We start from the raw sequence: 144179 nt of genomic DNA on the forward strand, positions 1-144179 counted from the left end.
ATTGCAAAGTAAAAAAGTTTAGATCCACTTTCCCTGTGCAGTTAATGAAGAGAGAGAGGCTACAAAAGGAACACTGCAAGGCAGAACACCTAAGATTTGCTAATGTGGATGAGTAGAGTGACCAAGATTCAAAAAACTGCCTTGGAAAGAGGAATCTGCTCTCACACAGGCAAAAAAAAAAAAAAAAAAGATACAACACTAAGGGAAAATGGTTGGTAAATGAACACATGCTACAGCGACTGTATCTTTCAAATTTTGAACAGGAACCAGAAATAAAAAGATAAAATGGCATCCCTCTACACTAAGAGAAGGAGAATTGGCAAAACACCAAGACAGTATGAGGGTGCCAGAATCCTCATAGTTGTATGGATTGTATGTTCTTTCTGCAGTAACTCTCAAGAAAAGAATTTATCTTTTAATGTTTTGCTCCTCAGGAGGAAATGAGGCAAAGAGAGGCATTTCATGGAGATGGACTGCTAAAGTGGATGCTCCTGGACTGTGAAGGAAAGGAAAGTACTTGAGAATAAATTACATTGCTTTTGTTGGACTTTTTTTTTTTTGGTTTAAATTCTCAGATAGTTCCCCTTTTTATTCCAGATCACCAAGAAATATGGAACTATATGGTTGGAAGGGCTAAAAAAAATTCAGTTTTCTATCTTCTTTAACGTAGGTTCAGTCATTCCCATCATCCCTAAGAGACGTTTTTGTAGCCTGTTCCTGACAATCTCCCATGTTAGCAACTCCAAGGTTTGCCTAGTCAATATATCCCGGGGTATCACAGCCCTGACAGTCTTTTTGTTCCTAATATTTAGCCTGAATTTTCCTTGTTATAAATTGACTGTTCCTTTCCTACCTTTCAAGGAGACAGAGAAGAGATAATTTTTTTTCTCTTTGCTGAATTGTCCTTGCAATGGGTCCTGTGATGGCCGTGGTCTGTAAGCAACACTGGACTATAAATTAGTCCTGTAAATATCTAAAAGGTAATATCAGACTAGAAACCAGGGCAATTATCTCCCTTCTTTTTTTTCTTTTTCCCTCTGCATATTTGAGTAATATTTTTATTGACATCTTTCCATCCAGATGTTAAAACTGACATCATGAGATGTGCCTCTTAGTCAACATGGCAAAACACTGTATGTGATTCTCTTTGTCTGCTCTCTTGATTTTTATCGTGTTATGACAACCTTTAATTTAGTTCTCACTCTCAGTTTAATATTTTCCCTCTCATCATATGCCAATCTCTTCATCCCTGCTGCTGCTAGTTCCCAAAGTGCTGTGAGATCTCAGAGGGTCTACAACACTTTTGAGGTGAATACAGATTAAAACGCCAATTTTTTTGTTCATTCATCCCTAGTGCTTGGATTTTTTCTTTTTTTTTTTTTTTTTCAAATTAAGATTTTCTGTAAAATTTTAAAAACACGTAGAGTTGAAAATGCTGACAGAATTACTTTTGCAGTTTTGTTCCAGTTCTCCTCTTTAGTTTGTTTTTGGTTTGGTTTGGTTTGCTTTTGTTTTTGCTCTATTTACCTTTCTAACTCCTCCTCTACAGCACTGCACAAGAATTCCTCCATGTAACTCAAATCACATGAGCTCTGTAATGCAAGATGTTACACACAGGGTTGAGTTAGAAATAGAATTGTCTGCCTTAACCAGACACTTGCTGGTGTAGACTAAAACCTGTCTTACTTCTTCCCCTCGTTACCAGGTTAATGAGAAAACATAAAGAAATAGGCCAGAGAGAAAAAACTGTTATTGAGGCTGATGGTCACGACCCCACAAAAACATGATGTGACTCATCGCTGGGAAAAATGAAGCAGGAGGAAATTGTCACAAATGCAGGGTCATGGTGGAGAAGCAGCTTTTATCACTTGATTTGCAGGGTTTAGGGCGACATGGTCATGACACCTCACGCTGTACATACATCAATCATCCCTCCACTGCACAGAAGCAGCTGCAGGTTCCCCAGGGCCAGGGACGCAAAGTTGGGTATCACAGGAGAGAAATGACATTTCACCTCATCCTCAGGAATGATTTCACCAAGAAGCTTCTCTAAACAACGCAAGACCAATTTGGTGGCAAACCATAATGAAATTGCCCTTCCAGATTTTGCAAAGACTGCTGGATTTTCCCCTCTTTCCTTCTCCAAGAGGAAAAACCTATACAAGTTTTTGTACAAGACAGCAAGCAGTTCCAGTGCAGCTGGACCTACTTCCCTATACCACAGTACATGATATACTGCCAACAAATCTCTGTGACTCTGTTATAAACTATTTTTTCTCTTGTGAGCAGGATGAGAAGACTATACTTTAGATGCAAATACTTTTAGTAATATTGATATTTCTTTCTCCTTTACCTGTAGTCGCAGTGAATCAGTCATATCTTTTTAAACTGCATCAGACAGCAAGATTGTGTTCACTACATCCCTGCTTAAACAAGTACTCCTTTTCCAGGGGAGGTGTTACAATACTTGTCACAAAGAAGACAGCACTTGTCAACAAGGATTGCACAGCTGAATCAGAAATATTAATTTATACATGCTTAGTTAAAAAGGGTAGTACTGCAGTAAATCTTCTGTGCTGACAGGTGTCTCCTGCTCTCTGTAGCAACTGAATTAACAGCTTCACTCATACTGTAACAGCTCTACCTAAAGGCAGAGCTAGAATTAGGGTTAAAAGAGAGTACAAGCTTCTGGTTTCAGTCCCAGTCATATTATTAACTGCAAAATCAAGCTGTGTTCTCATCTAGGTATGGGTCTGATCTCCTCTCTGCTTACATCGCCAGGAACATATGAAACACAGCAGTTTCTTGATGAGAAGATCACAGAAAAGAGTAATGACAATTCCAGGAAAGCAGTGCCCCTCCTGTGCCAGAAGCTGCATAAGGCAAGGATCACATTAGTGACCCCTGACTCCAACAGTACCAGGAATATCAACTGTGCAAATGAATATTGACCGTACAAACAGCAGATTCTGTCACGATTCAGCCGCCACACAGCAAGGAAACAGGACTATCAGAGAAGAGAGAGCTTTGCTAAACAGACACTGTTACTGCTGGATAAAACACTTGTGATGATGTGGAGATCAATGCATGTCTCCAAGAGTTTAATACACAGCTGAGTATTTATGCAGAACACTAAAGGACAACGTTTAGTGCGGTGTCAGGCACAGGTTGTGTAAACAGCCAGACAGAAAAAATCTGGGAGCAGGAAAACAGGGTAACTATGGGTCAGTCCTGCCCAATGCTCACCACACATCAATCACTCAATCTCCCGGGGCAGGAGGATGTATTGCAGCAAAGACAGCAGTGACTCAGTGCAACACTGAGCAGCCCAACACTGCTTAGTCCCTCTTCCTGCTTCCCTGGCATCTAGAGATGGACCAAAGGACTAAAAGACAACACTTCTCCTTTTCACAGCTCTGCCAACCACCACAATTTGTAAGATATTTGTGAGCCTGTTAGCTGTAGATACAAGATATCTTATACTCTTAGGAGGAAAGAGAGCTTTGCTTTGTCCCAGCAGGGAAATATGTACAGACTTGGGTAGAGAGAAGTGGAGCACTAAATGGACAGCCTTTCCCAGAAGTCATTTTTGTTCCTTCAACCAAGAGAAGTATCCGGTTTTTTCTCCTCTTGCATTTCTGTGAAGTACTGAATAAATTCCAGTTAGTTTGGTTCATTTGTTAGTCGTAAGACTTCTGTCAAGTGAGGGGAGTGGAGTGAGAATTTCGCTGGGGGACATTTAGCACGTTGTATGGTTCATGGAAGGAAAGGTAAATTATTAAATATGAAAGCTTGGATAAGTTGGAGTAGCCTAAATTGCAGAGCTGTATTTCTTCACATGTAATTCAACTGTTGTGAAGAAGACAAAAATACAAAATGCTTCACTCTTACTTTAATAGAACTGCTAATGCACAAAAAAAATAAGAAAATTATGAAAATAAGTAGAACTAAAGAAAATATGTAAAATAATGCTTAATACATGACTGTAGAATACATTCTGCTTGTTCTTGCAGCTCTTTTAAGAGATGTGGATCCAAAGAGTCTCCCTAAATGCCCTGGATTGTATAGGTAAGTGATCTAATTTTTAAACTATCAAGAACAGGTATTCCTGACAGTTTTTTAAGCTCTCTTAGTCACTCTAGCTGGAACTGTAGTTCAAAACTAGATTTTGTTGTTTTGTTCAGCCATGTCCTCTTTTGACTTTGAATGGTGCCAAGAAACCATAGGAAAGACAAAAGCAAGAGAATTAACCAGACTGTCTGAAATCTAAGACTAAAAAAAAAGACAGAAATAAAGACTGTAAAGTGAATAAAGAATCTTATCTACCTCATTAGTGCTGTATTTCAGTAGAAATAATCAAGAATTATTTAAGTAGATTTGCTCTAAACCGAAACATGGAGTCAAAATTTCTAAAAAACCCCAAACTCAAGGCAAAAAACCCCTAAAATTTCTTTAGAAAAGTAAAATCAAGTCAGAGGTTTGTTATGTTCAGGAAAAGAAGTAAGCACATCCTACCAGGTGTACAATGGCTCTCTAACTAGCTTAAATAGAGTCCTCTGGAGTTAAAGACTTCCCTGCATCATGGGAATAACCTAGAAATCACACAGCCCTACTTTGGAATCATTTCCCTGCCTTACACTTCGGAAACCGACAACAACTTGGAATCCTAGGATACCTGGAATGACCTTTGAAAATCCACTCCTTACAAGTTAAACAGATGGGCATAGAACTCTTTGCTATTCTGGAAAACATTAGTTTAAATCATTACTTCAATAAAACACTGCCTTTATCATGAATCCTCATTTCCCTATGAATGTACAGCAAAACGTTCCAGATAAGCTCTGGCTGCAACAGGAACTGTTCTGTTTTCTCCCACGTTTTCCAATTCCAAAATAAGTCGAAGAAAGGAGAAAAATTACCTAAAGTATGATGAAAGCTATTTCATGGTTTGCTAGGAGAACAGACATCTGTAGTTAGGAGAGAAAATACCAGCTGAGCTGGTTTAAAAGTGAGGCTGATGTGCTGCTTGGCACGAGTCTCACACCGTCGCGTACAAAAAGCCTGCCATGAAGTTGGCACTTCTGGAGTATTTCTTTAGCACCTGCAGCCATATTCATGCATGACACTTTCTTAAGGTGAAGCCTTAGCAAAAATACCATTTTCCCAGTTTAGAACTAAAGATCTGCAGAAAAGCTCTGCAAGTAACCACAATTTCCAGTGCATTGCTCCACCCCCAAGACTGTCCTTTGCTTCTCTCCCTTCTCAAACACTCTCTAACATCTGACGTGCGAGAGGTGAAGGGAAGCCTTATTAATCAACCACAAAGTACATTAAAGCACCTAAATAACTTGTTTATACAAATGATCTGCTCCAGTGTAAGTGATGGGGTCAGGAGTCCCGTTTGTTGTGCTTGTGCCATTCTGTGGATGCAGCAGGAGGCATCAGCAGCTGTAATTTCGTCACGCTCTGCTCTCCATCCCTCCGAAGGATCATCACTCTTGGGCTGTCAGATGCATCCAATATCCCAGTGCGTGTTGCATGTTTGATAGAGCGCTACCTCGGCCATTAATCATGCGGGGAGCTAAATTTCCTTTTTCAATATGGTAATTCTGCAAGGGCGAGGATGTGTTATCAATTCTTATTGAGGAAATGACAACGAAAAAAGTGGGTCAGCGTGAGGTTGCCTTAAAGCAGTTTCTTAAAATTATCTGACCAGCTAAATTTCATAATATGATTTAATTCTAAACTGTTTTCCATATCCTGTTACATACCAAGTCTTAAGGATTGACTTTTTTCTTTTCCTGAAGCGCATCCCTTTCCCAGAGTATAATATCACTTCAGGCAGAAAAAGGGGGATTTTAAACATTATCCTATGACAAGATAATTGGCTATGGCAATAAAAAGAAAGTTTCCAGGGTCTTGCAGGTTTTGGAAAAACATTTTAGACAGACAACTATGCTGACAAGGACACTTAGAAATCCTCCAAACTATCAATAGTCATTTAGGTTGTCAAAGAGGTGCAGAGACTAAAATAAAGCAATATGAGATATGCCAGGCATTTCAATTTAACATTCCTGCACTCATTAAGTGTAAGAACAAAAAAAATTACGAAAACTGAAATCAGCTTCAATAACATCAAAATTCAACTTAAAGAATTATGGATGATCAGTATTAACACAAAAAGATTTCTGAGGGAAGAGACCTCTTTGATCCAGCAGAGAAAGGTATAATGAGACACTAGGGCTGTAAGCTGAAGGTAGACATATTCAGAATAGAAAGATGAATGTAATTAACTGTTGGAACATTATACTTAGAAGGACAGTGGGTATTTCATCCCTTGACGTTTTGGAATCAGTCGTTTTCCAAAAGAAGCACATTTGTACACTTACAAGTGGCTATAAGCTTGGTACAAGGATCATTCTGATGAGGAAAGAAAAAAATAGATGGGGAGTAACTCTTAGAGGTCTGTTCATAAAAACAGTGTCCTGTTACTAATCCAATGTTTTCTTGTATATTACTAATCCAATTTTTTTTCTTGTATATTCTGGTTATGAGGTTGTTTAGCCTGGTGAAGAGAAGGCTCAGGGGGGACCTTATTGCTCTCTACAACTCCCTGAAAGGAGTTTGTAGCCAGGTGTAGTCAGACACTTCTCCCAGGTATCCAGCAACAGGACAAGGGGACATAGCCTTAAGCTGTGCCAGGGGACATTTTAGTTGAACATTAGAAAGAATTTCTCTCTTCACAGAAAGGCTGATTAGACATTGGAATGGACTGCCCAGGGAGATGGTGGAGGCACCATACCCAGAGGTGTTTAAGGAAAGACTGAATGTGGCACTTGGTCATGTCACATCCAGGGGTGGTGTTCAGTCATAGGGTGGACTCGATGATCTCAGAGGTATTTTCCAACCTAATTGATTCTGTGATTCTGTGATTTTAGTAATGACAACAACTACCCATATTTTTTCCAACTAACTCCCTATAATTAATACAGCAACAGCAGAAGGGTTAATTCTATTGAAGACATTTCAATCATCGCTAGTTAAATTAAGGACCTGTTGTAAGGGATGCAGCTTTCTGTGGGGTTACTGTACCATGACACCAAAAGTAGCAACTGACATTTAGTGATGGGGGTGCTGATATACAAACCTTAGAAAATGTAAGTTTTGATTCCAAGAGAGAGTAACTACCTTGTAGGCTAGGTTTGGGAGGCAGAGACATTCATAAAGATGGTGAACATAATGTGTAGTAATTAAAATCAAGAAATGTGGATATCATCCTAGCAGAATCACTTTTAAAAAATTGGATTTTTTTTTTCTCAAAGAATAGTTAGCTGGTGAAATTCTTTTCCTCTGAAGACCCTCTGCTCCTCTTCCATTTGAAGGTTGGAATAATCTCAGCATGCAACATTTCCATGTGCAGTCTGCGAAGTTATACATGGAAGAAAATTCACATGAAACAAATAAAATATTTATTTTAATGTTTATTCTTTCTTACATTTTCTCTACTTTTGCACTGAGATACTAGTCAATAATAAAGAAATCCCACACTTTCAATCAAAAATTGGACAATGTAACCCCACCAGTAGCAGATTTCCCGAAGTACATGGCTGTATACATATACATCAGGGTAGAAACACTTTTAAAGTTGCTGCATTCAGCTTGAGTGCCACAAAAGACAAACAACACATTATGCTTAATTTACTTATATATCTGATAAAAAATGTGTGTGTCACTGAGAAAAAGAAGTTTTTAATATTCCCCATACATGACAAGAAGCAGATGAGAACCAAACGTGGAACTGCTCCTTTTGGGGAGGATTTTTTGGTTTATTTTGTTTCTTCGTTGTCCTTGTAAACTGTTCTTGAACCAGAAGCAGCACATGAGAGGGTCACAGGCTTGAACTGTTTTCTCTTTGCATATTTCAGTTAATCTTTCTTTGAGTGGTAAAAAACCAGAATCTGCTGATCTCAGGGTTGAGCAGGCTTAGATTGATGCCTCTATTCTTTGCTTTAGCAAGTGACCTTAATTCACATATTCCATCTATTTTAATAAATGGTATTATTTACTGCACTGACACAGTATAGTATTTTTAAAGTATTTATGAAAGCAGACTTTACATACACACCACTGATGTTTATCCTTGGGCTGCTGCCAGGGAATGAGCAATGTATGGGTTGAACAATGAGTTTGGATTATACACTATTTATTGCTTTTCTTTTTTATCTTTTTCATAGGATAGACAGAAGCTTTCATCTGTTATAAAGCACAATACTGCTTTCTCCACATCATAGTATTACGACCTTACTAGATCTTTTCTCCTAACCCACCCTGTCATTTCTGAGTTTGAATCTTCCTTTATGCATCTACATATCTCTTTTTTTTTTTTTGTTAATAGAACACAAATATTTTACTATTTCCTTGATGTCCAATGTTCTAATAATATTTTAAGAATGTCATGTTCCATTTAAGTGTCAGGATGAAGACATCCAGTGTAATCTCTTTTCCCTGTAAGCGCTTCTGACTTCTTTTTGTCTGTATAATTCTGTCTTGCAAGGAGCCTTTTGCAAACTAATATTCTTAAGGACCCTGTAGATGAAAACAGCTCACCTATGGCATTATGGAGAAACGAAACTGGCAGTGGGTGAATAGCTGGGGAAGGGAGATACTAGAATGAAAGAAGAACTAATCTAACTAGAGTGTGGCAGTGTAAAAGCTCATTGCTGAAGTGAAGGATAAGGAATTAAAAATGAGTATTATGTATTTCTTCTAAGTGAGCTAAATTCTAGTTGGAGCTTCCAGACTGGCGGTTCTCAAGAAGTTGACTGTGAAAAGGATGCTGAGACCAGAAAAGTGCAAGTTTCTCTCCATCACTGGGCATTCAATCTGCTCAAGGGAGGATGAGTTTTCTACCTGCATTAGGTCTGTTTCTTGATGATTTGGATCTATAAGACATTGATCAGAAATGATCAATTAATTTCATATAAAATGACCTTCGAGTTGTAATTGGTGTTGGTTATTACATCCTACTTCACAGGTTGGTGTCTCCTGGGTAATGCTAAACCTTTGTCAAGGTACAAAGAAGAAGGAACAAAGTGAATAAAAACAACAACAATAATAATAATAATATATGATTTTATTTAGGATGAACTTTGGGAAACAGCTTCTCAGCACGATAAAAATAAATGTGGATTATATCAGAAAACTACAATTTTAACTTCACCTATTAATTTTATTTACCAGAGTGGACTGCTTTTAGACATTTTAGCAGAATCTATTGATGATAATACCTCAAGTTTCAACATTTTACTATAAAAATATAAAAATTATATATATGATACACTAAAGTAACTTTCTATGTATGAAAATCAGGAGCATAGTGAAGTAGTGGTAATAATCACATGAGGGTGCCCATATTTTTACAGTCTGTAAATGTGGATAATTATTTCACAACATTTGCAAAACTGTGAGTGTTGCTATCAAAGCTGACTTACTGGCTGGAGGGGCTGCAATTCCATTGCCAAAAGCATAAAAGAGACAAGCTGAAGAAATGTGTACAAAAGCTAAAATCTTGCCCCTTCCTCCAGGGAATGAGATTGTCCCCAACAATATATTTGCTATTGCTTTTCTAGAACACTGACCCTGACTGACACTGATATTCAACCCATAGAGTAGGTGTTTTCCTACTCCTATCCACAGTTTTCTGACTCTGGGAGCAAGTGAACAGACATCCAGTATGAACTGAGATCAAATTATTTTTTTCTTTAAATTTTTCCTATCTCTTCCCTCAGAAAACATAAATGATTCCTCAGATATTCTCTAATTTTTGCAAGTATATAAATAACAAAGTCAAAGTAGTTAGCAAAGTCTTTGCTACATGAAAGGAAAGGGACGTAATAAAGATGCAATAAACATATGTAATAAATTGTGTAGCAAAAAAACAGAACCAAAATTCATTGCTTAGGCATTAGTAAGACACTTCTTTTACACAACTTAAAGCAAGTGGCTTCTTCCCTTTTATTTTAATTAGAAAAAGAACAATAATCTTTCTGTGAGAAATCGCATAATCCTGCAGTTTGTAAATATCCATTAACAGAATTATAAGCTATTAATTTTTATTCGTTCTGGTTTACTCTTTCCTTCTATTTTGGTAGGAAAGGAATAAATTTAACGATGCAAATTTATTCTACATTTGCACAAAATAATTCACGATTTGTAATCCTAGATTTAAATATATCTTGCAGTTAGGAATTACAGGAATAATATTTCTGTGTGTAAATAGGTACTGGATAAATGATTAACTACTTTGGTACATGGCAAGGTGGGATCTGACCAGACAACTGGGAGCTGAGAAACTGTTCTTGGCCTCCATTGTCCAATAAGAGGAGCAACTGGGAATCAAGGCATACATTTTAAGGTTATGGGCAATAAAGGAAAACAAGAATCTGAACACAATATGTCTTCTCAGTGATATTTCTAAAGTAAAAAAAAAATGTAGTCCACTCTATAGGGTTAGGTTAGTTCAGTGTGGAAACAAGGAGAAAGTACTTTAGAAATGTTTATAATTAATTACTTTGTGTTTATTCTGTTGGCAGCTAAATTGAGATTAGTTTTAGAGTTTGTTGAATTCATAGGGAGAAACTTTTCTATTTAGAAATAATTCATGTTTTTGATGATCTAAAAGCAATATAAGGGTTACAGGAAAGGGCTGTGCTGACTTACACATGCTTTAGCCTGGGGCATCCACAAACTTAATTATAAAGCTTTCTTCTGATCTGAAATCTTTGCTTCTTTGATTATTTTGTTTGTTTGTTTATTTGTTTTTCTGTTTGTTGAATTCCTCTAATTGAAGCAATGCAGTGAAACCATAAGCAAAAATCCTTATTATTTCACTTCGTATACTCCAGTTGTACTTCTTTACTAACAGAAACACGTGCAACATAAACAAGTTCAAAATTATATTTATGCATACTCCTGTGAATGTCTAAAGTATATAAAAAATAGGGTTCCACTAATTTTGAGCATTTTACCTAAGAGTTAGGAATGGGTTTGCCAAAAAAAACCTAGGAAAGTTAAGAAACTAAGGCCTCAACTTCTCGTAGCCAAAGCCTATTCCATGCATTGCTAAGGTTTATTGACTGAAGGCACAACCCTCATAGATTTTGAACTCTCTGGTGGTAATGTGGGATGAATCTGCAAAAGAAGAATGTAGGCAGGGTTAATTAGAAATGTAGGTGGCATTGGAATATAGTACCATACTTAGAGCAATGTCTGCTTCAGACTACTTTACTCTCAGATAGACTGACAAGAGAAAAGAATGTCTAAAGCCTGAGAGTTGAGCTCTTCTCTCTTTTTCTCTTTATAGTTGATAAGAAATGCCATCAACTGTATGGGAAAGCTTACAAAGCAAGGAATTTTTTAAGTAAAATTTAGACATTATCAGAAATCATCATCACCTTGGGTACCAGAGCGAACAGTATTACTACAGAAGCAACTATGTAGAAAACCAAAGAAGTTTCCCTGAAGACAAGACCCAAGCCTTACAATTTCCCTGTCATATGCAAGATTATCATCTACTCATAAATATCCTGCAGGGAAGCCAAGTGATGTCAGTCTGATCACGTTTTATGTACATGCACCATATGGGTGAAGGAGAAATGTCTATATTGACAGTAGAAATCACTGAACAAACAAAATCTTATCTCTGGGGTCCAAAGGCAGGCAAATTTACATAAGGAATGAGTTGTGCATTTTAAGAAGAAGGTTAATTAACCGTTTCATACATTTATCCAAAACCATGATCAGTTCCATGAGCTAAAGTCTCCAGGATTAGAAGGGTTTTTAAGTGATATTACAAGTTTAACCAGAAGATTTTAGGGTATTAATATAGGCATCACTGAATAAAATGTTATTCTGGTTTTAGATTCTGTAAATGTAACAGAAAAGGCTTAATGATAGAGGAAGCTTTGACAAATGAGAGTCCCACTGTTATGGAAAATGACCCCAAAGCTAATTGCAAGCATAAAATATTATGAAGCTCTAGCTAAATATTTGCCTAAGTGGTGTGTTTGCTTTGGAAAGACTTGGAAAGACTGCATTAACATCTCCTCACTGTGCTGTCTTTTACAAATCATAAATAAGTGCTCATAAACTATAAAAACATGGGTAAATTAACCAAAATTTAATCTGAATGCATATCTGAGTATACTCAGACAGAATGAGTGGGCTGTAGCTTTTCATGTCTGCTTATCACTAACTGTGATTAATGATATCAGTGAATCTGAGAAGGTTTGAAGGTCTAGTGATGAAAGCATGCAAAAATATTTGAGTCTAGTTGAACCTGCCCATAACTATCTGATACATAAACTGGGCTGGAGACATGGTAAACAAGCTATCTCATGAGAGCTTCAGCTTTCAGTTTCCTAATGTATTTTGCAATGCCCTATTTAATATAATTTTCATGCTTAATATTCAAAATATTTTCCATTCATTTTCTTTTTGAACTCAGTCCTTCAAGAGAGTATTTTTTCCTGATATGCACTAACAGATTAGTGTATTTGGACACACAAGGTCTATTCTTCCCCCTGATGTTATTATAGATGCATGACATAAAGCTAAATAAATGTTATCTAGGTCTCAAAGGACCATCTCCTCTGGATTCTTGAGCCTGCCTTTGCTCCTGTAAGAAAGTCAAATTAAGATTGATAGAAGTGGTATGTACAAAGAAAGTAGAGAAAGTGGCAGGGTCATAACATGTGTATGAAGATTCACCAACGTTTTCTAATACTCATAGAGCAGCACTTTGGCTTCAGGATCAAGTTCAAAGCTGCTTTTGCATTCTTTGGAATCTGAATGCTTTTTTCAGCTGGCCTCAAACTTTGATTATCATACCAATTTTCTCTGAGGTTCATCCCGACATCATCCACATTTTTCAGCAAAAGACACTTCCTTATTCAAAATTCCCGATTCCTCTACTTTGTAGTATCTTCAAAGAGCCTACACAAATTCTTTTCATAGGTCTAAAAGTTTCAAGTTATTAGATGACCCAGTCAGATTCCAATATGACACAGACCACTTAATGTCATCAAATTATCTCCTGACTGACAGCAGTCACTTTTTATTTCATGCACTTGAATGATTTTGAGGATTTCAGGAGACTGAGAAGTTGTCACAATTTTTGTAGTTTGCTGCAATTATTCTCCATGTCAAGGATTTGTGCTTTGTTTTGAATTTTGATTAATCTATTTCTAAATTTCAACAATTATACATGATTAAAGGTCCTTTAGCACTTGGCATTTTCTTCAGTGAGAGTATTTATGTGCTCTAATGAAGTCACCTCTCAATCTCCTTGTGAAAAACCAAATATTTATCACTCTATGACATTTCTCATGTCTTCAAAACCCTTTATTTTTGTCTCCTGTCTGCTCGTTTTTCTTCTTTTTAATATCCTACTAAAATCACTGGGCACTCACTGAGTACACAGTATTCCAATACTGTGCTCACAGATGCCACAGGAAACCTACTGTTAACCTTCATTTTTAAAGAATTAATTCCTGCTTTGTACATCAGGAGTCACAGTCACACTGTTGCACTAAAAGCTTGATTTTCTTGACTATTATAACACTTAAATTTTTGTACCTCCTTATAAGTTTCGAGCACATATTCTGCATGACTGGCATTCATTCCTACACAATCTCTAATGCTTTATTTAACTGTGCTGATACACGCTTTGTCTGAGAGATTCAAAATTATCAAGTAAAAAAAAGTTCTTCGTGTGATTAGTGCACCCCTTTTTTATTTAATAGAGCACAAATTCTTGGGTCATCTCCAAATTCCACCAGGAGTAAATTCAGCTCTGTCTCCAGATGACTGATCAACATATTCCATACACTTGAATTATTACACTTAAAATATTCCTTGACTAGGAATATTTGCTCTGAACATCTCCACCTCAGTGTTTTGTTTCACCTCAATCATCTTGACTGTGAATTTAACCCAGAAGACCTTCCTCTGCAGTCTGAGAGGAGAACAGCAGGAGGGATGAAACATCTGTAGAGGTCTTTAGATAACACCACAATGATGGATAACTTCACATTTGCATTTTTACAAAGACCAAGAAGAATCTGGTCCTTTCCTCATGGCACTCCTCTGACAAACCAAACCCATCAAGAACTCTACTGGAAGAAGTTACACAAGAGATCAACAAATACACATAAGTACATTTGCTTCACCATTGCAACTCTTAAAAGTATGAGAGAGGAAACTGCATCAGCAGCAGCTGACAACAGGTGGAATCACGGTCCAGTTATGTTTCTTCTGAATTAAATTTAGTCATACTAAAAGTTGATCAAATGCTATATTGTTGCAGTCACGAGGCAAGACCTGGGCCTGACAAAGATTTTTTTTTTTGTTTTTTTCCATAATTTTATCATTTACACCTCAGCCATCAGGATGTGCAAATGACCTCCCAAATATGCAAGTCACAGAGAGCATCTGGCAGCTTCGTGCTCAACCACCCTTCACAGAACGCATCATTCGCAAAATAACATAAGCACACCTTGGGGCACTGCTGTTTGCACCAGCAGCTGCATAAATGTCTCTATAAGGAATAAAGATTTTAATGGATTTTAGCTGGCTATAAAACTCACTTTCATACTGGTGCTGGCTGACTGTCATGAAGTTTTTTAATTTTTTTTGAAAAGAAAATAAAATTGACATATTCCGAACCACAAGAGCACCAGCTGTACATGGAAGTACTGAAATCAGACAAGTTCTTGAATTCAGTACAGAGTACAAAACCTGAGTTACAGGATATTTTATTATTTTTTACTGGGCTCAACAATAGAATCATAGAATCATAGTATGGTTTGGACTGGAAGAGACCTGAAAGACCATCTGAAGATCATAATAAAGTTCCAATAATAAGTTTATCATAAAGTTCCAATCCACTGCCACGGGCAGGGACACCTTCCACTAGACTAAGTTGCTCCAAGTCTTGTCCAGCCTGGCCTTGAACACCTTCAAAGATGAGGTGTCCACAGCTTCTCTGGGTCACTTCATGTTTTATTATCAGCTGGTTTACAGTCACAGAGCAATTCTACATTTGCTACAGCAGGGTGGCTCTCTTGACTGCCATGATGCTGATTTGTCAGGTAAAAGTAGGATCCAGGACTCAACTGAACCTGAACAAAGCCTTAGGAGCTATTTGGTGGAGGTGTCTACTCACCAGTTCTTTATCATGTTACTTTTTTCACTTCTTTATGTCCACCATGGAGTTTGTGAATTCAGTTCATTTACCAAAACCATTTGGTGTTTTTTGGGACAATCTAGGACACCCAAAATGACCTGCAAGCACAAGTCCCGAGGATGGGTGTTTTTCACTGGTCATGTGTCAAACCCTCCAAACTTGAGGAGATGCCACAGATCTCCTGCTCTGTTTGACACAGCTCCATCTGACTGGTTTGCAGCAACCGGCTCCAGACTCTCACATAGAGATATCTACATTTAGATGTATCAGAATCTGCAAGCTGAGCCCCACCCCAAAATTTGCAAGTTTTTCCTAATTCAGAGGTACTAATATCATGAAATGAGTGTTTAAGGTCACTCAAAAATCACCAGCAAAGTTATCAGTGAAAGCAGGTTTAATATAAAGGCAGTGGCACGACAGAGTTCGTGGCAGGGTTCACTCTACTACTTGCTAGACAGCTAAAATATACAGAGAAAAAGCACACAAAAATCTAAAATCCGTATCAATCTGAACCAAAATAAAAGTAATACCATCTAGGTTGTTGCTGGGGGGGAGAGGGATAGGTAAGACTAAAGGAAAGAAGGATAAGGACTTATGACCTAACAGCATTTAACTTGCAACTTAACAATTTAACACAACTTATTAACTTAGAAATTTGACTTGGATCCATATATGATTTACTATACTATAACAGTACCTTAGCTATAAATCTAAACTACTTAAGAACTTAAGGAAGCAGTATCCCATCACATTTGATACAGCATATTCACACAGACAGAAAGAGTCTGTACAAGGTACCTGTGAAAAGTTTCCCTCGACTTCTGTGAAATACTCAGGCCAAGGCCCAGTGAGCATTTCTCAGATCATAGTGTGGCCTGTGGTGTGTGTGGGGAGGGTGCACCACCACAGCTGAACAGTACGATGATATAAATAACAGGAACTTTTGACCTAATTCTGGTCACAGTCTGATTTTTAAGTCAGAAAGTGTTTTAATGTTTTTTTCTGGGCTGCTGCATGGCTGAGATCTTCCCCAGAAAGTCTTGATACGATGAACCTGCAAAGTCACATGTGAATAAAGAGATAAGAGGCAGTTACTCTGGAGAGCTGAAAGCAGTGTATTGCTCTTCCCAATATAAAGTCACAGTTGAGCAACAAGGCTATTGGGGTCTGCAAGAAAAGTCTTTTTTTCCTTTCTCCCTATTCTCTTCTCACTTGCCTCTCTATAAAAATCCTCCAAAACTTCCCTGAAGTTAATGAAATGTCACCAAAGTAAAAGGAATCAATTTCAGGCCATTTATGTTGTCTCACATTTGATCTTCTTCTTGATGTTTTACTTGTCTTTGTCTTCCTTTCTTATTTCCCAAGAGAACAAAATAAGCAGGACCAGAGGCCAGTTCATCACTGGATTTGTGTGCCAGCATAAAGCCATTTATTTCAGGGTTTTCTGCAGGTATGAAATTTGATTTATGATATTTGGATGTGCACATCCACAAAGTTTTCAGTTACAAATGAAGCATGTTAAAGAAACGTTAATGAGATGAGATTCATGACGTTATTTCTCAACCTAAAGTCTGTTGAGGATTTCTGTTTTATTAAACGTCTGAGAGGCAATGTATCAAATTTAAGATTTCAGATTTGAAATATGGAAAGATCTTTAACTGTCATAACAATGGCAGATAAAGTATCAATAATTTCTGTTTTGGGTACAATCTGAAATTGAATTTCTTTCATTCTATGACAAAGTTGATAACAAAGCAAAATGAAACATTCCAATAATGTACCTTCCATACTTCTGAGAATAAATATGATTTCTTTGTTGAACATCCTGGAAATTGGCATATTTCATGTACAGAGACATTAAAGCACTAAAGTGAGCAATGATTTGCAATTAGACTAGAACTTCAAATTAAAATTACAATATAAATACGGTCCATTGCCTCTACCCATTCTTTTTGTTATTATCTACATAGATCCATTTTCCTTTGGTTTTGTTTGCGCAGGTTTTGTTCATGTTTAGGTAATTTAAAATATAAATTCAGCAATATATGCCAGACACAACCTAGCCCTGATATTCTTCAGATGCAGAACTCCTCTGAAATGGTTTTGAATAATCTGTCTTTCTACAGTATGTACAAACAACATCATTTCTCCTGATGTTGGCCGTGCCACTCAGTACACTCAGCAGTATCAGAATTGTATTCAGAGGAAAGCTATATTTAACTTAAGAAAGACAGAAAAAACTGTCTGCAGCTATAACACGTAGCTCTGATTAACTTCTGGAGACCAGACTTGGCTAATATTTTAATAAAAATGTTTCAAAGAAAAACACAGGAGGGGGGAAAACTTCGGAGGATGTATTCTGAATAATTTTTACCTTTGTAATCCATCATGGAGTGTAGAGTTTATGAAATATTAAGTTTTAAGTAATTTGATTTGGATAGACTTCTGTTGAAGTGCTTTATTCTTTATTTCTAACGGAAAATACGAAAAACAAGGCTTGACATTTTCATCACAAAAGCATCCTTAAGGAATACACAACAATCATCTGCAAAAAAAAAAAAAGAAAAAAACACAAACAAAAAATCTCAAAGGATTTGGAGAAATTATCTGATGGCATCTAATATACTTCCACCTCCAAAAGGGGAACCATTTAGCATTTTGCCAATGCAAACTCTGTAGAAAACTTTATTTGAATATCTCTACTAAACTGGTAGATATATTTCGTTAAACGTTTTAAATGCATCAAGCAAATTTATCTTTTTTTTTTTTTTCCCTACAGGACAAGTTACTGTTTCCTTGATTTAATGTATTCTGGCCCCAAAGGAACTTGGCATTTAAACATGTGCATAACTTTAAATTGAAACTTAGTCTCCTTAAAGACAATAAGACTTCTCACATGCTTGAGTACCTCACTAGACTGAGATCTATAGGCCTAGTCCAAATTCAAATTGTCTTTTCATTTATTTTAATGAGCATTACACTGGATGCTGTATGAATTTATTTCACCATTGTCATCTTCCAGTATTTCTCCCTGGGGACTGAGTGCAAATACTTGAGATTCAACATGTGTTGCTTATCACTTTCAATAAGAAAATATGCCATGTTTCCTATCTTCCTGCTCTTTGAATGGATGAGCACAGAAGGACTTCCCACAGGATGCCTTTCAGATTTAAATCTCACCTTCTGGAGACGCTCATATGAGGATTTGATTTTCATTTGCTGTGAACGTTTGTGCCAGTAAAACTTTATTGTCTGGATGTGTGCAGAGAGTGAGCAGAAAAGACTTGTGAGCACATGAAATCCTTTGCTGCTCAATGTTTTTTATACCTTTAACTGTGGCTGATGAGCAGATGAGAGCTGGCTAAAGAAACCAGGTAGAGAATTTAATTTTGTCAGTCACATTTTTCAGTGGATTAGCTGAAATTTCCCTAAATCCTAGAGTGCTGAGAATTGTATGAAGGCCAACACTGAAGATGTTAGGAGTCAGTTCAGAGCAACAACAGAAATGGCAGCCAGGACCGCACACAAAGGAATGCAGGGAAGCAAATGACAGCTGACAGAAGATGTTTGAGTATGCATTAAATCTGGAAAGTAGTACTCTCTTATACGGATCTGAATCATGGGTCATCTACCGCCACCACCTGCGTCTCCTGGAACGCTTCCATCAACGCTGCCTCTGAACAATCCTAAACATCCACTGGTCAGATTATTTGACCAATACATCTGTTCTTGAACAAGCAGCAGTCACAAGCATTGAGGCCATGTTGCTGAGAACACAGCTGCATTGGGCAGGGCACGTCTCCAGGATGAAGGACCACTGCCTCCCTAAGATCCCGCTCTATGGTGAACTTGCCACCGGCTGCCACATGAGAGGAGCCCCGAAGAAAAGATACAAAGACTCTCTAAAACAACATCTCAGCCTTGGTCATATTGATCACCCTAACTGGTCTACTCTGGCCTCCAATCGGGAGGCCTGGAGACACACCATCTATAACGCTGCTGATGCTTTTGAGAACGCACGCGGGATCACTCTTGAGGAGAAAAGACCACGCAGAAAGAATCGTGCCTTGCAGAATGTACCATCTAAGGAGTCTTTCTGCTGTGCCTTTTGCAACCGGACATACCTATCTCATATTGACCTTTTTAGCCACCAACGCGCCTGCAACAAACGTGGGTAGAGCCCTTCCCAAATCTTCTTTCACGAAGCCCAGCCATGATGATGAAATCTAGAAAGTAGTAAGGCCATTTTCTGTTTAAACTATCACATACCACAGACAGCAATTGTTAAATAGCTGCCACATTCAACATCAGTGGACCGATTTCAGTGGTGAGAAAAGTGTTTGTGAAGTGTTATAAGCATGCAGGAGTTGTGTGCTGAATGATTATGTTTGATGATAAAACTTGTGAGTAAATACATAAAAATATTTCCAGAGGAAAAATCTCTTTCCAAGCCAGGATTAAATGATATAGACTTCATATTTATCCCTATGTATGAACTTAATATACTACAAAATTCTATAGAAATATTTACAAGCCTAAATAATATGTTCACTTTACAGACAACCTCATAAATCATGTGGTGAGAATTTTGGGTCTATAAATGAAGGAAATTCCCTTCACACTTGAATAATTAGAAGCTGGAGTACAAGGGCATAGATGATGAGAAAAGATGATGATCTTCTTCCCGTGGAAAAAGTTGGGTTATCAACCAACAGGACAGATTCCCTAACACAATCGCTACCTTTTAAATTAGCTCCTGTAAATTAACCAGCTCAACTAAACATTGGCAGGATCTTATCACTCTAATGCACAATAAAGTCTGCACTATTAAAATTCTACTGAAGAAAACTTAGTGTGAGATAAGGCAGACATGAATGATCATTTAACATTAATCGTGATGGCAACCATTTCCACTTTGCTATTGAAATTCCCTCCTTCCTACGTTTTCATTTCCAAATACAATGCAAACAACACGCTCTAATCAATCACTTATACATCCACCATAATTTTTATACAAGGCCCTCTATCTTAGATATATAAGCCAATGAAGATAATTTATCTTCTCTCTTGCTCTGCAGTCTCGCTAAATGAAAAGAAAGGGAGGGAAAAGCAAGGTGGTACAGAGAAGTTGCAGGCAGGATATAGAGTTTTAAAGTGTAGGTATTTTCAACACTGGCATTTGCATTCAGAATTTGTTCAGTGACGGATCACAAATGTTGACAACAAAGACTGTCCCATCCAAAAGAGAGATGTTTGTCTGGCCCAGCGTCACCTAAATGTGATTATATTGTTACAGACTACCTGTAAGTCAGAACGAGCCACTCTGATCATCTCTGTAAAGTGATGCCAAGTCCAGGCTTGATTCATATCATGTCAGCTCATCACAGAATCTTGGAGCAGTTTGAGTTGGAAGGGACCCTAAAGACCCTTTAGTTCCAACCCTCCTGCCATGGGCAGGGACACCTTCCACTAGACCATGAACCTGATGCTCATGGTCCTGAATTCTCTCTACCACTAAGTGTAAGGAATTAGGTAAGAATTAGTTTAGGTGTTCTGTAGGTGGTGGATGTTGGAGAAGTGGTACCTGCAAGGCACAGTTCAGATCACTTATGATGTGACTGGTCTGCTGACTGTGTTTGGGTTTGGTGTCTGTAGAGACAGACTTGGACAGAGCCATTTCTGGTTTATAGCATATTCAGGTGGGGTAGAAGGTATAAAGAGTTGTTCATAAATCCCCAGCATTTGCCCTGAATACCCATCAAAATCTGCAATTATATTTGCATTAAGCACTTGCACACCTGGCCCACTTTCTGAGGCGAATTAACAGTAAGAGCAGTCAGCTCTTAACATCTCCAAGAGTAAAAATACATCAGGTCACAATGGACAGATGCCAAGAGATGTTTTAGTTTAGTTATCTGAGCTTGGAATGGTGAATTTGCTGCCCATCAAAACAAAATAAACATCAACAACAAAAAAAAAAAAAAAAAACAAAAAAAAAAAAAAAAAAAAAAAAAAAAAAAAAAAACAAAAAAAACACAAACAAGCTTCATTCTTCTACCATTAGTACGGGGGTAAAAGGACTAAAGTGTCTTCTCCCACATCATCCTTAAACCTTCTAGTCACTCTTATTTCAACAAGTCAGCACAGTAAATTCTCCAATTTATACAGAAAAAATAAAGATAGGAAATACTTCATTAAAATATAAATTATTCCTAAGATGTATCTATTTTAAGAATTTCATTGACCTCTGTGGGTTGGCATAATGGAGACCAGAAAATAGATCTTTTGCTAATAATGAGGATCTTTTATTCTGAACCCTCTCACACAGATCAGTATAATGGAACCAGTGAAAATTTTGGTTAAAACATGATTTGATCAAAATGTGAGTTTCTTTAATTTTTTTGCTTTTTTTTTTTTCCTGGAAAAAACAATTTGACATAGCTACTGCATGGAATAATTTTCTAAAGGAAGACAGCATTTCATTCAGTCTCCATCAGAAGATGCAACTGGAGATTTCAGAATGTGAGCAAAGTGTTAAAGGAGAAGGAAAGAGAATAAAGCAGACATTTTTGTCACAATTCACAGTGACAATGGAAAAAGATGTTATGGAATATATATGTAAAATTATTTGAAAATTAAACCCATATAACAATGGCTCTGAAAGAAACATGAACTGAAAATTACAATGAAAAAAAAAGGGAGGATAAAATGCAACCCTTATGCATGGAAACAAGAACAAGGGTTCAATCAGCTCATGCAAATGCAAATCAAGACATTTAACATTTTGAAGAAGAGCAATATAATGCAGCAGGAAGAATCTGTAGACAAGAACATGTTCCGGGGACCTGATGGATTCCACCTGAAAAGCAATTCACTTATGCTAACCTCAAAAGAAATATTTAGAATGAGTCATGGCTCCATCTGGCTTCTCTGCATACAGAGCAGGTATTGGTAACCATGAACTTTTAATCTCAAAATATCAAGAGAACAAACCCCTGTCAGAGTTATTCGGGGTATGCCTACAAGAAGAAACCCATGTTGCTAACAGAGCAAGTACTTTTACTGGTTGCAATCATGTCCCAGGAATTTAGATCCCAGGAATTTAAGCCTTACACTATAAGTTCTGTGCTGCCAGAATAAAACACTTCTTATGGCTAAGAAGAAGAAATTGGATAGGACTGTCATATTGTATTGTAGCCAAACATGAGAACAAGACTAGGGGACAAAGAGGCTGATTAAAGCAAATTGCCAGGATCTTCCAAATATTTACCTTATTAGTTATTGATAAACCAACACACAGCTAAGAAAGTTTCACATGTCAGAGTCCACACTGAGTTGCCTTGTGAAAAAAGATGGGATGATCACGTCTCACTAGATAAATTGCCATTAATACCCAAACAGGATGTGATGCATTTTATATGTTTGAATAAACAACTGTTAACTTCTCCCCATGCCTTCCAAAATGAACAGTGCTGTAAATCTTGTCTGCTTCTGGGCTGACTCATGCACAGGGCAGACTCAGGGGCAAGAAAATGGGACAAAGAAGAGATAAAATAAGAAAGATAGTTTTCAACAGCACATGGGATGGCAAAACAAAAACCCAACAACAACCTACCTGCCCAGACCAGAAATGTCCAAATCTTCAGTGGACAGTTGAGATCTATGTTCACCTTGGCTGTCTTTGAGGTATTCAAACTTTGATCAGTACATTATCATTACAGACTGTATATATGCCCTAAATGACAAAAATATGAGTGGGACACTTGAATATCTTCCTGTCTGCCAGCTGTCTCTGTCATGTGTGTTTTCAGTGGCAGGTGTGTCACACCCCTGGCATTTTGGTCCTGATTAGCCTCACACTAAGCTGTCATCTTAAGGCACCCCATCAGGCAGCTATAAATATTATAAGGCTTTTAACATAAATATTATGAAGTTTTTCTTCCAGGAAAGGCATGTGCTTTTCAGTTCCATGTCATCAGATCACTGTGAATGCAAGATATCTGGTTTCCAACTAGATTTTTTTTTTCCTTATTGCTCATTAATAGGTCTGTGGAGACAAGGCAAATTTCTACCTTATTTCTCATGTACTTATGCTTCCTGCTTATATATTCTTATGCATTCTTTTCATTTTTATGAAGTCAGGTCATGTTTTTCAGATAGGTTTGGTAAAAAAGTTCATTTACAAGTCTTTCCGATTCCTTTAAGAAGAGAATGTTCCACAAGAAAATGGCAGTTTCCATGGAACTTTATTTAAGAAAAGTTTTTCAGGCTGAGATTTTTTCATTGCTGTTGTGAAAATGTTAATTGCTTAAATAAATATTTTCATGCATAAAAACATATATTATATACATGCTAGTACATCTATTTCTTATCTATATGCATAGATATAAATATGTCAACACATATTCACTCGAATATATAGAGGGAAAAACAGAAAAAGAAACCCAGCTAATCATTAATTTGGTATTTTGCATATTGACATTGTGGGCTATGAAAATGTTATTTCAAAACTTGTTTTACATCAGACCTATCTATTCCAGGACAAATATCCATGATAGAGATAAGTTCATCTCAGCTGGTACAAGTTTGTTTTTTTAATTTTTTCTTCATGTTAAGCTATTAAAACTCTTGTTTTTATCTCAATGCAGAAATTATTTTTTTTTAATCACCAATTTTCATGAAAAAGAAAAATAATTTTCCTTTGTCTACTATTGAGTGATGTTAGTGGACAGCATGGCAAACTTAGACCCCTTCCTTTTACATTCATATCCTTTATCCTCTTCTTGCTCTTTTGCATTATTAATTTCCATTTTCAGTAAACAGTGAGGAGTGTTACTTAAGGTACATGTAATTTTGACAGTAAATTTACTTCAGTGTCTGACTGTATGAAATAAAATGGAAATATGTCATGAAAAACAAACTCAGGATAATGAGGATCATTTAAATGGAAATAAACCAAATAACTTTTTTAATAAAATAAAAAAAAAAAAAAAAGGTAACCTAATTTCTGGGTAAGCTAAAATTTGGCAAAACATGTTTGCAGAAACCATGCAAAAGTAGCATGGGATTTTTTTTCTGTGTGAGAAATTCCTGCACAGTGAGGGAATGAATCCATCTTGTTGCTGCTTATGAGGATGTTCAGTCTTACAGGATGCATAGCAGCATGCAAAGATGTCAAGGTACTTGATGTCAGTGGGACTAAACTAAACTAATTATTGCAAGCTTCATATTCCCATGCTTTGCTTTTTTCTTAGGATGCATTAAATACCAGTTCAGCCACACACTCAGAGAGGTCTCTAAGTGAGTGAACCAAGCACCTGGTCAGAAACACTTGGAACATGGCAGGCAAACCCAGCCTGGGGAGACCTTACCCCAGCCAGGCTTCTCAGCAGCATCATAATATAACATCATAATACATATAATATTTAAAACTAATCCATCAGCCTGGACAATGCAAATTGAACAGGGAGAAGACATGAAGAAAGTAAAAACTCCGTGCACACTACAGAATTATTCTATCAGTTTACAAATTCATGCACATGATTTGAGGAAGGTTTAGAAGTCCAAAGGTATTTGATTTAATGGCCCCTTTATACTGGAGAATAGTGAGGTTTAAAGCACAGACAGTCTGAAATCTTCATTTAGACAGCACTAAATACATGCAACTAAGTGCTATATTTAAGTATTATAGAAATATTTTAGCTCCTAGGGCCTCTTGGGGCTAGTAAAATTCCTATCTTTGAAATCACTGAGAACATTCAGTCAATTAAAGACAGATATGTGATCTCCAGCAATAACAGCTCCCTCTACTTATTTTCCAGTTTTAGAGATTAAAGTTTCCCCTATGGAAAAAAAAATTTCTCCTCATCAACCTCTTGATGAATTGGCACCTTCTCTATCCATTTTATGCTATTCATTTCTCCCATCAAGCAGAATCTGTTGAAACATGTTTTCATGTTGTTTTGAAATCAGCATGCAGACGTGGAATTGAAAAACCCCACATGCTGTTATTTTCACTGCTCTTTGATCACCTCTTCATGGGCATTTTTCTAGGGTCACACAAAAGGTCTGCCTTGGTGAGGATAAAAAAGAAACCATAAAAAGGATGCTATTGTGGCAGAGAGCACAGGAGGCACCTGAGAGAACCAGCTTCAGTTCCCCCTTTATTACAAACTGGCCACGTTCCTGTAGGCAAATCCTTTAAATGAGACATTCTAAAAGTGTTTTATTACCAACAACTGGGGACAGACACTCAAAAGTGTTTCATAAATGGGAGGCTATAAACACACACACACAAAAATCCAGCCTAGAGGTCTTTTGTAACTTTGACTCTTCAAGCTCAATTTTGCAGTCTTCCCTCCTGAAATCAGTTGAGGATAACTGGGCTTAGTGGAAAATCACAGCCTGTCCCTTTGTTTTCAATATTTGTAAAATAAAGATAAGAAAATATATCCCCTTCAGCTCTATGCAAGGATGATATCATTAATGTTAGGAAAGCTGTTTAAGATTTGTGGAACAGAAGCACCTACAGCTACTCTCAATTCAGGTACATATCCAAAACCTGCTGACTCCCTAAGCCTCCCAGCTCTCTAAATGTCTCAGGCTGCCTATTTGAAATTTGAGTGTTTTTCAAGGCCTTTGACATGGTTCCACAAAACATCCTCGTAGCTAAATTGGAAAGATATGGGTTTGATTGATGGACTATTTGATGGATAAGAGATTGACTGCAAACAGAGCAGTGGCAAATGATGTCCCTCAGAGGTGAGGGACTGACACCAGCACTGTTCAATATCCTTATTAATGCCATGGGCAGAGGGACTGAGTGAATCCTCAGCCAGTTTGTGGGTGACACCAAGCTGAGCAGTGCAGCTGATTCCTGAGAGGGAGCTGGTGCCATCCAGAGGGATCCTGACAGGCTGGAGAAGCAGAGAAGTGTGAACGTTGTGAAACTCAGCAAGACCAAGTGCAAGGTCCTGCACCTGGGCTGAGACAATTACAAGTATTGATATGGGGTGGGTGATGAATGGACTGAGGACAGCCCCGTGGAGAAGGAATTGGGGATATTGGAAGATGAAAACTGGACATGAGTTGGCACCATGCACTTGCAGCCCAGAAATCCAGTTGTGCCATGAGCTGTATAAAAGAGAAGCATGGCCAGCAGGTCAACGGAGGTATTTCCTTGAAGAAAATCTGGCTTCCTTTTCTAGAAAAATAATTCCAGATGGTTTGGGTTTGAAGATTAATTTTTATTAAATTCTTAGAGGAAGGAGGGATTTTCTAGATGAAGGAGGTACTTCTTGTTTCAAATGCCCAGGGAAGTGGTGGATCCTCCGTCTCTGGAGGTTTTTAAGATGAGACTGGATGTGGTACTTAGTGCCATGGTCTAGAAACCACAGTGGTAGTGGATCAAGAGTTGGACTTGATGATCTCAGAGGTCCCTTCCAACCCAGCTGATTCTATGATTCTATGATTCAACTATCTCATATGTTGGGAATTTGAACAGTGCCAGGAAAAATAATATTATGACTCTGTTCTCTAGTCATATAATTTCCCTTATTTTTTACATACCATACTCATAAAGAAAAGAAAAATCTATCCTATAAAAATGAATCCCTGTATTTCAGTGTTTGGACCTGCTGATTTTTGTGGTAAGTTTCTCTAAAAGAGGAAATCCATAACTTATTTTTTACTCTTCTCTCCACCTTTATGCCATCGTTTCTTGCACTATGACTGAAGCATAAACAAAACCACAGCAAATTCATGACTGTGAATATAGATCTTAAAGCCCAGTTGATATCTGAGGTGATTCACTAGGCCTTTTCTAACTGCTGAGTAATCCTTTGGTTAAAGAGATCAGTAAATTCCAGTGTTACATCCACACTGTACAACCAGGTGCTTCCGATGGTCTCTATTACAACAACCAAAACATTTCCAAAGTGAATCACTTTGCATTTTGCAATACATTTCTGCAAATCCTACAAGTCATTTTAGGTCATTCAACACACATAATGGGTTTCTTATGAGAAAACTCTGAATTTACACATCCAACAGACAGCTGGGCAAAGTTTAGAAGTTTTAATGTCTTTCCAACTATGTTAAACCAGTCAGGTTTAAAAAAAAAAATTAGTTAGTTGTGGAACAGTTGATTCCTTGATGTGAAAAATACTCTTAAAGTAGTTGTTTGTTGCAGAACTGAATTCCTGCAAATCAGCAGTGCAAATCAAAATATTCTGTTATTCACTGAACCCAAACATAAAGCATGGCAAGAAAACCACTCTGTGAAGCAAACTTTTTGATGCATATTCAAATGGGAAATTTCTCCTTCGTGCTTGCTGATCTTTAAACACAAGGAATTAGGACTTCTGTGTTGTCTGCTGCTGTGTCTGACACTCAGAAAAGGTGGATTTTTTTTGTTCCCAGATCTGCAGTTAAATCATTAAGAAAACCCATTATATTGTCCAAACCAGTACAGCACACTAATACTAGGCTTCATTTTTTGAAAATTAATAAAGGAATATTAAATATAGTTTGGTAATTAAATAGAGTTTGATTGAGGGCCAGGAGGAGGCATTTATTTTACCTGTGATAATTTAAAGACAACCAGATGAATAAAAAGAACAAACAAGACATCCCAGCTTTAGTGATCTGAACAGGTTTATATTAAGAAAGATCAAAATTAATAAGCAATATATACTATTAATATAATGATAATAATGATAATGACAATGATGGTGATGATAATAACAAAACCAAATAAAAATATTATATACAATTATATAACATATAATGATATCTATTATATTATATAATTAAATATTATTATTTGATAATATTATATAGTTATTATTATTATTATTATTTCCATTCATTAATCCATCCAACCAGTGCCAACAAATATTACAAGTTTTTTCACCGCCTGCAAACCCTAAAGGTTGGTTTGTTAATTAAAAGTACCAAAGGGCTTTTTATAGCTTTTTAATTTTACTTTCATTTCACTTTTTACTTTAATGGAGACAGTGCAGCTCTGCCCTGATCACAAAGCATTTTGTGTAGCAGTATGTCTCAATATTTCTATTTCTTCAGAGAGAATTCATTAAGATGCAGTGAATTTTTGTTGCTGGACCTTGTTTCACAGAAACACAGCAAATAGCAATAAACTGCATACTGGAAACCCAAGAGCAATGCACCCAACTATGGCCATTCAATCAAATCCTAACAAGATTTGTATGGTCCTTCAGAGAGTTTTAGAAAGAGCAATTCCAATATGAAAAGACTTTCATTTATTTGTTTGTTTCTCTGATTTAAAAAAAAATGGTGAAAGCCTTAGATGTGTGGCAGTGATAAAAATATCAGCCTTGTTGTGGGTGCTTTCTGATATTCCCTCTCCGTTTTCCTATTCTGCACCAATTTTGTTGATAAAAATGGATGTTATTGTTTTTCAACAATTGTATCTAGTTCAACATATTTTCCCCTGCCCTAGGGAAGACACATCTCAATATACCACTCATCTAGAAACAACACTGATTGGTCTTATACAGCACTGTACACGAAATTTTCAGTTCCTTTCATCCAGTTGCAAAGAATATTCCATTAAGACCCATGAAACTAAAGGGAAATGCACTTGGAAAAAAAATAATGGTGGAGCAAGGCCCCAAAAATATACTTGGGAAATGATTTATGCAACTAGTTTTAAAGTAAGTGTCCTTCATTTAGAACTAGACACTAATCTGGCTGTCACGGTGGGATGCAGCCTTCTCTGTGCTACCACACTTTAGTAACCACTATGATGATAATTAAAACAGACTGAAGCAGTAAACTGTATAAATAAAAAGAAAACAACATCTAAGTTCATAATATTTCCTTATTTTATTGTGATTTTGACACAAATGAAGACAAGATATATTTTATTCATTTTCTATTTTCACTTCAGGCTTTGCTTTATGGCCCTTAGGGACACAGGAGTGTGCATGTAAAGAAGTCTATAAATTAAAACAAACTGTGTTTATGGTAATACTACCACATCTTTACAATGTGTTAACTTAATGTGAACAAACTACAGTTTTCATGGCAGTTCATTTGCATTTCCTTCCCTGCAGTTTCCCAGGTATCTTGAGATATCAGTACTTTGCTTCCCAAAACTGCTCTAGTGAAGGAATAATTAAAAAAAGGGAACAACAACACACTCTGTGTTCTTATCTCAACCATTTCCCTCGAGTAATTTTCATAGAATCATGAAATCATTGAGGGGGTTGGGTTGAAAGGGACCTTAAAGATCACCTTGTTCCAACTCCCCTGTCACTGGCAGGGACACCTTCCACTGTTTTGTACCGTTCTGACACAGTTCTTCCCTACCAATGGGTGGAGATGGAGAGTCTGAATCTATCTGAAACCTGCTGCTCATTGATTATCAAGACAGTTGGACTATGAGGCAAAGCCCTGGGTTTGGGTGTTCATTCATAAAATTATAATATTTTGAACTTCCATTCTTAAAAGTTGTAATTTTGCATCCTTAACGACCGTGTAGTGCTCAATCTTCAAAGAGTAAAACCATCTGGTAAGAAAAATTGGAAAAAATATACTTTTCCCTTTCTCTAGAACTATTCTTAGACTCTGTATCAAGGATGAGGACAGAAATATTTTCTTTTGGGGTTTTGATTTGTTTGTTTTAATGAGTGACTGGGACTAGCATTTCACACTTCAATATGTACCAACCTATCAGTCCAGGTCTTTGTTCTTTTGCTTCATTCCTTTGCTCTCCTTGGTACCTGAGTAATTCTTTCCCAAAACAGGTAACTGCAGGGGACAAAAGTGTCACCAGAAGTTGTTCAATGAAAGATGCTAGAGATAGTTCTTCACCCCTGAAAAAGTATAGTTTCATCCAAATGTCTTGGATGAAAAAAATGTTCTGAACATCATGAAATTAGTGTTTAAGTTATCACTGATGGTAAAGGGAGAAGGGTATCATCCTGTACCTGCTGCTGCTGCAAGTCATGTTCACTTAGTGGAGTATCCAAAAACATAATATATGGAATCATAAAATACCCTGACTTGGAAGGGACCCACAAAGATCATCCAGTCCAATTCCTGACCCTGCACAGGACTGTCCCCAAGAATCCCATCCTGTGCCTGAGAGCATTGTCCAAATGCTCCTTGCCCTCTGTAAGGTTTGGGACCATGATCACTGCCCTGGGGAGCCTGTTCCAGCACCCAGACACCCTCTGGGTGAACAATCTTTCCCTAACATCCATCCTAAACCTCCTCTGACACAACTTCAGGTCGTTCCCTTGGGTACCATCACTGGTCACAACAAAGAGATCAGTGCCTGCCCCTCATGAGAAACCTGCAGACCACAATAAGGTTTCCTTTCTCCTTTTCCTGAAAAAGACTAAAAGTGTGCCTGTCTGTACATGCACATGTACACTGTTCACACACACACACACACGTACATATGTGCATATGTGGTATGTCCTACACAAGAAAAACTGGAAAGAAAATGAACAAAGACACTAACACTCTACTATTTCTTTATTAGGTGCATTTCTCTTTCCTGAAATACTCTCAAATTTTCATAGACATATTTCCATGTCAGAAATATTGTTATTATGTCTCATTCCTACCATAGAGATGACAGGAAGAAAAGTAAATGTTTCATCTCCATATTATGCACAAATTAATTGAGTGTAAGAAAGTTCTATTGAATCTAGCTAAAAATATCCTGCTTTCAGTTGTCATCCTCAAGTCATATGCTTTTTAGGTTCTCATGCAAGTGCATGAGATTAGTATACACCCCATTTAATCTGATCATGATTGCCTGCTATTTTAATTAACCTTTATTGGCATATCTATATTGCCAAGAAAATATACTTTGAGAAGCCCCATTAATAACACTATTATTTGTTCAGGATTTTTTTTCAGCTTCACCCATCAAATTCTTTAGACAGATAATAAATCTGTGCAGCCTAGGGTTATTGGTAGGCTGTTTGTTTTGTTATGTTTTTTTTTAACAACACATTTAAAATTTAATATTCTGAGAGAAGGATACTTAAGAAAATAATTCCTTCCCTACCTTACAGAGAGGAAAAACGAGGTAGAGGCTGTATGGCTTGTCCTCTGTACAGCAGGTCTAGTCAATGCTGGGCTCAGTCTGGGTGATATGACAGATAACCCAGATAATTCAAATGTTTAATACCAATAAACAACGATCATACCCTCCCTACTTTACATCCTTCCATGATAATGGGTCATACAGGCTGGGGGCAAGGAGATGGTTCAAATCTCTTTTGTGTTCGCCCAGGAGCATGACACAGTCTGGGGCAGTCATTGAAGCACCATTTGGCAATGGAGAATTTATTTTCTAGATTGACACTTCTACAACTAATCACCAGTGACCTGAAGACTTGTCACCAGGAAAGAGATAAGAACTGAACCTTGGCTGATCAGTCAGTCCTTCCATCTATCCGAAAGCAGGCTTCCACCCTGAGCCTGCCCGCATTTTCTAACCCACCAAATGAGTTCCTGGAGGCTGTGTTTCGGTATATTTTCCAAGATCTTCCAGAAATCAGATGTTTTCTTTTTTTCTGCTATTTTTGTTCCGTGGCATTAGACTCTAACTCCATATGTTGCCTCCTTCTACTATAACGTTATTAAAAAAATCTCAGCAGAACATCCCCCACTCTTAACTGGATCTCTTCCACTTTGGTTGGAAAGACAGAGCCCTTTAGATGATATGTGGTTGATTAGTTGTTCTCAAAGGAGAGAATGAGCCATCTTTACTATCACCTTGTTCTACATAACCACAGACATCTCAGCAAGAGCAACATTTGCTGCTCTGCATCCACCACAGATTGCACACTTTAAAGGATTACCCTGATTTCACTTCTTTATTTATTTATTTTTTTTTAATTGTTGATAGACTTAGCAAAATGCACGTGTTGAATTAAGATTTTCCATTTGCTGCCATTTGAATCACAAACACAACCCTCTGTGCAAGTGAAAATCACAACTCTGGCCTTATGGGCTACTCCTGAAACAGCCTTGTGAATGAGAAATCACAGCACATCATAAATCCTCTCCAGTATTGGAACTCATGCAGAGATAACAAGGCGAGAATGAGTCCTGTTTGTTCTCAGTTATGCTATCACATTTATGGCTGTTTAACCCCTGAAAACAGGCAAAAATATTTTGTATTTCAACCATGATCTGCAAGCAGAAAAAGAAGGCATAACTTAAAAGACAGAACTACCACAGTTACCCCCTTAGTATTTCATGGGGGTTTGGGTAATGTTACTTTTGAACCCTTGTAATTTTATTTAGCATGAGAAAGACATGAGATGAAGCTGTTGATAGTAATATTTCAAATGGGAGTCAGAGCAAAGTTTTCCCTAGCTGGAAGTGTAGGGGGAATTGGAGATGATGTGGTGGGAACTGAAGAGGAAAAGGAAGAAGTGAAAGTTAACTTTGGACATTTAGTGCTCTAAATTTGGACATTTAGAACCCTTTGGACACTTAGTGTTCTAAATTTGGACATTTAGAGTCCTTTGGACATTTAGTGTTCTAAATGTCTTTTGTCACAGTTATTTCTGTTTCATTGCTGGTGCTATGAGACAAATCCAATAAATAGTAATGGGAAGGTATCACTTGGCTCAAAAGAAATTGGGATACCAAATCAGAACAAGTCCACTGACAAAGCATGGAATAACCCTAATTTTTTTTCCCTGTATAAATTAGGTGTTGTGTGTCATATGATAAGAGGAAAGGCAATGCTATCTTAATGATAAACAGTAAGTTTAAATGAAGTTTAAGAATAAATGAAACAATAGCTTTCCTTTCCCCCACTCACTGTCATGCTTGTGGCTAAAACCATCCTCAGTTATCATCTGGACACCACCTACAGCTTTGAAGAAGCTGTGTATGTTTTACTTCACATGCTTCTCTTTTCTACAGCTAAATATGCAAAAAAAAAAAAAAAAAGAAACTACCCACGTTAACTCATTATCCTTCAGAGGGAATTAATTCAGAGGAGTATTGTTATGGATCTTCTGTTCCTTAACTTAAGTTTCCCAAGTACAGCCCACCCCTACAAAAGAGGGATGTCAGGAAAATGCAATGGGACCTATGTGGTACACTCAATGTGCTATGATAAGCAAGTAGCCATCTGATATGAAAGACTCCTGTCTTCTCCCTAGAAACTGTGCCTTTATGGTCATAAATTACTACTAGAAAGGATGCTAGGAGATAACTCAAGTGTATGTGTGTATTTCATGAATTCTGTAGCACCAAATAAAAGTAATTTGTGTTCTTTCAGAGCAGCTTTTGTGGAGCTTGTAGCATCATATTTCCCATTTTGCAGACAGAGAAAATGGTTTACAGGCAGTGAATGATTCATGAAAGATAAAACAATGTACCAAAAGTTAAACCAGGAACAGAATCCAGGATGTTTCATAGTCATATCTGGGCAATACAGAATATGTATTTGGTATGTGTATATTTGAGTGGGAAGATTGTCAAGACCACGGAAGAAGTCAAAAGCTCACAAATTGGGTCAGACATCTAATTCTCTTCTTTGAAAGTGTGGCTCTGCAGTCTTCCAGTGTTAGAAGAGCCCCAGACTGTGTGTGACACTGGATCTAGAGCTCTTTAGCAGGGCACTGCATGAAATTCAGATAATTACCCACACTGCAGTGCTGAGTAAATAGCTTGTTGTTGAACTTCTCTCTACATCCTTAATTCCAGCAGAGAAAACATTTTTCATTAGACAAGGCCAGAAGGACCATTTTTTAACAGCAAGGACAGTTGAAGATTTTCCTGGATGGACCATTACTCAATTAAAGGATAGATATTCACTTGCTCCATTCTCTTGACTTTCTCCTGCCAGTTATTTTTTAATTTTTTGCCAAAGACTGATTAACTTTTATGTGTCTGAGGAGTGATAGATGGTGATGTCAAGATAAAAACAGTTTCAGAAAAGCTTACTCACAATGCACAGTGTCCTACTTCATGGATAATTATTGGCTCCATACCAGTAGGTTCACGTATAGCAGCCTGAATTTCCCTTTTGTCTATTCTAGACACCTTAACAAAGATTTGCGGAAGGATTGTTTTATTTCTCTGCATGCATATCTCTAATTTATTGTTTAAGTAGACAAATAGAGAATAGGGCTGAACAACACATTTTTTTTAGCAATTATAAGTGGAAGAAAAGGGTATCAGTCTACAGGGAATCATTTCCCTTGTACTAAACAAACATACAAAATACTCATATCTAATAAACATTCAGTAATGTTCTACAAACTAGAAATCAGAATAATCAGAAATTCAGGTTGATTTTCTGCAATATTATATATATATATTATTCCATATTCTATATTATATATTTTTATTAGACAAAATAGCATAGCAACTGTTACAAAAAAATCCCTAACAAAGGTCTTTTCTCAGAGAAAAAAAAAAGTCTCTATATATACGTACATATTTAAACACAGACATATATATATATGTATGTATAAAACACAATACAAAGTATCCAGGAGTAATACAAGCAGAGTTTAGCTGAGATCTCAGCAGCTAAGCAGGACCAGCTCCCACAAAGAATTGGACTGGGCACAAAAGTAAAACTCTGTAGCCTTGAGCAAGGCATGATTGAAGCTTTCATTGAACTGACCACTGGAAACCTGTTGTTATGTTGATTTTCACAGCAGATGCTTGGCAGGAGCATTAAGATGGGATAAAACCATTCCATAGTTCTGTTACTGTGTGTTACAGGAAAGAAGACACTGACACACTGAAACTGCAATTTCATTCCCATCAGTTGTCCTCTGTGGTTGAGGGATGGGGTTTTTGCCTGGCTGCAGGAGCCAAGCAGGTCTCCTTCCTTTCTGAGAACCCCCACAGGGGTGGTGCTGAGAAGAAACTTGCCCACTGCCGTGTTCTGAGTCACTGCCCAGGCTGGGTTGGGAGCCTGGGGCTGATTTCACTCTAAAAGTCTGCATGAGACCTTTTGCTAATTCCATAGTGCAGCACTCAGTTCAGTTTAGGATTATTCAAAGAACTGATTTTAGTTCAAATGCCACCGAGACAGGCAGGAGTGGGACAGAAAGAAATTACTGTTTTTCATATTTTCCATGCATGCTCATAAATTATTTTAATTAAATACAGATAAACTCCCAAACACAAGTGTTGTGCTTCAAAACCTTTTATTTCAGAAGTGGTGACATGAATCCCTTTGATTTCCTCGTCTCCTCCCCTTCCTCTGCTACCAAGCTGAAACAATTAGATTAATTCACCATGGATTTGTGATTAGTTTTGCTAATTCTGAAACTACATTACTTTTTTTTTTCTTTTTTGGCAAAAAAGCTTTTCAGCTCTTTACCACATTCTACTGTGGGATGGCAAACCACACCACATAGGTGCACAATTTATTACAAAATGTTGGATCAACAAGACAAGAAAAAACATAATGGACTAGAATATTGGCCTGGGTATGTGTGAAGTGTCAAAGCAGTACCTGCTCATTGAAACACTGCAAATATTTAAATATTCAGCTTGGCCATGGCTGATCTGGAAGTCTTGGGGCATCATGTTAAACTTGTCACAAGTACCTTCAAGGTAACAAGTTCCCATGGGTATCATATTGTCTACACGTCATAACAACGTGAAATGTTTCTTTGTGAGGAACTTATTGATCTTCTTGACACAACATAGAATATTGTATCTTTTAATTTGGCCTCAAGCTGATGCCAAACTCTAAACAAATCTTCAGTTGTACCAAAGTTATCATGGTTATCACATCAGGACATAAGGCCCACAGAAAAATCATCCCTTCCTTAGACCACCACAGCCAGTGGCCTAATAAAATGCTTTCTGCGGTCTCCATTTTTCCAACCTCAAAAAAAAAAAAGTGAGAAAAAAATCATGAGCTTTTCATGAAAAGCTCCCTTTAATCTAGGTTCCACCATTATTTTATATGTGGAAGAAACCTCTGGAACTTCTGTATCCTGCAGCACCCATGGAGCTGCTGTGGACACGTGCAAGAGCAAGTTGGACTAGATGACCTTTAAAGGTCCCTTCCAACCCAAAATATTCTGGGATTCTATGGTGAGTCATCCTTGTGCCGGGGAGGAGCAGGGCAAGATGACAAACGGTGTTGTGGGATCACACAGGCATAGTTTATAATGAGAAAGAAGGAAAGAAGGAAAATCCACACCTTGGGGTCCACTGGTACAGATTTCTTTTTGCTTCTTAGTTGTCCTGATCTATGGCAGATTGGGGAGCAGCTGGGAAAATGGAGAGCTGGGCAGTGAGTGTTAATACTTCAGTGTGGGCAATCACAGCCTGAGTGTTCAAATTCCCCTTTTAATTAGCAATACTGAACAACCTTCAGCGGCTGAGAGTTAAGAGTAATGGCCAAAAAACTCCTCCTGATCATGGCAAGCAGGTCAAGTCAGTGAGTTTGGATAAGAGTATGGAATTCTGGATTAATATTGCACAAACAAAGACTGCTGTTACTGGAAAGTAAACCAAAATCATGTATTCTTTTATGGTTATCTCTTTCCCAGCAGGAAATTATTTCCCACCCAGTCCTAGGAAGAGATTTGTTTCCCATGTGTAAACTGGACCCTCTTGGACCCTGGAGCTCAGACAGCAAGGGGTCCTTGCCCTCTGCCTGCAGAAGTGAATGTAAAGTGGTAAAAACAACAGTAAGTTAATATGGAATCAGGTTTTTTCAAGTGCCAGGCACTTCTCTCAACTCCCAAAAAGGATGCAAGTTCAGAAAAGATTGTAGGAATGCAAAAATTTCCAATTACTTTTTCCCCCAAATATCCTAGAGGATTTATCTGGGGCCACAAAGAATTGCACAAGTGGAGCTTTTCAGCCCTGCTAATATTGATCCTTTATTGTGTTTGAAGCTGAAGAGGTTGGCTCCATTTCATCTGGCTATGAAACAACTTAGCACTCAATCCTAGTTGCTTTCTAGTAGTGCTGATTCTGAATCTGGCAGAGCACCAAGGTTTAAGGAAAGAATAAGGAAGCAAATGGTAACATGAAGGGACTTTAGATATAAAAAGCTATTTTCTGTACAGTATGATATTGTTATTACTGTTAATATTTGTGGCCATCACAGTGCCTGGAAATCCTAGTCCTGGACTATGATCACAGCAAACTAAATAGCAGTTTCTACAATAAAAAAGGTAAAAGATGACTAACTTCTCTATTTTATTCCATAGGGAGCATTTTCTTTCTGTCCATAAAGTCAACTAATAATGACAAACCACCAGCACTTTTATTTGAGATGGATGGACTACTGAATCTAGTTACTATTGTCAGGAACTATGGGATATCCATTTTCATGTCAATGCAATGACACCCCGAGTCATAGGTGGTTTCTCTGTGCTCCTGCTGCATTGGAGATTTCAGCTTTACAGATCAGGAAACTGAAATATAGAAAGGAATAACTTGTCCAAGGTTAGAGGGCAGGTTGTGGAAGAAACAGGAATAGAAACTGTGGCTGGCAAGGCACACCACCTTTTCTAATTAACAGACCAAAGTATCTTTTAATTCTCCAGCTTCCTCTAATGTGTCTAGCCAATTACAGGGCAAATTCAAGGTTCTTTGTTTTCTTTTTCTGAATTTAAAAGAAAAGAAAACTTTACCTAGATGTCATTATTAGTTAAAGAAAATACTTTGAATTTAAGGAGGAATCAAAACAGTTCCATTTAATTACTGCTGTGATTTTGCTTGCTTAGTGAAGAAAAGCAGTTTATTAAGTTGACATGGAAGAGCTTTAGACACTTAATTGTTGTCCCTGGAATAAAAAAATATATCACTTAAAAATTAAACAGAAAGAAATGTTCTGAATTCTTAAAATTGTGCAGAAGCTTGATATATAATGGAAAATAATGAATTGTTTCTAGATCACAATAATGATGTTTCTGCTTTTCCATGCTAATGAATACTGAAAGAAGAGTATGTCATCAAAGTGTAATCAAATCCAGCTTGTTTTGTAAATGATTAACAAGGACAGAAGCAGAAGTTGGGTTTTTTCAATCTCACACTAATACTTCAATGAGACACTGAAGTGCTCTGCATTAACAAAGCTCAGAAATTATATAAATGCAAATGTAAAATACATCTCTCATTTCATTACACTAACAGAAGAAGCAATACGTGGGCACAAAAGTAAAAGAGCGTGTCATCCGAAGTGGACTGTCGCAAATTAACACAGCAGGGCAGGAAACACAAATTGCACGATGTATTTATGCCACCTGAACAGTGTTTAACACGCCGTGGGCAGGGGATGATCGACTGAGCGGCGGCGCAGGGAGCGCACCGGCTGATCGGAACCCTCATCAGCTGCCAACTGAAGAGCACTGGTGGTGGAAATCAATACCAGCTCAGCATCAGGACAAAGGCAGAGAACCTTCATCTGCAAAGCCTCATTGGTGGCAATTGAGGTCTCTCGTGCAGTTTGTCCCTGTTCAAGTAAAAGGGACTGACATCACGGGAAAGATTTACGGGGTGAGATCCACAGTGAAGTTTTCACTCTGGTTTTACCCCAAAATGAAGAGTGTTGAGTCTCGAGTCATGATTAAAGCAAACTGAGGAGGTTGTATCACGAGGACAGTTCATTTTCCCTTATTAGATGGAAAGAATGAAATGTAAAAAGGACCATGAGATTTAAAGAAAAAACTTGGTCAATCAGTTGATGCAGTTTTGCCTGGGCAGGTCTAAATGAGAAGCATCAACAGGAAAAAATGAGCACATCTGCATGGAGGCATCTTGTTCTACTAATACATACAAATGGGATTTCTAAAGACTGACAACTGTAAAATTGTCAAGAACAAAACCACCCAAGTATTTCACAAAAGTGCTTCACACTGCTGACAGGGGACTCCAATATAAAACTGATCTTTAAGAGCTTGAACTGTTATCTTTATGAGCTTGAACAGTGAATATCTGTAATGAAATAAATTATTTGCTCTAGATCTTGGGGTAGGTGGAAGGGGAACTGTAGTCCTCCTGCTTCACTTTAAGGACTATACCTGTTGGAGTGTTATTTATCAAGATTTTATCACAATATTTTGGAATGTGATAATTCTAAAATAAAAGCAAGGCCCTTTTGAGAATGAGAGTAATTTTTTTTTTTTTTTTTTTTTGGTTAAAGCCTATCCAAAAAAAAGGAATTTCCCTCCTGTCTACTTCTCAAAGCTAGTATTTTATACAGGACTTTGCCTCTGTTTTTCCATTTAGGAGCAAGGCAAATCTAGCATCTTTATGTTTTCTACAAGTTGAAAATCCTTTATTAGTTAACTCAGAAACACATACCTGGAAAACAAACTGATCTGGGCTTATAGGATGATTTTAATTTTGATCCTTCAGAATAATAAAATATTCCAAAAAAGGACAACCTTATGTCACTTTCTTTTTTTTCTTCATCTGCTGCAGACATTTAGAATGAATGGGAGGGAATACTGCAAAGCAATATAGTGAATTTTGTGCTACCACCTCCTTCACTTTCCATCTTCAAGAATCTGCTATAGACTAGAAAAGAAGACTCATGATAGAAATTAATTCCATCCCTCACACCCTGATGGCACTGCTTTGAAACAGAGAGTTTATCACTATATTTTATATTAAATTCTGAACCTCTGTATGGAAAGATACAGAACGGCCACAATTTATTTTGGTTTATCACTGACCCATGGTGAATAAGAATTAGAATTACAGAATTAGAGGTAAAATGACTTACCATCTGTTTGAAATGCCTTATACTTCAGAGACCAATGCTTGCCCTGTATCATATTTTTACTCTGGATTAGAAGATTTGTTGGTTGTATTAGTCACTATTTCTTCTTGGTCACACTGTGTTTTTTAAATAGCAGACCACTGAGCAGCCAGTCCTCACAAGAAAACTAGACCATGGTATTAAAAAGCTTAATTCTTCCCTCATGATGCATAATTAAAAGATGACCCATAGATAGTAACCTCCATTTTATTTTAAATATTTTTTTTTGTTAACTACCTTTGATTTCGAAGTTGGCTTGATTATAATCATTATGATGGTTTAATATTAATGAAGCTATTTCTCCTAGTTTATTTTATTTCTCACAGGCCATTTCTAAAGGAAAAGGCAGATATGTCCTTAGAAGTTCTAATATACCTGACACCTCAGTTCAAAATCAATCACTTTTCACTTCTGTATTTTTTATTTCACTTAGAATATTCACAAGGTCATATTTCCAATATTTAGGGTAGATGCTATCTTTCTCCTACCTTACACTAAAAAGTCCTCATTTGGGAGGCATCCTAAATTTAAGTGTACCAAAAGACACGAGGTATTACAAGGTGTGAGAAATCAAGAGAGTCCATGACATATCAGACCAAAGGCACAAATCTATTGTTATGCTGTTTGCAAATGGAGTGCAACAGTGGGCGTTTAGGGAGTGAGAATAAGAAATTGGGCACCCATAGTATGAATATTCAGTATTATAATACCTAAATTTTACTCCATGTAGAGGAATCAATGACAGACATCTCTCTTTTACAAGGAAAGGAAATGAAGAGACACCAGAAAACCTTTCTAAGGTAGCAAACAGGCAAGAAAAGGTGATGACCTGGCACAAAGCAATATTTCATAGAATTATAGAATCATAGAATGGCCTGGGTTGGAAGGGACCTCATTCCAACTCCCCTGCCATGGGCAGGGACATCTTTCACTAGACCAGGTTGTTCAGGGCTCCATCCAATCTGGCCTTGAACACTTCCAGGGGTGGGGCAGCCACAGTTTCCCTGGGAAACCTTTGTCGGGGCCTCACCACCCTCACAGCAATAACTTTTTCCCTAATATCAAATCTAAATTTACTCTCTGCCAGTGTGAAGCTGCTCCCCATTGTTCTGTCACTACATGTTTCATTTGAGGCAGAACCTGATCTGCCATTTCCATTCACTGAGGATTCAAAACCCTGTCAGCTTTTCTGAGTGATGCCTGTCAAAATCCAAGCAGAGACATGGAAGTCTCTTTCATTTCCAAGGAATGGATGAGGTTGGAAGAGACATCTGGAAGTCATCTTGTCTCAGTGCCAGAGAACATCTCCAATGTCCAGAGGTGGCTCTGGGGTCATGAAGACAACATGAGAGAGCAGCATCCCATTTTTTTTCACTGCATATTGGAGACTCAGAACTGCAGTTCCCACCTGTGGGAGAGAATTTCAGTCACCAGCTCAGAGGTGATTGGCACTGGAGGTGGAATAATCTTGTTTTAATAGCAAAGGTACAATCCCTAGGCCAAAAAGGAGAAAAGAAAGAAGGATGAAGGAGAGAATCTAACTGTATGCAAATGTGATCCAGATTCTCAAACTCTGCAATTGTAAAACTGCCTTTGGACAGGGGATTTCCATGTTGCAGTTCACAGTCCATTTAGTCCATAAGCTGTCTGTGCATTTAAGACATCCATTACCCACTCTAACTAAGTACAAATCCTTATAAATTCCTGTATCCTCATCCTACATTAACCACTGAGCTGTGGAGACACATTACAGAGTGCCCTTTTTTCTCCTCTCCTTGTCAAGGATATACAAAGCCTACAGAAAAGAGGAAATACTCAACAGATTGAAAGTGTTTAAGCTATTCCTCCTTTTACTTTGAATGGGAATAAAGCACTTAACTTGTGATATCTGAAGACACAGTGAAGTTCCTATTTATATATTGCTTAAATATATATATTTATGCCTTAAGATACCTGACTTCCTTTGAGGATACAAATTTCTTGCTTTTTGCAAGATAGTGGCCTGTAGGAATGTCAAAAGATCAGGTGAAAAATCACATGCCTTGCTAAAATAAGTATTGTACTACATTATATTGCACTATTCTAGTTCATCACGAACTGCCAAAAAAGTGACAGTTTCAGACTGCAGAAACAATATCTTTGTTCTCTAATTTTTAAAACTGCAGAACAGCTTGATATGTATCTGGAAGCTGGAAGAAAAAGTTTTAATGCAAATTCTGTGTTAGTTTTGCACGAGCTGGAAATGTTCTGACCAAAAAAAATAAAATGTTTGATATTGTAACACGATAAGAAGTTTCTCATTTTCAATACTTTTGGCAACACTTCTAATCTCTGATAAGAAAATATTTGTTAGAAATCCTAGCATCCCATCAGAATATTTGTCAGTTGAAGTTAAGAGTGTGAGTATTTTTAACTGGATGATTTTTGTGTTATACAGAACTGTGAAAATGAAAAGATACACTCATGTTCCTTAGACATAAATAATTCGGGGGTTCCTCCTTTCACAGATGCTTTGCTAGAGGGGCAATAGAATTTTTACTTGTATGCTGAGGGGAATCACTCAAGAAAATTTACTTAAGAGCCTCATGAAATCTACAATTTAGTGTTCATTTTCTTGATGGGAGGGGATGGATTCTTGTCCAAATAACACTGTTGCATTTTCAAAAAGTGATTGTTTTCCTTCAACTACCAAGATGCTTTTATTGTAACATATCTGTTTGGCTTTGGACGCTTATATCCTCTCAAGATCAATAAAAGCATAAAATAAAAAAATTAAGAGAAATGTCTGATAAAGTTGGATGTAATTTTCTGGTCCAGGTTATAATGAGAATATTGGAGTTTTGATTAATTTAAACCTTATGAATTACTGATGAACTGCTTAATTAAAATCATCTTTTCATTTTCTTTGAAAAGTTGAATTCTGAGTTTTTAACCCAAGAGTGCCATTTCTCTGTGTTCACATATTTTTGTCTCAGTTTTTATTTGAACAAAAAATATTAGACTTCTGTTAAAATTAATTCTTTCAAATAAGAAAATGTTTATTTAAAACTTTATACTCTACTTAAATAGCTTAATCTAAAATTAAAAAACTCATAAACTTTATCAGTCAGTTAAATTAGCATTATAAAAATCTGTTACCAACACAGTTCCAACAGCTATTCAGTATAAAGTGGATTTTTAACTATCAGATTCTGAAAGATCAAGATTTTAGTTGCTTAATTTAGACATGTCACAATATGTAAAGATTAAATGATTTGACAGAAACTGTGCAAGGAAAGTGATTGTGACTTTAAGTAAAAAAAAAAAAAAGTCTTAGATTTTCCTTTAATAGATATAATTTAAAGTGTCAAATTCAAAGGAGTATGTATGCATAATGCAAGTTCATTAAAACATGAACATGCTCAAGTTTGGTCCAAATGTTGGTAAAATTTATTCTCAAATTTTAGATTAGATTATATTTAGTCAAAGATTTCTGTAAATCTCTCTATTAATGTCATGGTTCCTTGGAATGGGTCGATTTCACAATTCAGTGTATGGGCACAAAATGCAGGGAAGGTCATTTTTTCTCTAGTGACTTGTTTGTCACTAGAAAACTTGGTGTTTTCATCTATTTCTGCACTATACCTACTGATCCTGACCACTTTATCTGTGAGGAAGATCTATACAAAGGTCTGTAATTTCAAGACCATTCACTGTGAAGAGATTTCCCAGGAGATTTTACAGACTCAGCTGAGATCTGTAGGTCACAACCACACTCTCCAGTGTGTTCTCCAACCCAGAAAGCTTTTTTGGTGCAATGCTGACTACGGGAAGACTTATCCATCTTCAGCTCCTGTGCTAGGCCTCCTTCCATCCAGCATGGATTAGGTGAAAGTACACTGGGTAGAGTCTAGGAGGGGGTCAGGGTGCTGGGCTTTGTGTGAGAGAGGAGATCCATCCTGTTCCTGACCATAGAAATCTCTGTTTATGACCCACCTGGAGCCATTTTTTTATGAAAACAATTCAAATTTACCTCCAGCATCAAACCAATAACACGGCAACAAAGACTTATGAAGACAAAGGTAAAAGAGATATGTGGGGAGGCGGCAGAAGAAAAGTAAAAGAACTAAGGATGCTTAATCTAATTATCCTCAGATCAAACCCAAAAGATCTCTCTTTCCTTCTTTGAGGTACTGTTGACATTTGCTTTACTTCCCTGGCCAGTGACATGTTCCCTTGCCCATTCCCTGCTCTCAGGTTGCTATATCAGGAAGCAGGCTTTTCTTGGCAAAGCATTCTGGTTTTTATGTTCAATCCTTTTCTTAAATCTCTCCGGGGTTCCATTTAGATTAAAATCCTCCTTTCTCCCACCAAACACTATTGATCCTTAATTTATTTAGGAGGCACTTTCAGCACTCCTTCTTCCAGATATTGACTGCCCTCACTGCCTTGGAAATGATAATGGCCCTTCAGAAAAATAGGTGCTATCTCTTGCACTTGAGTAGGTATTAGAAAAATACTAACAGCTCTCCCCCACTTGGGCAGACAATGAGTAAACCTCTTTGGGAAGTTTTTTCTACACACTGAACCTTGTATTTCACATTAATGTGCAAAGTCCTAAAGATACATCAGCAGAATTGATGCTTGTAGCTCATTAGTGGGTGTTGGTTGAGACAGAAGTGAAAGCAAAATGATAAAAGAAGGTCTTAATAAAGTTGACTAAACAGTTTTCTTAAGGAAAATAAAACAAGACGGGTCTCTCAGCTCTTTACATCAGGATCTGTACAAAATCTGTTACAATTACAATGTCAGCATTAGCTGTCTGAGGTATCTTAGTCTCTACTTCACAATGCATGTCTATTACCCTAAAAAAAGAGTTCATAAGAGAACTGTAACACCCGCAGGTTTGCATGTTCTGTCAGAGATCTTAATTACATCCTTCCACGGTTACGAAAGGCTGTCTCTCATGTATCATCTGGTAGAACACTATTCACCCATTTAACAGCACTTCTAAACCCACAAATACTCCTTAAAACAACCTCAAAGAACAATCAGAAAACTTAAGTTGCATCACTAAGCAAGTGACTGTCCAGCTGCATTAGCATAGGAACATCTAAAGGAGAGGAACTGTTTGTTCTTTAACTGCTGGATAGAGGAAAAATGGCACTGGAAAAATAACAGCTCTGCACAATGGTCTCTCCACATTATTATGTTCTTGTCTGTGATCTCATTAATGAGTGTTAATGAACTAAATCTCACACAACCTCGGTGATACAGGAAAGTGTCTACTTTCCCTGGCTTTATGGATGAAGAAATGATGGAGACAAAGAGAAGCCAGAAACATCCCTACCCCATGGCACAGGGCAAGGATTTGGGTGTCTGAGCAATAACACAATGTACTGGCCACCTTTCCTGACCTCTCTGTATTTATTCACATGACTGGGAGAACAGGCACCCTGACCTTTAAAAAATCCATCATGAAAACTTCCTTCATGTTTTCACTTTGCCTTAAATGAGGGGCAACTACTCTCTGTGAAAAACTCTGCTAGATAATTACATTTGCTACAAAAAATGTTTGTTCTCGGCTATTGTTCTATGTGTTTATTAAAATAAATCAGGGCTAATGCAGTCACCTCTCACAGTGAATTCACCTCCTGGCAAAATATTTAGTTTCCAGTTTAGATTATAACTAAACAAAGATGTGGACTTCAATGCATAAAAGCAATATGGATAGAGTCTCTGACACGAAAAATCATTATCAAGGTAATAGGTATCATGTCCCATTACTTTTAATGTATTTATTAGTTGCAATTATTGCAGCCTTTGCATAATAATTTTGGAAAGTAATAAATGTGCTTATATTTGGTTTACAAAAGTGAAGTGTTCATTTCTAATTTTTACTGTTTCCTGACCAAGTACTTGATGGAAACTGTCTTCCTTTAACCCACACAGCCTCTGACTGCCCCAGACTGCTCTCCAGAAAGAAGAAGATAAATTATTTGTTATATGTATAGTGCCTCCTTCTCTACAAACATCTGAAAAAATATTTTATCCTCCAGCAGAAAGAAAACTAGACCTAAACAAGAAAGCTTGGTCCTTTTTTTCCCTCCATGTCTTTATGAGTATTCACTACAGATACAGGTCAGAAGATCTCTTGCTGCTCATTTCAGACCACCCATGTTTGATTCAGTTGTCCCATTAAAATGGTTATGAGTGCTGACTCACCCATCTCAGTGACTGAGAAACTGAGGGCCTACAGTTACATTCCAAATTTGCTAAGCCAAATATGAAAGCAGGAGACAGAAATTCCACACATCTGTACAAGAAGAAAAAAACCTGCCTGCCCTGCAGCTTCTAGAGAAAAACAACAACAAAGAAACCAAATTCCAATAGTCTGGTATTTTGGCAGCATGTAATAAAAGGTACCTGACCCAAGGAGCTTTTGGTCTTGTTCAGCACCATTTTGAGGTAAAGCAGGAAAAGGATCCAAACCTATGCAAAATAGTTGAGAAAGGCTATTGACAGGGGAGGTTTAGCCCTGGCAATAGAGCTTTTCAAATGAGATTGAGGTTTTCACCACTGGGATTTAACAGCTGTTGGTTGTACCTCATATGAGGGAATAAAGGTGCTGAGCTCATGCTCAGGCTGGAGAAGTGGCACAGTGTTCCCCACTCCAAACCCCAGCACTCAAACTGTCTGAGCTGGGAGATGTGCTGCCAACAGATGTGACTCACCTGCCTCCCTGGATCACAAAATATCCTTGGACTTCCACTAAATCAAAGATGCTCTGGGAGGCAAGAGGATAGAGAAATAGCACTCCGTGAAACCCAAATGTGCTTTATTAGTTTAGACAGGAAAGATTCATCATCTTGAAAGAAAGGAGTGAGTGCAAGTAGAAAGAGCAACCTACGAGCTTCTGCCATGCTCAGACAGGAGCAGTCACCTGTGAATGTCCCAGCCATGGCATCAGAAATATGATAGACCAGCACCCAGGGCCTGCAGAATAACACAGATATCTCACTATGAAATGATTAGTCACAGGTTGAACCTCAGGACACATAAGTTTAAGATACAATGAGCTACAAGAGAGGGAAGTATCAAGCTGCTCAAGCTCCAGAGGTGATTGCACATGGGAGGAGAATGAGAGAGGGAGATGCTGCAGGGGCCTGGGCGAAATGATAGTACTGCAAAACAGCCTGTCCATGCCCTCTGTTCCCAGTTTCCTCACTCCTAACATGCAAAAGTATTTTAACAATAACAGAGTGAGGACCCAAAAAATGTGGAAAAATTTAGAAGTTTAATGATATAAATGATTTTAAGGTAAATTATATAAAAATTATTTGTTCTGCAGATGCGCAGCTTTAGGACACTGACAAGGCAGAAAACTCAAAATAGGACTTGTTAGCTGTAGCCTTGACTATGGCTACAGGCTACTGTTTTGACCCTGAACATATAATTTAATCCCAGATATTAAAACTTAAACTGCAATGGGCTCTCCCACTGGAATCGGGTGCTTGTGTAACTTTGAAGGCCTTTTTTTTTTAACCATAAATTGGAGGATAAAGGTGATGTCCTATTTCACATGAATTCTGAGGATAAAGATTACAAATAAAATCATGTAGTACAACCATGGATTCCAATCGAGAATTCTGAAAAAAAATGTCTTTTTCAAACTCTACATTGCATTTCCAGCAGAAGCAGACATTATTCTTCAGACTCCAGCTAAGATACTGAATTCCAAAAATGAAGAGACAATCTGCAGTCCCACACTGAGAAAAGACCCTGGACTGCAGCGTGCAGGAGGGACTTAAGAACATACAGTACAGTCGATGATAAAATGTTTGTTGTTACCTCCCTGGAAGTTGTAGAAAATCAATATACCCATCAGTGCCAGGTCCACTGGCTCTAACAGGCTCAGGATTCCTTATGTTCAGTCTGTAGCCTGAGCAGGGAGGGAAGTGTTTTGTGTGTGTGTGTGTGCATGTGAGTGACAGGGATGTGCAGTGAGCTGGAAACCAATTAAACTGTGGTGTTAGATAGGTGAGGAAAAGGGCTTTGTAAAAGCAGGATAGTGCCAGAAGCTGGAATTTATAAAGCACCTGGTATCCAGTGAATAATAATAACATTAAACGTGTTCTGAACTAATTTATTTGTAGAGAGAACTGGAGTAAGAAAAGAAAAGCTTAAACAAAATGTCAAGTTCAAGCAACGAATGTGGAGAAAAAGATGAAAGAATGTCAGGTCTGATGCTTAAAAATAGGCCCAATAGTACAAAAGAGCAGCTAATAATTAAAGGCTTGAGGACTACCAATACTGACAGCCAGACCTCATCTCAAGTAACCCTAAAATGTTAAGTGATTGTGATAAGGACTCTCATTGAGGGAAAGGGAAGGAGGTAGGAGGAAAGTATGAGTCACTACAACCAATTTGCCAAATCTCTTGCATTTATCATCTGTATATCCTCAAAGGACACTGATCCTCAAAAGATACTGATCCTCTGAGATACTGATTCTCAAAAGCCAGTGTGGCCTCTGGGCAGCTGCAGATGGAAATGTGGTACAGTTGGCACAGATATCCAGCTGACCCCACTATGCTCTTTGGGCTCTTGCATCTTTGTTTCACGCCTCCTTATTCAGGCAGAGAACTGCAATTCCTGCTGCCTCCTAGCTGGTGATGTGGAAGGCAATAGAGACATGAGGAAAGAGTTCAGATGGAAATGGTCGTGGTCCACCTGCCTGAGGCAACAACTTAAACTGTCCAACCTGGGAGCCCAACCACCAACCTAGATGTCAATGGAGACACCAGTGAAGAGTCACCTCCAGAGGTCAAATGAGGCCATAGGAAAACAAATTCATCTTGCTTTTTGTATTCTTTCTCTCTCCCTCCTTCATGCAGCTTCTGCTCTCTTAGTCTGCTCTAATCTTCATGTCCCCTTCCCCAGTTGCAGCCCAGCCCAACTTTGACACCAGGAGAGCTGCAGTGCCTCTCCCACAGAGCAACTTACTCAACCCATCAGCTGTGTAGCTGGGTCAGGCATGTCCACCACTTAATTTTCTAAGGAATAAATAAAACAAGACCCCTGATATTGCCTTACAGGATGAGGAGAAAGGAGGAAGAAAGTTTTCCTCAGCATGCTCAATCCTCACCCACCGCTGTTGAAAACTCTCAGGATGTCCAAGGAAAATATTTAAAAGCAGTTTCCAGCCCTGACCTGCCTCTGACAAGAACCTGAATAAACTGAACATGCACAGTCTCCCTAAACATGTTTCAGGTCTTAAAAAAAAAAAAAAAAAAAACAAAAAAAAAGAGGCAAAAAGCTAAACATCCCCTAAAACACATGTACAGCCACATTTCCATGTGTGGGCAGAACATAGAGAGTTGTGTACACAAGGGAGTCTCTGGGAATTACTAGAGTGAAGATTTTTGCCATTAGAACAATCATTTGGAAGCAAAGCCACATTTGTGCACATGCACTCACTAAAATCGAGGCAAGGAAGGGTTCTTTGTATAGGAAGTAAATGGAGCTGTAAACAAACCAGTTGGAGACTGTTGTTTTTATATAGCCAGACTAATTAGCACTGGTTTCAATGTTTGAATAAAGAAATAGTTAGGAAGAGATAAGTCAACATCCTTGATTAGCATTCTGCATGGAGTAGCAAAGACAACTGCAGTAGGTTGACACTTTGTTGGTCATTTTGAAACACAGGGAGAGAATAAAAACTACTTGCTCTGAACATCCAATTTTACCTGCTGCAATCTCATTATTTTCTACAGGATTGTACTGTCAAAAAAATAGAGTTAAACACTGAAAGAAGCTCAAAGATATTGACAAAATCAGGTGAAATTGTACACAGTATTGAAGCATTACCCTCTCCAGTTTCTTTAATAAATACCAACAAATTTTTGAGGCTTTTTAGCAGCTTTCTTTCTTTTTTGATTTCTTTCTTTCTTTTCCATTTTTTTCTTTTTTTCTTTCTCTCTCTCTCCCTCTCTCTTTCTTTCTTTTGAGTGTGTTACAGCTTCTGTGTTCACAGACCTGACAGTATCAGTTCCTGATGCTGGTTTGAAATCAAAGCTCCGCTGATTTTTATTGGTATCTGTTTATTGATATCTGTTACCTGCTCCACGAGGTAAATCACTGCCACTGAAACCAACCAGACAAAAACCTAAATCCCTCAAACACAAAGAAATTAAAGAGAGAAATGGCCTGTGCTGTTCTGGTATTAGTGAAATGAGAATCAGGTGTCCAAGTTTAAATTTGGAGCACTTGCAATCAATAAAGTAGCTTCAGATTTGTGCCCGCATGAGAGCAGCATTGCTTTATTGGATGCTCTGAGCACAGACTTAAAGAATTGCCATATTCATAGGTCCTGATGTAGTTTCACTGGATGAGCTTCCACATAATACTGAGCAGGAGCAATTAAAAGTGGCAATGGCAGTTTATAACTGCAAAACACCTTTGGAAGTTCTTGTCTTTTCAGGATGTCTCAGTAATAATGCTCCCATTGGGGTATCCATTTAGATATCCTTTATGGATTAGGGGCATAAACGATCCCATTTCGCTCCCACAGGTTTGCAAGCTGAATAGCTGACTCTCATATTCCTTTGAAAGTCTCAGCCTTAATGTGCAAATATAGGAAGAGAGAGAAAAATATTTCTTTCCAGCTGTAACAGAGATCCAGTTGGTAGCTCACCATTCAGCAATAACTACCCCATTCTGCATCTCTCAGCAAGAAAGATGGGACACAATAGGATTTCACCAAATTTATTATAATGGTAGAATTATCGGAATAAGTCTACTAGAACACCTGAAGGGACTGATGGAGTATAAATACCATTTCCATTAAGAAGCAGGGATGAGTCAAGCTCACCTGCCAGCCAAAAGGCTCCCACACCTGCCTAGTATTTAACTATGCTGGGAACCTCCTATTTAATTTTTCTTACAGTCAGTATCATTTCTCCTTGCATGACATACAGGCTTTCTTTTTCTTTTATTTTCTTTTCTTTTTCTTTTCATAGTATGTAGCTTATTTTTTTTATGGTTGGTAAGGAATAATGCAGTCACCTCTCTGGAAAGAAAAGCATAATTCATGCAATTTTACTGATCATTACTTCAATATGGTTCCTATAGATTGCTGTAAGATGCTGCCAAATTGCTGCTCCTTCATCAGCCCTATTTTGCATAAAGAGTAGCACAGGAAAATAATTCAGTGGGGCTTCTATTGAAAACTGTTCTCAAGCCAGTCTTCCTTTCCTCTCTCAGACACACAGAAATAATGAATTTAATAAAATACCACAAAGCACAACGGAGTAGAATGGGGGAGAACTAATTTTGAAAAGTTCCTTTTGAGAATTTATCAATGCTAAAACAATCTAAAGATCCAATGCACAAAAGCTGTTTAAAATGCTGCCTGGATAGTCAACCCCAAGGTCTCAAGAACTCATGGATGACTAAAATTTCTCCTAAGTACCAAAACAAAATCAAAACCAAAACAGAAAAGGAGCTCTGTTGTAGTCTGTTGTCAAAAAATCATTGAATGAAAATTGAGAAGACTGCTTGAGACAACTCTTAAATCTTCTCTGCTTTCCTGCATTACAGGAGACTCTCCAGTCCTGCAGGAAAAACTGAGTTCTCTATTACCAAATATATCACTGCATCCAAAATATATCTGAATATATTCTTCTGAACTGTGGCCATTTTCCAAGGCATCTCAGATCATGTCAACATTGTTTATATCCCAGCAATCTGTCTGTACTCATGGTTTGACAAGACCTAGGTCGTTGGATATAGATCTGGAATCCATGAGAAACAATTCTTTAAATTATATCTCCCAATTAAGGACTTAATTTGAGATCTGTCTGTTATAAAGTTATTAATCCACCTAATGTTCTTTGTTCATTCTATGTATAGAAAGTTTCTTTTGTTCAAATGTCAGATAGTTATATGTCAAAAGTTTTGAGAAAACCAAAGTTTTCTTCTTTTTGGCTAGACCTGAAATTCTGTCAAATCAAATATGTTCTTGTTTTACATAAGCTTCTTTGAAGCTATGCTCACACTAATCTCATGGTGTTTTGTTTTTTTTCTTCTAGTCCTTTGCTGTTGGTGTCTGCTTCCATATTTTAATAGTTATGTTACTTTTTCTAGAATAAGTCAACAGATTGATGTAATATATTTCCCTATTTAATTCATTTTAACTCTTTTTAATATTGAAATTCCAAACTCTGGAATCCAGACCTGGTTACTAACAAACATTCATGATTCAGAAGGTGCCTTCAATGCTTATAAGTTAGCTTAGTTTGTTAATTTATTAGAATTTGCAAGTTTTGTTTCCATCTTCAAGACAAGGAAAGCTCCATCATCTTCTACATCACCAGTTGTCTCCTCTTTTATTTCTTCACAAGTAGTTCTCCCCTTTCTATGATCCCCAGACTTGGGGAAGGCAAATCTGACTTTAAGTTGTCCTGTATCATAGTTTCTAATGCCTGTTGTGTCTCCCCACTTCCTTTGGTTTCATCTCAAGCATTCCCACATTTTATTGTTGGCCACAAATTCTTTGCAGAAAACAAACCTGACAAGGCAAGAAGCATGGGTTAGCTGCAGGGTTGTTGTATTTTAAATTGGTGATTAAATTTTTACTGAGAATATAAAACTTCCCCTTGCTGCAGACTTCACTGTATTTCTGATGTTTTGAGAACTAAGTGGGTTTTGTTACTCTGTCAAATTAATATTCCTCAGCTAAAATTGCTCAGTGTAACAGTTTTTGTAGTAGTTTAGGTCATTCTTTACAGAGATTAAGTGGTCTATAATAAATTCCTGCCTAGCAATTTCATTACATTTAATGTTAATGAATTATTATTTAGAATCCTGTAACTCTCAGTGATCTCCAGTTATGAGCATCTAATATTGAACCTAGCAATTCTCCTGGCATTCTGATCTTTGAGAATCACCAGGTCCCTCAGATTTTCTTTCTGAGTATGGTGTTGGCAGCAATGCATATAGGCTTGTTCTTAACAGGTAGTTTGGGGGTTGACTTTTTCACACATAAAGGATTTCCAGCTTAGATTTCCTGCCTGAGTATTCAGACATGACTGGTGTATTTTAGCCTTCTCTGTCTTGTTTGTTTAAATGTCTCTTGACTGTGACAAGATCTAAATGAAGGCCACCTCATTCATACAACCTACTCTCCCTGTACTTGACCTAATATTCCTTGGCCAAAATTATCAGTCTGGTGTCATTTTAACACTCCGTTTTTGGTATCTCCTGGCTCCTTTCCTCCCTGTACTGCAGGAGAGTGGGTTTTCTGGGAAATTCATGGATAGCCTGGATATTTTTAACTTTCATCTTTCCACCCAGAGCAGTCAAGCTTTCCAGACTGTGAGGAACAGTGCCAGATGCTGTGTCACTGAGTCCAATACAGATGGAGCCAAAGGTAGCCTCAGTTTTCAGTCCTACAATCCTGCCAATCCCTTCACTCCCAAAAGGGAAATTGGCTTGTTATCCTCCAAACTTTACATCAAATCCTGTCCACTTCTCCAAGCATTGTCTCCTTTGTGGCCAGTTTTGGATGCTCTGTTAGTCATATCCTCACTTTATTCTGTGTTGAGTTGGGCTGTCTTGCCCTTGTCAACCATTAAAGGCCTCTGTGCCAAGAGTGCTCCCTGCATTCCTTCAGCAACACAACTGTGCCTTCATAGGGGGAAACAGGCTGTGACTCACTTCAGCATCTGCTGACACCATAAGGAGACGGGAATGGATGGGTGGGTGGATGGATGGATGGACAGAGCCAAACAGACAGTAGTCTTTCAGCTGCAGTGACAATTTCTGAATATACCACCTCCCAGCTGAGCTGAGGACCTGACCCATCAACATGTTACATTCACACTGAAGTTTCAGAACAGAAGAAGAAGACTCTGATGTTTCTGGCAGTCATGGTTCTTTTGCTTCTGACATCTTCCTGGAGCTGCTCAGTGGGAAGTTACATGAAATTACATTCCTTGTTCTCAGACTTCCCCTTCCCTACCTCTCACGTTAGTGTGAACCAGGGTGCAGGACACAAGGATAGTGGAACCTGGTGCAAAGAGAATAAATTTTTCCTAATATTAAAAGTCACTATTATATAATTATTAAAAGGGTTTATGAAGAAGGTGGTGGATGATGGTCACTTGAAAGATAATGTATGGAATTCCTACAAGCACGAGAGGAGCCCAACTGAGCTCTAATCAACACAGAGCATTTCTCAGTTTCAAAGCATTACTGAAAGCCAAACAAAGTCACTTCCAGTTTAAGAGACTGAAATAAAGACTGGACATTGGTAAGACTGGACATCCATAAGCCTACAAAATTGTGTAGAGCTGTAGCAGTTAATCTTGGTATGTTCTGAGAGGTCATTAAGCACTATACTTTAGTTTTAATGTAAGTTGGAACATTAGAGATTGGCAGAAGACATAATGTAAAGGACAGATTATTACACTTTTATCTAATGTGAAATTCTTGTACCTTTTTCTGGGATATCCAGTGCCATGTTCTGTAGGACACTGGGTTCTGTGTTGGACACCTCAGGTTTGAACATATATTTCCTTACTAACTTCACAGCAAATCTTCCTAGCTGTGTAAGAAACAGCACTGACAGGCTTTAAAAGGGAATTTCTCTATAGCAGAAAAGGGAATTCCTTTAAAAGGCAGTTTCCCTGTAGTCTCCTCCTAGAAGATGCTGCGTTTAGGTAGGGGTTGAATCTTTTTTTTCTTTTTCTTTTTTTTTTTTCCCAGAAAACCACAAGATAACTGAAAAAGCTGACAGATGTAGAAATGGGAGGCAATAGAAAAGGATACGTGATGGGAAAATTTCTCTAAGATTAATAAATTTAACTTGTATAGACACCCTTCTCGAAACCATTTACAAATATTGTTTAGGCAACTGAGATGGTTGTATGACACTTATCCCTGGGACTTTACCAGAAAGGGTTGTACAGGGTTCAGCCAAGAACCTTTGCACTGAAAACTTCAGTTCACCTGAGCCAGTCATCCCTGCAAGTGGAATAATTACTAATTCACTAATAATCAGAGAGAGAAGTTAGAAGAGTTATTTTACCCAAAATTGCATATGAAATTTATTCCACCCTGCTTCTTGTAGGCCTTTATGCAGCCATGCCAGCATTTTTCTTGCTTCTTCACCCGAATCCTATGAGCATGGAAGAGTCACTCATATTCATGGAATCATAGAATCACAGCATGGTTTGGGTTGGAAAAGAACCACCCAGTTCCACCCCTGCCATGGGCCTTGAATGCCTTGAACAACTCCAGTTCCACCTCCATTTCAAACAGTACAATCTGATAAGACATTCTCTAATAAAAACCAGTAGCCTAAATTACAAGCAATGATCAAATTTTCCACACCCTAAATCTTTGTACTGTCTTGGGCTTTGTTCTTTCCTCCAAACATTTGGAGGGTAATTGGGTGATTGGCATAACCATTTGCAGCATGAAAGCCTTACATCTGTGTTGAAAGATCCAGTTTCTAGCTTGGCTAAACTGTACAGATAGGAAGGTGAAAACCATGGATAAACAAGCTCCACATCTTCCAACTGGATTTTTAATTATTTAGCAAGTTGCCTCTTTCATTAGTAAGTTTGGACAAGCTTGTTAAAATGAATAAAATTGGATATTAACTTTAGCACAAAGAAGACAAACTGTTTTCAATTATGTACAAATTTGTCTTGTACATTCTTTGCATCTGCTGAAGTGTTGTATTTTTAATATAAAATAACTGCTTGGTCAGAGCTGGATTTCATTTCCCTTGAGTATTGGCTGTAGGAAACCAGTCATGTGCTCTGTTTAAAGTATTTTACATTTCTTGCAGATTTTTTCCTTTTAAGGGACCCATAACATCCACAGAAAGGGAAAGAAATAGTGCTGGGCAAAAAGCATTTTGAAACTTCTGCATTTTGAGCAGCAAAGAAAAATGTCTGTAACAGCTGATACAGTGGCTCATAATTCAAACTGTCCCTCATTACAGACCTAAATTTATCTTCCATCCCACACAGATTTCTACTCTATCACTTTTTTCCACTCAAAATTATTCATATCAGAAATGTAGGCTCATGAAATGCAGGGGAGCAAAAGTGTTATTTATGCTAAAGAAACCAATCCCACTTCTTATTTCAGCTTTCTGACTGTGGGTTTATTGTGTCCTCCCTCTCGGGGCTGAGTCCCATATGGTATCTCACATTTGCACCCAAGCACATTGAGAATATGGTGTCGTTGCCTCTGAGAGCTTGAATTAATCTACTAGGACTCAGTCAGAAAGTACTATAAAGAGCTGGAGGCTTTATTGACTTCAAGCTCTCTGGATGCATTTTTGTCATGTGAATTATTTAAAGTCCTTCACGAGCTTCCCTGGGGCCTTTTGAAAAGAAACTCACAATCACCTTCAAATGTGCTGTGGCCAGCCCTCTCCTAAAAAACCTGCTTTCTCTAAACACTACAAATTCTGGCAGCATCTTCCCACCTCTATGAGGGAAGTGGAGTCCAATAGTCAAAATTTTCAGACCACTGTACATTTAGAAGTAATTCTAAGTGATTGGTAATTTTTTTTCTAGGACAATAGATTAAAAAAAAATCTAATAATTATAATTGTTCTGGTGTCCTGTTTTATTTCCATACACAAGATTTATCTTCATAGGGAATATGACAAGCAATGTTATTTCAGAGTTGCACATACGTGACTTTATGGAGTCATAAAAGTTCAGGAATATTTGGTTTTAGTTAATTTTAGTTAAATCTAATGAAATCACCATTGTTCGAAAAATTATTTCTTAATAATAATAAAATTTTAATTTCACAGTCTTTTTCAAGAACAGTTTCTCCATGAAAATCAACTCAAAATTATATGGGGCACAGGAATTCATTAAGAAAGAGTTCTGTTAATAGAGTCTGATGATTACTCCAAACAATGCTTCTGGGAAGCTCAGTTCCCAAAAGCTTTCAGCTGATGAATCCAAGAGTTCAGTCTGAATATTATCTGTAGGAAACACAGCAATAAAAAAGCTAAATCACCAGCAGCATGAAGATGAATTATGGCTCTAATTCTTTTCTCCATCAGACACCAGATGAAATATTTTTGGTTTTTTTTCTGTTCCTGCAAACCTGAGCAACCCTTTTTTTGTTGCTGTTTATGACTGCAGCCACTTCAGGATACAGTGAAGAAGCATCACTACCCTGGTTTAGCATATTTGTTCCTTCTTTCCTCCTCCTCATCCCCTGTGATGTTCCCAGCCCCCATTCAGGCCCAGGTAGAGCTTCTTCACCTGTCCATATATGTTACCTAGACTCAGTTTTATCAACTGTGCCTCTCCTCTCTTTCTCTATTTCCCTTTCTTATTTTCAATTTTTGGCTCAGGCAGGGTTTGTTTAATGAGTTCATCCAAGTCTTACCAGGGAAAACCTGTCTTGACTTATGTTTGTCATGCACCACTTGCAATGACAGTCTTAATAAATAATAAGTATTGATAATGGGAACACCATCATTACCTCAGCACTTTTCTTGAGCTGACAACTGTGACACAAGCCTGTTAACAACACAAGAAACCACTTCATTCACAAACAATCTTGACATTAAACTTCCCCAGCAGTAAATAATTACCTAAAATATTTCTAAAATTGTCAAGTAGCAACCTGCACTTTCTTTTGCAGTTTCCACTTACATGAGGAAATTTCCATTTGCATCCCAATATAATATTTAAATTGAAGTGTCTTGGATGCTTGTAAGATACTACTCTTACACTGAAGAAAGATCCTTACCTGATGCAACTTAAGATTTCTTTCTCTTTTGAAGTTAATGCCAGATAACACTAGATGAGAATCCTGCCTACATTTTTTGTAGGGTTTAAACCCAACAAAATCAGAAACCTACCTATTGTGTCAGAATCAACAGATGTCTTTCTTCCCTTCCAAGAACTCTCGGTACAGAATAGTACACTATGTCTAGTAACTGTAGATTAGGGAAATTTAGGCTCATAAAGAAGGTGGATTTTTGAGATTCCAAAATTTCACCCAATTCTATTCTAGGGCTAAAGTTAAATTACAAAGGTAGAATTAGAAATTCCAAAAGGAAGATCTCATTTCTTCTCAAATTGAGACAATCTGGTGCTGCTGTATTCAGAGAATGAATTAAATTAAATCTATCATGGGGAATATATTTTCTACTACATGTTTATAGTAATTTACCCACTCCTCTCTTTAATTCAGGGTCTGACTCAGGAAGATAGATAAGCTTGATTCTTAGTTCAATGCTGGAATTTTTGTCACAATTGAAGACAAAGAATCCCTTTTATTTGGCAGGTCTATATTTACTCCAAACAAATAACTTACAGATTTTCAGAATATTTCTAATAATATACTGATTCTCAAAACAGCCTTTTCAGGCTTCTGAAACCCTTTATAACTGTGAAGAAAAATCAATTTCTGCTTTATAAATTGCAATCAATCAATAGGCAGAAGATTTTTAAATCTTCCAATATTATAGTTTCTTGGACCACTAAGATTGTCAGACACCGACCAAACAGGTATTAGTACCAAAAAGAACAGTGTAAAGATATTTCCAGTTCTAATATTTTTCTGGCTATTGAACTCTACACATGTCTGTAGGAATATGTGGATTATTCTTCCAGTAATATATATGTATCTGGGAAAACTCTCAGGGAAAATCTCTGTTTGAAAGTAAAAAAAAAATATTTTTTTTAATTAAAAAAAAAGTGCACTGGGAGGAGTGGTTCAAAGATCATAAAAATCACAACACCAAAGCTTTCACGAGGATTCAGCCAAAGGAAAAAAAAAAATTACCATGTCCTCAATATTTGCTTCTTTTCCTGAAAAAATCCATCCTCAGATGAACACAAATAAACACATCATCATTTCCACTGGGAGAACAGGCCTTGTTATCAGATGTTTTCTACTTTTCTCTGTATCTCCTACTCCAAGGACCTGCCTAAGTAGGAAACCAGAAATCTCTTACAACCTTTTGTTTCCCAAAAATAACCAGAATAAGGTTTATCACTTATGCACAGAGGGGTATTACCTATCAAAAAATTATTTGGACTTAAGTTAGAAGGCAACTTTGGTACTCAGTGGCAGTAAGGACATTATGTGTTTCAGAATTATAGGAAAGGAAAAGCAACATTGCTTTTTGAGTTACATATGGAAAAACTCTAAACAGAATTTTGCTTTGCTGCTGCATTCTCACCATTTCTTGCCTAAACAAGACACAGGAATAATCTGACCCCTTCTTCTGCCTGAACAGTCATATCATGTTCTGATAGAAGATACAGCAAATTCTGCAACTGCTTTGGTTTGTGTTTGTTTGAATTAAGGAAGAACAAATCCTGATATTTTGATAAATAAGCATATAAGTTCAGTTGCTAAGTAAATAGTAAATCAGTTAATAAATTAAATTGCTTCAAACTTTCTTCATCATTGCACCTTATTGAAATAAAGAGAATAAAAATCCTTTAAAATTACAAAATTTTAATTTAATAAACAATACATTCTGTAATAACATGTTCTAGATTCTATTGGGATCTTTTACACATTGAGGTTTTGTCCCAGAACTGCCAGTGGTGGTGCCTCATTCCACTCCCTTTTGTGGCATATAGAATCATAGTATTATAGAATCCCAGAATTATTTGGGTTGGAAAAGGTCTCTAAGAGCATTGAGTCCAACCATCAATCCAGCATTGCCAAGTTCACCGCTAATTCATGGCTCTAATCACCACATCTACATGTTTTTTGAACATTTCCAGGGACAATGTGTAATTTACCTGTTTAACTCTCAAATTAAACTTATACTTTGCAAACTGTCTTCATTCAGCTGTTCAATGAGCTTTTACTGGACCTACACAGCTTAATATTCTTATGAGTGATGCAGTAAGACTGAATCTGATGATAAATTCTCATATCAAACAGGGAATGGCACTTTTAGTTGGAAAGGACACAGAAAGAAGTGACAAGAAATTAAAAAAACCCATACTGAAAAAGCTAAGGCCTGGATCTCTCAGCAAGGATTCACTATCAAATCACACTGAAAATATGTATTGAACAGCATATAATCTCATTAACTAAAAGAAAAAATTACACCTAATTCTTATTCTCTGAAGGTATGAGTTACAATAAATCCTACTGACATACTAGTGCATGGGCCCAGGATCTGGGATCTATTATAATCTACTTACCCTCTGAGAACCTAGTTTCCACTTGAAATAATAATTAAAACAACCCAACCTTAAATACATTGACCTCTAATACATCCAAAATGTTGGAATAAATCAAGTAGCAGAGTTAATAATTGACTCTTTACTAATGTGCTTCTGTGAAAGAAAAAAATTCAATAAGCTTAGTGCTACCCCTAATTTGAAGCTCTGTCTAATAGTCCATTCTTCATAATATTCTTCCTGCCAAGGTAAACCTTTTTAAGCATTTGCAAGAGCAACCAAAGGTGGAGTAAGAGTAGAGTTGTAGTTACAGAACAGTGGTCTCAAGTGCACATAAGTCATCACTTTATGCCATATTTCCCACAGCAGACAAACAATATTTGTCATTTACCTTGCAATAGAAACTAACACCGGAACTTCGCTGCAGCAAGTGTCACAACAAGGCATCACATTTTAAACAGGCAAGACACAAGAATGAAACCAAGCCACACCCTGCCTATTTTAGAGGATGAAGCATGGCATGCACAGATAAAAAAGCAGTACAAAAGTCACACTAAAAACTTGAGACAAAGTAGAAAATGGAGGCAATGTGTTCCAGTTGTTAATCAAGTGGTCGAACTAAAGCATCCTCCTTCCCTGATCAGTTTGGTGGCTGATTTTCTGCACACCAAATGTAAAATGTGCATACACACCACCCTTCCATTCCAGGGTTCCAAGAGGCTTTGACAAAAGATAATTAAGCTTATCTGTGAAGGAGGGAATTTTCAGCAGAAATAGTAAACAGTCAGAAATGCAATAGTCTGCCATATTTATTATTTGTAGCAAGGTGAATGGGACAGAATATTTTTTGGGGGAAACTCCCCTTTTATTAGACACAGCATCAGGATTTTTCCCAAGATATTTAAGAAGATATTTAAGAACTGATCAACATCAGTTCTTCGAGTTAAATGTCGAAGTGTGTTGAGGTGCAGTCCCTACAATACCCTTGTGAATGTAGCCCTGCAACAAGGCATTTGGGCTGCTAACTTTGACACGAGAAACATTTTTAACATGTAAATGTCAATAAAGGTTCCCATTGCTATATTTTTCAGCTGAATAGGAACACAGCATATGTAAAAATCAATATAGATACATTACGACATATCTATTTTTATATTCCAAGAAATGCAAAGTGAGGAAGCGTGAGATACTCAGAGATTCATAGAATTCTTTAGGTCAGAAAGGCCTTCTAAGATCACTGAGTCTAACCATTAATGCAGCATTGCCAAGGCTACCACTAACCCACGTCCCCAAGCACCACATCTACACGGCTCTTAAATCCCTCCAGGGATGGTGACTCCACCACTGCTGTGGGTAGCCTGTGCCAGAGCCCAACCTTCCTTTCAGTGAAGAAATTTTTTTCTAATATCCAACCTAAGCCTCCCCTGGCACAATTTGAGTCCATTTCCCCTTTCAAGAGCATTGACAGGCATCGGCACTCAAGCTCAGGTGCCAAACATGCAGATGTCAGATAAAATGATTAATCATGAAACAGAGACATACCCAGTCAGGACCTGACCTGGTGATACCACAGAGTTATAACCTTCAGGATGGACAAGACAATCAGGTCTGTGAGTTTATGGGCTTCAAATTCATGGCTATTATGTCCTTCAATAGGTTAATGTGAAGGGTCAAAAGAGAGTGGGGAGTAAGGTGACAGTGTTTTCCTGTAAATGTTATGTGATCTTGAAGGCACTTCTGCAATGCATGGCAACCCTGTATGTGTAACAGCAGGAAATGGGAAGGGAGAAGGTCTCTGCCCACACTTTGCTGCTCTGTTAAAGTGGACTCCCAGAAATACAACATGAAGGAGTAGGTAAATGACTTCATGTTTTCAAAGCCTTTGGATTCCTGGAGCTTCTCTAAAATAAAGGTTTCCCAAAACTCCTTTTTTTCAGAAATGCACAGCCAGGGCATAACCTTCAGTTACTCATTCGTGGTTCATTGCTCCCAGACATTAATTTTCATTCCCTAACTGAGAAGGTCTATTCCTTATTAAATTAAATCTATCACCATATCTATGAGATAGATATGTTTTTTTTTGCCTCTCTGCTGTCTTCAAGGACTGATAGATAAATGATTTTTGTTTCATACATATCACAACTTCCTAGAAGTTTAATTAAAATTCTTTTCTTTATTTTCTTTTTGTTTTAATATTATATAGGATTCCACTTCCATTGCTAAAGCCTGTGAGCGCCAAAATAACTGGGGTGAAAAGGGACATTCAAAAAGGCATTCATTTCAGGTGATTTCACATTCATTTGCCTATTTCAACTTAAAAGACAGAGAAAATGAATGTAGATTCAAGTTTGTTAGAACATTTAACACATTGCACATAGAACTTTGTATGACACCTGCCTCTAGAAACATTGCTCATGTCTTAAATCTCTGTTGTGATTAAACAACAGCCAGCAACTAAGCACCACAGATGGACTCACTCACTCCTTGTCAGTGATGGGGGAGACAAGTGGAAGGGCAAAGGGTCAGATACCACGGTTAGAGTCAGTCAAAACGGTTACAACACACCGGCATCTTTCAAGGAAAAAATGATGTTTGGAAATATAAACTCTCTGAAGTATAAATCCAGTAATCTAGAAACAGATTGCTAATTACTTGTACAGAGGAAACCAAGTCAGTCTTCAAAAATCAGCAGCAACTGTGGCTGTGTAGGGAATCGAAATATCAGTTATATGCTCTATTTAGAAGGACAACACAGAACTCTCTGTATGAAATGCTACCACAGGCCTACTGGTAAATATTTGCAAGTTATTTCACCTTGTACTTAGAGCCATAGCCACATTCATGTACTATTAGTGTGTGCATGAGATGCTACAGCTACTGTTTCACAGTTATCCTTGTGGTACCACAGTAAACTTTTATCACTAGGCACGTCATTGTTTTGTAAATCACATGCAGACTTGTATCCTGTTACTTTTTAGGACTTTGTATAATGAAATCCATTTACTCTACTTAGGTTGATATATATTTCAGCAGTCATATGTGCCATGAATTTTCTACCAGTCATGCAGAAGGTCCCTACCAAAGTCAGACGAATCTAAGCACGCTGAGCAAACTGAGCAGGCTGGAGCCAATTTTTTTCTCCCTTTTGAACTGTTTATTACTCTGATGAAATTCTTTCAAGTCAACAGGACTGGTCATGAAAGCAAAGCTGGACTGATCAAGGTTTAGGGGACAGTACTTCTTCCTTCCTTCTTGAAAAGGCCTCTACAGTCATCTCCATAACTGCTGGATAATCTGAATCCCTGTAAAGAGTAGATAAGTACTATGATAAGGTTCTAATGTAAGGTACATTCAGGGCCTTACAGAAAACAGAGTAGAATCTCTGCACTATGAGAGCTCTCCTAACAAAACTGCAGTAGATTTTCAAGATTTGGAAGCTGAAGCTGGAAGTTCATAGAACAGACAGGCAATGGAAGACAGAAGGTGCAAATGCGTGCCTTCTACACCTTGTATTTGTAAAAATTATCATAGATGACATTCCTCAAAAGCATTGCAGGCACTCTATATAATCAGCAGGAGGAGTCCAGTGAGCTGCCAAGCAAGGACACAAGGAGAAGATTAATTTATAATAAACAATTAAGTATAACCTAAGCTGTATTGAAAGCTGTAGCAAGTGGACAAAACATAAAATGAGCTAATGCTCTGCAGAGGAGGTGATGAAACCTCCAGGTGAAATTAGCTCTGCTTGTTATTAATATAGCTATTAAAAATGGCTGATGAGGTGATGAAAACTGATAGTTGCACAACAAGGGACAGCACTACAATGCAAGAACATGAGAACTAAGACTCCCTTACAAAAAAACAGGACTCTTAAGACTCAACATGGCACTAGGGCACCACTGGGGATCATCAAAGTCCAAAATCCCAGAAAGCCTTCCTTAGGTGAGAACCACAATGATCAGCTCAAGAATTAAGTGAATCTTGTTTGCCTTTGTTCCCTGGTATTCGGCATAATTTATAAAGGAGCAAAACTTGAGACTTTTGTGGTGGACAACACGGAACAAGGAGCCATGCACTCTTTGAGTGGACAAAAACTGTAAAGGAGTACTCTTTCTTCTGCTTGAGATGCTTTGTCTCAGTCAAACAATGCAAATCAGCCATAAGATTGATTTAACTGTTATTGCTGCTTCTTACCATCAGGGTAAAACAGCTGGAGTATATTGATGAATCAAGATTTCTGCACATATTTTACGACCATCATCTACTCCATCTGCTTTCATGGACAGAGTTTTTGTTGGTTTTTTATACTGGATACTTTCTAGGCCTTTATTTGATTTTTAGACTCTTCACAGTCCAATAAATACCCAGGAGATGCATTTTTTTCCTTCTCTGCATATATATTTCAATGTGTTTGCATTTGTCATTTGCTAAATGCATAACGACACACCATGGCTTTGGTTCCCTAAAGAATTCCTCACATGATACAGCGATTTGGAAAGCAGCTGATGAAGGCACTGGGCTTATTAAGTTCCTAGTAATAGCTAAATCCTTACGCTTCAGGAGGGTAACAGCAGATGTTAAAATGTGTTATTGCCACCAGATAAGTGGAGTTTGCAAAAATAATTTCCAGTGACAGGCTTCCAGTTTCCATTTGCCAGCACATTTATTCTGGTTCTAAAATATATACATAGTGCTTTGTAGAAATACATTTGGTAAGTATGCAGCCATTCCAGAGTGCTTTGATCACTGTGCTACCATCAGGATGAATTTCTGCTTAGTCCAGCTGCCAGACCCTCTGGAGACTATCTGAGGAACAATGAGGCAAAGCTTCACCTTAAATGAATCTCGTTTAAAATGACGAGAGACCAGAGGGAACAATTCTTCTCCATGACCCAATTGCACTTCCCCATTCATAACTCCTACAATTAAGCCTTTGCTACTGGCAATCAAATTCTGCTCTCGTGTGACCCCAGGGTGTACCCAAAGCAACTCCAAAATTAGTGCACAACTACTGCAAAACCATTCTGGTCATGGACAGTGAAATCTGAAAGGCAGACGAGGATTTATGTCCCAACATGCTCAATATGAGAGCACCTAATTTTAGGGGACTTCACCTTCATTACCCACATGAGGATACTGCCTGGGCTGCCAACTGAGAGAACTCCTTTGATGTGTTCACAAAGGAGAGCTTAAACAAAAACAAACAGGGCATCTTCAACCATGTGGGCAAATGCCAGCTCTGGCTCACTGTGAGACTCTGAAGCACAAATAAAGCCTCATGCCAGTATTCACCAGTATTTCATTATCAAAGACTACAGGATACAGTAACTTTATTTAGCAACTACTACAAATTAGCGGAGCTATAATTAAGTGAGATACTTCAAACCTTAGGCATCACCACAGGGGACTGTAGGTCCTTGTGTTCTTTCTTGATGTTATTAGGTCAGAACCTGCTTCCTTCTGTTTCCTTCTTAATTTTCTTTTCTAATTACTAATTTGTTATAGACTCCTAGTTGTAACTGAGAAAGAAAATTCTCTGCTGGAATAGAAACACTTCCATTCACCTTTGCCAACCTTTAGTTCTCACTTCTTGTGGTTTGGACTGTCATATCACCTGCTCTTTTTTCTTGGATTGTTTTTAGTTTGTTTTGTTGTTTAGTTTTTTTCCCCCTCAGGTTCCAAAGAGCCTGGCTACATAAAATCAGTCAGACAATACAAGTTACACTTTATCAGAGTGCAAGTAAAAACTTACAAAATTTTTTCTGTGTAGTTCTTTTCTTGCCAAATCTATGATTGGGTTACTTTAGGTCCTGCTCTTGAAATTGGTTACCTTTTATATCTAACTACTCTCCAGGACTTTAATATTCAAATGGAAGAATTTTATTTTTTTTTTTAATCACTAGGTACCAACAACATAAACCATTTACTAAATGTAGGTCTTTGTGATCTTCCTTTCAATATCACAGCCCTTCCTTTAAAGAAAAAAATAGAGGGAAATGGTGAGAAAAATCTCATTTTAAAGAAAAGCTTAATGAGTGGCTTGCAACTGTTGTATAGGAAAGGGGGAGACTTCTCACCCCTCTTATTGAAGCTATTCTGCCCCTCATGGAATAAGCGAGGTCTGAGTGAACAGCAGCTTCCCTCTTCAATCTACTGAGATATTCACCTGTGGGGTTGAGATATCCACCCACTCTGCTCCAGAGAAACAAGACCTCTCACCCTTGGGTGATGAATGTGTAATTTTTCCTGTTGGACATTGACTCAGCCAACACCTGTGGAGACAGGAATGAACATCTAATTTATGGTTCTTGATAAGGCTAAAATACTTCCTATAGAGTGAGATGCTCAACAAAAGCAAAGGGTGAGAAGGAAGATATTTTCAAGAAAAGAGAGTCCATGTCCTCTGCAGCCAGTATTGAAACTCTCATTAATGACCATTAACCCAATGTTTCTCTTTAAACCACAATCAAGCACAAAAGGGAAAATTATGCCAGCAGTCATATTTTCTGCAGGAGGACAGTATCCCAGAAATGGAATGTTCATAATTATATTGTTGGTGACATAAGAGTTTTTAGAGTATGGTCATGCCAAAAAGCAGAACTTCAGAGGCTGGGGAAAATAACATTGAAAACTAGAATTTCAGAGCATCTGGGGTAAAGTGGCAGCTGTGCTTCAGGATTGCAGTTTTGGTTTCAGATAGTCAAAACTGGAGGTGGGCTAGAGCTTATGAATGAGGGAAAGATAGCAGGAGGGAAAATAAATACATACTATTTATATATGCCTGTGACATTTAATAATGGCAAGAAATATAGTAAGTGAATTCCATCCATCTGTCCCACAAACCACCACTAGTCAGGAGATTTTTTATAAGTCTCATATCAGAAGAGGGTGTTGAGACTTTTTTTCCCCCTCTTTTCCCACTTTCCCTTATGCACCAGAGTAATGAATTGTTATTTTTCCAACTATTCTCAATTCTTCTCTGCAGTGGCACTTCATACTTCTTTATTCCAATTTTAATTATCTCTTAAGTAAGACACTTCTCTGTGTGTGATTTATTGTACACAGGAATTAAAAAATAGGCAAAGTCCCATTACTTAATTCTTTTCTTCTTACAGTTTTCCTGAATTACAAAATAGAAGGTGAAAACTGATAATAGTCTTCAAGTGCACAGAAATTTGGTGCCAGTCTCACAATTTCTTCATGTACAAATTGACTGTAGTTTTATGAAAAAATACTTTAAAATCATAAATTGTTGTAAATGCCAATAACTAAAGTAATAAATTATTAGTAATCAATGTGCATGTACATATGCAAATAACAAAAATTCTAAATTGTAGTAATATCTGCTATATATTACTATATTCTCACCTACTTTCAATCCAAAACTATTTCAAAGCCAGAAATATGTATAACTGACTATACATGCAATTCCAGGTCTGATAAGTGGGTAAGTCACTGCTTATCTTTTATTCTCAATTGGTTTTAAACTGAAATACTAAATGGCTGTTCTACTGTTTAGATTTTTCCAAGCTAATACAAATTCTATGTAGAAGATGGAGCTTTTGATTAAAAAATAACTCAAAAAAACGTACTCAAGAAAACAAGGAAAGGATAACTGCTGGAAATAAGTAAAATCTTACCTAGTTCTTAAAAATCTAGTAAATGCATACTTCTACCATGTGTTGATCCTGGCAAAGGAGAACAACTATTTGACAATAAAATTATCTTTTCTCACCCTTTTATCTGTAAATGATCACAGTTTAGTCACTTCATTAACTCCATGTTTTGAATATTTTACTAGAAAATTTCTCCGAGCTATTACTACTTCAAAATTAAAAACTTGTACTTGACCTAGAATGTCTTTTAGGAAGTCATTAATTTTCAGTCCAAAAAAGATAAATGATAGAGTTGTTGTAACGACTAATGATGCTAATTGTTAAACTTGTGCATTTTACATTTTCTTATATTTTTTTTTTCTTCTGATGGACTAAAATGCCCTTTACTTTCAGAAGTTGGCTCTCAATGAGGATAAATTTACATTGAATATCAGTAAGTCCCCTCTTAACCTTCATTTGCTAAGTTAAATGCTTGAATGTTTTATGTATTTATTCATCTATTACTGATTAAGCTGCTTTTCCAGAATAGCTAAAGCCTTTTCTTTTTCTGGACCTTTTTAATTCAGGAATGTTCATACTTTAATACTTTATCCATAAGTAATAATACATTTCTATTTCTAATCAGTGTTACCTTGATTTTGCACATAGCATTGTATTTGTTATTTTAATGATAACCTTATCCTCTAAACTTACTGCTTATCTCATACAAAGACAAGAAATATTTTGTAAGATTATACATCTTTCCTTTATCCCACTTTTACCTGTGTCATATCCCAATTTGAAATATGTTTTCTGAAGTTTCAAGGTTCCCTGATGCAGAGCAACGAAAAGATACACCTCAACACTGAACTAAGGAAATGAAGGGTGAGATTTAGCTCACAGACCAACCTGCTCAAAACTCAGCTTTGCAGTGGGGTTGATGCAGGATCTGGAAAAGACTCACATCCCTTTGGAACAACAATTGGTTATCAGCCTGGACGTTTTAGAGTTTTTCTTAGGGAATGCATGTGTGGGCAACTGAATTATATTCACAGAATCACACAGAATATGCTGGGTTTGAAGGGACCCATCAGGATCATCGAGTCCAAGCCTTGGACCTGCACAGGACCATCCCCAAGAGTCACATCATGTGCCTGAGAGCATTTTCCAAACATTTCTTGAACTCCTCCAGGCTCAGTGCTGTGACCACTGCCCTGGGGAGCCTCTTCCAGTGCCCCACCATCCTCTGGGAGAAGACAATTTTCCTACTATCCCACCTAAATCTCTGCTGACGCAGTTTCATGCCATTCCCTCTGGTCCTGTCGTGGGTCATCAGAGATCAGTCAATGGAACATAAAAAGCTAAAAAGCTCGCCAAATCTCTTGTGAGAAACCTGAATACCTGCACTGACTCTGTTGATTAGATCTCCTGCTACTATAATACAAGTTTAGACAGCCTGAACTGGAAGAGCTGCCCACACTGGCAACTAGTTTAGGTGTCTAATCTTGAAGCTGGACTCTGTCTAAAAAGGCTAAATTACAAGCAATGAGGTAGAAGAGAGAGCCATTTCCCTGCTGCTTTGCAATGGAAAATAACTAAGGAAAACAGTATTTGAAGAACTGGACAATAATGCAGCAATTTTTTCCTGGTTTTTAGTGTATTCCATATTGTGTCTTAAGGACCATGTTGTTCTCATTTTCCCTTGGAAGCTACACAAAATTTCTTAGGTAGCACTGCCTTCTGCCTGTTACAACCTCATGCCTGTTACAAGGAACTGCTGTTTCAGATTTGTATGTAATCTACCAAGTACTTATTGTCCAAGCCAAAACTTGCAGGTGAAATTTCCTTTTTAACTTTACTTTCTACATTTGGTGCACACAACTAGAATGGAGTTCCATGTGAAGTGACACTGTTCTTTTTTAAACACTACAGCTATTCTTATCAGAGTGAACTGAGAAAGGTTGAAACCATTTTTTATTTTTAAATTATGCTTTATTGAAGAAAATGTTAAAATTATGGAAACCTGGAGGGGAAAAGAAAAAGATTGAATTTTACAATAGTTAAGCAACTAAGTTCAGATTGAAAACTGTTCTCTGTGTTATTTTTGTACCTGTTTGTCTATCTAGCAATAAGAAAATAACCTTCAAATGTTTTTTGTACATTATCACAAAATCCACGAGTCCAGGATCTAATAGACATTTTTTTCATTCAAACTCTGAGCATTAAGTGACCAGAAATGTGTAACCAGACATTCTGTGAGGTCCTTAATAGCTCATAGCAGGGCTACACCTGATGTTCAAACTTTCATGGAATAGCATAAGCCTCAGTGAGCAAAACATTGATTTGGTGATAATCAGAGTAGGAATGGTAAAATGTGTCAGGGCACAGAGATCCTGACAGTTCATTTTTGAACCTAATGGTTTCAACAAGGTGTGTAATTACTCATAGACCACAAAACCAGTTTAAGACATCAGTATTAGCCACACTGTTCACCTCAATTTACTATCCCCACAGTTTGAAGTGCTGGAATCCTGAATGACATTTAGCACCAGGACAAAAGGAAAGTAGTGTTTTAAAAAAATTGTGAAAAAGTAAAACTGTATAGGAAACATATGCAAGAGGTTTGTTCTGCAGAAACAGTGGAGTGTGATTCTGTGTGAAGGAGGGATGGTTTTGGCATTTTTCTCAGTCCTCCCACAAATCCAGAGGAAAAGGAGGATCGTAAAATATGCCTGAGGTTCTGCAAATCTGTGTCTTTGAAAACAATACCGACATCCAAGCTCTGCTGTGCTCCAGGCACTTGGTAGGGTTCCATAAAAGAGTGAAATGTTGTGCAGATGAAAGATGATAAGACTCCCAGTGCTCACAAACCATCCAGAAGGAGTCCATATGCAAAAGGCTTACACTTCATACCTGAAGATGGTTCATCAATGGAATATGTAAAAACTAAGATACATTATATGTTGTAAAATCTTTAGTGAAGAATAAAAGTACTCTTTGCATCCTGGGTTACATTGCATTGATGGTACAACTGTTACTTTGAAGTTTGGTACTGGGTTCAATAAAAAAAATTATATAATATGGAAGCTTCTGTCATGGATTGAAAAACTTTCCAATAGACAAAATTTCTTATTGAAATTGGTTAAAATTATAAAAGTAGCAATTTAAGTCTTGAAGTGGTTCAAATCTGAGTGAAAACTTTGAAGAAGGTATGTTGATATGAACCTATTAAAATAGGATTGGCTTGGTTTATGAACACATTACATAATCTATTTGGTCTTCTTTTTATGCAGGAGTTCCAAGTAGACAGTCAATAATTAATAACTGACTAGTATAGGCTTAGGAGTATATCTAATTTTAACACCAACCTCAACAAGTTATAGCTGAATGATGGAATTTCTTTTAAGAAAATTTACTTGATCTTGATTCACAATGAACTGAGAGCATATGAATTGTTTCCTGGACTGTTCAAAAGTTGTGTTCTATCCCCTCTATGGCTTGTCCAGCTCCTGTCTTTGAGCTTCTGGGTATTGAGATGCTTCTACTGGTTCAAAGACCCCTCCAGTATGAGATACTTTCTCGCTTGATCCATGTCTTACACAGCTAATTACACTGATATAAAACTCTCCAAGCTTTTGAGCAATTTCTGTATCTTCATGAAATCTTCAAACCTGTACTTATGTTTGTATATTACAAAATTTACAATTTCAGGTTATATTATCTTAAAATATATGGGTAGAACAGGATTTATGACTAGTCACTGGAGGACTGCAATGAACAGACCATCACTAAGGTGTGGTAATACATCAATTTCTTTAAAGTTACTTTTGAGGCCCTAACTTTTAACATGCCCTATGCCATGTGAAACTTAATTGTTCAAACTATGTTATCAACTTAAAAAGAAAAAAACCCAAACAAAACGAGTATGTTATTCTCTGAAAAAGAACTAAACAGCTCTGTAAAATGAGACAGCAATTGCAGAGTATTTTGTAGGCATGGAATCCCAGTAAGACTGGTACCCTCCAAAAAATATCTCATGTAACACGGCTCATAACTCTTAAAATTTTAAGCCCTTGGAAAGAGAATATCAGGTTACAAATGTGAAGCACCTCCTTTGAGAGGAGACCAGCATTCTAATTATCAGTTCACAGTAGCACTTCAAACACAAATATCACTGGACATGAGTCTTATTTTAAGTGCCAAGGGCAACCTATTATTTGCAATTTCACTTTTAGTGACAGAACCATTCTAACTGCATTTCTCAGGTCTGTTATTCACAGTGTTTAAAGATCACACTCTGAGCACCCAAGAATAAATTTATTTGGAGCTAAAGATAAATTATATTACAAAGATGGCATCAAGTTAAACTGTTCAGGCAGGGAAAAGAGGTTAAAAAAAAAATGTTTGAAGCAGAATACCCACAAATCTGCAGGTACAAGATACAAATGTTGGCATTACCTTCTCAGGTAGGTTCCTTATGCTCACAGGACTGTGAATACCGAGACAGAAAAATTGAGACAGTGTAACCATTAAAAATTAAACTGATGTGAGCATTAATATAAATACCTGTATATATATAAAATTTGGATCTTGACTCAGGAAAAAAGGAAATATTTCAGATTAGCAGACAGTTTTTTCCTACTGCCCAGGTTGATTAATTAACACTTTCCTTCTATTGTTATGATGGAACCTGGAAAAACAAGATGTATTTTTCCATCTCAAAGCAGCATCCTAATGTACTCTGGAAGACCACTACTTCATCAGGGAAAACACCATTTAGGAAGAATATAAAGCTTGGACATCTAAATATAGAAACACTACAAAGCAACCCACACAAACCAAGCAAAAACACCCAAAAAAGCTCATGTCCATTTAATGCAAGAGGAATTGAAAGGCAAAATCAGGAAGAATATTCCCAAGGGTACACAGGTGAGACACTAGTAGATGTAGTAGAGTTACTCCAGGAAATGAGTCTTTTCATCTTTACTCAACACCAGCATTCAGTTCCCAACTGTTGTGATTGTTCCCCTTTTTCCTTAGTCATACAAGGGTTCTGCTCATAAACAAGGAAACATTATTTCTGTACACAAAGGAAAAGGGAAGCACAGAGACACTTGACACTCAACTAAAGTGAGCATTTTGGTTGTGGATTCCAGTAAACAAACCAGGCAGAATACTGGGTAACCCAAGCTAAACAGAGCAGTCAAAAAACCAAACATCACCAATGAAACACACTTGAACTCTGCACTTTTTTTTTTTTTGCATTTTCACTTTATCTTACACTTCAGCCAAGGATCAGAAAACTCTTAAAAATATTTATGAAATCTTACAGAATTCCTGAGAAGTAAATTATCATGAGTTGCAACTTTAAAGACTGATACACTGAAATTAAAAGCCAACTCAGCACTAGAGCTAGGAAAAGAATTTCACACATCTAACATCTTCCCTTCAGTTCTGAATAAAAATGTCCTAGGCTGTGTATAACAAGTACTCAGAGACACTCTGGCAGCTCTGAGAAGACACATTTCTATTGAATTCTATTAAATTACGGAAATAGGTGTTTTGCATTAATTGATTTTCTTTCTTGCTATCCCTTCTCTATTCTTAACAGTGAAGTGTTGCAGTTCTCAGAACTGAGTAGGTTCCCCATCTCATCAAATGTCTCATCTTAAGCAGGACTTTTCAGTGCAGATTCACAGAAATAACGAGAGACCTTGTTGTGAAGTTAAATTCAGATAATCCTGAGAATCATTCTGAAGAGTAAGTATGCAGAACCACTTATGTCCCAATACATACTAATCTGAACTTGCAAATCCAATTGATTTCAACTCTTGTTTTGGTGCAGAGCTTACCATCAATGCATCATAGAATTGTTAATTTTGGAAAAGACCTTTAAGGTCACAAAGTCCAACCTTCATCTCATCACCACCACCATATTCCCCACTAAACCATGTCCTCAAGTGCCATATGCACGTGTTTTTTGAACACTTCCAGGGATGGTCTCTCCACCACTGCCCTGGCCAGTCTGTACCAAAGCTTTACAACCTTTCCTGTGAAAACAAATTTTCCTAATATCCCATCTAAACCTCCCCTGGTGCAACGTGAGGCCACTTCCTCAGGTTTGCCGGGTGTTCGGTATTACAGGATGATATTTTATCAAAGATGTTCACTGACAGAATGTGTAAATGAAATTATGGCATTCACTGAAATGTAATGAAGCTGGAATAACCTTCCACTATTTCCACTGATTTAGTTGAAGTCCCTTTGCATTGTCTCAGTGCAATGAAACAGCATTTGGCCAACGACCTTGCACTGACTTAGAGGTGCTGAGAAGTGCAACCCAAGAAGGAAGAATTCCACTGGGAGAGACAGAACACGCTGCACTGCAGACAACAGAAAGTTAAACATGGCTTTGTGGATGCTGACTGCAAATATGGTGGAAACATAAGCAAATATTAGAGCTAATTTGTCCATCAGCTTCACCCTGTTTTATTTAATGGACAGTAGGAAAGGGACAGCCAACTCATGCAATTTGCAGACACATATCCCTGGTGCCCATGTCTACAACCAAAACTAGCATTAGCAACAAGACACCCTCAATCATGGTTAAAATAGTGAAAATATTTTCAAGCATGAGCTGTACATAGTCCCCAAGAGAGTTTTTCACTTGTTGGCGGTGGTGGGGTTTTTGGGGGGGTTTGGTGGTTTTCTTTTCCCTAAGCTGTTTTTTGGACAGATAAATTATTTCAACAGAGAGTAGATATTCATGAATTGAACCAAGGTGAAGAAAAATGGGGATGTTTTGATCTAGAGCTTCTTGCTTCCTTGTGCTTATTACAGCCAGGGCTCACTGTAAGTTATAGAGTTGTCCTTTAATCAATTCCTCAGTTTCAAAAAGTAGAGAGTGAAAATGAGGGATGGCTTTCTTGAGAAGCAAATACTTTTGGGAGGTTATTTGTTTTGTCTTTTTTGTTTGTTTGCTTTCTTTTCTATATAAAATTCATAGGTTTTTACTGGTCACCAGAAATGCACACACTTTGTCATGCTTTAGCATGGATTGGAAACCAATGGCATGTAAAATGGGTGGACACAGATAATCCATTATGCAGCTTTCTGATTTAAGTTATAGAGAGATCTAAAGGTTAGGAAAGGTAGAATGTACTTTAATTTTTTTTTCCAGGATTTCTTTCCCTATATCTCACATTTAATACTTACAAGGGAATTCCTTTCCTATTGTGATAGATTTATCTCATGAACACAATTATGTATTCTGTCCTTGAGGCTTGAAGTGTTCTCAAAGAGTTCTTCCTATTACTAAAAGAGAAAAAATCTGTAGAGAGTGCAACACTTCTTACAGTTTATCAATCCCAATCAGCAGGTCTAACTGTCCATTGATTTACTGACAAGTCTTAATAAATTTTTAAGAAATTACTGCATGTCCTGGAAAAAAAAATTACTGTTCAGAATTTTTCAGTCCTGAAGGGCATAATTTTTAATACTTTAGACTCTGATGTACTTCTCACAGCAGTAAGGCTCAGTTTTAAATCAGAACTGCAAGCCTACAGATATTTTTCTCTTGTGTCAGTAAATGTGATTGTGAGGTAGCCATTTATTTTGCAGCTGTGCTACTAACCTGATTTTACTGAATTCATAAGCTAAACAATGTCAGTACCTATTAATATTTAGACAGAAGCTTATTAACACACACAGCTACACAAGTTTCATACAATGTCGATGTTTAAATAACTATTTTTGTTCTGAGGAAAGGGATTCCTCTGTTAAAAGTTGTATATCCTCTTCTTAATTGTTCCTTAGCATCCATTCTTCTCCTGCTCTCTCTCAGTCTGTGATAACAAGATCTGCATATCACATAGTCACTGCCAGTGGAACCTCACACCCTTCGAGAAGGGAACTCTTCTCTTTTAGCAAAGAGATGAGGTGACCTGTCCTCCATTGCTTAGACAAATTGTAGACTGTACAAGTGACTTGAGAGCTCCTTAATCTGTCACAAAGCCAAAATCATCCACAGCTAAACCTCCTTCCACACACCTGCCAAATGCTTCTCCTCACATGTTGACCCATCCTGTTATGGATCTTTTCATTTCCCCTCTTCCAGTCTTTTCTTTTTCTGTCTCTAAATTCTTTCTCTGTGCCTACTTACCATATGTTGTATTCTTCCTGATCTTCCTATCAAACAGAAATCCAAACTCCCATGATCAGAACATATTCCTTGCTGTGTCAGCACAGACCACGGAATCACAGGATGGTTTGAGTTGGGAGGGACCTTTAGTCCAACACTGCCATGAGAAGGGACATCCTGGGAATTGCTTCAAACTGAAAGAGAGCAAGTTTAGATTGGATTTTAGGAAAAAATTCTTTATTGTGAGGGTGGTGAGGCCCTGGCACAGGTTGCCCAGAGAAGCTGTGGATGCCCTATCCCTGGAAGTGTTCAAGGCCAGGTTGGATGGAGCTCTGAGCAACCTGGAAGGTGTCACTACCCATGGCAGAGGATTGGAACTGGATAATCTTTAAGTTCCCTTCCCACCCAGGCGATTTTATGATTCTATGATTCTGCAATTCCCAAATAGATCAGGTTGCTCTGAGCCCCATCCAACATAAGCTTGAATGTTTCCAGGGACAGGGCATCTACCACCTCTCTGGGCAGCTTGTGACAGTGTTTTACCATCCTCACTGTGGACAAGTTCTCTCTTATATCTAATCATTGGTGGCCTACAAGATGTCAAAGAATAGTTGGACCATCAGTACACTGCCCAAATAAATGCCTATCTAATGAACCTGCCGAGCAAAGGTGAGGTAGCTTTCTCAGTTGTGGACTCCTCTTGTTGAAATGGAAGAATCTGACACCATGATCAGACCTTCTTTGGCTTTCTCTGTTCTGCAGGATTATTGTCATTCCTATTATGGAGCACTGGCACTTCATATAGCATGGTTTCCATCAAAAAGTGGTACAGAGACTGCTTCAGCCCTCTGAAATATGTGCCAGACCACCCCCAGTGATCCATGGTACAGAACTCATGACCATCTGTTGCATAGATCCAGATACTTGTTACTTAAATTACGGAGACATTTGTTAGCTGGAGCAATATTGAGCTGCAACACTCAGGGATGACATGACTAATGGACTATTTATAAGTGCAGCCATGCATCAGCCAGGCATAAATGGCAATCATGAAACATTCTGATAAACCCCAAAAAGTGGTGGAGGAATCCATGTCATCACCAAATTGGAAGGAAATAAGAGAAAATTAGTATCTGGCACACTTTTTCTTTGCCCCTGTGAACCTTTACAAAGATGATGTCATATCAATGAGAGGGAATTGTTTAATTTATTGATTCATATTTAAAAATGATGGGTGATGTTGTGTACCTTGTCATGACATCTATTCTTAATTTGATGCATTAAGGAATGTTATACTGAGTGTCATTAAATGATCTCCCTTAATTTTGACAATGAGTAGCGATGGTCATTAAAGTAATGACATTTGTCACCATCAGCAGTGGCAAGGATAATGAATAATTAACAAGGCAAAATTTCCACAGGCTTTATAGTCTTATATTCCACTTAGAAGCAGGTTAGAAAAACACAGAAAAAAATTAGTCCCCTGAGGACAAAAAAGTTTGAGGAAGACAAGAGAGAAGCTTGTTCTTTAAAATTCTAAAGCACACTAACCAAGAAAGATATGGGTTAATGATGTTGCAAATAAAAAAATAATTAAAAAAACCCCAAAACTTAAAAAATTTGTAAGAAAATCCATCTTATTAGGTTTGCAATAATATCACCCTATATATTCTTTTTACAGAGAAGTATAAACCAGTTTTAATGAGACTGGTCACACCTGGAATGCTGTGTCCAGTTCTGGTCCCAACAACTCAAGAAAGATGTGGGCAGATTGCAGACAGTCTGAAGAAAGGCCACAGAGATGACCCAAGTGGTGGACCACTATGAGGAAAGACTGAAGAAGCTGGGGCTTTTGTCCCTGGAGAAAAGAAGCCTCCAGGAAAATCTCACCACAGTATTCCAGTACTTATAGAATGGCTACAAAGAGCGTGGAGGCTCTGTCTTCACAAGGAGCCACATGAAGGAGACAAGGGGCAACAGGCAGGAGTTGTGCAAGAAGAGGATCCATCCTGATATAAGAAAAAAAATTTTACACTGAGAACAACCAACCACTGAAAAAACCTCCCCAGAAATGTTGAGGAGTCCCCATCACTGGTGGTTCTCAGTACATGACTTGGCAGAGTGTTAGACAATCTTATCTAGGCTCAAGAGTAGGACCAGGTGACCTTTCAAGCTCCTTTCTGGTCTGTCCTGTGGATTTTCCTGTGATTTCATGGTTTTACACTGAGTCCCAGAGGTTGTTTATATCCTGATCTTGAACAACAACAACAACTGCAACAAAAACTGATTTAAGACTGCAGGCATGTATATTGAGACTTAGAAGAATAATCCTTTCACTCACTTGCAAAAGTAACTGACTCAATCCTAGAGTCAACCTCTCTCTGTGATACTCCCTATTTTTGCTCCTGTATATAAGTACAATGCCTTCTAAATATAATATTTTATTTCTAACATGAACATCCTGTGGTTATGCAGAAAGGTACTGCACATGTGTCTAGCAGTTACTCATTAAATTCCATGAAAATGTGTGATAATGTGTATTTCTGCCAGAGGCACGAGGAAATGCCTGGGGCAAAAAGCAGCTCAGGTAGTCTTACAGTTCATACCATAAATACCACCAAACCTGGTGTTATGTTTGGCTTTTTTTCAGAAAGAAAAGGAGAAAAAGCACTTTATTATTACTCATTCTCTTTGCACAGATTGTCTGTCCAGCTACGGGACCAAGCAGGGAGGATACTTAAACTGAAGTAAAAAAGTGATTCCATCTGAACTATCATTTTGCACAACCTCTTCTATTACCTGCAGGAGCTATTGCCCACTTAAAAATTGGCAAGGAGAACATTTAAGGCTGCTCTGACATGTGCTTTTCTAGGACATGACATAGCTCTGTTGATTTAGAATGAAAGTACATTTTATAATAAATGTCTTGCTAGCTTTTAATCAAATGATGCACTATTAGCAAAGATTAAAAGAACTAATTATGTAGAGCATGGTTAAATGATGGCTGTGGGGAGAGAGAAAACTATTTCTGTGCATTAGAAAACTAAGCATTAAGAAAAGAAAGGATTTTTACTTTTTAGGGCAGCAGAGAGGGGACAGACTTCATTAATAAAACAAAACAAAGCAAAGCAAAAAAGAAAACCACAGCTGGAAATTCAGTAAAGGTAATTTTGGGCTCAATATCAAATAGTTGCCTGTCTGAAGACTGAAATCTTCGAAGTGATTGTGAAATCTCTGTAAGTCTGACTACTAAAAACTCAAACAAGAAAAAGTATATGAAAAGAACCCACAGAATTATTTCTTGAATATGGAAACCAGATTGACTGAATACATCTTAAACATGATGGACAGCTGTGCCAGGAGAAAGGTCAGACTCTGGGCAGTCAGAATGATAATTTCTTCTGGTACTGTCATATGGGTGTGATTTAGCTGTTATCATGTGGGGATCCACAGCCTACAAGGTGAAAAACATCACAGTAGAAGACCATAATACCATTTTCCTGACATACAAATCTGTGAATGTCAGGCTTTTCCAAGCACAGTTTTGATGCAATTTTAAGTAAGTGGTTTAGAAATGAAAATATTTAAAGCTGAGTTTAAAAAGCAGTTGCTACCACCGAGTTAGATCCTCTTTCTATTAACTGTGCTAGCAGGCTGGATTACTGTATTTGAGTGTAATAAAAATGCCTTTGAGAAAAATAAATGGCCTAAAAACTATGTTGACATGAAATCTAAAAGATAATGGATTTCAGCATGGAAAGAAAAGATTTGAATAATTTGGCATGGCATGGATAAAGAGTTTTATTAATTTCAGAATGATGTTTGCTAATTTTATGTTAGCCCATGAAAAAAGAGAGCTTGATGCAACATCCCAGGAAATCTCTAGTTCCCCTACATCCCATGGGAATATCAAATGAAGAAAACCATTCATGAATGAAGCCTCAAACGCAACGTAATTTCAAAACAATCAATTAACTTTCCTCTTTGATGGAGCACATGTACTGTTAGACAACATGGAGAAGAGCTGGGATAGCATTTCAGTAAATGCCCTGGTCTCTTTATCAAGGGCAGTAAAACCTTTTCCTACACTGTTTCTTTTTCCCATACTTAGACTGCAGTAAGAGACAGGCATGAATTAATGCTGATATTTCCTCGTCTTCCCTACCTTCTCCCTCCATAAAGTAGAAGTAAGGGGGAAATAGCTGATGTTGTTGCTCTCAAGGCAGGCTCAGCCGATCAGGAAATCAAAACCGAGTCTATGATTTATGTGATCAATTAAAAAAAAGAAAAGCTCCTTCAGCTTCAAGAAAACCTTTTTTTTTTCCCCATTATGAATGTCTTATTCAGCTGAGGACAGTAAACAGTCTTATGTTCAGTGACAGATGTTACATTCAAACAGACTAGAAACGTGATGAACTATCCAGTTTTGTCCCACAAAGGCTGCAGGAAGTGCTGGAGTGAAACTGCAAAAATGGCAACCAACCAGCCTGGATTTATGAGCAATGCAGAGGACAGGGAATATGGAACACGATCAAGAACATAAAATACCTGAACTTCTTTAAAATATTGAACCTTTAGAACATTATGTTCACTAAATAAGACTTAGTTGACAAAAAAATGAACAGGTATGAACACTATTGGAGATGATTTAGAGCTCAGTGCACAGTCCAGAGTGTATTTTTTTTGCTCATTTGGCTTCTGTGCATAAGAACTAAAAAAAGAAGAAATAGGAAAATTAATTAGACTAGAATTACTACTTCACACCATATTAAAAAAATGTAGGATGCTCAGTAGAAGCTAAATCAGAAAGGACCTTAAAACAAACAAGTGGATTATGTTTGATGTGGAAAAGATCATGGACATGTGTAAAAATGGGTAATAGGATCAGAGCAATGAGGTAGGAAACACTCCTCATGGGAGCCTCTGAAGGAAATTGTAGAGGTAAGACAAACAGTGTCCAGGGCATGAGAAGAGGAGAACGTGGTAATGAAGATTCCAGACAGTGAAGGTTTCAGACAGTGAAGGTTCCAGACTATCAAGTTTGTGAATAGTACTTGCAATTTTCAGTCAACTCTAGCACAAATGTTGTGGTGTGCTTTTTTCTCTCCTACAGTTTGGCAACAGCATGCTTTTGACAGTTCAAATTCCTTTTAAACTTCAGCTCAGGCTGCACCAGACCTGTAGCAACAATATTTAAGAACAGCCTCATTACCACGCACTGCTCATGTCAGAGCACCTCCATCCAACCACCTTGAACAGCTTGTCAGTAAACCCAGCTCCTTGGTCCTCTTCTTGTTCAAAAATATGATTCCTCCTCAAGGAACTTGTGGCCTCCTGGTTTGGAGAGGAAACTCAGTGGGTTTCCATTGAGAGGTGGCTGCCCCATCCCTGGAAGCATTCAAGGCCAAGTTGGATGGGGCTCTGGGGAACATGGTCTAGTGGAAAGTTCCCTGCCCATGGCATGGGGGTTGGAACCACATGATTTTTAAGATCCCTTCCAACCCAAACCAGTTTGTGATTCCATATTTTTTTCTTTTGTAGATATTGTAACTGGATTAGCAAGTAGGAGACAAGAGGTAATGTTCTCGATTTCCTTACTGTGATGTCCCTGCTCCCAGCCAGAAAACTACAAACAAAACCAAATCTAACTTTTTTATGATTGATCTCTCAAGCTGAGAAACTACCACCTCTGAAATCAGAACAATGGCACGCAATTGTTTGCTTTCCTGTCACGGTGATTCCAGAGTGGAGAAAAGAATCTCAGTTTAATCTGAGTTAGTATCATTCTAAATCCCTGTACCAGATACAGTCTCGCATTAGAATTTCTGTTACATGTATCAAGAGTTCAATAATCTTTCAGAATATTCACGTAAAAACCAGAGGTTTGATTAAGAAGTTTAAGAGTAAAGGTCAATTTTTAATACAACAGGGTGTATTTCATCAGGTGCCATTTGCCTGATTTTATGAGAGATTTACTGAAGCTGTTACAAAGCAATCAGAGTTCATGTTGGAAGCATAAAAAAAACCCAAAAAACAAAATAAAATCATAAATGAAGAAATATAACCAAAACTGGCAAAGGGAAAAATTAATGATTGTTTTTAAGTCCACAAAAGACAGAAATATTAATTAAGAGCAAGACAGCATATGTAGGAATCTTTTGTGCATTACACTCTGTGATGTGTTAGAATTCAGATAATTTGCTTTTTAATGATTAATGAAATCAGAATCATTAGCATGTATTTTTTCCTGCAAAGAATGAAGCAGATGGATCTGTCAGGGTTTTATAAAGTTCAAATTAAAGATGAGGATTTTCCTCTTCACTGTTTGCCTTCAATCTATGGGGGAGGAAGGCTGTGAGAAGGAAGAGTAACTGCTTTTTCTTTGATCAAATCAATTTAGGTTTCTGCATGGATTCTGAAAAAACCCCTAGGTGTTTTTCCTTTTCTTTTTTCTTTTTTTAAGCAGCTGGGTTTTCAAGTGGGTAAACTGTATTTTATTGCTTCTCAAGAAATTTATATTCTTATTTCCTAATAAGCCATTCCCAAAAGGCTTTCAAGAAGGTTGCATTGCAATGGGGACTTATTGCTCTACAGTTGTATTGTCACTGAAATTCAGTCTCTGACTCAAAAAAAAAGACCTATAGACAAAGCTAAATCAATTTAATCCTATTTAACATCCCTCCAGGGTCTTTCAGCCGAAGTATCTTTGCACATACATTTGGGATCTTTTTAGCTTATGCAACTGTTCAATCTGAGCAAAGTACCCACACTGCTCCTGGGAGTTCTAGGACAGAAATACTTGCCCAAGAACATCGTACAGAGCACATGTGTTTAATGTATATATCCAACCCTCTTCATGGCTGCACAGTGGCTTTTCTCTTCCCTATCATATTTACTAATCATGACAACTGAGGTTCAGAAGTTTCTTGATACACAGTTGTCCCACATTTATACTATAGCCCTTGCCCTGTTAAGGTTATCAGACTTCCAAATATCTCAATTCAAGAAGGAGATCCTCACATCTGCTCTATTTTTTTTTCTAAATGAAGATAAGAGCAGTGTAAAGGCCATTTGCATATCCAGACATGCAGATTACTTACTCAGACTAATACTGTTGCAGATGCTTTATCACACTCCCACTGTGTCCTAATTATAAAGTGATTTTTAATAACTTCCAGGTTTAGCAGAGAGACAGATATGAGAATTGATATGTATAAATTTGCCTGTCTCTAGGACTTGAGTGTCCACATGGCAAACTGGAGACCTATAATCTGGGTAATGTTCTCTAAAATGCTGTCCCACAATGACATCCAACTTTCCCCCCGTGGGAGTTGCTGCTTCCTGGAGTTTTGGGAGTTCAACATAGGAAAGGTCGGAGCTCACAGACCCAAACCTTCCTGTTAGTACAGAATCCAAACCACGGAATCTCACAGAATGTGCTGAGTTGGAAGGGACCCCCAGGGCCACTCGAGTCCAACCCTTAGCCCTGCACAGGACCATCCCCAAGAGTCACCCCATGTGCCTGAGACTATCATCCAAATAGTTCTGGAACTCTGTCAGCCTTGGTGCTGTGACAACTTCCCTGGGGAACCTGGTTCAGTGCCCAACCACCCTCTGGGTGAAGAACCTTTTTCCAATATCCAACCAAAACCTTCCCTGACACAACTTCAGGCCATTTCCTCAAGTCCTGTCACTGATCACAACAGAGAAGAGGTCAGTGCCTGCTCCTCCTCTTCCTCTCAAGTACAGGTAAACTACAGAATGGCCAAAACTGTCTAGGAGCCAGAGAGAAACACCTTTGGGGTAAATCACCTTACGGGAAGGCCAGTGATGATCTTTTCTATTAACACAGAGAAAATATTCCCAGCAGAGAAAGCTTGAATTCACATTTTGCCCCCTGTCTCTAGGTCAGGGTTTGACTCCTCCAAAGAACCTCAAAATCTCTTTTGCACAGTGACACTGCTCAGCTTTAGCTGGATCTGATGAATTTTTATCCTTTTCAGTGTTTTTAAGCTGAAGTGTGCTAAAGCTGCAGTACGGGCTGGGTGTGCAGTGCTCAGTCGAGGCATGTATTAAACAGGTTGGGAGGGACAAGACCCCACATCAGAGCTGGGCAGAAGGTAAATCACACATGAGCCACAGAGACACACCTTTGGAAATCAGTTATAAGTTTTGAGGGTCACAGCTGGACTCAGGCAGTAAAATGCACATCAAGCACCTTGGTGCTCTCATGGAATTTACCCCTTGCTCCTAATTCAAATACTTATCTCTGGTCTTTTGATTTGGAGATGTTGAGTCCCTTTGTCACCAGTCTGGGACTGGTCATCATACAGTCACTCTGTCACAAACCTGGAATATGACATCAGAGACTGGAGTAAGCTAAAATTAAATTTATCTGGGATCAAGAAAATACTTTGGTGTAATCAAAATGCTTTCCTGGACACTATCTGCTTAATCACACATCAATCTGCCTGATTAGTTAATTGAATCCTCTTAATTAATTTTCCACTGTCCACCACTCCACATTATTCTGAAAAAAAAATTAAAAATCTTCCCAGGAGATTGCAAACAAAAATTGCATAAAATCTTTCCCAAAACATTCTGATTGAAATCATCTCAATGAAAACTTGATACAAAATTTGAAGGAAAATATGAACATGAAGAAAATGTCTGCATCTCCTGTTGAAATGATGTGCAGACTTCAATGTCATTACAAGCAGTTACCTAAAGAGTTAAGAAAGACTTTGCAGATATATCTGTCTGCAGAGTCAGTCTGTGTATTACAAGAGAAAGAGAGCCTGCTGTAAGAATATAAACCTCTAATAAGATGAGAGACTTTTACTAAGCCACTCATGCTTGGAGTCTATTGAAAGATAATCTTTGCTACAGTACTTCCAGAAAAGCAGTGAACTGAAATCAATATTCAGTAAAAAACAGATTAAGAGACCAAGCTAAAGAAATCAGAAGTTGCTCAGCAGAACAGACATATATCTTGGAGATTATCATTCAGCATGAAAGCTTGGGGTCTTTTTAGCTCCTGGGAGAGAACAATTTCTAAGGACAGGCCCCTGTCTCCTCTCTTGCTGAAGGTACAAACCCATGCAGTACAATAAATTTTGAATCTCCATATTTTAATTTAAAAATACAGTGGGCAAAAAAAAAAGAAGGTTCAGATATAAGCTGATCATGGGAAGAATACATAGTTCTGCACAAAAAGGAGCTTCTTTTCACTCACACATTTGAATATGTCTTTGTTTTTTCTCTCTGTGAAAGGAGACAATTTATTTTTGAGATGAAAGATGATCTTGCAGCTGGGAAATGGGGCAAACATTCAGCAAAGGCAAGATTATTGCCAACTTCTTCAGAGACCTTTGGCCAATCTGATTACTCCATGATGCCATTTCCAACTGCAAAATGTCAATAGCAACAGCATGTATCCTTCCTACTCAGATGGCCAACAATTTGGACCTGCCATTAACTCTTTCCATAAAACTAAGACCATAATTTCCTATTATATTATATTATATTGCATTACATTACATTATGTCATATGATATTATATAGTATTATATATTATTATTTATATATTATATAAATAATAATTATTATATTATAAATTATCTATATTGCGATGGCCTTCCCTTCCTTGTCCTTTGCTATATGTTAACAAATCAATTTCTATTTTGGTTTTTAAAAGCTAAGAATGCACTTCTTTAACCTTTTAATTACTATAATAAAGGTAAGAAGACAAAAGACCCAAAAGTTTAACAGTAGAGAAAGGCCAAGTATCTTAACAGGAATTGCAGGTAGACTGTTTTATTTCGTGTGTGAATGATTAATTTCAGCAAAGTAGACAAACCTATTTTAGTGAACAACACAGTTACTTATTTACAATGTGACAAACTTAAAATCCTGGTCTACCCAGTACTAAATAATTTATATAGGGAAAATAATACCAGTAGGAGTTAACATAATACTCTATTTTGCTATTCATTGAAGTGCATTTAGCATTGAACATTGTTTAATATTTCCAACATACATCCATAACTTTGTGAGACTTTATTCAACAAGGAATATCTCACAACCTCAAGATAACAACCTTCAAAATAAAGTCAAATACTCAGTCCAGCTCTGTGTGTTCGCTGTTAAAAAAGTAAACGGTCTTTTTAAAACATACACCACTAAATTTCCTTGTTTTTCTTATCATCTTGATTACTTTTTTCTGATTTAAAGTTTTACTTCTAAAAACAAAATTTCACATTCTTAAGTGTTTTTTTTCCATTCTCCTTCCCTATTTTGTTTTACCTTAGAAGAAGTAAAAGTTTGCATATCTAAAAACATGAGAACTTCCCCCAGACTTGCCAACTTTGAAATCCTCTTTCTGCTACAAAAATAAGCTCCTTTCCTCTCCAGAACTGGGATTTAAGTTTGCTACACTAAGGTTAATCTTCTCCTCCCACCACACCATTCCTTCCATGTCCACTTACACACAGAACATTTCTTTTCTCTATGCTTTCAATGTCAAAACATGAATTAAAGGGCAACATAAACTGTCGTCCCCAAAACACAAAAAGCCTGAAAACGCACCAGTGATGAGATATTTGATCCTTTCCTTCTCCTCAGCACTAGGGAGACTCATGGATACACTAAAGGGATTCCAGCAAAGGGTAACAATGATAGTTAAGAGATTGGAGAATCTGTCACACGAGAAAAAGCTGAGATCAGTTGTGTTGCTCAGCCTGGAGAACAGAAGGCTCAGGGGAATCTTTCAACATGGATAAACACCTGAGGGGTGCTAATGAAGAGAAGAGAGCCCAGTTCCCCTTGGTGGTCAGTGCATGGGAACTAATGAAAAATGCAGGAAATTCCATTTAAACATGAGGAAAAACTGGTTTATTGTGAAGTTGATTGAATGCTGGAATGAGTTGCCCAGAGAGGTTTTAGGGTCTCCGTTGTTGGCCTCTTTCAATCTCTATGATTCTGTGATTCTATGTTTTATAGGCAAATGCTGAAATGCTAAAAAAAAATAGTGATGTAAATACCTTATTTGTTTATTTGACTATATTTTAATAAGAGCTCATAAGCATATTGCACTCCAAGCTTGCATCTAATATCTCTCACAAGTAACCCTAGATGTGCCATCCCATTTGCCAAAACCTTAGAGTTCTTAGTTTTTAAACCGTTTTCCTGTGAAATCTTCTCCAATTGAAAAAAAAAAAAAACAAAAAAAATACAAACAAACAAACAAACAAAAAAAACACAGAAAAAGATTATACTATGCAAAAAAAAAGGCCTATTTAGTGCCTGAGGGGTCTGCAGAGTCATTTTCTTACTCTCACTCCTCTCTCCAGCTGAGATTACTGGTTTGTTTGGGGTTTTTTTCCCTTAACTGTGTTACTCCAGAGGCACTTCCACCATCACTGTTGGGCTTGGCCTTGGTCTGTCTTGGAGCTCACTGGCTTTGACTCTATGGATGTGGGGGAAGCTTCTCACTGAAGCCCCTGTAGTCCCCCACCACCAAAACCTCACCAAACAAACAAGTTGTTTCTCACAGTTCCTGCAGCCTGTAACAAAGGAGAGCTGCACCCTGTGATCTTTTGCCTGTGGGCTTTTCTTTTCTTCTTCCCCCCTCATTCCTCTGATGTTGAAGTAAAGCTGCATTTTCACCGCAGAGCTTCATGGAGCATTTCTTGTGTGTACCTTGAGTCTCGCTCTCACTTGTTCGTGGTCTTTCCCTTGATCAAGTACAGCCTTGAGCCTGTGTTTGTGCTTTCATACACTTACCCTGGCTAGAGGCTTGAATCTGGGATAGCTTGTTAGAGTTCAAAGCAATAGAACACCCACTCTGGGAAATGATCTCCTCGCACTGACAGCTCTACAGTTGTTTACTTGTATTTTCTCCTTATGTTCTCATGACCAGGCCCATCGTCTCCTGATTCATCCCTTATTGAGGTGGCTCGGCCCAAGGAGTCACACAAAGAGATGTGCTGTCTTCAGTTGAACTTGCACAGCAGCTCTTCCCTCCCTTTTTGACCCACCAGACTGAAGATGGAGGCTCACACCACCATCCTTAGCACAAGGAAAAGGGCATATTCCTCGTGTGGCATCTTCAGAGTGCAGGTGCTGAGTGACAGGCCAGCTTCACCTTGCTGCTCAAATCTGGGTGGTGGTTACTGAAAGTGACTTTGCAAGGCAAACATACAAATATTAACATTAATTCAATATTAAAAAAAAACATTACAAAGCTCCCAGATAATACACACTAAGGAAATTGCACCCCATCCTTGTGTCTCTGTGTGTCCAAGTTCCTTATTTACCTACTAACTCTTGATTAAAATAGTGCACATATTTTCACTGGTGTCAGAAGGCAAAACATTTCTGAGCTTTTTAGCAAGGGAGGAGTCCAAAATGGTGTCTAAGAAAGTGGAAAGCAGAGGTATGTAAGACAGTTGCACCAAGGAAGAGTTCTGTGTAATCACATTTTAAGTGTTTCTGCTTCAGTACACAGCCATAAATGTCAGCTGAAAGTGAACTTTGCTGTTTATTAAATGTGTGTTAATAACATCATTGAAAATCAAAGTGCTCAATTGATTGCAAATGTAAATTGGCAACGCTGTGGTCTCTGTCTGCCAGTCAATCACAGCAGTGTGAGTTAGGGAGGTAAAAACAAAATAAGGGAGCTGATTACAGAAGGCATTGAAGGAAGAGATAAATGCTAAAGAATATTTTTGTATTTCTTTATCATCAGGCTCCCTACAACTCTTCATGCAGCAGCTGCCAAATATCCAATCTTCATGGCCTGTTTCTTTCAATTTAAAGCTCGGATGAGACACACACATCTTCATTCCCCCACCACAACCTCCTTTAGGAAAAAGCAAGAAGCAATGCTGGGTTACAGGAGATATTCCCTCGGGGAGTACTATCCAGACTCCCAGCTGGCTGGATGGGATCAAGGACTCCAGGAACATCTCCCTGTTCTTCCCAGTTGTCCTTTTACTGACAGGAATGGCATAAAACTTTCAAAAGAGTGACCACATCCAGAGCAAATACCAGCAAGCAACTAGCTGCATCTCGAGAGAGTGACCAAAAATCTTCCTTTGGGAAGAGAGAAGACAGAAAGCCTTCTTGAAAAGATGGGCTTTTCTCTACAGGATCTAAAAAGATTTTGGCAAAATCCTTTTTAGTAAATGTCAACTCCTTAATATTGCTTGATTTTTGAAACTGATAAAAATTCATTTAGTATCAACAAAGACTTACTAAGTGCTACAGTCAACAAGCACTTAAAAGTTTATAACTTACCCCTCTCTGCCCTTAAATTCCCAGCCATCTAGCAGCATAACATTATTCTGTAAATCTTCTCTGAATGTCTTTCTATATTGTTTACAATAATAAGACTTCAAATCCATCTGAGCTCCTAATTACCAGCGTAGTCTGAGTAGTACTAAATCAGACCCATATTATTGTATTATTATGCAGAAAGGGTCATAAATGCTATTTGATTGACGCTATTTGTTTCCTGTACACAAATGAGAGTTCCCCTCTGAGCACAGCAGATACTGTCTTGAACAATATTGTTATGGAGATAAAGCACTGCAGAGACGTCTTTCAGAGGAGAATTAAAGTAACTCATAAGCAGCTGAACTAAGGAATCCTGCTTTCCTGTGGATTGGAGTCCTATCTCCTGCTGCTTTCCCTCATCATCAGTTCCCAAAAATCTTTTCCCCGTTGCAATAGTCAGTACAGGGAAAGGCACTGTGATGCTCCATCTGTCATGGATTTGGACTAGATCCCTGGGGAGTTGTACCTGGTTTTAAGCTACCTCTATGTCAATCTGTATGTGCTGCTAGATACACTGGCTGGCCAAACAAAATAGGTTGAGCTTACAGAGTTTCTCTTTGGAAGCACTAGTTTGGATTGTTTGCCTATTCAGACAGAACTTTCACAAAATATTTTGACCCTTATCTGTCTCCATTTTTCACTTCTGACAAATGGAGTAACAATGGCCAGCAGATTCCAAAAGTGTAAAGAGAAAATTAAGCATCAGATTCACAAAGAACTCTATCTGATCAGCCTCACTTACACACAAAGTTGTTCTGTCCCTCTTTCTTCAAATATCTTTAAAACATTTATTTCCAACTCAACCAAAACTGCTGAGATTTAGACAAATATGTAATAATCTGCTAATAAGTAGTTTATATAAATGCATAATCTGATAATTTCAGACAAATGGGTAAGGTAAAGCCACAGGAAATTTCTGAAACTCAAAATAAAACCACACCAGAGACACTCAGCTAAAAAAATGGTTTTGTTAGATACACAATAAGAACGACGTAAAAATACCTACCTAAAGTCTTAAAATGTCAAGTGATGAATTATTTTATAAATGACTATTTGAGTGAAGTAGTATCTGACTTGATTTTTTGAAGAAACTTTAATTGAAGTACTTTTAAATTTTTTGCTGCCTATATAAAATACAATAATTGCTTAATTAGCACATAATTACTTTCAGGAGTGACTAATTTTGGATTCTACTAAGTATGTATTAATTGCTGTGCTGGCAACTGCAAAACAAAAAGTCAGAAAGTGAAAACCTTCCCCTATCAAGGTCAGCAATCAAAATAGTGCTAAATCAATTAATAGTCCAATATCCAATGGCTGCAAGGCACTGGGCAGTGAAATGGAAGGACAACCATGGGATTCATAAGGCATTGCTGGCAGGATTCAAACTGACTTCAGACTCGAAGGTCTGTGTTGCAGCCCCATGAAAACAAATGTTTCCAATGACTTTACTGGTGCAGGATTAGGTCCATTGATGAGCTACCTATCGACTGATGTTCATTAGCTGTGCAGAGTCCACTTTGAAGCACCTTGTTCATCCTCTGTCATATATAATTACTGCTATTTTTCAGTCTGAGGAGATATTTATTCATGTGTCTTCCCTTGGTGACAAAGCAAGTGGGAGTAAATCCATTAATTTATTTTTTTTTATAATCAAGTGCTCCATTTTTTATAATCAAGTGAATCACAATTTGTTAATTTTTGTGTAGCTAAAATTTTTTTTCAATTGAATATTTTGTTTCAAAGAAAAAAATACCAAACAACCCAGACATGAAACAACTTCATTTACATCCCATTTTTGTCTCCTAGGACATCAGGAAAATGTAATATATTCCTACAGTGAACTAAATGATAAGTACTGCATGCACTGCTGACAAGGCTTTCTTTAACATGAGGTCAAACCCCATTTGATCTTTGAAGCTCGTTCAAGTTTTTTGTGTTACAGCTTTGATAATAACACCTCCCATGATTCTGATTCACCCAAGATAGTTGAAGCACTGATAATATCAAACAACCTGGTTTAGTCATCTCTCATTACTATCTCAGAAAAAAAAGACCAAATAACTACCTTTTCTTTTCTTTTTTTTTTATTGTTGCCATACAATGATTATCCTTTTGCATTTAAACCCATTTAAAATAAACCAATATGAATTTATCTGAAATATTAGAAGGTCTGGTTGAAAATTTTCAGCCTGGTCCTGCTCACATTAACACCAAACTTGCAGAGTGTTGCAGGCAGCTATTTTTACTGCTGTCATTCCTACATTTTCTGCTCTGCATCCCATCTGTATTTCAAGGATTTCAAAGGGATAATTAGCTGTGTTGGTCAGTCTTACATATAGATGGACCACAAGTCATATAAAGGGCTGGGGAATAATCTAAGCATCTCAAAAATCCTAAAAAGCAGGTCACAGCTGAAGAAGTTCAGTCTATCTTTGGACAGGAGCAATAGAAGGAAACAATGAGTGAAAGGCCTTTTTTGCAAGCCTTTCATAGAGAGTGACCTCCAATGTACCCAGACTGTATTAGAGAAGGCAGCCCCTGCCAAAGAGATTAATTTGTCAAAGTGAATGAATTTAAAACCTGGGTTTTAACTTTCTACCTATTTACATATCACTTGGAGTTTAATGATTAGCAAATTAGACACAAATCATGTGCAAATCAATGCAAATTACTGGTTTGCACACACATTGTAAACTTCATTTTTCATGTTGGGACGTAGCCAGTTAACAAGCATATGGATTTCAGATCTGGGGTAAATGAGCTACTCCGTCACAAGCCAAAGCTTCCCCCTTCCTCCTCCCTCTACCCCTCTCATTCCTCCACTTGGCACAAACCCACCACACTTCTCATTCAATCCACATAATTCAGCCAATACTCGCCTCATGTCAGACTTCCTGTAGGCAGGTAATAACTTCTACAGTCATTAAATTAGGCTCTATGTTTTCTCTAACTTGTGCTCCTTGGTTAGAGTTTTGTGGTCACTTACACTTATTAGAAATGCTTGGTTTATTAACAGAAGATATGTGCTTTGGAGAGCTCCTGGAGATTATCAAGGTATTTATAGATCCCTGCAGCTTTTGTTTTCTTGGCTTTTGAACTATGTCACCTGTAACTATTCTGAACTGAGCTGACAAAAGCCCTTTGAGCTTGTCCTCATAATTAAAAATCAGTGCATTCACTGGTTCTCTAATGTCACTTTTTATTTCAGAGGGGATTTCCCTTTCCTCAGGAGAGATTACACAAACCCAGAATCACAGAACTGGATAATAATTGTGTGTGGAAGCAACCTCTGGAGGTCTGTTCTGCAAACCTTTGCTCAGAGAGGAGCAACCTCAAAGATAAATCAGATTTCACAGAATCATAGGATCACAGAATGGTTTCAGTCAGAAGGAACCTTAAAGATCATCCAGTTCCAACCCCCTGCTGTGGTCAGGGACACCTTCCACTACACCAGGGTACTCAGAGTCCCATTCAACCTGGCCTCGAACATTTTCAGGGATGGGCCATCCACAAGTTTTCTGGGAAACTTTGTTTCTGTTCCTCACCACCCTCACAGTAAAGAATTCTTTCCTGGTGTCTAATCTAAATCTACTCTCTTTCAGTTTGAAGCCAATCTCCCTTGTCCTGTCACTATTTCTTCGACACGTGTAGAGTTCAGAAAATCTGCAGGGTCAGCTATTCTGGTCCCTTCCTGCTGAACCCCTGTTCCTATGATGGAAAAAGGATTTCCTAAAATCCAATGGGAGTTTCCACTGCTGACACGTGTGGCCTTTACCTCTTGACCTTTCATTGTGCAACCCCAAGAGTCTTCTGCCATGTCCCCATAGGCAGTGGAAGGATGGCTCTAATTCCCCTTCCAGCTTCTCCCATCCCACCCACAAGCATCCTGTGCTCCAGCCCCCAGCCCTCTCTGCTGCACTCACAACAGTTTCTCATTTTTAGGGGACTCTGCAAGATTTTACACAGACTCTTCAGCAACAGTTAAAATAAACTACTGTCCTTTGGTGTGCTGCTGCCAATTAGATGGGAAGTTTGAATATTAAACTTCTTATGAAATTACCAGCAACGTTTTTTAGCTCCCCTCAGAAAATCTGGGTAAGAGAGACCTTCCTTAAAGGCCAGATGGAGAAAAGGGTACCTGGAAAACTCTGTTTCTCACTCTTAAACTGACTTTGAACTGTTTCAGACGAGGAAGATCAAAACAGACAAATCAGGGGAATGTGCCCACTGGCAATATACAATCCTTAAAACTCCAGTGTGTTTCAGAAAATCCCACACAATATGTATGTATGGAAAAAGTTGAACTCAAACCATTGCTGAAGTCACAGCATCCATTTAAACTGCCTCAGGCTGGAATGTCTAACTGGGAATGAGTGATTTTAGTCCCTATCAGATGTGAAAAACATAAACAATCAAAGAAATATGTCTTCTCTGACATGACCCTTAATCACTGCAAAAAAAAAAAAAAAAGAGACAGTGACCTTGATTAACATTGTGCTGCTGAATATGATATGAGAGATCCATTGATCATGGATTCAAACAACTGGGGACATACAGAGACTTTGTTTTTATGCCTTCATTTAGTACTTATAGAATTTAAGGTGCAGAGGAGAACATTACACAGACTGCATCTGTAATCTTCTACTCCCTGCTGAATAAAAAGCTCTTACATTTTTTTGTATGAAGTAGGAAAGAAATATTCATATAACTCGGGCTCAAGAGAAAATGACATTCAAGTTTCCATTTTAATGTGTGTGCAGGAGGACAGAGTTTAAATTCTGCAGGTAACTGCAGGAAACATTTTGTTGACCACTGCCTACGTAAATTCTACAAAAAAATAAATATAATATAAAAATATACAAAATACAAACCAATATAAAAATATAAATATAAAAATACAATATAAAAATATAAATATAAAAATATAAACATAAATACACACTATAAAAGTAAATTTATTATTATTATTATAATTATTTATTTATTTATTTTAGAGGATTTGGGCCCTAAGAGTCAACTTCTAGTCATAAAGGTGTTTTGATGTTCCGTAGCAGTACTGTCACTCTTACAACATATTAAAATGTATCAATTCTCTGCTTTTTTAATTTTAAAAGTAACACCATTCCCAGAATACCTTTTTTTTTGAAACTTGCTTATTCACTGTTCATCTTTCTCCCATCCAGAGCAGCTCTTTCCTTTGCTCCTTGCCTTGCTGCCCAAAGAAATTAATTCTGTTATGCCAATGGTTTTGCATGTATAAAACATCAGATATCAGTGAGCATTTTCTGACCTTCTGGTTTTTTTCAGAATTCTGTTCATTATTCTGTGGCTTCAAACGACCAGGTACTATTCAGATCTTTTAGACTTCACCGTCATCCATCTCATGTGTCAAATGTTTTAAGAGGCTTAGCAAACGAATGTACAGCAAGATTAAATGTGCAGGAAGCAGCCTTTGTCTGAATTCCAGTCAAAAAATGTCTACAAATAATTACAGACTTCTCCCATGAGCCCCAGACATAGTCAAACAGACTGTTCTTATATGCTAAATTCAGTATTAGTGCTGACATTTACAGCCCCAGAAGTTAAGAGCATTGGGAAGGATGCATGGCTGTAGCTGATTGCAAACTGTTGGGAATGACCTCAGCAATGTCCCAACCCCTAAGTCATGCTCTGAATTTGCTTCACAGAAAGCTAGTCAGCGAGTAAGGCCCAGGTTCAGGTCACCATAAAGATGTACCCTGTATTCTGGGTCCTGGGGGTAGAAAATGGGAGGGTACATAGTGTTTAATGATTTTAACAATAGTTAGGAAACCTTTTATAGTGCTTTAGAAAGTGAACACAGAGTTCCTTGAAGCTTTGGGTACCTAAGTTGCCTTTTAAAACCTACAAATATCCACTTCTGAAAACACCTCAGTGCTTTGGGTTTGAGAATTAACCTACATGGGCACCACAGTGACAGTATTACTTCCTCAGCCAGGAGACTTCGTTTACAACCCTGCACTTGAGATTTTTGCCCCTGTTGCATTTTGTCACAGAAACTCATTAAGTGAAGTGTCTGTGAGCCACTTGCTTTGTATCTAAAAGTAAGTTCTGTGCCTTATTTCCACCATGGGATTAATCCAAGAGGGAGATGCTTTCCCTAAGAAATCCAAATGTACCGTCATGAACACTGCATGTTTTTACTTCAGAAGCCATGTGGATTCACAGAGTGAGTGAAAAGGTTGTGTGGGGTTCCTTTTCCTTCCCTTTAGCCAGGGGTTTTTTAAACTCCTATGTCTGGGCATTGTAAGCTAAACTGTAACCACACAGAGTGAAGAGCAGTATCAAGTCTGGCTTCAATGCTTCTATTGAATCAAAATAAGCTGACATAAGCTGGACAATAGGATGACTGGTTTCTTGTGCTGTCAGAGCTTTTAAACTGCTGTTGAGCTCAAGCTGTGATCAGACTGAAGTTTGACAAAATAAAGCAAAGAAACCTGCCTGAAACAACTCTCTCCAGCCCTGAATGAATGCTATTTTTCACTGGCAAACTTAAGCTTTTCTTCTATGTATTCACTCTGTGCACTTTATCTGCTTCCAGGATTGCTCCATTGTAAGGATGAAGACAAGTATGATACTGCTCTGAGCCATAGCTCCCTTGGGAGGATCTATCAGGCAAAACCATTGCTTTCTCAGCTTTTCCAGAGATTTCATTTCAAATATATGTATCTCATATAAAACACATTTGATTTTTTTTTTTTTTAAATACATCTCCCCCTCTCCAAATAAATGCAGCTTCTGTTGTAGCTCCAATACAGAGTCTCGGATGTGAAGCAGGGATAACCATGATCAGACTTACCAGGACTTGGTGACTTGAGTGAGGTTTCAATTTCAAATTTTTTGCTTTTCCTGCTCTGCTGTTCTTTGAATCTTTTCCACAGGCATCACCTCCAGACAATTTTTCAGCCATGTAGTTATCTGGTTATTTGTACGGGAGGTTTGAATTCTATCTTTCCTGTGGATGGTGCTCATTAGCAGTCTGACTTCAATATGATATTTGAATGGAAAAATTGTTTCACTTGCACCCCAAGACTCCAACATGGGCCTTTCAATTGCCATTCCAGGTACAACCATTTGATTCTTTTTCAGTTTTCCTCCTTTCCAAGGAATGGAGGAGCAGGGGGGAAGTTTTATCTCATGCTCCTGCTGAATGTGAAAACTCTCAGCAAGCATTGAGATGAAATAAAGATATAATTTTTAGAATCAGGGAATTATTTAGATTGAAAAGGACCTTTAAGATCATCAAGTTCAACTGTTAACCTGACACTGCCAAGGCCACCCCTAACTGGTTAAGTGCCACTACAGAGTTCCAAAGGAGTGGATTAAAACTTCTTCCTTGGAGATTTTTAACACTCAGCTGGACAAAGTCCTGAGCAACATGCTCTGACTTTGAGGTTAGTCCTTTTGTCATGCAGGAGGTTGCATTACAGACCTCCTACATTCCCCCACAACCTAATTTTTGTATGATTGCAGTACATAGACTATACAAAATTGTCAACCAAAGGTGGGATTATGTGCAAATTAAATCCACAAACATATAGAACAACTTCTTTAGACTTGTAGTTGACTCTGTAAATGGTTCTTGCTCGTTGGCTTCAACAGAGGTGGACTGAGATACAGGAGAGAGTCTGCAGGTGGTAGTGTTTGATTGTGCTGCTATTTAGCGAGAAGAAGTAGCTTATGGCATTGATTTAGGGTTTGTGATTTTAAATAACTGACAAGTCAGGCAGAGCCTGTGGATGGGTGTTTTCTATTGCAGTAAAATCAAAACAAATAATATAGTTAAGGCACCATGCAAACTGTTTTGGATATTGTCATATCATTACATGGCTTCTATTTCTGACAAACATTACTTACATTTCAAAGCACTTTTTTCCTCCCAGCTTTCCATATGTCAGCTGCTACCAAAATACACTATTTAGAGTTAAGTGGAAAGAAAATTAAAATTATTATTTTTTCTAGTCTCTGACCTTCAACTGCTCAAAGAAAATCCCAGACACTGCAATATGTGTTAAATGTCCACCTCTATCCACAACACTAGGACCACTCTACTGCCTCCAACAAACCCATACGTTTCCCAAGAATTGCTTTGGTCATTTAAAACTCATATGAAATAGATGGCTCAGGACTGGGATCAAGATTCTCCTATTTCATGTAAGTGTGAAGTATGTCTGTCTCTTTGGAGAGATAACAAGCTGTTCTTTAGTGTCAATATGCAGTGTTAAAAAGTTAAAAATAAGAAATCAAAAGGAACAATATATACTCTTACATGAAGTGGCAAAATTTGTGGGAAAATTTGTCAAAGCAGTAATCTTTGGGTGACTATGCAGACTCTACATCTGAAATACCAGATTAAATTCTGAGCAGTCATCCCGTGAAGGTACAACCATAAAATGGTTGGAAGGGACCTTAAAGACCACCTGGTTAGAACCTTCCTGCCATGGACAGGACCACAAGACCAGGTTGCTCCAAGCCCCATCCAACCTGGCCCCTTCCAGGGATGGGGCAGCTACAGATTCTCTGGGAAACCTTTGCCAGGTTCTCACCACCCTCACAGGGACCAATTTCTTCCTAATATCTGATCTAAACCTACTTTCCTTCAGTTTGAATCCATTCCCCCTTGCCCAACCACTACATGCCCTTGTAAATAGTCTTGTACCATCTTTACTGTTCCCTTCGGGTACTGGAAGGCCACAATTAGGTCACCTCAAAGCCTTCTCTTTTCCAGGCTGAAAAATCCCAAATCTCTCAGTCTTTCCTTGCACAACTGGTGGTCTATCCCTCTGATCCTATTGGTTCAAAGCAGAGGGCTGTGAGTGCACACTTTGCCAGCTCATGTCCAACTTCTCATCCACCAGCACCTCCAAGTCCTTCTCGCCAGGGCTGCTCTCAGTCTGTTCATCCCCCAACCTGTATGGTATAAATGATTAGTCTGAGAGGTTACATGAGCACATAACCACGTACAGTCTTTAAGGTTTCACTAGAATGGAGAAGAATTGCTCCTAAATGGATGCTTAAAGCCGATTTCAGGTCATAAGTTAGTAGGCATCCATCCAATGCACTTCCATTTCATCAAAAACCAAGTGCCAGGGAACATGGACAAACACTAAAAGGAGAAAGTATTGCAATATCAAAGAAAAAAAAGATACTTTTTACATTAGCAGAAGGGATATTATTCTGGAGTTCTCTTGACCTATTATGGAAAATGGTTTCTGCAAATTCAGGTGAGTGGTTACTACTCCAGTGGGCACAGTGCTAGGGCAGGGAAATGGCTCGGTGTAATTAGCAATATAAATGCAGATTTCAACAGGTGAGTGACAAGCAATTGCTGAAGTTGGATGTACTTTAAGTCTTAAATTGAGATAGTAATATGAAACTATGAGACAGCTATAGCATGTTAATGTAAAAAGCTACTTAAAAAGTTAAGATGAAGGTTAAAACCTACTTTGAGCATGTACACTTCAGTTCCAAATTTATTGATGGATAGAAGAATAGTTTACTCATACAATAGTTTTACAGTTCCTGATCTCATATGTAGGAAAAGCCATTAGTGCCAACCTCATGCTAATAGATTGCAGAGAAAAAAGAACAAAGCAAACGATGATCTACGTTGCTGACTTAGGGTTTGATACCAGTGGGAAATTTATTTTAGACAGGTTTACACCATGCAGTCAATAAAAAGCACTGAGTTTGCAAGACTGTACATATGTGAGCTCACTGTGAAATTTTGGCCAACAAATCAGTTGTAACCTTGAGTTTGTCACCAGCCTCCCATCCATTACCCTTTTCTTTCCTCTCTGCAATAGCATTTATATTACATATTATGTCTCCTCCTTTCTACAAGAGGTAACCCAGATTCATCCAGCTTTCTTCAGAGGCAACATTTCTTGATTTCTGATCACTCTTGCTGCTTTCTTCTTCAGTTGATCCGCATTAGAGTTGATTATTTCTACCTAAATATAGAGTTTTGAACTTAGGTATGTCTTTTTTTCTCCTTCTTTCTCTTTTTCTTTTTTAGACTTGAAACAATTAAAAGCAGTTTTAAATTAATTGATTCAATCAGTATTAATGACGTATTTTTATTCACACAGGTAATTACCTAAGCCTCAACACATAATGCTTTCTGACCTCGTACTTTCAGTGGACTAAAATACCTGATATTTCTGTCAAATACTACTTCTCACCTCCTAATATATGACTTTGTCTGTGTAGGCTTTATATTTACCCTTATCCCATTACACTGGAGGCATCTAAGTGGCCTCACATCAGAAAAAAATCCAAGCAGAAGAAGGTTGTTAATTCACTGGGTTTTTCTTAGATCTCCAGATTTTCAGATTACAGTTACAGCTGACCTTGAAACTTAGGATTTGTGGCCGAAGAGATAATGGCAGAAGTGCTGATAAACTAACTAGTGTTTTGGGATATGAATCTTTGTTGAGTTTACTCCCACTAGCAGTATATCATTCTGTATCTGAGATATTACTTATCCTGCTACTCTTACCTCTGTCAGCACTATGGGTAGTTATCTCCCTCCATATCATTAAGGGAGAAAAATCCTGTAGAGTGGCAGGAAACAATTTACACTTTGGAACCAGAAAAAAAAAAAAAAGAAGAGAACACAATTTGAGTGCAAGCTATAAGCTGTGTGGCAGTGAGAAAGGACTGCAGTTTCAAAGACTGACTGAAAACAAGAGTGCTCTTACTTTACTATTACAAGAGATTAAAACAATCCTAAAATCCTCCAAGGGGGTGTATATGTGTTTGTGAAATCCCACACAAAGACACCCACATCCTCAGGGCACCTTTTTTAAACATTTCCAAATAAATCAAGAAGAATACTGATAACCTTACACATTTTCTCAAAGACAGAAAGGGTAAAACGAATATATTCCTACTTATCTGTATAAAATGAGTTGCAGGTGACGTGCTCAACGTCTTTACAAAATATATCACTTACCCTTTAAAACTCTGATGACAAAACTCTCATGAAAAAAAAGCACTGAAGTTTGGTTTAATTATTGGGACCAGAGCATCCAAAGAGCCATAGCAATTTTTGTGTGCTTATGTCATCACATCAACTGGCATATCATCAATTACTGAAAGAGAATAAAATCATGCATAACATCTTATTATAGCTTAGGAATCAATTGCTTGCAAGAGTGCATCAAGTAGCAATGCAAAATTTCGCCTGGGTTATGTTGGCAATTATTGAAAAAAAAAATTTGAGATAATTTATTAGAATATCCCAAAAGATCACATAGTATTTCTGAATGCTTGTAAGGTACTGAACCACGAGTTGGAGAGATCATTTCTAGAGTGATGAAGTTCTTTATTGTTCCTGGCTATCTACACCTTGACATCTCTGGTAGGAAAATGATATGCACTATTATTAGTTCTCATAGAAGTTCAAGGGAAGGGGTGTCCATTAAAAAAAAACTTCACTGAGATCTCTGACACTCAGCACACAACAATGACAGAAGTAACAGCTCTGCTACACAGCATTAGAAATATCTTTGCTTAGGTGTCTTCCATAAAAAATCCAAGATCTGAATAACTGCCTGCATTGAATTCCAATAACTTGTGTTCCCTGGAAGTGAAGGAAGGTTTTATTCAAATCAAAGGATCCTCTAAGGAAAAGGACTGGTGATGCTTTGAGATCTGAACAGAGGCAAAAAGCATCAAAATTCAGCCTGGAGCGAATTGCAATGACTCTGGTCATATTCTAAATTACTTCAGTTGTTCAATATTAATCTTTTCCGATATGTTATGTCCAATGCTTGCTTGAAGAAACAATATTGAAACACGAATTTGAAAAAAATGGACCAGAGCACAGGAAATAAATTGCAAGTTGGACATCAAGATTGCTAGCCAGGCCAATTTTAAAGCAGCCAATTTCCACATGGCCCTAGGTGAGTCAAGAGAACACGCTTTTAATCAATAAACCTGTCTGACACACTGCCAAAGATATGTTTTGGACCTACAGAAGTTCCAAGAATGATTTATAAATATTTTTTTACCAAGGTTTATTTTAAAACCTACGATATAATCTAAATACGAGGGGGGGGGGGAAGAATCAGAAACCTTTAAAATTACTTCTTAAAAGGAAGTGTGGGAAAAGAGTTGGTCTCAAATTCAGGGAAACAAATTGCCCAAGTATATCTTAATGTTCCCCTACTTGTGAGAGCCTACCTTGGGTACCCATGAGTGGGGATCAAATCACCCACCCCAAATACACACACTGACAGAGAGGGAGGGAATTGAAGGGAACACAAAGCCTCACAGCTACTTGGGTTGTGGAAGAATCCTGAAAATAATTGTAGCAATGATGAACAAGTGAAATTAATACAAAATTAAGTCTCTTATTAGAGCCAACAGTCTGGGGAGAGGGAAGGTACTCAGGAGTAGCAATGGGTGCTGCTGGGTAGATGCTCAGCCCAGCGTAGCTATCAAAGGAACATGGAACTTTCCCCACCTTCATTTAGAGAGAGCCTTTTCCAACTGGCCCCTTGCCATCATTAGCATATTTAGTGACTTCTGGAAATTTCCTTTCTCTGCACATACTAAGAGTAGTAATTCCCTGGGCAGTTGCATAGTCCCTTGTATCAAAGTTATATGTAATGCTAGAATGAGGATGGAAAGAAAGGAATATGCCAGCCTTCTCTGACACACATGATGTTATTGTACTCATGATGCAATACTTTCTGTAGTTCTTTTCCTGACTGAATCTGGGAAAACTCCATTCTACCCTATTCCTGCCCATTCATTTTGTTCCATCAGTCAAATAAGGTTCCAAATATGTCAAAGCACAAATATTAACTGTATTAGCATAACTAATTTGATCATCACTGAAGGTTGAATCATAGAATATCCTGATTTGGAAGAGAAACACAATGGATTATCAAAGTCCACATCCTGGCCCTGCATAGTTTCACCCCAAGAATCCCACCACTTGCACATAATATTCTACAAGCACAAAATAGCTGCTTTACCAGTGAACAGGCTTTTTAGTCAGGACCCTAAAGCCTCAAGTTTCACTTTTTGCTCTGCAGGGTGACCTTGGGCCATTATTTTCCTCTTGCCTCAACTTCCCTTTCCCACCTTTGCAAAGTAAAATGATCTGCTTCTAGTAAGTACTGCAAGAGACTAAGATATTCTTTAACCTCAGAAGTCACTTAACTGACCCTTATCTCCCAAAGAAAATATTCTTTTGCCACTAAGAAAAACAACAACCTAGAAAATGCACCAACAAGAGCCTTCATTAATGTGGAATTAAGATTACCCTTATGTTCTTCCAAGAATGTTGGAAGTAGTACTCTGCCAGCTAGGAAACACAAATTATAGGACAATAAAGTCTTGTCTATACTTTCTGAGAAGATCAAACACTTTGGGCTTGCAGATTATGCACTTTTTATGGAGAATCTTAGAACAGTTTGCGTTGGAAGGGGCTTTAAAAGTCATCTAGCCCAAACCACCTGCAAGGAGCAGGGACAGAGGTGGGCTCTCCTAGAGAAGAAGGCCCACAACAATTATTGCTTCCTGTTTAAATCCCCTCTCCCTTGGAAAGGGAACAACTGAATCCTGCTGGAGAAGACACTTGCCTTAATCTGAGTCCCCAGCTTTCTCCCAGGATCACCTTCCCACCCCTTGTGTGACTCATTCCCTAATATTCCATGCTGTGCTCTCCTGCCTAACCCTGCAGCTACAGACTGCAAGAGGGCCATGTTTTACAGCTGAAGTGTTGATGGCAACACTCAGGAAATAAATTCTGAGCCACCTGATATCAACAGGCACCTTCAATCACTCAGAAACAGCAGAGCATCACCAGCAGCTGCTGGCACAGCTCTCCTCACCTCGTGCTTCCCCCAGCTTCCATTCCATCTGCCTTGGTCAAAGCAGGAGCAGTTTAGTGACTGCAGGTGTCCACCAGAAATTATCACTAATTAGGATGGAGAAAGTCTGCATTGCAATACTACCTATGATTTGGCTATTTTCTCTTTTTAGAACCTGTGAGTGTCACTGCTGATGTTCCATGGAGGCAGAAAGAGCAATCTGAACTCTGACTAATGAACTTGTGTTAATGAATAAAAGAACTGGTCTGTGGTGTGCTCTTTTAAATTTAAGTTTTTAATTTTTTTTTCTGATAACAGCAATGGTGTTAAAACAGTCTCTTTGTGCTAAGAAAATGGAATTCATAGCTATAATCAGAATTTTATTTTTATTGGTGATGTAGAAAGAGAACAGTCTATAATATCATATTGTTGGTGTGCTTCCACATTCACTGCTTATTTATTTCCCAGGAGCCTAAGACATTTTTACTTTCATCAGTAAAAAAGCAGCAACTTCCCTTAATATCTTTCAGGTCATACAATGTCTATATTGAGGCTATCACGTGTTGTTTTTTTCATCTGTGGTGGTTTTGTTTCTTTTGGAGGAGTAGAAGGTGTGAAGAGGGAGAGGGAACAGCATTTGAGAAAGAATTGTATAACTGAGACTACATCCTCGAGCTCTCAGTTAGAAACTCCCAGGCAACAAATTCTGCATCCAAGACACTCAATTTTAAATGAAGAGTTAGTTACTGGGTTTATTTTAAAAGGGGGAAATAAATAGAGCCAGGGATAAAAAAAAAATTAAAAGCACAGTTTTTCCAACTTTCAGTAATTAAATATTGAACCATAGTATGATTTAATGTATCCTATTCCTGATTCACGTGCTCCTGAAGAGATTTATGTGAAAACTGGTACATAATCATTGGCAATTTATCTTCATCTGTCAAAAACCATTCAAGTCTCATCCCCATGAGGAGAGATCTTTCTGTGGCTCTTTCTGTGCTTGCAGCTGGCAACTGTCACCTTCTGGAGGTTTAAGCAGCATAAAGGCTTCACTGGTGCTGTGTCTAATGGATTCATGTACCTCTGCATTCACATTAATATTTACTGCTAATTATTGTTGCAAATAAATGAAGTGTGGGATTCACCTGAATTTCTGAGTGAGGCCAACATTTGACAGCAGCATCTTAAAGCTGCAATACATCCCCAGGAAGTTTCATCAGAGTTGTATCATAGGGTGCAATGGAAATAAATGCCAAAGGCATTAAAAATATAGGCCCGTGCTGTTCTCTGAAAAACTGGCTCTGTGATCACATTATAGCAGAGAATGTAACTGTGTGTTGCAAATATTTTTAGTTTCTGTCTGTGTGGTGAATGCATTGATAAGATTGTGAAACAGAAATAAGATATTACTAAACAGCTTTCCTGTATGTGCAGCTATGTAAGTTGAAAAAAAAAAAAAACCACAACAAAATCAGCAGAAGGAGTAAAGTGGCCAAAAATCACACTTTAGGAAGGTTTTATGAGATTATTGCATTACCTCCAGTACAGAAGAGATAGAGATCTATTTTAAACATATTCCAAATCCATTCAGACTTCAGAACAGTTTGGAATGATCTGTTTTCCTCCACTTTACTCTGAGAGCTCGTCTTTAAACACATATCCTAAATAACAGGTTTTCAGGAAGGCATAAAATACCAAATGCTCCACTGTCACTTCCCTGGGCCGAACCAGCCCTATGTCACTCAGGTTTGGTTAAAGCCACTTGTCAGGGAAAGCACATGGTGGTGTAAGTTGGGCAGCATCCTCCAGTGAACCCCTGTAGCCCCTGGCAGTCAGGGACCACGTGGGGAGCTGCACCACAGCACGTCCTACCTCTGATGGACAGCTTTGGATCACATCCATCTTGTTAGACACAGAGCCTGTTGTCTGACAGGAGATGCTGTGCTGTGGTAGAGCAGGACCTGGATGTTTATAGGAGGTGATGGTGGTCAAAGATACAGCTGGTCATTTAAAGCAAGGAAAATTAAACAAGCCAAACCAATTTTAAAAAACAAACAAAACCCACAACGCAAGACAGGACAGAGGGAATGGCTTTAAACTGACAAAGGGTGGGTTTAAATCAGATATTAGGAAGAAATTCTTCCCTGTGAGGGTGGTGAGGCACTGGCACAGGTTACCTGAAGAAGCTGTGGATGCTTAATCCCTGGAAGTGTTTAAGGCCAATTTGGATGGGGCTTGGAGCAACCTGGTCTAGTAGAAGGTGTCTCTGCCCACGGCAGGGAGGTTGGAACTCGATCACCCCTTCCAACCCAAACCATTCTATCACTCTGTGATGTTATGATCTTAAAGCGTCTTGAAGCATCCATATTATCCAGTATTTCCTGCCAAATTCAAAAAAGCTTCATTATTAGCTTTCATCCAATTAGCTTTTCCTTTCATCTCTCATTTTGCCCCACTTCAGTCCCCAAATCCTGAGCAGAGATCATCAAGTGGCTAACAGCTGACATGCTTCCAGCCAGAGGAAGGTATGTCAAATATGTTATGGATCCTGGTAGAGATTTCACCCACCAGCTCACCTTAAGAACATTTCAAGAGGAAATTTCACTTGCATTAAGTTTATGAGTGTAAGATTGGCTGCTGAATGTGTTACTGTAGTAGAAAAACAAATGATCACAACAGATTTTTCCTCTCTTCGTAAGAAACACTGCAGTCCTGCTAAAACCATTCCTGCTGAAGTACATCTTATCCTGAGAGGTTCACAAATAGCAGGTTTTATTCTCTATGCTCACAAGTGGTAAGGTGGTTAGTTTTTAGATTTCATCTTTCCAGCAAGGTCATTTTCCCTACTGATTCAGCACTTCAGCACCTCATTTTCTGTCTAAGAAGGGGGAAACAGTGCCTAGCAGGAGCACACAGACACACAAATTTTTGAAGACAAGATAGAGCAGAAAAGGGTCGGAGGATTTCCATTGTGCCAAGGAAATGATTATACTGACTGGTTGCTTTATTTAGATGTAGTGCAGACAGCTTGCAGTTGGTCCATTAGAACTGTCTTGCTCTTAATTACATTGACTTTTGAAAGCTTTGATTAATTATGGTACAGAGCAAAGGTTTCAAGCAGAGAGATGACTATGTCAGACAACAGGTACTGATGCTGACCAGATTAGGTTGGTGTTTAAAGCATTTTATGTCCCATAATAAACTAGACACAAAGCTATCAATAGCAGTATTGTAGATGTTAAGAAATGTTTATACTGATCAAAGAGATCCACAATTGCAGAAGACTAGCAATTTATTTATTTCTTTATTTAAATTGATTGAACTGAATGCAAGAGGCAAATAACAGATTTGGTTTTTTTGGTTCATCACTGGCATGAAAATAAATCAGAATAAATACATGTATTTAGAGTAGAGATGGATTACTTTTTTCCCCTCTTTGAACTGAAAAAATGCTTAATTTTGTTTTCAATTTTGTAAAATTCGTTCACCATGTGTGTGCAGAACTCAAAGCACTTGAGACCCGTGTAAAGAGTCAGATGCTTTGCATCTCTCCACCTCATTCCCTTCAAAACCCTGAATGGCTTTCTGAGGGTTGATGCTCATCCTTTCTGATATCTATGGTACTATTATAAAAAATTATATGCTTTCCTGTGTTGCATAAGAAACAAATTTGCATTCAATTCCCCAAATAGCCATAGAAGGTTTACATGTCCTTGAAAGTACCCCTTAAAGTGGGATTCATTGAAAACTAACTGATAGTCGAGCTTCTCAATGGCTCTAGGAAGCCAGCAAAGGAAAATTGAATTGCCCTCTGCAAGTGCTGCTGTCTCATCAGGAACTCTGGATGGAAGCTGGATGACAAGGTTAGACAAGATGCATGAAGTTACAGGACCTGTGTCTCTCTGTCTCATTTTCTACACCTTTAATTTAGTAATGGCAGCAATTCCCAGGGCTGCTGTATCAGGGCATATTCATTAACATTTCGAGTCCTGTTACTAATGACAAGTATAGGTGAAAGATTTAAGAGAGTGAGACTCTTGTTACTTGACTGATTTTGCACTGCTGATATTTGTAGCTTCTTAAATTTCACTGTTGCAGCCATTCCCACCTTCTCTATGTATAAAGGATTTTTCAAACCCCTGACAATTTCTGCCATTCTTTTTCTCCTTTACTTTTATATCCTTCTTTTTGATGTCACTACAGTGATTATTTTCTATTGAAATGCCTCTTAGGAATATATATCCTCATTTTTTTCCTGATAATCAAATATGGGTATTTTTTATTATATCTAGTTTTAGCATTATTCGTTGAGTTAGAACCTGCTGTAACTTGCAGCACTTGTTTCAAGACTGAAATGTAAGTCTTTTCGAATGAGCTTTATATGACATTTTTCTTTGTCACCTATGCTGTTACCCCATCAACCTTCAGACAAAAGCTTTGTGGGAATAGACTATACTACTGTTAACTCAGGCTTCTAAATCTCTCTGCTTGAATTTCAAGCTCTGATTAAATCTGAACTACTCCCCAACTTTTAAACTGCTGGTGGGAAGCAGGTCAACTGGGGAAGAAAACAGCATCTTAGGAGAGCATACATCAGCAGTTTTGGGGGTGAGGCAATATAACACAAGAGACACAGAGAAAATTCAAGAGTCAGCTCATGATGTATTGCTTTCCTTACTGCCTTCAAAATGGGGCTCTGTCACAAGCAGTACAGTGATATATTGATGCTACAGTTTCCTCATCCACCCCACCCACTCCCCTTTCCAGATCTGACATGACTCTTGATATAAAACAGATCCTATACCTTTTCTAAGCTTATCTGTGGTCACTAGGATGTCCCTTCTGAATTTATTGTAAGATAAGTTTACCACTAAGAATGCAAGTTCAGAAATTCAGCTTATTGCCCTCACTGGATTTTAGGGCCAAGCAGTCATGGGGTGTCAGAAAAATGAAGCATAAGTGGAGCCTTGATGGGAACACACCTTCAAGACCTTGTAGGCAGCTGCCTTTAGAGAAGGTATCCAACCAGCATATTTTCCACCTGTACTGGGGCAACAAAAATCAGGGGAGCACCATCAGCACATATGTGCACATTCTATGTGTTTTGCAAAGGCTGCACCTCAGACACTGAACACAGAGAAGTAAAGGACTCGTGGCAGTGGCAGTGTGGGTAATATAACTGAGAAGCACCAAGGAAGAAAAACCCCTCTAACAACCATCACTTGAAAAACCATATTCCCTACTTCAAGCCATGGTCACGCACACAGCATTGGCATTAAACAGAAACCTGATATTATATATACTCTCTGCATGCAGAAACACAGGTACAGAAAGTGAACCATGGGGGAACACACACAGCCAGCGAGTTAGAAGTATAAACTGAACATGTGCAAGGACATCTAAGTGAAAGAAGAACTCAAACTTCTCTGCAATTAGACCTTCCCCTCACTGCACATATTTTTATTTCTGGCAATAAAGCTGTAAGTGTCTTCTGAAAATTAAGAGATCTGACCTCTCATCTACACTCTTAATTAAGGGAACAAATTTTACAGTCTTGCTACAAACATCCAATATCATTTCAATATCAAGTTCAATGAAAAAAATATTAAATTACACATATTTGATTTAATAGTTGAATAACAAAATCTACCTCTCTCCTGTCTACCCAGAGTAACACCCATCACCTTGCCTTCTCTTCCTCCTTCCTTTAACCAGGGGACAGAATGGGTTGTTACAGCCCTGCCCATGCCAACTGCTCCAGTGTCTGTTTTCTCCTGGCTACCCTGGGGTTGGTGCACACTGCAGTTATGTGCAATAGATTACACCTGTTGTAATAAACAAGCCAATTTCACACCCTTTGGGCAAATTTATACAATTTCTTCTGCCTTCTCCTCACAGAGTAATAAGTTCATATCAGAGAACAAGAACCAAAGTAGTAAAGGAGTAACTGAGTCATAAATTCTCCAGTGATTGCAGAAGGGGCAGACAACGAGCTCCTCCTGATGGCAGTGATCTTTACATTACTGCCTTAATAAACATTCCCAACCTGAATCCAGAAGTTCTTTATTGGAGATATGAGCATGTATTTCACAAATAGCTGTGCTTCAGTTGTAGCAGAAGAGTATCCTCACTGTTTCCTGTGTTGTGGGTAAATTCATTCCTTGTTTCCCCCTAATAGTTAGGGTTTGATTTGTTTACATATCTGTCCCCAAAAAAAGCAAAACTCCCCACATATTGGAGTGAGTCCAGAGGAGAACCATCAAGTCAATCAGAGGGATGGAGCACCTCTTCTGTGAGGAAAGGCTGAGAGAACTGGGATTGTTCAGCCTGGAGAAAGGAAGGCTTCAGGGTGACCTAATTGCAACCTTTCAATGTCTGAAAGGAGCTGACAAGAAACATGGAGAGAGACTATTTACAAGGGCCTGGAGCGAGAAGACAAGGGGGAATGGATTCAGAATGACAGAGGACAGGGTTAGATGGGATATTGGGAAGAGATTCTTCCCTGTGAGGGTGGGGAGGCCCTGGCACAGGTTGCCCAGAGAAGCTGTGGCTGCTCCATCCATGGGGTGTCCAAGGCCAGGTTGAATGGGCCTTGGAGCAACTGGGAATAGTGGAAGGTGTCCCTGCCCGTGGCAAGGGAGTTAGAACTAAACGGCCCTTAAGGTCCCTTCCCACCCCGGCCATTCTGTGATTCTATAATCCTTAACCCACTTCTCTCCATTTCCAGAGGAATGCAAAAGTATCCATAACACTTTGGAAATCTTTTTCCTTTTCTATGAAGTTTCTGTAGTGACTCTTTGTCCTTGTCTCATCTGTCTTGAACCTCTCTCTCTCTCTAACGCCTATGACAGTTCTTTAAAAAACTTATTATGTTCCCATCAATACCTACCTTCAGTGTGACACTTTGTAGTCACTGTAATAAAGACTGTACAAATGACCAGGTTCCAGAGAACAAATTCACCCAAAATGTTACTCACAGATTATTAGAAGAAGGACATAAATAAACCAAAAATAAAACAGAGACTTCCAGGCTGAGATAGTGAAAAACTGTCTTGAAACGCTTGTCCTCTGAGTCTCACTTTGAAATAGTGAGATTCAAACATTTGGTAGCATGAGTTTTGTTTTATTTTATATACTCCTGCATTTAAGAATCAAATTCAGCAAAAGGAACATCTTGTTTTGGATTCATGTGGGACCTAGCACAGTGAAGTCTGGAATTGCTCTCCCTCTGTGCTACAAATGCTGATTACAGTCTCTCTTCTCTACAAGTAATTTATTTATATTTTTCTAAATTATCATTAGTGAAACATTATTGAATTTATTTAAAAAAAAAAAAAGGATGAAGGATAAATTACATTCAGCTAATGAAGACATAGAGAGAGTTTCATATTTTTCTATTTTGTATCTCACAGCCTCAATGGAATTTACCAGAAGAAGGTTTGATGTAACACGTCATGAAATGTTATTTACAGCCTCCATACCTGCATGTATATCCATGCCATGTAATCTGAGAAAAGAGGGAAAATAAGAAGAATGTATTAAACAGGAGTGCAGCAGGAGAAGGCTCTAACTGGGCTCTAAAGGCTCTAACACAGTAGTTTAAGAACCTGGGTCACACTGGATCTTAGAACTACTCGAGGTTTTGAAGTGCTAATAAAAGCTCCCTGCTAAAAGTCATTCTTTTAACCTGGCAAGAGAGAATCTGATGATACTTTCCTAAAATTTTCTTCCTCGTGTTGTTTACAGCTACTTATAGATCTTTCAGATGGCTTTCAAATTTCAGAAAGAAGTGGGAGGGTAAACAAACATTTTTAAACTAGGTGTGATTTTCTCCTTTTTTCTTTGGTCAGCTTTGTTAAATATCTTCACTACCTAATCTTGAAAGAAGAAAGAAAAAAAAAACCAAGAAAAAAAAATCTTGTTGATACTGGTGAAATATGTTGAACTTAGAAGGGCTGAAAATAGCCAGCAGGACAAGAAAATACAAAAGATTGTTATAACATTTGTGAAATGATTAAATCCTGAATTTGCAAAGTTGTTTGTATTTTTAGCAGGTGTCACAGTGGAAAAGGATTTTTTTCCAAAGTTCTTTTAACGTAATTCCTGTCACGATCAGTGTCTTCACTTGTGCCATCTTTGAAGTCAGGGAACATAAAGAATGGCAGCATAAGATCTCAGCTCCTATTTTACCAGTCACATTGCACACATTGCTTTGATCTCAACCAAATTTAGCTGACCTTTCCAACAAAACCAGGACAGAACCCATGCAACTGCATGAAAACTTTAGTCTTCTCAACCTAATTAAGGAAGAGGAAGAGAAAAGCAGTCTCTTGAAGGACTATTTGGGTAAATAATGACACTAAAAGCTTCATAGACATTATTGGGATGTAGCCATTCCTTTTCCCAGTAACATCCCCTCCTCAGCTAAATAAATTAAATCTTTGATTACATTTTTTTTCTATATTCAGGGAAGTGTCACTAGTGAGTTTCTTTTATGGCACCATCTTCTTATCTATAATGTTTGCTTCTGTAATTGAACTTTCCTCAGAAGTTCATTACTTTGCAATTTTTTTCCCTTCTGTGAGTGCAAATTTATTTCAGAAATGCTCCTTAGCTCTTCCAGCTCTCCTGTTTATATATGAAAGAGCCTTTTTCTCCTGTTTTGTGGTTACTTTCTTACTTCCTGGGACTCCTTTCATAACTTGTCTGCAAAGATACAGGATAGAAAGAATTCAAAGCTAGTTTATTTCCCACAAAAAAAAAAAATTACTCTAGTTTTTGGAAAAACTGCTTAATGTCTCTGGTCTTTATCATTGGGAGATTTTGTGTCAGTGCTCCCATTCCCCTGTAAATTACCAGCTTTGGAGAGCAATGTGGGACCTTGACACTGATCCTTCTCTCCCTTTGGTTGTCAGAAATGAGTTTTCCTTGGGGGAATGGCATTAGTGGTCTGAACTCAACAAGGCACAATATTGCTTTTAATCTGGTGGCAGTCCCATTGAAGTTAACCAGCCTTGAGTATATTCCAGAATAGTAATGTTTTTTTGAGCATTAATATAAATTAATTAAATTAATTAAATTGTATAAATTAAATATAAAGCTGAATACTTCTCCCCTAACCTAAGACAGAACCATAGGTTCATAATTTAAGAACCTATGATTTAGATACACAATATAGATCACCCCCAATAGCAGGTCTTTAATGGTTTATTCAGGAACTGTCCCCTTGATCCTCACTCTCCCCTTGTCTCACACACACACATGTGTAAACAGGGGTCTCAGCTGACTCTCAGATCCCATAGCTCCTCCTGTATTTGACCTTGATCTTTCTGATCCCTCTAATTGTCAGCTTGCAGATTCTTTTGTCCCCCAGAATCTGTGCAAAAATAATAGTCTGAAGAAAATCTCAGTCTCCATTAGTTATTCCTGATGAGTTTTAAATTCCTCCAACCTTATCCCCACATTAACTGTCAATTATTATCAAACTGGATCCCCATGGACAGGAGCTTCCATCAGCAGGTTGGTTGGTCTGTCTTGTAAAACAGGACTCATGGTAAGTCTATACAATCTTCAAGTCACATGAAGAACTGCATTTTAAGCCTTCTCAGCTAAACACAGTTGACCAACTGCCTTATCTCCATAACTAGTAAAACTACAATAAATTGATAATAATTTACGTAGGTGTCCAAATAATAGGATATAATGAAGAGGAGATTAGAATGATGCAAAACCTGTTACATGCTATTTTGGCTAAATAGGGTCATGGTAGATTGCCAAATTAAAAGAAAAATATTTTGATTGCATTCTATGTGATCAAGATTTTATCTGCTTTGGAAATGATGAGCACTTAAACTATATCAGAGGAAGATAATTTGTAAAGGAGCTCTGAAATAATACACACACAAAAAACCCCAAAAGCCTGCAAAAGAAGACACAAGATTTTTCAGGTCTGTTTTTAGAAGCAGGGAAAACAAGAATATATTTATACAGCTGCTAGAAAAAGGTGTGATGATTTAGAACTCAAAGTCACATTTTTTTCACACCTAAGGCCTTTTTGAATAGCAGGTATTTAAAAGCACAACTGAGTCTTTACCTTACTAGAGGTTATAATTTCCTTTAGGATTGGTGGGAGATGGGTTGGGCTTTGGATTACAACTTTTAAGATACGTTAAGTTCTCTGCACCTCGACAGACTTTCTCTGTGACTTTCAGTCCTTATGTCCTATGCCCTAATTCCTTATTTCTAAAATAGGGGTAATAGTGTTTTTCTGCCTCTGAGGATTTCTGGGAGGATCAATACATTAAGGATGTGAGACAGATATTGAGGTGATGTGGGCTGTACATCTCCGAGATGGATGGCTGCTGAATGGAAGCCAAAATCAGAGTTTTCAGAACATCAGAGAGATTTATTATTCTAGTCCTTACACAGGGTAGAGTTGCATGAAGAAAATGTGACCTTGAGATTCTGCATCTCCTATTTTGATTGCCTCAGTGCCCAGAAAAAGACTGTAGATTAACCCAGACCCCCTCAATTTTCTGCTCCATTTGGGATCCCCATTAAGCGACCATTCAACTGCACTGACCATTACCCTCTTACACTGTTGGTTAGAAGGGAAGAAAAGGTATCATCCTCTTAATATAGTCATGTACCTTGTCCTAATGTGTTGGCCAAGATTGTGACATCAACTGCAATCTGGTCATACTCTGGGTCTATAAAAAATTTACAATCCCACACAGGTCACCTACACTTTAAAGTGTCACTCCTCATACACACATGATTCCCATAACTTCACCTCTCAGTTCCCTTAGAGACACAAAAAAAATATATTTCAGAACAAATTCTTTCTTTTCTTCAATCCCATCTTCCTGATCCATCAAGGCATTCCAGCAAAGACTAAGGCAAATGCAGATAAGTGGAAAAAACTTGTGGAAAAAATGGAGATGGATATGGTCCTACTTGGTTTAACTTTTTCATTGCATTTCAAAACGTTAAAGTAAGTCTACCAACACAACCTTCCAAACTTGATACGTGTCTAATGCGAGATAAAATCGACAAAACACTCTCTTAGAGTTAGATAACTATTATAGCTGAGCAAGCATTCAGCTCAGGGTCAGAAAGCAGAATCAGATCAGTATTTCCTAAACAGATAAAGTGGAGGTGGGGATGCAAAAATCCATACTTGGAAAACCAGAAATATGGCAAGAAGCAGCAAGCAAGAACAATATCAGAGAGGGCAAGGCACTAGTAGTCCCAGTTTTATATTCCTCATTTTAACATGAAGAAGGATTAGGAAGTGTTATTGCTTCCCTTATGTTCATTCACAGAACACTGCTAAAACAAGAGAGAGAATTATTTTTTTTGCACTGAATGAACGGAAGCTATGGAAACTGAGAGGAAGTGGGTACAGCGCATATTTTGGTCTTAATTAAACAATTTCTGGTTGCATACTAAGGACAAAGTTCACTTACTTTCACAGAAACATACTGCCAAACAAAAGAGAAAGGGAATGGCTCAAAGTGGCTGACATCTCAGATAATACAGATTCACATTCTTTGTACAACAGCAAATGTATTCACTGTTTATTGATTCACTTGACCAGCAATTATGCTACACACATAACAAATAAGATGTCAGGGAAAGCAGTACATCCTTGTCTGCTATATATACATATGCACTCCAAGAATTCTCACAAAGCATTAAGATAAGATTAATATAAGATAACTTAGGCACCAACATAATAAAGAAAATGTTTTATAGTCAGGACTAGCCAGCTTGACTACTCAGGCATTTATAAAACAAAACCACAGAAATTACACCAAAGAGTTACTGAGGTCACAGAATCAAACCCACAAAAATCAGACAATTACCCCAGTGTGCATCATGATATATTTTCTAATTATATCAGGTCCTATTAATTCTCTTCTGTTGCTTTCCACAGAGTGGATAGTGCTCAATTTCCTCCTGAATTCTTCAGTGATGCTTATTACTATAGTAACCAAATGTTCCAAAAACATTAATTATTTTTCATAACATCTTTCAAAACATGGAAAATTAAATCCATCTGGACAAATGTTTCTAGGTGGCCCTTCTTGAGTAGGGTGTTGGACCAGGCGATCTCCAGAGGTCCCTTCCAACCTCAACCATTCTGAGATTCTGTGAAAAATAAGACTGTCCTTATTTTTTTGAAAGGGAACAGAGGTAGAGGGTGATTAAGACTGCTTTTTTTGGATCTCCCTTTCAAAACACATTTGTATAGTATTTTAGGCATATTTGCATTTGCCTTTTCAGAGGACAGCTCTCTCCATCTTTAGTTTAGTATTTTTGCAGATGACACACAGAGATTTTCCTTGACTACGAAAAAGCTGACGGTCTTAGAACTGAACCAGGATCAATCAGTTCCAGATCTTTTCTTTTTTTTTGCTAGTTTTCTGGTTATCAGGATGCTCATCCTAATTCGTTGGTCTTCAAACCTCAGGCTATAATCCTATCGAGGTGCTTTCACAAGATATTTCCCTCTAAATTAGCATGTCTACATTTTGTATTTAATGTAGGGAGTAAAGGTGGAGACTTCTGTGGCTGTCCTTCCTTCTCCAAAACCCTTCCCAAAAAATTCAGCTCAGAGAGGTCAGCAAGAATATAAAGCTTCAGCTTTGAGCTTCAGTTCAAAACCTGACTGAATCTTGTAAAGTTATAAACAGTTGAACACACAGATTTACAACAAGGAAAGTCAGAAACCAATATTATTGAGTCCAATACAGAGAGAAGAAGTTTAATTCACAAGGTATTTAACTACAGCAGCTTCACAGTGATCTGTTCCCCAGCTTGGTTTAAATGAGTCTAAATTAGGATGAGATTTGGTACCAGCTGAGCTTTGAAGGTAAAAAGAAGATTTGGGCTATGAGCTTTTGACTAAAGCTTGGGTTCTCTAGGTGGAATTTTAGGGGCTAAGGAACTATGTCTTGCCTGACATCATGGCTGAAATAAAAACTGGTTGGCATCACAGCAAGTAATTCAGGGATTTTAATAGACTCTGTCTATGAAAGGCCTCCAGCCCAGGGTCAGAGTTACAAGCCAGCAGCCCTTATGTAGAGAAAACTCCAGTGCTGTGCTGACTTTTTCCAGCTGGGCAAACCTTTGCAGGTAGCTGGATCTCAGTGCCATACAACTCCAGTCGTTTGGCAGGCAGCAAACTACTTCAAATTAGCCCCATGGAGTACAAATCATGAAACACCCCCCTGGAAGCAGCAAGAGAGAAGCTATCACCAACTTCTAATTTTGTTATTTGTAGCAACAACAATAGCCAAACAATCACGTTCCTGGGAATCTCTATCCTAGCAGGCACACTTTTTTTCAAAATTATGCTGCTGTCAGACTGAAAATACAGTAAGAGCAAGGAGAAAAACTTATTTTTTTCCTATTTAAATTTTCCTATTTTTCTTTCTAGACCTTTCCAGCAACTTCCTAGTTGTCGTTCAGCACCACTCCTTGGTACCACCATGTCAACTTCCAGCAGGTTTACCAACTTCACTGGGATATGAGGAGTAATTCCACACACCTTAACACTTCCCTTCACACACAGCACAGAGCTGGAGCAGGCAGGCAGTGTCTCTGCAAACAACCTGGTGGAATTTAGCAACTGGATCAGGAACAGCTGAAGAGATCCTCAATATTGTCTCAAAGTGCTGATGTCAAGCTCAGGATTTTGAGTAATAATGCCAGCAGATTAATTAAATCTGATGAGAGTCTGAGAAGCAGGAACTTGTAAAATAGATGTCATTGCACTGGGAGGAAAAAAAATACTGGGTAAAACCTTCTCCTGGGTTCTTCTCCCCCAAAATGTGTGAAACATGTGCCTTACTGGCAGTAGAGCCTCTGTGGCACCTTTTCTTTCTGCATTGTCACAGGTCAACAGAATATGAACAAGAGGAGTAAAAAGAGTTTGAACATGATAGAAAAATGAGCATAAAAGGAGGCAAATATTTGATTCTTTACAGAGTGGTACCTACAGTGTTGGCTGAACTTTCCTTCCCCCTCGCCCTCAGTCCTTTTCCATCGAGGCCACCCTGTGCCTGTCCTACAGGATCCTGTTGGATCCAGCTCAGTTCATGCTGTTTCTTTCTCCTTGAAGTTATTTCTCTGGCATAAATGCCAGTTTTTCACCTTAAGCCTTCACTCTTTACCATGCCCAGTCCTTTATTATTCACATTGTTCATTCAAGTGCCAGGTTATCACACCCTCTGCCCATCTCATTTATTTAGCTGAAATGTTTCAGTGCAAGTTTTGTTGATGTCCCAGGGTTTGCACAAATTTTAGCACGAGTTGCCATCTTTTTAATGGCAGTTATAACACAACAAAATACACAAGTCATAAAGGGAGTACTTCAGGTTTGGAAAAAGGAACAGTCCTGGAAGAAAAGCCTTCAGGCTTGTTCAGCCTTGAAAAGAAATTAAGAATGGAGTTTTACACATTATTTAGGAAAGCAATAAATGTGTACAGTTTGGGTCCTATATTATTTTCACTTTTTTTGGACTAGCCATGATCATAAAAAATATTTCTTCTTTTATTGTGCAAAGTTAGAGTCTAGATAAACCCAGTCTAAGCCTGCTTGCTTTCTTGGAATTCCAAAGAAATATATGGTGATACTGCAAGAGCTAGAGGCTCAAAACTTCACTAAAAAGCAAAAAAATTCACAAATTACATGGAAACTGAGTGCAGTTTCCATTGATTAAAAATTGTAATGAATCAGGGGACTCAAGAGAATGTGTTTGAACCATCCTGATGTCATATATGTATTCTATGATTGCATTTTAAAAAGCCCTTTGGCGACAGACAAACTTTATTACTCTCATTTTATTGAGAGGACTGAGACACAGAAAGAAGAACCCATCATCATACTAGAAACCTGCAGTAGGGTTAAAAATTGACATAACCCTACTGTTCAAACCACAAGACTATTCTTGCAGTACAAATTGCCAGACAATAACCATTTTCATAAAGTCCTAATTGATTATGCAGTACTGTGGGAAGTTGCTTTTAATGTGCTACAGATGTTTGGATACTTTACACACTAGATTTCAAATCTTTCATAAAATAGATGACCAGGTGTAGGGAACTTCATAAGAATATTTAATGTCTTAGCTATTATGAAGTTTTTTCCCATGCAGTTTCATATAGTGAAGTTAAAGATAACAATAGATTTAATTTTCTTTCTCCTCTACTGTGCCTTTATAAGTTATTTAATTGTACAAACATATAAGTAGAAATATAATATATATGAATGTGAAAAAAAGCTCTGTGGTATCATAGAATACTAATGTACTCTGCAGCTTTTTTTATTACTTAGCTGTGAGCTGTACCTAGAGAGGCACTCAGATTACTGATGCAGAAAGAAGCATTTTCTCAAGGTAGGTCTATTTTTTTTATAGTCCAGAATTATGCCTACCATTTTCGCCAAGTGGTGAGCATTCATGCCACCTGCAATGATGTTTCGTCCTTGTAGAAAATGTGCTCAGAGCTCTGTTACAAATAACAAAACATTACTCCCATTTTAGGGTTTGTGTGGTGGCCACAGCACTGTCCAAAGCACAGAACAGGGGGTTATTCAGGTTTCTCTGCTGAGAACTCCTAAGTGCCCTTTTAGTTTCTTCATATGTACTTAAGATTCCCAGATAGGTCTCTGTACAGTATCAGTTTTCCCACTACACTATTTTGGGGCAGGCAATTTCTTGAATAGTTGTGTGAGCTGAAACTGGGGAAGGCTGAGACAATCATCTCATCCTGTTGCTGTTGTGAAAAGTGACAGTGGGAGACATCAGAAGATTCATCAACCCATATGTGTCAGATCTGCTACAGTTTTATAATGGATTGGGCTTGGCAGAGAGCCTCTTCTGGGTTTGCACATGGAGAGGTGAAATATCACTTCTGATGTTTGGCAGAGAACAAGACCACTCATGGGTAAAGGAAAAGGAAGGAAATTTCCAAAACTGAAGGAGAGAAGACATATGTGTGTCATTTCTGTATTTTGCCCTGTTTAGATGCTGCACAGAAACATGGATGAAGCAGAAGGATTACCAAGAAAACCTTCCTCCTCCAGGCTAAGGACACAGGGAAGTATCTTCCTGGAAGTTTTCAGCTTAGCAGATATTCCACAGACTTTGCTACTGGAATGTCAGATGTAGGACCAACACAGCAATTAGGTATCTAAAGTCATAAGCAGATCAAAGTGCATTTAAGAAGAGAAAGCAAATATTTAAGTCTTTAAGAGCTTTGCTTAGTGAATAGATAAGTATTAGGGAATATATCTATAAATCCTCCACTTTTCCTAAGGAGCTTTCCTTGATGCCATGCATAAAATAAGTGCCTACTGTACAGTATTTTACACTATCTGCCAGCTGCCAATAAGCACAAGATGCTGAAGTAAATGAAACTTCAGTTGCAGGCTGATGACAGTTCCTCTTTTCCAATGAGTAGTCTAATGGAAAGGTTTCTTCCATGAAGAGCAATTTAAATAATACCATTCTTGAATTTTAGCCACGGGTATTTAAGTACCCATATTTTGACATTGTGGGCTAAACCAGATGAAGACTGAACAGCAGTGTAGAACTCACACATGATTATAAGATAATCTTGTTTTTTGAAGGTTTGGAGAAAAATAGAAAGATCTAGTTAAATCTTAAGATGAAAAGTTATTATTCTTTCAAATAATCTAAACAGAAGGGTGCATTTTTAATTAGTAGAACAGGATGCAAACGTGGCTAAATTGAAAAGTTGATTATTAACAAAATTATTGTGTGATTCTTCTACAAATAAAATAAGACAAAATGTATTTTGTGGTTTGAAGATATAGGTAATACTAATGCAGACAGCATATTTACTGATGTGAATCTTATTCAATAGTCAAGTGAGTTCAATCAATTTTCTCACATAAGCTGCATGTACGAATTTTAACTGGCAAATTAGGTAGATGTCATCTGCTGGCTCTTTTGGGAAATAAGAAATCCCACTACAAGATCATCAAATTAGTTTTCACCAATTGTATGAAATTATATTAAGCAATACCTGGCTATGTTTTATTTATTTGAAAGCCTGCATCAGGAATTGATAAGTCAAGTCCAACAAAACAATCCCAAGAGTAATTTTTATGAAAACGTCTGTTTCAAACCACTGAGTGAATGTGACAATTTTTAATGGCTTGGGCACGTGTACCACTCACACACAACCCCTGTAACAGAACAGGAGACTGAGACAGGTTTGCAGTCCAACTGAGCCACAAGGAACAGAGTGATCTGGATGCATAAACAGGTATAACCTGCTCCTTCCTCGGTGGGAAGCACCAGATTGTGCCATTTGAAATCATCTGATGAGGGAGATCCCCACATACCAGCAAAAAAATAACATAGGGATGAGAAAGTCTTACAGGTCTTGCCAGTGAATTTTTGCACCACAAAGCACAAATTTGAAACCTCCTGGATACTTCACTAAAAACAGGTCAAAAACTGGCATCTTCACAACCTCATGCTTGACTGTCTAAACTGAACAAAATCTTCCATGTCTCACATGTAAACCATACATAATTTACAAAATTGCATTACTGTAGGATGCAGGGACACATTTGCTAAATCAAAGGGTATTTATTTAAAAAATTGCATTAAAGGTAATTTCTGTGTAAAGATGGAGTGAAATTAGAGTTCTGAGAACTGTAGTTATCAGTTACGAGTGAGAAGGAAACTCCACAAATAAAGACACCAAATCTGGACTAGATGATTTTCAGTGGTATGACAAAACCACTGAATAAAACTGAATAGGGTTGATTTGGTTTGTGGTCTCGCAACTAAAATTTATTTTATTTTCCCACTTTACGTATGTTAAATTTCCTCTTAAAATTAACTGTTAATTATTGATATTAACTTATTTTAATGCCTATGCCAACCTAATAGCTGGAGATCCAGGCTTATATAAATTTGGTTTATTTAAAAGTACTGAATTTCAGGCTGCCCTCAAAATGACTTTAGTTTCTCAATGTCGAGTTACAATACTCATTTAAAACCAAACAAAACCAAATGAACTAAATAACAAACAAACCACATGACCATATTGCTAATAAATTCTTGTGGATTTTCTAAAATAAATATCAGAATCACAAAACCTCCCTCTATACCAGGTCGTTCATGCCTCCATCCAGCCTGGCCTTGAACACTTCCAGGGATGGGGCAGATATGCTGTGTTATTCCTCCATGCAGTCACTGGGAAGAGGCAGGTGCCTCCAAAGGACAAGTCACAGCACAAATTACAGCTGATATAGATAGTGCAGACCCTCTACAAGGATCAGATCAGCCTGAAGATGCTGTTACAGAATAACATCCGTCAAAAACGGAAAACAGGAGGAGGAATCCGTTTCTCTCATGTGCTCTTTTTTAAAAATCACTATGCACTGATGTAAGAACACACATTCAGGCTATTGTTTTCAAGGGTTTGAAATAGCATCTATCTATCCCCTCAGCAGCAGTGCTGATAGATCATTTCAGCATCTGACACCACTTACAATCTTCTAAGCCTTATACAGTGCCAAAGAATAGCTCTGCTTTCTGCAGCATCCATAAAAAGACATTATTGCTTAAGGTTTTGTAGGTGAGGAATTCAAGCATGAAATCGTGTTTCCAAGGGACCCTGAGAACAGGAAATTGTCCACAGGACTGGGCTCAAAGGGACAGAGATGAGGGGAAGGTGAGGGAGAGAAAAGGCAGGAAGGTGAGAGAGAACCAACTGGTGTAGCAAGAGAAACACCCAGTGGACCCTGTGCATCTGCAGCTCACTTGTTCTGCTTTTACTTTCTGCCATTCCCACACATAAAAATGATATTCACTGTGAACATAATGAATGCATATCAAGAGCTAAGTATAAGTAAACATATAAGGTTTTTTTCCTAAAGATATAGCAAAAATTGCACAAAGAGTGCCATAACGGGGCAAACAAGAGCTATAAGAGAAAAATCTGAAATACAATTGATAAAAAAAAAATTTGTTATTTTTTTGCAAAAATATTGAGTGTACAGCACATAACCAGAGTTCATCAAATAGCTTCAATGCTTTTCTCTGAGAATGTTCTAAAGGGGGAGAACTAATAAACCATCTTTAAAAGAGCATATTTCTGGGAAAACAGATAATAAGTAGCAGCAAATACAATCTTCCTCTTACAAAATTCTATCACTTAAGCCTAAATTCTTCAAGGAGATGTGACTGCTGAAGCTACAATAGTTTGTTTTAAAATATCTGCTCTGTGTGTGTAGTTATTAATTCTTATACAGGAAATGAAATTTGTGTGCTGAATCATTTGTTCAAGAATCTGTGATATACAATCCATCCATATATGGTTAAATAAATCACAAAACTTCCACTAACTTCAATGAAAATATATATACATATATGCATAAAACACCATGTATAGATAGACAGAGTATTGCTAAATAGAGGCTTGGTTCAGAGATGGATTTGATATTTTCATCTTATCTTCCTGCCTAAGGCCTAGGAAGATAAATTTGATGCCGTCTTCAGCTGGATTTAGAAAGACTCAAGGAATTGTTCTGGCATAACCCTTAAAGCTTAACTGTGTGTAATAACTTCATATTCTTCACTTTGGCAAAAGTTACTTCTGCTTGCATGGATTTAGTGACACAGCAAAATGTCAATGAGTCTTCTGCTTGTATAAAGATCCAACATTTTAGAGAGAAAATTTGGCTGTGCTGGAGTCAGAAGGAATTTTTACAGTATTTAAGCTTTATTCCTTGCATTTGCAAATTAAGACTGAAGGCAAATGGCTGTGGCTGCTGACAAAGCCCTGGCCTGAGGCTAGGGAGAAAGAAGAGGCCCTGATAGCATTGGCAACTACTTCATAACATTATTGATTAGGCAGAGAAAGGACTGGATCCATTGGTAACAAGATTCACCTTTATAGGAAACAGGTTTAAATCCATTTAAGTTCACTTTGTTTTTTCTAATTATTTTAAATTATATATACTAAATAAGTTTTGGGTTCAATGGTACAATCTGAAAAAAATTCTGATTATGTTCGGCTCCAGGGGTTTGAAAAGCTACATCACATTTCTCAAACAATTTCAGTAGGGTAAAAATAAAGCACATTTTCAGAAAGGCCAAAACATTTTTGTTTGACATACTCAAAGCAAACTTACTCAGTTTTGCACATTTAAATGATATTCCTTTCCACTACACCCACAATCAGCACAACACGTTTCAAAAGAGCCTTCCTCACAACCAGATTTTTGGAGGGGGTCAGTTGGAACCAAAATGAAACATCTTGGGTTTTTTGCACAGCTCCAGGTATGAGTTGCATATTCAGCTGGCACTGAGCAGCAGGTTCAGCAGGAGAAAAAAAATTAAAATGGAGAAAGAAATAATGACCTTTCTCATTGTGGTCCTTCCAGATCGTTCCTGAAGTACACAGTAAGTTTTACTGCCATCATCTGCACAGTACTTGCCTGCTTTGTCATTAAATGGGAGAATCAATCATCACTGGTCCTGAATTCACTGGAAAAATATTGGTTAGTGAAACTGTGCCAGCTCAGGAAAAAATGGCCCATTGACTTCCCCCTCTCAGTGAGGAAGGACAGTGTTCTTTTAGTAACAGGTAGAATTGACGGCCTTTTCTTGCTGATTATAAAGGTCAAAAGTCTGAAGGAAAAACACAACAACTGCACAGGGAAAAACTATCTTGGCTAAAGAGCCCATGAACTATCACTGGCTTTGCTCTAGTTTGCATTGACATTCTCGGTGAGGTTCACTGACCACCTCTCTGGCCTTATTTACCCAATAACAATAGTGATATATTAATGATACTGACTCACCTCTTGCTACAAACACAATTGTAAATTTGAGAGCCTTAAGCTGGTCCTTTGGATCAATAAAACATCCACAGCTCCTTTCCATCCGTAAGGACAGGGGTGCAGCAGCAGAAAGCACAGTCTGAAGGACCACTGTGTGCATGTATCTTCCCAGATCCTTTCTCAGCAATTCTGAGGGCTGCTTGCACCAGATGAGGCACAAATTATCATCCCCTCCTTTTACAAGGGGTACTGACAAAATTCTGAGGACAGATCACAGGTTTTCCCTACCACGCTGCAGTAGGGAGGATGCTGAGCACACACTGAGGACCAGACTTCCTAAGGATCCTCAAAACTACAGAATTCCCATCATGTTTCCCACTACCTCAATCATCACAATACTTCCAGTCCAGATTCTGTAATTGACTCTTAATCTTTACAGTTTATGTCCTTCTCCTGCCTGGATTTGCCACCTGCACCTCCACACTTGCACTTCAGTCCTGGTGAGCCTCCTCTCCCAGTCCAACAAGATGGGACTTGCTGCTGTGGTGTATGTAGGATCATAAAATGGTTTGGGTTGGAAGGGACCTTAAAGATCATCTCATTCCAACCTCCTGCCATGGGCAGGGACACCTTCCACTATCCCAAGTTTCTCCAAGCCCCATCCAAACTGGCCTTGGACACTTCCAGGGATGGGGCAGCCACAGCTTCTCTGGGTAACCTGTGCCAGGGCCTCACCACCCTCATAAGGAAGAATTTCTCCCTATTTTCCAAGATAAATGTATCTTCCTTCAGCCTACAAGCATTTCTTCTTTGTCCTCTCAAGTACATGTGAATTGTACATTGTCCTCCCAATATTTTGAGACCATTTAACTGGGCCTCCTTATTCCATACTGGAGAAGGTAGTATATCACAGAGAATCAGTACATGCATTTTGGTGGAACACATAAGAGTGTATTTCTAAAAATATGTTGGGGAGCTTTTATCAGTTGTTTTTCTTCTTATACAACTGCTTGATCTCCTTTTCGTGCTAACCTTGTGTAAAAAGCACTGTTGCAACATGTACCATCCCAGCCAGGTTTCCTGGGAGCACAGAAACAAATCTCAAGCAAATTGGTTTATGTGCAACTCCAAGCACGTGCTAATTTGAGCTGATTTATTGGTGCCAGCATCCCACCCATGTGAGGCAGCAGCTGCCCCACTTTAAAGGATTCACATCTGCCAATGGGGGTAAACACATCCTGACATCCCTTTCCTCTTCCCTACTCCAGGCATTATCTTCTGTGCCAATCCCTGGGCTTCCTGATCTCAGGGAGCACAACTGTGTCTAGCCTGGTGTAGGGTCTCCAGGGGGAGCAGGGAAAGCCTGTTTCTCTCATCTCCCACCCTCACCCACACAGGATCAGGCACAATCAAGCCTGTTGTGTTTGAACAACTCTTCTATTCATTTTTCTCCCCTTCGGAGTTCACAGCTTGAGTAAGAGCTCATCTTTTATCTGGATGAAAAGAATTCCAGCTGAATTTAGCAGCTTTTCTTACATCCAGCTTGCACTAGGGGGTCTGATCCAAAACCTATGGCAGCTTTTCCAGGATTTTCAAAGTGATTTGGATTGTGCTTTTAGCAACAGGATTCTCTTCCAATGAACCTAATTATCCCACAGAGGCTGGTGAGGTGCATGCAGCCAAATTGTCCCAGGCTGTCACTGCCACCCACAAGTTAAGCTAGCGTGGCCCTGTGGGTACATCTAAGAGAATGACAACTGTGATGTAACATTTTTCCAAGTGCTGTGATATCTGCAACAACCAGAAGGGTTATTTAATGTACCCCTGATAAATAAAAAAACAGTCACTGATTCAGCGTGTTCTGATTCAGTGATTTCTTTCGACAACCTCTTGATTCCACGAGGCTGCAGAAGCCAAGCATTCATTAAACATGTGCCATTCAGTCTTATTCTAAAATCTACCAGTATTTACGAGTACTATCCTGGGGTTAAAGTGTCCCTGAAAGTTACTCCACATGGAACTCCACATTTTCTTGACTGAAAGGTAATTTCTAAGAGACACTTGCACATTCAAAAATTCCTTGGTTTACACCAACATACTTTAAGAAGATCAGATGGCTGCTGATTCCCTGGGCATAGGTAGTAAAAGAAAGCAAAACATATTAAATTTCCTATACATGCAAAGGATGGCTTCCAGTCTTAACATCTGGATGCTTCAACCCACATGTTTGCATCATGGAATTAGTCATAGAATCATGAAATTATGGAATGGTTTGGGTTGGAAGGGACCTTAAACTCATGTAGTTTCAGCCTCCTGCCATGGGCAGGGACATCTTCCACTAGCCCAGGTTGCTCCAAGTCCCATCCAACCTGGCCTTGAACACTTCCAGGGACGGGGCAGCTACAGCTTCTCTGGGCAACCTGTGCCAGGGCCTCACCACCCTCATAAGGAAGATTTTCTTCCTAATATTTAATCTAAATCTCTCCTCTTTCAGTTTAAACTGAAACCTTGTGTTATTGACTTCTGTAGGTAGGCAATCTAGTAAATATTATAGTATCATTTAGAAAAAATGAAACCATATAAATATAACTTATTTTTAAAGAAGACATCTACTTTCTTTCTTTAAAATTAATTCTTTTTATCTCTAAAAAAAAAGAATTAAAAACCAAATAGAACTATAACTAAGTTATTCACCCACAAGATATAAAGGATCTACATTATAAACCCTCAGTCTTTTTAAGAGACATGTATTCGCTTTGGTTTACTCTCTACTAAATTTCTTTAGTACCTTAAACCTACTTTGAAGAGAACCATGCACTGGAGAAAACTAGAAAATGTTCATGGGTCCTACTATGCTTTACTTGGGGAAAATATTAGTAAGCAATTACACTAATTCCTTCAACAAGTTCATAAGGGGAATTTAAAGAGCAGCTGCGGTGTCTTCTGGGAGGAGAAAAGCTGAGTATCCTGAGGACATCTGAAAATCAATCCTGTCCTACCTTACTTCACAGAGCTCTCCATCAATTTATACTTCCCATTCCATAGGACCAGTATCATAAGATTCCTGGAATTCTTTATTTCCTTGCCTTTGAGGGTCATGAAGCTCATTGTGTTATTTTTATCAGATTTATGAAAGTGTCTGTACATCATACAGAGCTAAATAGATTTTTCAGAAGTATCTGCATCTCCCTGTATGACTTGACAGAAGGACTAATCTTAGAGTATTGACAAACATGGGCATCTACCTACTTTTTGTCATCTTGATACATCCCTATTTCCATCTTCGGACACCCAAACATGTTGACAGTTCAGGCCCTTTGCTACTGCAAATAGAAAACAACATAATAAGCAATACCACTGTATGTTGTAACTGTAAAAATAGTACACACAGACCTAAATTCCATTCACCCTGATGTTCAGGTCAGCCAGATCAACCAGAGCATAAATTGCATGGCATAAACAGTGCTGTCCTGCTTATCCTGGGATGTAGAAATTACAATTTATATTGCTTTCTGGTCCCAAGAAAGATTAAAACAAACAAAAAAACCCACACACACACACAAAAATGCAAAAACAAAAGCCAAAAAAAACCCCCAACAAAAACACAAATACAAATTATTTTTAAAGCAGAAGAAAACATAATCAATTTATAATTATATAATATGTCATGCAAAATGCAAGCAATGTTGACGACAAACTGCTTTGGCACAAATCATTCAAGAGCCATGACCCTAAGAATCAGACCCAGGGATTTTCTTGCAAGCAAGAAAACGCTCAGATTTGTTGTGGTCATTTTCCAAACAAATAGCTGTGAAATTACTACTTCCCCAAATAGATACCACTTGTATCTATGTCAGAAGTAGAAGGTATTTTTGGGTTTTTGGTTGTGTGTTCGTTTGGTTGTTTGGGGTTTTTTTAAGGGTGGGTAATATAAAAATCACTTTTTGAAAAAAACTACCACGTCAAGCATTGGTTCCATCTTGCCAAGATGGAGCTACTCCATCTGAGTGAGCATGTAAGAATTAAGCCATACCAAGCAGTAGCTGGCACATTTTCCTATCCTTCAGAGAAAGGATTGAGCAAGTACCAAGTTTTCGAACTCCTGAAGTTCCCAAATTGGTTGCAGCTCTGCTTGCTGGGCAGAAAATCTCTGCCTAAAAACCATTTCCATTAACAGCTCCTACAGTTTGACTAGTAGAATTTAAGGGCCTTTTCTACTTTTACAACCCAGTAGGCAATTCTACCTTGAAGAATATGTATTGTGTTATCAAATTGGGATGAAAATTATACAAACCCACCAGACCTATTGCACATTCCCAATATTCTGTGATCTTACACGAGTAAAGACTAGAGACAACTCTTTGTGACAGGTTGGTAAATAATAGCTCTGAGAACTGAAACTCTTCAGTCTTAGGAAAACTCAAGTCTGATTTTAAAAAGGAAAACCCTCACATTGCATCTATATTCAGAGAGGGAGACTGAAGTTTCCCTATACACCAAATACACCAAGTTTTGCACTAAAATGTTGAGCCCTCCAGAGAGAAATCAGAATACTCATGGAAGAGAGGGAAGAGTTAATTGCAGCTCAGTAAGTCTTATAATCCACAGCAAGAGGAGAGAAGGACCACACATCACCCAACACCAGCTCCTGATCTCAGAATGGCTCCATTTCAGTCAGAGTTGCTGGTGACGCAAATTAATCAGGAGATGAACAAGCTGGCAGATGTAAATGGGTTGGCTTGTTTGTCAGCATGAATGGCTTGTGACATTAACAGGTCTCATCTCTGCGAAAGGCAGGAACTTTATTATTATTAGTTACAGAAAGTGCATGAGATCCTTTTCATGTTCATATAATACCCCATTAATTCAAAATGAAGGATTCAGTTGACACATATTCTAGCTACTGATGTGCTGTTGAACATTATCTTTTGCTGTTGTTCATTTCTTCTTTTGTTGTGCAAAGAATAAATCCTGTATATCTGCCTAACCCTGCTCATCTTTCTAGTCTTCTTTTTTCTGTTTTTTTTTTTTTTTTTTTTATTCTATCACATATATTTATAGTGATTAGTGAAAAAAAAAATCTTACATTCCCCTCCCCCAAAGCTTTCATTTGCTCTCACATCACTCTGTTTCCTTTCTTGCATTAACATCAAACAGTTCGTCTGTGAAGACAGTCGCTCATCAAAATCACTCGGAGTAATTTCAATTTCACACTGATCACACAGATCTGAAACCTCTCCAAGCAGAGATTTTCATCACAAGCAAAAATTTAGTCTCCTGTTGGAGTTGTTGATATTTCAGCTCTGTCTCTTGTTAGCTCTTGGAATAGATGCGCCATGGGAGCTTACCTACAAAATTGAATTGATTGCAAAAATGATTCAGGATTAAATGAAATTATTGCAATTCTTTCCTTTTCCAAGTAGCATTTGTACTTCGTTTTTTTTCTTTATGCCTTTTTCACTTTTTTTCCCCCCTTCTCTTAGTTTTTATTTTGAAAACTGGCCATTTTGGGCAGTGTAAAATCAGTTTCTGATTTTGTCCTACCTTTTTACTGCTTCTTTTGCCCCTTTTGTTGTTTTTCTGTTAATTCTCTTCCAGTTGCACCTGGAGACTTCAATCAAGACAGAGAATCAGTGATGACAGGTACTGCACAGATTGGGAAGACTGTCCCCACAGCTTTCCAATGCAAAAACAAAGGCACAGAAAATGGACCAGAAAGACAAAATGCATTTCTTATGATCTATAAATGTGTCTCAGCTCTTCTGAATTTTGTGGTCATGCTCTGTTCAAGTTTTTGACTGTACTATTGGCCACACACAGATTTGAAAAGGGTTTCTGTAGGCTGTGAAATCACTGACAGTGATGAAACCTGGTTTTTGTATGTTTGGAGCTATTATAGGAATACAAATCATTAGACATACCTAGAGCAAAATAAGGTGACTAAATTTTATCATAAGAAAATATTTACTCCTTTCAACTAACTCCATTGTAAAGTCATTCTTCACAGATTAATTCTTCAAGCACGGAAGAGTATTAAACACTTCAGGTGTTTTGTACATATATTCAGTGTTTCTTTAGATTTTGCTAAAGTGCTTTTGGTGAACCTAAAACATTTTGGACACGTGTTCAAAAAACAGACAAGTTCGATACTATGATAACAAATGATCTGAAGAAGAAAGTGATGTTTTAAGTCTCCAGGAAGATGGATTTCTCAAGCAATCTCAACAACATTATTTTTTTAAAAAAGAGGATCCTGGATAACATGTATTATTAACATAATATTAATAACATGAGTGATAATGTCTCTTCAAAATTCATCAATAATGATTAAAGGTAAACAGCATATCAATTTACTCCACTTTTTATTACTTTAAATCTGCACAGGTGAAGTTCAAAAGCTTGGACATTTATTCATTCTTACTCAATTTAGTGAAGTCTTCCCTTCCCTTTTGTATAACTCCATATTTAAAGGGAAATCTTCAGCCTCTGCTATATTCCAAAGAGCTGGTTCTGTTTTACTCACTTGTGGTGTTTGTTTTGCTCTTTTTTTTTTTTTTTTTTTTTTTTTTTTTTGAGGGGAGAGAATTGTAAGGGTCTTCTCTGGACACAGATTTGCCCCAAAATAAAATTTCATTATGTACAAAACAATGTTTGTATTATGTTCAGTTCTCATTTGGAATTTTGATAGTATTGCCTGGAAACAGAGAAAATACACTGCAGTGTCCAGATGGTGAACAATCCAGTAAGCCTTGTACTCTTGAATAAAGAACGTTCCTATGGTTAAGCACACTTTCATTACATGGCTTTTGCAGGTGATGAATGACTGCTTATATATCTTCAGGCATGAATCCAATATTTTCTCATCAAACTTCTGGAAGACTTTGGGTGTTTGGAGAATAAATTAGGAAGATTATTCCTGATTTAGTTTCTAATCTTGTAAATTTGAAATTATCTCATGGATCAATACAAAATATATTCAAACATACGGACTGTGGGTGACAATCAGAAATTGCAGACAGGGGAATTCCAAGTAGAATCAGAGAAAACGTCAGAGTCACGAGGGTATGCAAACATTAAAACAAGGTGCACACAGAAGCTGTGGAGTCTCCATCCCTGAAGAAATACCAAGCCCAGGCCCTGACTAATGGGTCCAGGCTATAAGTTAGGTGCAACTTTGATGGCCTAAGCAGAACCTCAGCTTTGATGGTTCTAAGCAGAGGGCAGGTCTCAATGACCTCCAGAGATCCTTTCAAGCTCTGTGACTTGGAGTCTTTGATGCTGAGTTTATCCCACAGGTCTTACTCTTACCCAGAAAGGAAAATTATCACCATATTCTCTTTAGCTCAGAACTTAGTGCACTCAGCCAGGGTGCAGAATAAATGCCTGATTTACTCTTTCCCTGAGAGGATTCAAAACCTGATCTTTCTCCAGGAAAATAGACTACAACAGATTATAATTATTCCAGGGTGGGGAGGAGGTCCTTGACCTCTTCCTTTTGTGCCTGTTTCATTTTATATAGTGCAATTAAAGATTAGGCTAGAGAGATAGAGAGAGAGTTTAAATCTCTAGCCTATTTGGTTGATGACTTCACCTGGGAAAATTCTGAGTTGTGTTTTCTGCTCCAAGGAATTTTACTGTATTATAAACAGTTACTGTTTTACTGAGAATATATTGCTAGTCTTTGATGTTTAGGTACTGACAGGAAGAGGCCACTAAGTTATAAACAACAGTGCTACTACAGAATTTTTCCCTTACTTACACCCCTTGCCTTATCAGATGAATCCCTGTTCTCTCTTCAAAAATACTTTAACCTTACATTTAGGTCATAGAGGTATGAAGACAAAGGACAAAAGAAAGGTGAATCCTTTTCTTCCACAATGCCTTGTGCACTGAGTTCTGTGCAAGGGCTTCACTTTGTCTCATCTCATCCAGGGAAGGCAAAGGGTGGCTACTGGGACTTCATCAGACCTCAAGATATGAAATGAACTCATTGCAGGATGAACTCATCATGAAGACAAAGGAATTCCTCCTCATTTGTGACTTCTGGCAGGATTGGGCACTTCATTGTTTGTTTGTAGGCAGTAGGGTATGGACTGAGTCTTGGGAGTTGGACCTTGCTTAAGGCTACCCAAGAAATCTTCAGGAAACTTGATTCCCACTTTTTATAGACCCATATCAATACCACCACCAGTGAACTATCCACCTACCACCTTCCTTCTGAAGAATGTGGGGTATGGAGGAAAGAATAAAAGAACAATGAAGGATGTATATATCAGGTTAAATCTTCAGACAATTCCTCACTTTTCTACTGCATTTTTTTGTGAAATATGGCTAATTTCAGCCCCAGACATACTATAAAGCAGAATCTTACACTTCCTGATATCCCTTATTTAGAATATCTGTCACATAATATTCAGTTACAGCATAATTTGTTAATGTATGCTCTTCCTCTCCTTCATATTACCTGAATAATTTTCCAGCAACAATATCCTTAAACAACCAACCAGTTTTCAAATGGCATCTCAGTGTTATCTGATTTCCCATTGAGAGGCTGTCAAAGTCCTACATAATGAGGTGAACAGGAATAATTTTATGTATTTGTCGCATATAACATGAAATATTTATCTTCCTAATCTTTGAAGATTAAAGAAGAATAGATACAATCAGAAAGAGGAAAGCTATATCAATATCAACTTAGACTTCAGACTGAGACATATTTGTCCATAAAAAACCACCAGAAAACACAGTAGGAACCATGCGTTGTTTCCACGGGTTGAAGTAAGCAGCTCTTCAAATGCTGGCACAGAGCTCTCTTCTTTTTAATTTTCACACTCCTCTCATCTTTTAGAAAACATTGCACTAGGAAATGCTGGACTTACTTAAAAAAACATTGCAGTGGTGCTAATCCTGGCCTCCTTAGCTGCGGAAAGGCTTGGAAAAGCAAAACTCTTCTCACAAGATGGAACATGCTTTACTCATCTATTTGCTCATCAGGCTTAATTTATCCTTCAGTGGAAGGGTTGATGCAAAGTTCATTTTCATCTCAAAACAACCTTGACAGTCAGAAAAAATCACAATAAAGATTTTTTTTTTTTATTTTTAAATTCTACTACTTCTAATTTAAGATAAAATAATTTGGTGTAGATGAGGGGAAGGCTGTTGATGTGGTCTAGCTGGACTTCAGCAAAGCCTTTGACACTGTCTCCCACAGCATACTCCTGAAAAAGCTGGCAGCTCGTGGCTGGGACAGGGGCACTCTCTGCTGGGTTAAGAACTGGCTGGAGAGTCAGGCTCAGAGAGTGATGGTGAACGGTGGGATTCAGTCACCAGTTGGGATTCAGTCACCAGCGGTGTCCCCCAGGGATCAGTGTTGGTTAATATCTTTATTGATGATTTATATGAGAGGATTGAGTCCACCACCAGAAAATTTGCAGATGACACCAATTTGGGGGGGAGTCTTGATCTGCTGGAAGGCAGGAGGGCTCTGCAGAGGGACCTGGATAGGTTGGAGAGTTGGGCTGACTCCAATGGAATGAAGTTCAACAAGACCAAGTCCTGGGTCCTGCACTTTGGCCACAACAACACCCTCCATACTACAGGTTGGGACAGAGTGGCTGGAGAGCAGCCAGACAGAGAGGGACCTGGGAGTTTGGATTGACAGGAAGCTGAACATGAGCCAGAGTGTGCCCAGGTGGCCAAGAGGGCCAATGGATCCTGGCCTGGATCACGAACAGTGTGGCCAATAGGACCAGGGAAGTGATTCTTCCCCTGTACTCAGCGCTGGTGAGGCCACCCCTGGAGTGCTGTGTCCAGTTCTGGGCCCCTCAGTTCAGGAAGGACATTGAGGGGCTGCAGCAGGTCCAGAGAAGAGCAACGAGGCTGGTGAAGGGACTGGAGCACAAGTTCTATGAGAAGAGGCTGAGGGAGCTGGGGCTGTTCAGCCTGGAGAAGAGGCTCAGGGGAGACCTCCTCACTCTCTACAACTCCCTGACAGGAGGTTGTCACAAGGTGGGGGTCAGTCTCTTCTCCCAGGCAGTCAGCAGCAGGATAAGAGGGCACAATCTTAAGCTGCACCAGGGGAAGTTTAAGCTGAATATTAGGAAGAAATTTCTTATGGAGAGAGTAATCAGGCATTGGAATGGGCTGCCCAGGGAAGTGGTAGATTCTCCGTCCCTGGAGGTTTTTAAGATGAGACTGGATGTGGCATCAGTGTCATGTTCTGGTAACCACGGCAAGGTTGGATCAAGGGTTGGACTTGATGATCTCGGAGGTCTTTTCCAACCCAGTTGATTCTATGATGTTTTTATCATCACATTTTGTCTCATTTTTATTAAATTACCTGCTGTTGCACTTTTATTTGCTCTCTTTATTCACATCTCCTAACTTCACACCTGAGTAAGTCACCTTAGGGTCCTTTTTATTTCTTTTTTGTCAGAAAGTGTTATATGAGTATGAAATACTTGCCCAAAGGTAGATGTCTGCTTTAGGATGCAACTTACAGCGCCCTACAGTCACTTGCTTGTTATGTTTTACTAGAAGAGGAATCTTCTGTGACTCACTGTAATAATTTAAATATCTGCACTGTACAGTCTGACCGGTCAGGCAAATCTCACCCCTAACATCAGACTCATACAATGCATTTTTAGGCAGTCAAACACTCAGCATTTAATCTTCTCTTTCAGGATACCTCGAGGGACATCAAGATGTAATATTTAGGAACAAATCAGCCAGCTCTATAGTGTGCAGTCTGTGCAATGCCTGTTGCACATGAATCCTGATATTTACAATCACTTTGCATTAAATGCCCAGGTAATACAAAAAATTTGGAGAATATCTGAATCTATCAGTACCTTGGTTTTCCAAAAATACCATGGGGTTTATTTTTGAGGAGGACGAAATCTCTGCGGAATCAATCCCTGTGGTTCCAACACTTCTTCACCTTCCCAAGGAACGTGAGACAATAGCAGCTGCTGCATTCCCACAGTGCACAAGAATAGCCAAAACTTTTCACAAGAGGACAAATCAATACCATATTCACAGTGCTGCCACAAGCATAGTGAGGCTATTCTTGTTAGAGCCTCTTATTTTTCCCAATGTTATTTGTTACTCCTTATTTTAATGCAGCTTCATTGCAGGACGTAGTTCCCTCAAATTTCTAACCATAGACATATTTCCACCTATTTCCACTTCTTTCCACAAAAACAACGCCTCATGTGGCAACTAGAGACAGGGTTTAGTGATGGACTTGTAGGTGCTAGATTCATGCTTGGCCTTGATTACCTTAGAGGGCTTTTCCAACCTAAATGATTCTAGGATTCAATGTGACTCATGTTTAAAACCCTTTCTGCAAGAATATGGGGGTTTCCTTTAATTTTTTTTCCCCCTCTGTACTCCTGCCTCCAACAAAAAGCTGAGCAGTCCGTTGCCCTCAAGGCTGAATCCTGTTCCATTGGCTATTGACAAGTGCAAGATTTTCATTGTTATGTAGGAGAACAGAAAAGATCTTTCTGTGGTCAAAAGTATGAGCTACAAATTGCAAGAGAATGCAAAGAGCCACTGTTTAATGGAAACTTAAAATTGTAATAGCAGGTCATAAAACTTCTTTCAGAATAATCATAATTTTGCTGTCACACAAAATTGCACAAACAATTATGACACCATCAAGGCAACTCGTTGTCAGAGTGGGATTGGAAATTTAGTGGTTTTTACTTTTCCATTCATGTCACTCATTGATTTTTTTACTTTTATCAGCTTCCTTCTAGTGACCTATTTATTAGATAAACAAGATTCCTACCCACTAACTATTTTTTCTTTTAATTGCCTATGATTATTAGACAACCACTCAATTTCAGTCACCATTTGAGCACTCTCTCAGCTAAAGACTTTGATTAACTAACTCACTTTTATATTACAGTAATTTTACATGTGTCAGAAACATCAATAAAACAAAACCAGGCAGCAATATGCTTCTATCTCTTTTATCACATGCTGTATCCATGCTCTGTAAAAAGGTATTCTTCCCTGTAGGGGCTGGAAACTGCTAAGTTACTGAAATTTAAAGAGGAGGTTCTGTGGTCTGGGAGTGATGTGCTTTCAAATTAGAAATGTTGGTAAATGAGACCTCTGAAGATATGCAAGGGGTTTCTTAAGTGTTCACAGATTATCAGTCACCATTAGAAAAAGATTTGAATCCATCTAAAAGTATCTAAATTCACCAGAGAATTCCATCAGAATCCCATTTAAAAGATCCATTCTTTCTTTGAGCCAGCAAAGCTATTACTAAACTTCCAAGTCCAAACTAAAGTCCTGTCTCAGGTGATTTAAACATCTTTATAAGCACCATTCCTAGAAATTAAATATCTAATAGTTTGGATGGTCAAACGACTTGCAAAAGTCAGAGGCAGAGTTGTGAGATGTAGAAGATCTATTGGAAGAGTATGAAAGGCTAAGGAGGGTTAAGAGGGTTTGGGGCTATTAGAATAAAGGGGCACATTGCTGGGAGGGAGAGGTTTGACCATTGTGTCCTGCTTTGCACATTACCTGCCCACATGTGTAGCTGCAACAGTGTTGGATCAGAGATTTTATTCTGTTTATCCTCATGAAAACACCAACTGCATCTCAGAGAGGTCCTTCATGCCCTCTGCAGTCCTTGACATCGAAGCCTTGGTGAAGTCATCGTAAGTTCTCCTCAGGTACCAAACACACCCAGATCCTGGCCATAAACACCACTAATTTAAACTGGCACAACCCAGGAAATATAACAACAACTATTATTGTTGCTGTTGTTGTTGTTTTTATTCTACATGGGGAGGATTTCACCTGTGAGCACACTGATGTCTCCAGTCCTCTTTCAGTGTCTCTGGGCTGTGACATTTAACTCCCATGGCCACAAACAAATTAAGAACCAGCACTGCACACAGGAAATTAAAAGCAACTCTACTGAGAAGGGATTCCTCTGTGAAATTGTCCTACCAACACACAACTGCAACCTGAACACTGATAGCACTGGTAGAGAGCAATACAGTGGCCTGGGTAGATAAACCGAGATTAAATGGAATCCACTGAGTTGAAGCTAATGGGAGCTGGAATCCCTATTTAACTGGCAGAGGCCTTCAGCAGTTGGAAGATTCAACTGCAGAACTGATATCGATTCCTTAAAATGAGTACCAGTAATAAAAAATAAAATATATAAAAAAAAAAGTGTACAAGCAATGAGACAGGATAGGAAGCGGGGGTGGAGCAGATGGGGGATATGGTGGAAAGAGACCATCTTGAGCAAGAACAAGCAGTTCTGGGGAAGGGGAATGCTAAATTATACATCTCCAGCTAGTCTGTGATGTCTGATAGATGTTTCCTGGGAGTTATGTAACACAGTAATTGCTGTTATTTTTTTCGTGCCACGCTGATTTTTATTAAACCATTCAGCAAATGCTAATTTCAGAGTCGTTTTTCCAATTAGTCACAACACTTCATGGGTATCTCTGCTAGTGAGCAGAATCTTCAACCTTTGCTCCTCCTGAGCAATGTTTTTACTCCTCCCAAATAATGCCTTGTGCTTCTCTGGTCAAAGCTGGTAGAATCTGCCCTTGAAATTTTGCCATACACAAGTCATTTACTTGATCTTAGGGTCAATGTGAAAAAAGATGGTTCTTGTAGGTGATACATTTCATAAAAAATAGGAAAATTATCTGTCAATCTAAACGCTGATAGATGAAATAAACATTTTTGTTATAACCAGGACTTAAAAAAACACAACGTTTTCAGGGAAAGGGATATAAGAAATTAGTACTTTTCCACTTCAACTAGTTTAGATGTAGCTGTTACCAATATGCAGATTTCTTCCTAAAAGCTGAAAAAGAAACCTTGGTGATTCTCACTACCAAAAAACCCAATCCCCAACCCTCTTTTTGTCAGATTGCTGAAAGCAAAACTTATTTTTTAAAAAAAGAACTGCTCAATATAACATTTTCAAACAGCATTATTAAGTCTAATAACAGCATGCTATTCAATTTTTTTTTTTGCAGGTAGATATTGCACAGAAGAATGATGACTAAATTGACACAAGGAGAATGTCTGAGCTTTTGTATATTTTAATAAGTCCTAGTTTATTTAATTGAGCAATGAATATTAATTTTTTTATTCTACCTTTATGATGCATGATACTGTAGAAATGGCATTTTATGATAATTCAATTTCTGTTGTCTATAAAGTTTGTAATGTAACTGACCTCAATTTCTACGTCTGTAAAACAGAGGGAATGTTTATGCTTATTTATTTTTTTTTTACATAATGATCCACTGATGATTGTTATATAGGAATCACTGTTCTTAATCCTGAAGAATTTTCTATACAGTTGCATTTTAATTAAAAAAATATCATAATGATCTCTTGCAAGTATTCCAGGACAGGATTATTTTCACAAGCACGTTGAATAATGAGATGTCAGGGATTTGAAGTACATCCTCCTTCATAAAATCCCTTAATAGAAGCTCCAGTAGTTTATTATAGGATAAACTTTATGCCTCCATTACTGACTGACCCAGCCTTGTTCCTTGTGACATCACAAGGATGTGGAAATAGATGGTTCTTAAGGTCCCTTCCACCCAAACTATTCTGTGATTCTGTGGCAATCCTATGAAGAATGACCTGACACAGAAACTTGTGTTTCTTAGGGACAAGTATGTCCTGCTCAGCTTTACACAGATATTAATACATAAACTATGTGTCTGCATTATTGATGCATTCCTTTGAGATTTCACGGAAGCCTGCACATCAAAATGGACAAAGATTTGGAGTTTGGTCATCGCCTCCTTCTAATATTCAAAAAGTTGCAAACGCCTTTTCTTAATTCAAATGCTTTGTTCAATTTTTTCCCCCTTTTTCCAGTTGAAAGAAGCAATTCTGAATAATTTTCAGAGTATTTTAATAAGAAAAAATAATTTATTTTCACAGGGTAACAAAATGTTTCATACCAAGCTTTAATGATAAAATTCCATACAAAAAGTGGTACAATTTTACACTTATCTGATTTTTTGATACTCAGGACAGACAGAAAGCCAACTGTTTGTGTTTCACAACTCAGTCACAGAGCAGGAAAGACAACACTCAATCAGCTGCTTCTCAACACTCTCATCTTTTAGTTAATTGGCCCTTCCCTTACTTACTCTGCCCTAGTCAACTCTAACTCAAAAAAACCCCATTTATTAATTTCTTCCTGAACCTTCTAGTGTGAAGATACTATAGAAAACAAGTATTTAACAAACATTAATTTAATTACCCTTGCTGGGAGGCAACAATATCTCCTTTCTAGCAATGTGCCGCTGAAGCACAAATTGATTAAAATCAAGTGCATACACTAACATGTCCAGCCTGAAACACCTGGAATGGTATTTTTTCAGGGTATTTATCCCTGTACTCTGGTTTTTTTTTCAAGCACAGAATCAGTGGCTTTGACTGCTACTGCAGGAGCTCAGACTCCTATCAGTCATTAGTTGGGGTCTCAAGATGAGAGACATGGAGGAGAGGGATTCTCAGTTAAAGACCATTTGTGGAAAGTGCAGTTTAAGTGACTTTCTGGGCATCACACAAGTGGAAGGTAGAGTTTGAAATCTAATTAAGTCCCTAGAGCTGCATGGAGCTGCCTCTCCATGAGGCTGTGTCCCCTTCCTGCAGTCCTTTGGCTCGTTCAGTACAGCTGCTGACAGAAAGTGAGGGTGAAGTCTGACAGACAGCCTGCTCTAGATATATCCCCAGAATTCCATCATACACGTGGAATAAGGCAGGATCTCATGCAAAAAAAAATAAAATTGTCTGTGCTTAAGTAATTAAAGATTTTCTCACAGTTTAGACCAAACAAGGAACACATAGTCAGGTGCAGGTAGCACATAGTCAGACACCTTAACTGTGAGTGACAGGTTGGTAAATAATAGGCCTGAGAACTGAAGATCTTCAGTCTTAGGAAAGCTCAAGTCTGAGTTTTGCCTAATTCTGCCGTGTTAGAGATGTGCTGTTAGCAATGTTTTGTATGCTTGCATCACTGTGTTGTGATTTCCTCCTTGGCAGTCACTCATCATACTCCACTAGCCTTGGAAATATTGCTGAGCTGACAGGCTTTGGTATCCTTCCATGATCCCATTTACTTTCTTTGAACAATATTTAATTTGAGAAGTTGTCAGAGTGTGGACACCTATGAGCAAATCATCCTAAACTGCCTTCATCACCAACAGTGAGAAAACAGGCATTTCTGAGGGCTCAGTTTATCTCCCATATTTCATGATTATATGTTAGGATGTAATGAACTGGAGCTCAGCTGTCCCCAGCAGTGTCATCTGTGACTGCAAGATTTACACATCCCCATTAGTCCAGATGAATGTGTGTTATTTCCAATCTTTAAAAAAATAAATCTCAAAACACAGCAGCCCCGTGTGCCCTGCATCCACATCCTTGAAATGAGGAGTGTGGTGGTATTTAAATAAACCAAGTAACTACAGACACATCAGCCTGAGGCTGGTTCTGAGGAAAATAATGGTTGACACAGGATATAGCAGATTAAGACCTAAAGGAAGATGCTATAATTCACATTTCCTTTTGAAAGTGATCCTATCAAGCTAATTTGATATGTTCTTTCATGAAATTGCACATTATTAAAGTGCATGGTGTCAGTTTTGTTTACCGAGATTGCTACAAGGCATTTTTTTTTACATCATACACCATTCAGGTTAAAAAAAAAAAAAATCAGAATAATCTCTAGCTCATAGGAATATTATTTAACATGTTGAAAAACAGCTAGTCAAGAGTCACCAAATCAAGAGGAAACCCAGTCTCCAGGGATATCAACACTTCTTGCTTACCCAGAGGAAAGTAATAAATTCTTTTTCTGCCCTCATTGAGTGTCCAGAGAAAGGCAACAGAACTGGGGAAGAGTCTGGAGCACCAGGAGCAGTTGAGGGAGCTGGGGGGGCTCAGCCTGGAGAAAAGGAGGCTCAGGGGGGACCTTCTTGCTCTCTGCAGCTCCCTGACAGGAGGGAGGAGCCGGGTGGGGTTGGGCTCTGCTCCCAGGGGACAAGGGGCAGGAGTAGGACAAGAGGAAACCACCTCAGGTTGTGCCAGAGAAGGTTTAGGTTGGATGTGGGGAAAAATTCTTCACAGAAAGTGCTGTCATTGGAACAGGCTGCCCAGGGCAGTGCTGCAGTCCCCATCCCTGGAGGGATGGAGTAGCTGTGTGGATGTGACACTTGGGGACATGGTTTAGTGGTGGGCTTGCCAGTGCTGGACTCAATGACTGTAGAGGCCTTTCCCAAGATTCTGTGATTCATATGGGACAGAATAAGTCCAGGTTGTTTTTTATTCAGCTGGTTCATAAACACACAGCATAGAAAATGTCAGTCTTAAAGGATATACTTGAGTAAAATGGCCAGTGTCCCAAAATTGGGTCTTTTAAACCTGTGCTGGGTAAGTGTTCCAGCATGCAGAGCCTGGTGAATCCTGCCTATAACACTGCAAGTGAAGAATGCAGTAAATTAAACCATCATTTTGTTAAAATCCTACCAGGTAATAAGTTAGAAGATCTTAAAAGATTGACTTCTGATGACAGTGTGACTATCCTGGCTTAAATCAGATGACGAGTCCTTTGTGGAAAACTCTCTGATTCTCTTCAAAAGAGACCTAGTTGGAACTGTATTTTGTTAAATTTCCACAGAAAAAAAAAGTTCCTTTTTTTTTTCAAAGAAAGCTTTGTTTGATTTAAATTTTGACAGCAGGAAGATCAGTTGCTCACTAATCCTTCAATGCCTCAATATAGATTTTTCTTACTGTGAGTGGAAATAGATTTGGCGTTTTGGGAAACTATAGTTATTGGATTTTTTCCCCTAAATGAAATGCCTAGAAAATATTTATGAAATAATGTAATAAATATTTTTTCCCCTCAAAGTAAATACTGACAATTTCCTAGCCAAGTCTGCTTGAAAAGGATGCAATTCAAAGCAGGTAATATTTTTAAAATGTTTGTCTTTTCTTATATTTATTTTAAGGTGGAACTTACAGGAGAGAGGGAGGATTTGCTTAAGGATACAATATCAAAAGAAAAAAGTTTGCTCTCAGCTATAGGAAGATATAGTAGGAAGACATGGAGCACAGAAATCTTTCCAGCCTTGTATATATTCTATAATATATCCAATATATAGCTGGCTCTTAGAATTTTATTGCACAATTACTCTTCATTTCTATGGCAAAGGTGTTCATGTGGTGCATCATTTGAATAATATCTTGCCCTCTTTCAGAAAAATTAATATCCAGGGTCTGGCCAGTTTGGGACCAGAGGTTCTTAGACAGAGACCAGAAATGCCCAAGGCTGTTTCGTGCTTGCAGTCAAATCATCCTTAACTGTGCTGGAAACACAGAGTGGCAAAAGGCACCTCAGTTTGCCCTGAAATGCTATAAAATACAGAAACCTGACTTAATTTTCTCTACCTATCTGCATTTTCCTCCTACTTGGCATTTAGCAGTGTTGATGTCAAGGTGCTCTGTGTTTCAGGAGTTATTCTCAAGTATTCCAACTTTAACACAGACACGTTGGTAACACAGTTCTCTGATTTCCTTCTTAGTTTTATTCTCAGAGGTAGCTCTGTGCCTTGTACTTGTGATATGCTTGTGAGATTAGGTTTAAATGCCTGCAGTAAGGCCTTTTAGAATAAAATCAGAAATCTTGGTGAAGTCACAGTGTAATAATAAAAAGATACATGCATGAGAACAGCTATAGTCAGTATTAAACCCCCAGCCATCAAGTATTGATAAAATATGCTCCTGTGCATGCATAAGAATGTTTTTTAGGATTTTATTATTCACAATTCTTTGTAAGACTTCATCAAATAAATACAGCTTCCTGCAGTTTGATACCTTAGAAGCTCACAAAAAGCTTTGGTTTGATTGATGTTTGGGTATTTTTTTTGGCTTATCTGAACTCAGTGACTCAAATAAACTGCTGCTAAAACCAAAGCTGCCTAAATATGGGACCATATTAAAGGAATCATCAAATCATAGAATGGTTTGATTTGGAAGGGACCTTAAAGATCACCCAGTTCCAAACCCCTGCCATGGACAGGGACACCTTCCACCAGACCAGGTTGCTCCAACTGGTCTTGAACACTTCCAGAGATGGAGCATCCACAGCTTCTCTGATCTGGGAAACCTATGTCTCTCCACCCTAACAGTCAAGACTTTCTACCTGATGTCTAATAAAAATGTACCCTGTTTCAGCTAAAGGCCATTCCCCCTTGCCCTGTCACTCCAGGCCCTTGTCCAAAGTCCCTTTCCAGCTCTCTTGGAGCCAGTTTAGGTACAGAAAGGCGCCAAAAGGTCTCCCCAGAGCCTTCTTTTCTCCATTCTGCTCCTACTTACACAAAACTGTACAGATCAATCTGAGCCAAAGCTGCATTAGTCCAATTAAGTATCGGTTTTCTCTGGAGAATGAGCACAACAACAGGCCTAAGTCATTTCTCAAGTGGTTTTACACCTGGAGAATTCCAAAGGCACAAGGTTCATGGAGCTGGTGATCTCTTTAAAGAGTTTCATTGAATATCTTGCCAGTAAAAAAGGCAGAGCAAGCATTTTGAACATGTTCTGTGTGCCAGGGATCCCTGCCATGGTGCAAAACAGTCCTTGAGCTACTCCCACCCAACAGCTTCCCATCCCCTTATTCCAGTGCTTCGTTGGCTTCTTGCATAATGTGTATTAGTCACCAGGTTACTTAAACTTGTAGCACAGCCAAGTTCCAGTGGCCAAGTATTCCCAGAGCTGCCTGTGAAGGATGCTAAAGGAAAATCTGGGCTAGCATTTTAAATTTTATACCCCCCCCCAAAAAAAAATCCATTAAAACTCCAATAGGATTCCAAAAAGGTAATTAGCTGCCATTGATTGATATTAAATTGGTTGAAGTAAAGAAAGAAACATTCCTTGATTTAAAATAAAGCAAAACAAACAAAACCCCCCACAAAACAGTGTAGAAAGGACGTCATTGCTAGTGCAAATTTAAATTGTGGTCAAATCACTACTGTCAGAGAAAATAGATGTATAAGAATAAGATCTTTATTCAGTATCAGCATACTGTAAGCTAAACTAACTTATGAGTGAAGAGTCATTTTGGCAAAATGATTAGAATCAATTTATGGCGAGGAGAGGGTATTTTGAATTTTCCTC

This window comes from Manacus candei, unplaced genomic scaffold, assembly GCF_025592945.1.
Source record: "Manacus candei isolate 608988 ecotype Guabito, Panama unplaced genomic scaffold, ASM2559294v1 h1tg000048l, whole genome shotgun sequence".
NCBI lineage: Eukaryota > Metazoa > Chordata > Aves > Passeriformes > Pipridae > Manacus > Manacus candei.